At 39.1% G+C, this 143,167-nt stretch overlaps 11 protein-coding genes across 14 annotated transcripts; 5 read left to right on the top strand and 6 right to left on the bottom strand.

Moving 5' to 3' along the window:
* Positions 1-2,899: 2,899 nt before the first annotated feature.
* Positions 2,900-15,418, top strand: rundc3b (RUN domain containing 3b). Its single transcript, XM_062422734.1, has 11 exons — positions 2,900-2,994; positions 9,271-9,386; positions 9,980-10,113; positions 10,891-10,976; positions 11,197-11,286; positions 12,589-12,669; positions 12,772-12,946; positions 13,373-13,530; positions 14,785-14,931; positions 15,036-15,157; positions 15,228-15,418. The coding sequence occupies exons 1-11, from the start codon at positions 2,900-2,902 to the stop codon at positions 15,371-15,373; spliced, it is 1,350 nt and encodes a 449-aa protein (XP_062278718.1). The 3' UTR covers positions 15,374-15,418.
* A 1,022-nt stretch (positions 15,419-16,440) lies between these two features.
* Positions 16,441-24,300, bottom strand: slc25a40 (solute carrier family 25 member 40). Of its 2 annotated transcripts, none has more exons than XM_062422510.1 (10): positions 24,134-24,300; positions 23,778-23,882; positions 20,680-20,739; positions 20,486-20,592; positions 20,259-20,326; positions 19,441-19,565; positions 18,545-18,828; positions 17,535-17,616; positions 17,342-17,422; positions 16,441-17,245 (listed from the first exon to the last, which is right to left on the bottom strand). In XM_062422510.1, the coding sequence occupies exons 2-10, from the start codon at positions 23,875-23,877 to the stop codon at positions 17,112-17,114; spliced, it is 1,041 nt and encodes a 346-aa protein (XP_062278494.1). In that variant the 5' UTR covers positions 23,878-23,882; positions 24,134-24,300; the 3' UTR covers positions 16,441-17,111. The 2 variants fall into 2 exon arrangements, with proteins under 2 accessions (XP_062278494.1, XP_062278495.1); XM_062422511.1 differs by having other exon boundaries at positions 24,069-24,300.
* A 531-nt stretch (positions 24,301-24,831) lies between these two features.
* On the top strand, positions 24,832-31,489 carry dbf4 (DBF4-CDC7 kinase regulatory subunit). The gene is made up of 13 exons (XM_062423100.1): positions 24,832-25,008; positions 25,180-25,309; positions 26,236-26,405; positions 26,827-27,030; positions 27,236-27,286; positions 27,387-27,456; positions 27,568-27,644; positions 27,762-27,807; positions 28,075-28,120; positions 28,218-28,343; positions 28,932-29,046; positions 29,524-29,639; positions 29,826-31,489. Exons 2-13 carry the CDS (start codon positions 25,249-25,251, stop codon positions 30,652-30,654), a joined length of 1,911 nt encoding a protein of 636 aa, XP_062279084.1. The 5' UTR covers positions 24,832-25,008; positions 25,180-25,248; the 3' UTR covers positions 30,655-31,489.
* Positions 31,490-33,713: 2,224 nt separating this feature from the next.
* Positions 33,714-95,598, top strand: adam22 (ADAM metallopeptidase domain 22). The gene is made up of 32 exons (XM_062422414.1): positions 33,714-33,807; positions 34,063-34,223; positions 38,104-38,180; positions 52,244-52,310; positions 57,476-57,558; positions 61,031-61,094; positions 75,681-75,747; positions 75,890-75,966; positions 76,544-76,618; positions 77,569-77,640; positions 79,605-79,771; positions 79,857-79,941; positions 80,639-80,729; positions 80,833-80,884; positions 84,097-84,196; positions 84,296-84,367; positions 85,284-85,376; positions 85,849-85,929; positions 86,045-86,095; positions 86,214-86,277; positions 86,439-86,544; positions 86,627-86,746; positions 87,233-87,401; positions 87,815-87,926; positions 88,727-88,817; positions 88,918-88,971; positions 90,476-90,676; positions 91,180-91,280; positions 91,382-91,448; positions 92,692-92,781; positions 95,119-95,242; positions 95,578-95,598. The coding sequence occupies exons 1-32, from the start codon at positions 33,714-33,716 to the stop codon at positions 95,596-95,598; spliced, it is 2,949 nt and encodes a 982-aa protein (XP_062278398.1).
* On the bottom strand, positions 69,348-74,435 carry cldn12 (claudin 12). The gene is made up of 3 exons (XM_062422415.1): positions 74,308-74,435; positions 71,942-72,202; positions 69,348-71,833 (listed from the first exon to the last, which is right to left on the bottom strand). Exons 2-3 carry the CDS (start codon positions 72,158-72,160, stop codon positions 71,021-71,023), a joined length of 1,032 nt encoding a protein of 343 aa, XP_062278399.1. The 5' UTR covers positions 72,161-72,202; positions 74,308-74,435; the 3' UTR covers positions 69,348-71,020.
* A 3,029-nt stretch (positions 95,599-98,627) lies between the features above and the next one.
* gtpbp10 (GTP-binding protein 10 (putative)) lies at positions 98,628-102,944 on the bottom strand. The gene is made up of 10 exons (XM_062422740.1): positions 102,833-102,944; positions 101,378-101,571; positions 101,153-101,244; positions 100,866-101,010; positions 100,697-100,770; positions 100,531-100,583; positions 100,319-100,426; positions 100,109-100,186; positions 99,859-99,982; positions 98,628-99,292 (listed from the first exon to the last, which is right to left on the bottom strand). The coding sequence occupies exons 1-10, from the start codon at positions 102,863-102,865 to the stop codon at positions 99,081-99,083; spliced, it is 1,113 nt and encodes a 370-aa protein (XP_062278724.1). The 5' UTR covers positions 102,866-102,944; the 3' UTR covers positions 98,628-99,080.
* A 5,076-nt stretch (positions 102,945-108,020) lies between these two features.
* Positions 108,021-110,136, top strand: osgin2 (oxidative stress induced growth inhibitor family member 2). The gene is made up of 5 exons (XM_062422906.1): positions 108,021-108,108; positions 108,246-108,382; positions 108,480-108,671; positions 108,788-108,879; positions 108,978-110,136. The coding sequence occupies exons 1-5, from the start codon at positions 108,042-108,044 to the stop codon at positions 110,134-110,136; spliced, it is 1,647 nt and encodes a 548-aa protein (XP_062278890.1). The 5' UTR covers positions 108,021-108,041.
* A 2,970-nt stretch (positions 110,137-113,106) lies between these two features.
* Positions 113,107-124,048, bottom strand: nbn (nibrin). Of its 2 annotated transcripts, none has more exons than XM_062422490.1 (17): positions 123,915-124,048; positions 122,151-122,272; positions 121,345-121,472; positions 121,053-121,146; positions 120,796-120,899; positions 120,568-120,685; positions 119,484-119,674; positions 119,262-119,362; positions 118,990-119,122; positions 118,676-118,884; positions 118,016-118,178; positions 116,960-117,635; positions 116,731-116,820; positions 115,633-115,773; positions 115,288-115,401; positions 115,157-115,206; positions 113,107-113,501 (listed from the first exon to the last, which is right to left on the bottom strand). In XM_062422490.1, the coding sequence occupies exons 1-17, from the start codon at positions 123,943-123,945 to the stop codon at positions 113,468-113,470; spliced, it is 2,499 nt and encodes an 832-aa protein (XP_062278474.1). In that variant the 5' UTR covers positions 123,946-124,048; the 3' UTR covers positions 113,107-113,467. The 2 variants fall into 2 exon arrangements, with proteins under 2 accessions (XP_062278474.1, XP_062278473.1); XM_062422489.1 differs by having other exon boundaries at positions 120,987-121,146.
* Positions 124,049-126,464: 2,416 nt separating this feature from the next.
* Positions 126,465-127,432, bottom strand: msmp2 (microseminoprotein, prostate associated 2). Its single transcript, XM_062423408.1, has 3 exons — positions 127,324-127,432; positions 126,809-126,917; positions 126,465-126,639 (listed from the first exon to the last, which is right to left on the bottom strand). Exons 1-3 carry the CDS (start codon positions 127,430-127,432, stop codon positions 126,465-126,467), a joined length of 393 nt encoding a protein of 130 aa, XP_062279392.1.
* Positions 127,433-136,319: 8,887 nt separating this feature from the next.
* On the bottom strand, positions 136,320-139,344 carry zgc:174935 (uncharacterized protein LOC796019 homolog). 2 transcript variants are annotated; one of them, XM_062423042.1, is made up of 4 exons: positions 138,897-139,344; positions 137,725-137,779; positions 137,372-137,486; positions 136,320-137,255 (listed from the first exon to the last, which is right to left on the bottom strand). In XM_062423042.1, exons 1-4 carry the CDS (start codon positions 139,188-139,190, stop codon positions 136,898-136,900), a joined length of 822 nt encoding a protein of 273 aa, XP_062279026.1. In that variant the 5' UTR covers positions 139,191-139,344; the 3' UTR covers positions 136,320-136,897. The 2 variants fall into 2 exon arrangements, with proteins under 2 accessions (XP_062279026.1, XP_062279025.1); XM_062423041.1 differs by having other exon boundaries at positions 136,320-137,261.
* A 1,005-nt stretch (positions 139,345-140,349) lies between these two features.
* On the top strand, positions 140,350-142,662 carry si:dkey-87o1.2 (uncharacterized protein LOC796684 homolog). Its single transcript, XM_062423001.1, has 4 exons — positions 140,350-140,774; positions 141,090-141,144; positions 141,642-141,759; positions 141,948-142,662. Exons 1-4 carry the CDS (start codon positions 140,478-140,480, stop codon positions 141,988-141,990), a joined length of 513 nt encoding a protein of 170 aa, XP_062278985.1. The 5' UTR covers positions 140,350-140,477; the 3' UTR covers positions 141,991-142,662.
* The last annotated feature ends 505 nt before the right edge of the window (positions 142,663-143,167 follow it).

Consider the following 143,167-nt stretch of genomic DNA (forward strand, 5'->3'; position numbering starts at 1 on the left):
TGAAATGTTTTTGTTTTGATTCAGTTTTATGTTTTGTTGTTTGTGATGCTGTGTTTCACTATGTTATACTGAATATTATGTCCACCTCATCTACATTGCCTGTGTGGAGGAGCAGAAAAATTAGAAAGACATTACAGCTAATGTAACACAACAAAATAGCCTCACAAACATGCTCACATTAACCTGTTTTGGGACCCCATGAGTCCACTTTGACACCTGGATATATTTTCAAAACATGGCATATTTTATAACTAATTCACAATTATTCAAATGATCCAAAACAATCCCTGGGGGTCTTACTGTCAGATTTAATCAACACCTCTGTGGTTCAGTGTCCGCCTCATTTACATAGCCTGTGTGGAGGAGCAGAAATATTAGAAACACTTAAAAAATGGATCATGAAACAGCCTCAGTGACACTGCCCCCCATTGATAACCTATCCCCCTAGATTTTTATGCAGAGTCCATTTTAAAGACACAATTAAGTAATAATGGGGGAACTGCCATAGCTGATTTTATATTTTATTAATACAATTATTCATATTACCAAAAAACCCCCACAATAAACACACATTGACCCCTTTGACACTTTTGGGGGAGGCCTGGTTGGTAATTCATGAGCTGGCTCTGACTATGTTGATGGCCGAGGTGAGATTTTAGACTTAAATCCCAGAGACCCCCCGCCCCGCAAAAAGTGCAACCTCCAGGTCCGAGATCTTTAGATAGAGGCATATGAGGTAGCACATGAAATTTGGTGGCTGCAGTGCAAAAACTGACTGAACAATTAGGCTATGGATGATCAAACCAGATGTAACCCTGTGCAAGATAATGGGGAAAAAGACAGGAAAAACGTTAAGAAGGGAGAATATGTATGTATTTCCAAAAGCTGTATAAAAGCACACCTGTTGGTAAGAAAAAAAATCTACTTCCCATAGTAACAGCAATAATAATTGTTTCACAGCTAAATATTATTAAAGGAATTGTGTACTGGATTACTCCACAGTGTATTGTTGTTTTTCTCATTGCACATTGCCACTCCTAAATCATCAGTAGTAATTTCACTCCTCCTCCTTCATCACAACTCACTCCTTATTAGTGGAAGAGGTGACGATAACATGCAGGAAGCTGCATGCATAAATATGACGTAAGAAACCAGACTGCTGATCCCACTGAGGCCACTGGATGTCGCTCTTATCCTTCAACAAGGCTTAGTTAGCTTCAGTTATTTAAATAGCTGATTTAAAATGACAATATATGATGTGCGTAAATGGAAAGGAGAGGAAAAAGGAAAAAGAGCTGTAACATTTTAACATTTTCACACTTGTAATTATTGTGCAGCTCTTTTTGTGCAGAGAAAAATAGTAGATGTTTGAATCTGATCTTGTTAAAGGTTTAAATTCATAATATTTTTCTCAACTAAGGATATTTCCTATCTATAACTAAAACCCCTAAATAACTTGTAAAAACACCAGTTATTCATATGATAAACAATGATTGGGCTTTTAACATGTCTGCCTATACGTGTTTTTATATGTAAACTTAAAACAATTAATGAATCTTTTTTTGGTATCAATTTTGAGGGGAATCAGCTTTTTGTCTTTCACCTGAGCCACTAACAGACAAACCATTCACACGGGAGATCCTCTGCATGTGGATGAATGATGGGCAGCTATTCACACCTTTATTTAAGCTCTCATACCGTCATCATCTTGCTTCTCTCTCTGGATCCTGTGTCAACAACACCAAACTCGCCTCATTCACAACCTCACACTACCGGCTGGACGAGCTCACCTCCAACATAAGAGCAGTGGGTTAACTTCAGCGCACATTAATACATTTAAACTCAGTGTTCAGTGGAAAAACTGGATGAAAGGACGACACAGCGTGGGGAAAGCGAGATTTGGACGTGTAAAGCCAAAACATCTAGGCTACTACTATGAATAAGCAGGGAGTGAGGATTTTTAAAATTACAGAAGTAATGAGTTACGTTAACGCAACACTACAGAAAAGACACACATGAAAAGGAAAGATTTAAAACGACCTTTTACTCATTTAATCAACTGTTTTATACATATCAAGTGTTATTTACCTATATGAAGGTGTAAATGATGCTGCTAGGTGTTCTCCATACTTCAAGAAATAGGTAATGATGATAAAATAAGCAGTGACTACACGTATATTTAACAAAACAAACAAATGAACTACAAATCCCTACAAGTTACAATTTCCTAAAAAAAGTCGTAGTCTTCTTAATATGAACTAGGAACGGCTATTAACGCTGTTTAAATGACATCACACCATGTAATCAGGATATTAACGACATTAGACTCATTTTAAAGCAAATAACATGAACACCTGTGTGAAAGTGTTATTTTTAGCCGAAAGTCATGTTTTAGTCACCACCTTTCCATGTCCTCTCACAGTCATTTTAAATAATATAAGGAATAACTGTTTTTGAACAGGTGACAATTAGTTTAATATCATGTTAAGTTTTAATTGAGGTGATGATTTCAGTCTTAATGAGGCCACAGTGTGTCTTTATGATAAACATGCATCACATAAAAACAACTGACCGAAGAGTAATTATTATAGTCGACTTCTTAATCTAAATGAAATACACTGGTTATGGTTTTAATGAGATGTATAGTAGCCTAATCAATAACAACATTTGATGAAGAGGCTGCTGCTCTTATTGTGAACGTGGTGACCGGAGGTTCAGTGTCTCTCTGTCATTGAGGCTGAATCGACATCGTTTCTGTCAGACCCCTCCTTCAATTGAGCGGCGTGTGATACTCAGAGGTGACGGAGCCAGCCGGTCTTGCCCTGGTGCAGAGGGAGCGGCGGAGCAGGGGGGGACTGCACACCGCCTCCGGCCGCAGGCTCGGATACAAGCCGCGGGGATGGCGTCGGTCGGCGCCGGGCTGCATCTCATCCGCAGGCGGGCAGCAGGCAGGAGCTCAGCGGTGGAGAGGAGGAACCTGCTGACGGTGTGCAGGTGGGAATTCCTCACTCTGTCTGTGTGACAGGAAGGATGGAACAGCGTCTCCTGCTTAATTTCCGATGGCAGATGTGTTGATTCATAATTTCAGAGGCGGATTTGTTTAAGGGTAGCTTTAATGGGAGCTACCTCCCTCCTTAATTGAGAATAATTAAGTTTACATGCAATCCAAAGCAACAAAGTCGCTCTGTGTTTGTTGGATGAGTTGCATTATTTACCGCAGGCAAACACCTCTATCATGTGTATTTTGACCATCCTTACCATCTATCCCTCACTCACACACACACACACACACACATTCATGAGCACCATCACCAGCCACCACATTCTCCATTAATCATTCACGCAGTCACATTTCAGTTTTAATAACCTTCAGTTCAATGTAGGATTATGGACAGGATTTTAGAAATGCCAAGGACCATGAGTTTAAATTCTTCCATCACAACTCCACCGCCTAAGAAATGTCCCCAAAAAATAGTTTGTATAATGTTCTGTTTATTATATTGTTGTCAAATTTTTGTATTAACGTAACTGAAATTATAATATCGGTAAATTTGATGGACTAAAGAATGTTTAGCCTCTAAAAGGAATATAATTCAAGTTTTGTTTTAATGTTTTTGCCTCAAACTCAAATATGAAGGTGCTGAGTCTAGAACACATTATGTTGTTTTTGTAGAATATGCAGTAAACATGTATAGAAACAATGCCAAGGATATGACCTTGGTTTGCTCATTTTAATCATCAATGCATTCATGATTGATAAGGGAGGATGGATGGATGCATGGATGGATGCATGGATGCATGGATGCTGGATCAGTTGAAGTAAAAAGCACTCTGCTCTGAGTATTGATTTGTGGTCCTCTCAGTGCTGTTGGCAGATGTCACTTACTGACTGTCAGTCCCTGTGGTGCGTTTAAGATGAAAAGAGCAGGAGGAGGGTCAGAAAAAAAAGATACAGATGTGTATAGTCTCATTTTGGCACCAAAAAGCGTTGACAGTTCAGAGAGCAAATTAATAATGCACCGCCTGCTCCTGTTTTTGCTCTGCTCAGCCTTTTCAGGGACAAGTCCAGCAGGTTAGAAAAGAAAAAAAAAACGGATTTTTCACGCTTCAGGATGCTCAGGTGTGACTGTGCTGATTTCAAATACATGTAAAGGGAGAGTAATTAGGCACAGGTGCTCCCCGCTGACCTGGCTGGTCCTTTCTGCCTCCGCTACAAGCCAGCAACTCACTGATGGGCACAAGCGGAGGAGGGAAAAGAGTCAGAAGAAGAGTGATGGCAAACTCACAAAATGAATGGAGATAAAATATCACAGTAAGTTAAAGGAATGAAGGAAAGACTGAACAAATTACAGGGAGAGTATTAACTGCTTACATACAGTTTCCCCATTTGTTTCCATTTTAGTGTTTCAGTGTTGTCAAAATCATTTTATTTCCAAATTTTAACTATTGGGATAATCAGTTAATTATTTTAGTCAGTTTTCATGGAAAAAATGCCAAACATTTGCTGGTTCCAGCTTCATAAAGTGTGAAGATTTGATGCTTTTGTTTATCATATATGATAGTAAACTTAATCTTTTTGACTATTGATTGGGCAAAACAAGATAATTAATATATTTATTTTTAATATCTCATATTGGGCTCTTAGAAATTATATGGGACACTTTATAATTTTCGAGGGAAAAAATTACTCAGCAAAAAAAGTTAGCAATAATGCTAATAATCTTATCATGTATGTTATGTATCAGTTTATTCCAGCTCCTCATTGGAAGAAATGGGTTTTTTTATGGCTGAAGTATTTTGGATATTTTGCACATGATTTTATACACATTTCCTTAAAATTCAGTAGTATTTTGTATCTGTGGAAAGTTGACTATGTACACTAGACATGAAAGTTCAGCAGGCTTTAACAATATTTATCTGCACAGCATGGACCCGCTGGCAGGCTGCTTCTTGCTTCTTGTTTAATGCTTTACAGAAAAAGTGACGTTTAGATCACTGCTGGAAGTGAGTGTGAGAGGGAAGTTGAGCCACAATTGGCAGTAGTTGTTCATCTCACTCTCCTGCTGCTCTCCTTTTGCTATGGTTGCAGTTATATCATGGAGTACTAAAGTGTGAATTGTCTTGCTTTAGATGAGATCCTATAGGCAAAAAGAAATCAAGAAAAGTAATTTCACTGTCCACAGTAAATGCTGCAGCAGCTGTGCAGACACAAATTAAAACTGTCACATTTCATCATCAGCCTGCTGGTTTCAGTGTTTGGACTCCATGTGTGTTGTTTATACTATCACTCATAGATATATTAACAGCATCATTCTGGTTGCAAGTACTTAAATTAATAATACAGTGGAAGATGCAGTTAACTGTGAAATGTATGAATATCTTAGTGAATTATCTAGAAAACTAAAAATTGTAAGTCCACAACATTTCTTCTGTAGAAGGTCCAGGTCATGTTTTTAGGTCAAACTAAGCTTTGTAACTCGTTTCGATGTCTTGATAAATGCCTCCGAGCTGTTGCACAAGACATCACTCCCTCTTCTTCTCTGCTGAAACTCATTCAGCTTTTCCTGCATGTCTGGTGCAGTCAGCCTTCTGTTATGCAAGCTTGAGACAGCGTGAACCTTACAACTGATTGTGTTGATTTACCGTTTTCAATGTATGTTTTTATAGTTTGAGTCACAGCACTCAGAAATACTGACTGCTGACATTTGCGTTTGCTGCTGATTGCTTGCTGAGTTTTCAATTACTCTTTGCATTTAAGTACCCTGCACACCCACACAGGTGCTGTCACGTATTCTGTCTGATTAGACCTCTTCTCACGTTGACACTGGGCAGAGCTACTCTGGTGGTTCTGTTGAGACAATCAAACCCTACGGAGGGTCTACATGTGATGTCACTGTATGATGAAGCATTGCTTTCTAAGAGGCTTTGTAATGTTAATGATCCAAGCACATGATTTTCTGAATGAATTGTTGACATTTCAGGGGAATACTAAATGTGCAGAGTCCACACACATCTACACAGTAGTCCTTTTTTCATAGCAGAAATCCTAGCAGGAAAGGCACCGGTGTTACTAATGACATTAACAATGGCTCAGTTCTCAGCCATGACAGTGTGACTGTGAGACAGCATGGCACAATAACAGGCCCCTGATTTTATTATCAACACCTGTGCTTTTCCCACTGTGACATGTTTGTAGTAGTAACCATTTGTTTTGGTGTTTAAATAGTTAATGAGTTGTCACATCATGAGTCTGTGAAAGTTAGTAACTTTTGATGTTGGAATGTATAAAGCAAATCTTTAGTTAAAAAAGGAACCTACGTAGCTGATGTTGATTATTGTTGTCAGTCGCCTAGCAACAAGGTTCTCACGACTTCAAGCCACTTGAATGCCAATATTGTGTACACTCATGTCGGAAACACAACTAAAACAGGTTCATTTTAATGCAGCGTAAGTGAAAACACCTGTGTGGGTAGACAGTACTGTTGCTGTGTCCCGTTAAAGAGCAGGCTCTCAGATCCTTAATGTAGATGCAGTGGGCAGATTAAACTGTTTGAAACATCATCTTCACGATATGATTTGTCCTTCATAGCTCTTTATATTGGATTTTACATTTTACAAAAATGTACATAAAACAGTATCATTCCCACCCCTGCTGACACCTCTGCTGTCACTTGGTTTATGTTAAACTTGCTCTGCTTTATAGAAGAATGTACAACATGGTATGCATATAGTGTTAAAACAACCTGTCCCAGATGACCCGTCTGGATAGTTCATTATGTAGCAGAAGATTAGAAATATATTTGGCCCTAGACCATTCAGTGCTTCATAAACCAATAGCAGTATTTTAAATTCAGTTATTTGACAGGGAGCCATTGTAAAGATCTGACAAATGGAGTGAAATGATCCATCTTCCTGGTCTTATTGAGGACTTGAACAGCAGCGTTCTGAATCAGCTGCAGCTGTCCGATCGATTTCTTAGGGAGACCTGTAAAGACAATGTTAGAGTAGTTGAGTCTACTGAAGATAAATGCATTGAAGAGTTTTTTCCAAATCTTGCTGAGACATAAGTCCTTTAATCCTTGATGTATTCTTCAGGTGATAGTAGACTGACTTTGTAATAGTAGACTGACTTTGTAATTGTCTTTCTGTTCAAATTCAGGTCTGAGTCCATGACTGCACCAAGATTTCTGGCTTGGTTTTTGATTTTTAACATTATCAATTGAAGCTGAGCGCTGACTTTTAATCATTCTTAAGTATCTAGCATTCAAACCAGTTTAGTATTGTGCCACAAAGTCCCAAACAGTTTCCAGTTGGTCTAGTAGTATGTTGTGTTCAGCTGTCAAATGCAGCACCGAGATCCAGTAATACTAAGACTGAAATTCTGCCACTGTCTGTCTTAATGTGGATGTCACTGAAGACCTTAACAAGAGCTGTCTCAGAGCTGTGGAAGAGAAAGCCTGAATAAATGTTTCACTGGTGTTTTCAGTGATGTACTGTTCTGTTTGAACATTTGGGTGTACAGATATAGCACTCTCAAAGAAAACACAGGAATAATTGGTTGACTGGAACACAGCACGACAGTTATTTAGCTGCAAGCAGTTGTTCAGATATTGAAAAAACCTGAGAGAAAAAACCTGAGAGAAGAGACAATTTGTTAAAGATATGTGGACTTGCAATGTGAAACATTTTTGAAAAGGCCTGTAAGCAGAATATCAAGACAGCAGTAGGGTGATCACCACAACCTTGGAAATGTTCAGACCCTTGGAGATGATTAAGTCCAGAGTGTGCCTTTTGTTGTGTGTGTGGGCTGCGTCACAGGATGAGTCAGTCCATTGTTATCAACAACACAACACAGTTTTTTAGTGCCTTTGTCCCGAGGGTTGTCAACATGGATGATTAAATCACCAACAATACACAAAGTCAATACAGATTACAGACATTAGTTCAGCAAAGTGATCAGAAAGGTAGCACATTATTTAGGTGGCCTTTAGATAATTACGAATATAGTTGGAGAAGAGGAATTGAACCACATATTCAAAAGAAGCTAAATTTCCATATCTGCTTGAATTGGAGGGAATCATTAAACTAAATGGCAAATCCACCTCCTTTCTTATGAAATAAGAAAGGAGGTGGAAATAATAAAACTGATGCCAGGATGGGTTGACTTCATCAGAACAGCTGCACTCTTTTCTTGGTCTAACTAAGTTTCAGTTAAAAACATAAAATCATGATTGTGATTGATGTACACTGTATCCAAGTGTGTGTCAAGGGCCGAAACATGATCATTTTGAGTGTTTACGCCTGTACCTGTGTGGATGGTTTATCAAAGAATCTCAAAAAAGATATCCACACTTTCCAATGATATGATTTTTAAGATACAATATGTAGTGCATTGACTGCTGCAGGTGTTCTTAAACTTTGAGCTGGCAGTCATTACTTATGCAGCTGAATGTAGAAAATGCATTTATTTCAGGATCAGTTTTCTCACCAACTTGGCGTACCTAGATTTCTACTGTGTGAATGATGGAGAGATGGAATAACTGGGAGGATAAGCACAGTATACTTTACAGTAAGGAAAATGGCCCTTTTGAAATGTCTGTGCAAGAGCAGGGCCCAAGTGTCTGAAAGTTAATGTATGTAATATGTGATTAGACACCCTGCCCTTAACTGTGGAAATAATCAGAAATGTATTGAGTTTTTGCCTGTTTTCACAGGAAGCGCACATGGCTGCTAAGCAACGAGAGAGAGAAAGAGATTATTTAGTTGACGTAAAGGTCTACACACAGTTTGGTAGAATCTGCAGCAGCGTAGCCTTGTCCATTAACTCTCCTTCCTGTCTAATTAGTTGAAACTAAATTAGGGAGACTCGGCTGGTGCGCAATAACTGACATAGTGGGCTGAGCATTATTGCTGGTTTCATCCCAGACGATTAATCAAAGCCTCATTACAATGTTGGAGGCCAGATGTGTTTATTTTCTATGCAGTTTAATTAATGACAGAAATGAAAAGTTCCGAATAAGGAAATTAACGTCACATCATTTTTTTTTTTTACATAAATTACAATGATGATTCTTGTTTGTTTGTATGTACATTAACAGTAAGAATAAGCATCACTGACAGCCTGATTGCACCATCATTCAGTCTGGGTTCATACAGAGAAGTAGATTGATATGTCAAAAACAGCATTGATTGCTCACATTTAAGCATCGTGTCCAGTAACTGATTTTAATACCAGAGTTTTGAAATCTTTTTTTTTTTTTTTGTATTTAGATTTTCAGTGAAGACTTTGCTGGACCGCTCCTGTTTTGACACAATAGATGACTCATCTCCAGAGTTCACGAACTTTGTCTCCATCCTGGAGCACATCCTCAGCCATCGACTCAAAGGTAAAAACACACAAATAACCCTACCTCTTATCCACATGCATACATGTAAAACACATGAAGCCAAACTTCACCTAAACATATACAGTTTTAAATCTGCAGAAAGCAAGATTTTCTCTGGCTATCGTTGATAGTAGAGAGTGACAGGAAACATTGAGGGAGAGAGAAAGACATGGATGATATGTGATAATGGTCCGTAGCTGGAAATGAGCAGGGGACATCGTGTTATGCATGTCCTTTATTCCTGGCCCATTAGGAGGCCTCAATAGGCAAGATTTCAATGTGAAAATGTACCAACTTATCAGTGTGAATTATACGTTTGGGTTTATTGCGATTGTCATTTTATACTGGTGTAAAATATGGACATGAATTACACACTAACACTAATTGAACCCTTGAAAAATAATTCAAGTGCAATTTATATCGTTTTATTTCGTTTCAATGTCATTGTAAATCCTTCCTAACAACAATTATCTCATCTCCACTGACATTTTGTATGACAAGTGCAAGGTTGGTTTGTGCATCCTTAAAATTCAGAGCAAAATAAATACAGATTCATGTTCATATTAATCTGTTTCTGTCTTGTCTCCCCTCAGGTCACACAACTTGGTTTGGCTATGAGAGTCCTCGGAATTTCTGGGATTATATAAAGGTAGCCTGCAGTAAAGTCCCTCATAATTGTATCCGAAGCATCGAGAGCATGGAGAACGTGCGATCATCGAGAGCTAAGGTGAAGATGAAAGTATCTCTGCATTTCGGCTTAGAAGTGTGTCAGATTGAATTACGTGGAGCAGCAGGGAGGACAAGAACATGAAACTTCAAACAGTGTATTTAATTTTTAAAAATGTTTGTAATTTGATAAATATAATATGAAGCAATATCTGTTATCCTGACCTACAGCACACACCTAATGCAGAATCAGGCGTTTGTGATTTTAGCCTACTTTGCAATATCCACTCAGAAAAGAACAAAGGAGACTCAGTCAAAAAAATCTTAAGAGTGCACACACACACACATGCACACGCCCGCCCGCCCGCCCGCCCGCCCGCACGCACGCACGCACGCACGCACACACGCAGAAAATGTGACTCGGCTTTACTCTGTGGATCAAAGAGCAAACAACTGGAGCCAGCACTGCTTTGCATTCAGGCTGTAGGTGAGAACAAGACTCACATTCACAACCTTTCTAGTTTTTTAGGGATCTGTAAAAGTAAGAAACAAGCCTTTTGGCTATTTGACACATGTTCTGTGATTTTCAGTCATGAGACCTGCCTGCTAAGCATACAAATTACTTTATGAACTTTTAATTCCAGTAAAGGGATAAAAATAGCGGGACAGGATTTACACGGTTTCTACACGACATGCCATCAACAGCCATTTGATCAAGGCCTTTATGTACTTTATTACCACTTTGCAGCTGATTACTATCTTGTATGCAGAGTCATTGCTTGTCTGTTTTGACAATAGAAGCTGCTACTGACAGATTATTTTGCTTCTCTCTCCGCAGGGCAGGGCATGGATCTGTGTGGTTTTGATGGAGAAAAGACTGTCAGACTACATCTCATCTGCACTGAGGGACTTTAAAACCAACAGGTCTTCACAGTTTCCCTTCTCAACACAGATATATACATTCTATGAAAGCAAATAGCAAAAAAGTAAAAACGTCTTTCTCCAGAGTCAGATTGCTGCAGGTTAATTTAGATTTTTCACACCTCAGAGCTGCTCTGCTTTTTCTTTTTTTCTTCCAGTCATTTGACCAGAGGAGTGGGAGTTTAATAAATGGTATTAATGTTTGTACGTGTGTTGACCGTAGGAGGTTTTATGAGGACGGAGCGATCATGCTGGGAGAGGAGGCGGGGCTGTTGGCGGACACGCTCATTGGACTCAACACCATCGACTTCAGGTACTAATCCTGTTCTTCCTCAGTCCTTCTTTCTCTTCCTGTTGCTCTGTCAGTGTGTAGCTTTCTGTGTGAGATACACTTTTGGATAAATGGACCAAAATACAATAAATACAATACAATAGACTATTTCAGTAAATGAAGTTTACAATGTTGAGTTTTTCTTGATATTTTCAGAGAAACTGTTGACACTTTTAAGCAATTTAATTTGGACAAACAGCATTAGATAAGATAAGATAAGATAAGATAATCCTTTATTAGTCCCACAATGGGGAAATTTCCAGTGTCCCAGCAGCAAGTGGATAGTAAAAAAAAGCATCCATAAAAAGAGTAAAGAACAATAAATAAGAAGTAAGTACATAAGCAATATTAGTTGTATCACTATGTTAAGTATACAAGTGTGTTTTAGTCAATTTTGATTGGGGTGTTGGTCCATTGTCCCTCTTGGCTAATTCAGTTTTCCTGTGTTATGTATGTTAATCGGATGGACAAAATACTACGCTTATGTAATCAATATAATGCACCACAGTACATCACCACTATCCACTGCGACTTCAATAATAAACATGAAGTAGAATTACACCTTTATGACAATATCAGGAGAAACTGAAAATGTATAAGCTTTGTAAAAGTAGAATTTATGGCAGAGCTGTTGTATGAGACAGCATTAGATTGTGCAGGCGTTCCTAATAAAGTATCGGTGAGTGTAATTTTGCAGTGTTTGCGACAGATGCATCAGCAAGTCAGGCAGCAACATAAATTATAGCATAGCGGGCCATCGATGACCATTTTTTACGAGTTTTTAAAGCACTACAAGGTAAATGCAGAAGAGACAAAAGAGGCTGGAGGGTTGCTGCTGTGCAAACTGCAGATACTGTATATAAGCTGCAAACGTTGCTGAATGTTTGTGACCGGGCAGGAAAGAAAACTTAAAAAAACAACACATACTAAATCAAATAGTTTTAGCAAAGACAAACATTGGTCCTCAGTGATAACTCAAAGACACTGAATGTTTGCTGAATATTGCAAATTAAGGCCTAACCAAACACATCTGACAGCTTCCACAAAACCTGATATTTCTTCTCATAGAAGATTGGAAATAAGTTTTAAAACAATTATTGTGTTTAGCACAATTGGAAGTTTGGTTCACATCATAAATACAGACTTTTTATATATAATTGGACATTCTGTGATAAAATTGTGCTCCAGAGAGATTAAACCATTATCTGACCATGCTGTTACAAGTCATTTCTTGTATCTCCTACAGTCATATTGCTTTGATTCTCCGTCCTTTCGTCTCTTTAGCTTCTGTCTGAAAGGAGAAGGTGTGGACGGCAGTTGCCCCTCTGTGATCGACTACACGCCTTACCTGAAGTTCACTCAGAGGTAAATTAAGTCAAATCATTCCCATCACATACTCCTTAATAGTCATCAGTGTACTGTGCAGGACTTGTGCTTACATGAGGCATGTTGTTGTTCCCTGTGCAGTGCAGACAGCATCAGCAGTGATGAGGAGGAGATGAGGACTCTGGGGAGCAGTGGCAGTGAGAGCAGCACCCCTGACAAAGTGGCTACCGCTGCTTCCATCTTTACCGAGCAGAGCAACTTAGTAACCAAGTGCAAACGCTTTGAGCAGAAGTATCGCGTGGCACTGGAGCAGAAGGTAACACCTCTGTGTGTGTGTGTGTGTGTGTGTAATGTGACTGAGACTTTTGGATTAAAAAATGGAGCGTAATGTATGCTAGTGTGACATTTTCCTTGGTGTTTGTGGTAATTAGGCTTGAATACTGATAGGCCAGGAGGAAAGTCCTGTGAGGGATAATTTTTAAAAGCTTGATGTTATTATTTTTATTGTATTCAAACCTCCATAATGTTGCTTTCCTCTGCGACGCTCCCTGCTCTCTGGTTATTTCATTTACTTTAAGTGAAAACAAAGGAAATGGGACGTGTATTCATGAAGCAGTGCCTTCACAGCTTCAAACAAACAAGTGAAAAACAGAGTATGCTTGCCTATGTTTGTGTGTGTGTGTGTGTGTGTGTGTGTGTGTGTGTGTGTGCATGTGCACATGTGTGTGTTTGTTTGTCTCAGGGTTACCTGGAGGAGCTGGTCCGTCTCCGTGAAGCCCAGCTGTCGGAAGCTGTGTCTCATAACAAAGCTCTTCAGCAGAGCCTAGCAGACACACACCTCTCCCACACAGTGGAGAAAGGACAGCTTGAGTACATCATCCTGGAGCTTCAGGACCAACTGTGAGTTTACTCTTCTTTCTGTGTGTTTTTGTGTTTGCTGGTGAGTGCATGTGGGGTCGCTGACGATTAGGTGGAGTGTGCTGTGCAGCAGATCCAGCTGTGAGTTTGACATTCAGGACACAGTGAGAGGCCTGCAAGGTTGCAGGTGCTTTAGCTGTGTGTCGTCGAATCTATCGCAGTCAGCGACTCTTTTAGCTAACAGGAAACGCTGCATCAGCGTTGCATCTTTCCAATAAAATTCTAATGAGTGAGAAACTCTTTTCTCTGTTTGATCAGTAATTCATAGTGGACTGCAATGGTGGATTCATGTCATGATTTCTGGAAATGAAGCTGTGGTCTCAACCCAGTGGGATGAGTCAGTGGTTTGGATGTTTTCAAATGCCAATAGAGTGAAAATGACTGTGACATGCAACATGGGGTGCTGAGACAAGCAGAGTGAGATGCTGTGATTTTCAATATGGTCAGAGAAACTGCAAGAATGACAGTGTGAGTCTGGGAATATTTAGAGAGAAAAACATCTTGGTAGAATAGTGATGATAGTAAAAAAAAGCATGATTAAAGCGTTGAATTAGATTAATTAAAAATGAACAATGACAGATGACAGTATTTAGGAGTTCAAAAACTCTGATATTGATTGATATTTTAATTTTTACAGAAACACAAACATTTTTCGATAAAAATCCTTTAATAATTGTGACTGGGACATTATTGTACTGAGTGAAACAAGTTATATTTGAAAAATAATCTTCTCGATACTTACTGAAGGACAAACTACTATGTGTACAAATCAGTATTTTGCTACTTGTAGGGCAACTGTATGTGCAGACACCATTATATCTGTTATAATCAAACGTTCGTCAATAATATCTTCTGTTTAATTTTACCTTTTGGAGGATTTTCCATTCTGTATTTTTGTCATTTTGCTATCTGGTTCATTCTATACAAACATCTATTACATGTTTGCCTTCCCCGGAATAGGGATCCCTCCTGCGTTTTTTTCAATTGTTCCCCCTATGCTGTACAGATTGTACAGCACCCTCAGGGACATTTGTGATTTGTGATATTGGTCTATAAAAATAAAAACAGATTTGACTACTTGTTTCAATCCCTTTTATGTTATTTGTGCCTAAACTGACTGCATTTGTGCTGATATTGAAAAAATAACATTTTAATGCATTGAATGACTCCCGTCCTTTTAAAAAAATATTTATTTTAGTTACTTATTTAGTTAACTTCAGCCACTCATATCTCCAGGACAGTGCTGAAGAACAATGATTTGCGGTCCAGACAGGAGTTGACAGCCCATCTGACCAATCAGTGGCCGTCTCCTGATGCGCTGGATGCCAACGCCGTCGCCTTGGACACACTGCTGTATCAGAAGAACACTGCACAGTGGGAGGAGTATGTAGATATTGACTCAAATTGATTATTTTATCTATTTATAGTTTAGTTACAGTTTCTGTAAAGTGACTAATCATTTCAACATGTGTGATCTCTCTTAGCAGTAAGAGTTTCCAGAGTCTGGAGCAGCTGTCTGCAGACATGAGCCTCTCACAGACTTCCCTGGAGCGGTCAAACACACTGAGTCTGGAGGCCAGAACAGCCGGCACACACTGGCCCCGCCAAGGTACATCTCCTCCTAAGCACTGCAGTCCACCACAAACTTGAGTATTGACCCTGTGTGTCATGTCTTTCAGGTAAAGAGGAAACTCCATCTCTCAGAGGTCTGTGTGGCTCCCTGACCTCAGTCACTAGCTACAAGTCTCTGGCCAGCCTGAAGTCCAGTGAGTGTTTGGCCAGTCCCGCCACAGAGATCAGCAGTCCAGGCATCACCCCTTCATAAGGAAACCAACAGCTGGATGACACATCACTGACATGGGCCAGACAATCCAGGAACCCTCTCAGTGTAGGTGATATTAATTTGCTGTTTGTAGAGATTTATATTCTGTGTTTGGAGCCCAGGGCTTTTATCAGATGGACGTCAAGCTGAGAATCTGGTGTATCATGTTCTTTGAATTGTGTTAAAACCCAGATCAGCTCCAACAGACCACGTCATATCCTAACAATATACTGTTCAGTTGAAACACTCTTGTAAAAGCTGTAACTTCATAGATACAGTATGCTTTTGATTTGTTTCTTGGTGTTTTATCTCTGGAGCATCTTATTTTTCTTTCCTGGAAATGCATTAAAAGAAATAGAAAGTTGATGTAGGAATTACTGTATCACTTTTACACTATTGACAGACAGCGATAATGATTTTACAGCAGAATATAGCATGTCGAGAATCACTGACTGTAGATCAGATCAGTTTAGGAGAAACACAAAATACTGAGAGCCTGGGTCAGTGTTGGGTCTCTTGAATGTCACAGATAATTGTTCCTTTAATGTCTTAATGCTGCCACTGTTTCTTCTAATTGTTTTTTTAAATTGATTCATTTCTTTGATTCATGAGGTTACACTTGTCAGATTACAATGCCATCAAAGTGTCCAGTGTTATGTTGCCAGCATTGTGCTTAATGCAGTATTGTTATTCTGTTCTCAGGTAAGGCCCTCTATGATTAATATTTACCGCTCATTTTAGCTGTATCAAACAGACACTATTGTTTCTTAAAGTCCCTTTAATTATCTAAATGCTGTATTTCAGTTGCTAGTTACAACAAATAGATAATTCCAGAAACTCTGAATAATCTGTGAAAGGCTTTAGTAATGAATATCCTGCAGCTGGCATTGTGTTCAGGTGAACAGATGTGCAAAATGTGAAATGAGAGCATTTGCATACTATCAGTATAGTGTGATTTGTGTTATTGGTGACTAGCCGCGTACCTCAACACTGAACTCATGAGAACTTTACTATTTGCCTTTTAGCTTGTTCCAGCAGTCATTTGCACAGACATACAACAGATGTTTTATTGGATTTGTTTGCCTTTTTATCCTTCATTTTGAATAAACTCCACTTCCGAAAACACCGTTTGACATTTATGTGTTTTGTCCACTATCAACAGGTAATACAAGTTAATGAAAAAAATGATTCATTGGAAAGAATAATTAGTATATTTTGAACATTTTCACATTTGTCACACACATAATCACAGCTTTAGTGTGGAAGTGCAAAACATGGAGATCCCCTGAACAGCAGGTGGATACACACACACACAGAGGAATAAACTCTAATCTTACATCTCTAATGTAAGAACTTCAGGCACAGTGCACATGATTCCAGTGGGACAACCACATCTGGGAATCCTGAAAGTCACATATTATTAACAAAAGTGTGGCTGCCATCTGCTGGCTGTGAAATGCATATAAAATAATGGGATTTGATCACTGATTGAGGTGAATATTTGTTTTCAGTTGTGCACACTGGATCAGTTGCGGTGAAATAAAAGCAAGGAATATTCAATTATAAATACTATAATAAAACCATTTCATATAAATTTCAGTCTTTAAAATATCTTGAAATGCTGAATTGGGTCAGTTTTTCGTCCCACTTCCATTTCTGCTTCTGTTTTTAATTTAGTAACATTAGTGTTTTCCTCCCAGGTAACGTCTTGCAGGAGTGGTGTTTTTAGTTTGGAAGTCTATCAGGTGTTACTGGTCTGCAGCGGCCTGTGTATCCTCTCCTGGTTGTGTTTGCGGAAAAAGGCCTTCCCGAACTCATAAGAGCTTATCATGACGGCACAGGCCGGGGCCACTTTGATAACCCGAGGAAGGAAACCTGGCAGAGAGACAATAGAGGAGACGTTATAGGTCATTTAGGTAATTGAAACTTTGACTCAGAAAAGCTTTGTGGGTGAAACTACGAAGCATCTACCTGCAAACAATCCACTGACGCCATGCTCTGCAACAATCCTGCTCATCACACCGAAGGTGGAGGAGGAGACCTTACTCGTCACTGACAGGACAAGGACACCAGTCAACATAAATAGACCAACTTTCTCCATTTTTAACAGCTTAAATCTTTGGAAATGTTTACTAAACGAAAAACAATTAAGTCCCATAATTACAATTCTGTGCTTGTAGCTCTCCAATCTCCACCTGCCTTCTGGTTTTGACAACATCAAAAGGTAAAGTTACAATGGACGCAATCTGAAATAAAAGGGAATATGACTTAACAAATAATAGATTAAAGCTAACATATCATTTGTTTATCATTTGTGTACAGAAGAATTAAACATTGCTCCTACAAAACAGGTGTGAAAGATCATAAACAAAAAAGGGTCCAAAAAACAGTATTATGCAGAGATATTAAAGTCTCATTCCACTCAAAAATGTGTTCTGTTTATTATTATTTCACTTGGTTTGAACGTCACTGAAGAGTTTGACATGAAAAGGCTGTTTTCAAATTCATTCTCTGTGATCACCTTAAATCTCAGTTTAAGGTACCTAAGACAATTTTAAGTGACGAAACTGGTTGATGAGCCAATAATACTCAAATATTTTGATTTTTGAGTTTGGTGTGGATGTTTGATGCTTACTGTGCACAAACACTGAAAATGTGAAATAGGAGTTATCTTTTGTCAAGCAGTTAAACTGCATTTAACTTGCAGTCATAGATTCAGGATTTGTCATCTAGGGTTTGCAGTTTTTGTGGAAAAAACATATCAGAAACAAATTATTCCTGCAAGCAGAGTATTTGTATATCTTAAAATGTCTGGGGGCACCCTGGTGGTCTAATGGTTAAGGCCTTGTTGCATGTCTCATCCCCTCTCTATTCCATTGCTTCCTGTCTCACTATAAACTCTCAAATAAAGGAAAAATGAAAAAAGCCTGGAGGCGATCTTTCAGGAGTTTAACACTGGAAAATAATGGTAAGTTTCTAGTTTTACTTGTGCAATCACACATGATAATTTACACCATTACATTAAAATTTATGATAAAAATTGTATTTATACACCAAAAAATGATCATTTCTGATCATTTGAGACATTTCTGTCCTCATGCACGGAGGAATCACTATCCTCGTCTGTAGGCTGAAAAGCTGAATGCAGTTTCAGAGGATTAATGTGACACTCACAGTGCCGGACATCGCTCCGGATATGAAGAAGATGGGCAGTGTGGGCTCTCTGGTTTTATACCGTTCACACAGCCAGCTCTTGCTCTTCTCGTAGTTGTACCAGTACATGGCTGAGAAGGGCACGTCTCGGAGGAGTGTGGGCCCTAAAGCTCGCCACAGAGACTGCCAGCCTTCTGTCTCCACTGCTGAACGGATGCAGTTAGTCAGCTCCCTGTACGACAGTTTCTCAGACTGCAGCTTAGTGCGGATCAGCTCTAGAGGACTGATCACTGTTGCTGCACCCACTGACACAACCAGAACAAATAAAACAGACAGAATAAGTTAAAACACACAAAGATCTTATGCTTTGTGCTGGACAGAAAAACACTGTGAAAAGACACCAGGCAGTAGCAACACACCAGGCAAAAGCTCCATTGTCACTGTGTTTTTCAGTTTTAAAAATTGTGCTGCATGTCTCTCTGAATTCATTTTAACAAAATTGTGGTCATCCTCTGCATCTGTGCTTTTAAAAAAAAAAAACGATTTTAATAACTGTTAACAGGCGGTTATTAAAAGGAAAGTTGAAGGAAGACAGGGTCACAATGTCTCAGAGTGTGTTTTCAAAATTAAATCTAGCAAGGAATTAAATTACAGACACCCGGGGCTGTAGGGCAAAAAGCAAACCTTTAGAAATTAATCTGGAAATTATACCACCAGCATTATTAAAATATTGCTATACATTAACCATCCTAAAACTTACTTCAACTGTGATACAAATGACTCAAAAGATGTCTTTTCGCCGTGTAAAATATTGTTAAACAGACATTATCTATTCGATAAAGAATTATACAGTAAAACATACGCACTAATGATTCACAGTCTGTCCTGGTTCAGTGATAGGACAGCAGTCAGCTCACCTCTAGCGATTGCTCCTGCCAGAAGGGGAGCCTTCTCTGCGTGGTTGCCCATCTTGACCCTTAGTGCTGTACAGAGCTGGTCATAACACGTGAAGTAGATTACTGTGGCTGGGACTGCCATCACACTGGAGATTGTACATACAGAACATATGGAAATAACCATAAATAAGATAAGATATTATTTTATTAGTCCCACAATGGGGAAATTTGCATTATTACAGCAGCAAGTGGACAGTAATATAGAATAGATGAGCAGCAATAAGAAAAAGAATAAAGAACAATAAATAATAAGTACAAAAACAATAAGAACAATAATAGAAAATAAATATATAATACAAATAATAATTAAAAAAATGACATGATTTACATTATTTACAAGAGTAATATTGGTATTGAGTGGTAATATACCAGAGGTGATATTCTTATTGCACAGATTAAAGTGAAATAAATATATATGTATATTATATGTATAAATTAAATAAATAATAAATAATTTCCAGGAAAGCAAAGTCAACCACAAAAAAACCCATCAGTATATTTACTGTCAACATTATTTAATAAAGAAGATTTATATAACTAACACTGAACTTAAGTCAGTCGTTGGAAATCAGCCTTAAAGGAAACCTTTGATGGCTGGCCACTAATTGGTACAACTTCAAAGGAAAGCGCCCGTAATGAGTGCATCAGCTACAGGCCTAACAACTCCTGGATGACTGTTGGCTGACCACACATGATTAAAAAACACAATTCTAAGAGAAGAGTAGGCAAAATAAATCATGAGGAGGGAATAAAAGAGACACAGAAGACTTTGCACTCACAGAGTTGGAGGTAGACCGCTCCATAATGCCTTGAGTCCTTCATTGCGTACTATCTTTACGAAGGCATCCTGCAGAGATGCAGAGGGCTCAGTGTAAGAATGTTTGACATTTGGTAATCATTGATTTTCTATCACAGTTGGCAGTACAGCTTATGACTGGGATTAGTTACTATCTTTTATCTCTTTATATGTTATTATTGCTGTAGACTACAAATGTGAGATGTTTACCAGTGTGCCATTGAAGTGACCGGGGGCTTTGTACCACGCCTTGGAGTTGCCATTTTCACACACACAAATGTGGTCCATAAGTCCATTACAGTAGACAAAACATTTCCCTGAACATTGAAAAAAACACATGACATAATTACACCATAAGAAACAAACTATTAGACATGTGAAAGTCATATTCATAACCATTTTACCTTTGGGGAAGGGATTTTTCTGTGCTTGCAGTCTGATCTTCACAACATCCAAAGGTGTGACTGAAAAAAATCAAAAAATCCATGAGACCCTCAAGTCTGACAGTTTCACTATGGTTTTACTACAGTATATGCAAATGTAACAACTGTCAATTCAAAATGGAACTTCATTGTGTGTATAATAAACTGATTATTGTACATGAGTATAGACTGTTAGTGCACTACACCAGCTCACTTGAAATGGTACATGAGTTTTGCATTAAAGGAGGAGTTTTACCTATTTGCAACAAATCACATATACTTCACAATATTATCAACCATTTTCTAAAGCAAATCAACATATAAAAAAAAAGGTGTTTCCTGTATTTCAGTACACTATGAAAACCCTGTGATATTATCATGTACTTGACAGAAAATAAAAAGAAACATTCACTGCAGTTTATAGTGCTAAAGAAAATGAAGTGGATAAGCAGAAAATAACTGACAATTGTCTTAATGGCTTACTCATCTCAATTTATTTAAACTGAAACTAATGACATTTTAATTAGCAATTAATCTGTCAATCATCTGTCAATAGTTGCTTATTAGGGCCCAAGCACTACAGTGCGAAGGCCCTATTGTAATCGTAGAGATTATTATTATAGAAAACAAACGCTTTTTTGACAGCCTAAACGTGCCCCAAAACTCACGAAAATGTGCACGAGCATCAGACCCGGCGAAAAATTTGATATTTTATGGTTTGCCAAAATGGCCATCGCAAAATGGCTCAATGGCGCCGCCTAACGAAAATATAAAAATGTGACAGATTGACGTACATGAACGAAATTTGGAATATATATGTATCATGTCCAGGCGCACAAAAAAGTCTATGGGGCCCATGACGTCACTCCAACAGGAAGTCGGCCATTTTGAAAAATATGTGCGATTTTGGCGTTTTCCAACTTCAAATTCACTCAGAAACATCTTGAGACATTGGAGATGAAAAGTTATCAAAAACTTTCTGATTAGGGATTCGGTTTGGGCGTGGCGGCGCTGACAATTTCCTTCGCCATTCGATCGTTCGCCAAAAAGCAGGAAGTCCTTATAACTCCTACAGACATCGTCCGATCTACACCAAATTAATCACGCATGTAGAGGGTACCGCCCTGAACACGTGTATGCATCAATATTGTGTTAGCTCCATAGCGCCACCTACTGGATACAAAAGCGAACCCTAGAAAATCTAAAAAAATTGAGCCCCTCAACTCAGATTGACATATATAAACGAAATTTGGTACACATATGTAAAGACGCACAAAAAAAGTCTCTTGGACCCATACCTTCACTCCAACAGGAAGTCGGCCATTTTGGAAAAATATGTGCGATTTTGTCGTTTTCCACGCCTCGTATTTTAACGAACTTGTCCTAGGGATTTTATCCGACCGACTTCAAATTCACTCAGAAACATCTTGAGACATTGGAGATGAAAAGTTATCAAAAACTTTCTGATTAGGGATTCGGTTTGGGCGTGGTGGTGCCGACAATTTCCTTCGCCATTTGATCCTTCGCCAAAGAGCAGGAAGTCTTTATAACTCCTACAGACATCGTCCGATCTACACCAAATTAATCATGCATGTAGAGGGTCCTGCCTTGAACACGTGTATGCATCAATACTGTGTTAGCTCCATAGCGCCACCTACTGGATACAATAGCACCCCCTAGAAAAATAATAAAAAATTGAGCCCCTCAATTTAGATTGACATAGATTAACGAAATTCGGTACAAATATGTATTATGTAAAGACGCACAAAAAAGTCTCTTGGACCCATACCCTCACTCCAACAGGAAGTCGGCCATTTTGAAAAATATGTGTGATTTTGGCGATTTCCTCGCCTCGTATTGGAACGAACTCCTCCTAGAGATTTTATCTGACCAATTTCAAATTCACTCAGAAACATCTTCAGACATTGGAGATTAAAAGTTATCAAAAACTTTCTGATTAGGGATTTGGTTGCTTCGTGCTGATGTGAGGAATTTTGCCATTTCGCCATTTAACAGGAACTGCTGGCCAAATGGGGGTATGCACCCCGTAGAAGATTAAGAAAATTGAGCCCCTCCCTCCAGATTGACATAGATTAACAAAATTTGGTATATATATGTATCTCTAAAGACGCACAAAGAAGTCTCTTGGACCCATACCCTCACTCCAACAGGAAGTCGGCCATTTTGAATCGAATTTGCGATTTTGGCGCTGTTTGTTTCCATTTGACTAAGAAGATGCGTTGCGCCAAGTCTCGCTCATTAGTGGCGTGGCGAGGGAGCTTGGGCCCGGTCATCGCTGCTTGCAGCTTTAATTAATTTAATAGTTGGCAACTGATTGATCAGTGACCCCTTGTGCCCTATATATAGGGGCATTGTCATCTTGGAAGAGACCACTCCCATCAGGATGTTTCATCAGAGGATAAAGATGATCACTCAGAACAACTTTGTATTGATTTGTAGTGACTCTTCCCTCTGGGGACAAGAGGACCCAAACCACAGCATAACAGAGCCATCACTGCAGGGGTCAAGTATTCAAACCTGTACTAGTTTTTCCTTTAATGTGTTACCCATCTGTATGTTTATGTTGAATTATCTTGTCCATGTGCGTCTTTCTGAAAATTGTCGTGAGGATAAGCAAACTGAGAGCCACCAGAAAACCTGCTTAGCCATATTTGGCCGATAAAGCTGATTATGATTTATTTTTTTTAATTTTTTTAAATGTATTTATATCAGGGACCATGTACAAAATACATTAATCTAAAAAAAGAGAAAAGATGTTTTGTACCAGATCTAGCTACTAGCTCATTTCCATCCTTGAACAGGTAAAGGTAAACAATAAAACCCAGAGTAAAACCATATATGTATAAATAATGTTACTCTCTGGTTTTTAATGTATCTTCTTATTTATCTTACGTTTTATTCTAAGTTTTAGCTGTTGAGTGAATTTCCTCTATGTGGCTCAGTAAATGTTCATTCACTCCTTACCTGCCTGTCTAGTATGAGCAAAAACCACGAGAAACACTTGTTTATACTTAAAAAAAGAAAACTACACATTGCAGATGTTCAAGTCTGTATCTCACCAAACAGAGATGTGAGGATGGCCCCTGTGCACGACGCCGCCATCCGCTGGAAAGGAGTAATGTCATCACCGGCTGGAGGAGGACGACTTTGGCCACTCATACTGTCTTTTTTGAACACAGAACACAGCAGCTAACTCAGTTATTATGTACACAAGAAGCTGCCTTTCACAGATACGATTAGGTTATTATTTGACAATATACAAGAAGCTACTTTTCATAGATACGGTTAAGTTATTAATTTACAATATACAATAAGCTACTTTTCACATTAAGGATTAGGTTGTCACATACCTGTGTGTCCAGGTGCCCTTTGAAGGGAGCTAGCTGAAGCTGTGTTATGTAACTTCCTAACTTACCTGTTTAAAGCTCCTCAGCAGCAGCGAAGTCAAACATCCCTCTCGGTTTTGTCAGTCTGACAGTGTGGCTGTGGACACTGCTGTCCGACAGCCTCTAAAATGAAAACTAAGCCTATCTTACAGCCTGTCAGCTAACTAGCTTATCAGTGTATACTTCATCCACCTCATGGATGTACACAGATGACTACATGATGACGCTCATTACGTATGGTTTACGTAATATCGATTTCACTTCAGCACATTCTAATATTTGAATTTTAAGTTACACCAAAAATGGGATTAAAACTATAATTAAACGTATATATTTATTCATTTAATATTTCTTTAAATAAAAAAAGTTTGTTTACGTATGTTTAATGTGTTTTTATTTATATATATGTTTTATATCAACCGAGAAACATCACATTCAAACACAATGGGGCGTTCACGTATTTCTGGTGTTGCCAGGTTTCGTTTTTGTAAATCCGCTGTACTGTTCAGATTCTCAGTGGCATGAAGAGGAAAGCAATAGAGCCAATTATTTACTACGAGAGTATGTTAGAGACTACAACAACTTAATGTACGGATGTGATGATAAACATGCCATAGGTGAAATCCGGGAACCTTTTGAAACATATAGCGATTGCGTGGACGGAAAGTGTCAAACATGGCAACAAACACTTTCTTCGCCATTGTATTTAAAGCGGGAAAGAGACGACTCGAGAAATACTGAAGTTACATTTCATCATATCGGACTAAATGTTTCAAAAACTTTCCTACCAGTGGGCAGCATTTGGTAAGAAAACATGCGAATGCAATTGTAGAGCCAGTTAAGTTAGTTACGAAGGAAAGTAACGGAAGCAAAGCATCTAAATTAACCGAGAGAGCTATGAACGGTAAGTTTAAAAGTTACGTTACCGTCATTTAACCAACGAATAAATAACAGTTACATCACTCAGCTAATCAATGTTAAATTATTACTATTACTATCAATACTGTTGTTTTTGTTTCAGTGTTTGTCTTCCTAACTGCTGTATTGTAAATAATCTCTGTTTATTTACACACAGCAGGCAGACGAGTACTTCCTGGAGTATGTTGACTCGGGATAGGAGGGCAAAGAAAAGACTATTTTCTCAATGAAAGAGAATAAAATGAAGCCAAAACGCATCCAAAAGCACGACAGACCCAGCTGGCAAGGTAATCTTATTATTTATTTCAGTGTTGTAACTGATTATTGCCAAGCCTTTTCTTGTTGAAGAAGGATACGCTACATATAGGAAATTCACTCAGCAGCTCAAAATTAGAAGAAAAAGTAAGATAAAAGATAAATTAAAAACTAAAGATTAATGTTATTTATACATATACACTCACTGGCCACTTTATTAGGTACACTTGTGCAATCCAATACGACAGCTCTGCTATAAATTCTACATTTATGAAGTTAACACATTTTCAGTTTTTGTTTACATTGTCAAGAAAGTTATAGTTATGCTTTATTTTTATTGTTGAGGCAATAGTGAATGATGGTGGTGTACTAGTAGGGGTCGGGGAAAAAATCGATACAGCATAGTATCACGATATTTTGCATGACAATATTGTATCGATACACGGACGCCAAGTATCCATCTTTTATTATAGAAACTGGGTTATGGTTTTTTTTTCCTTTGGGGACATAATTTGCTGGTGAAAAAAGGTAATGAATTGCAATATATCACAGCATATTGCAGTATATTTAAAATTGCAATAATATTATATCATGACACAAGTATCGTGACAATACCGTATTAGTTTTCTGTTGATTTACTAACTGATTAATCAACTAATCATTGCAGCTCTAATACAACATTTAGTATATGTTATTTTAAGTGTAATAAGTTAAAGTTTCTCTGTAAAAATGAATCAGTTAATAAAGTCTTGAAGGTTTCTTATTTCAAACAACAGTTTGATGAAAGCAAGCCACTGTTTGCATTGCAGGAGCTGTACCTATTTAAAGTTTGACATTTGACTTGATAAAGGCTGATCAATCAGTTAATAAAATAAATGGTTTAATGTGTGGTTGATAAGAAACCCTTGAATTGATCATCTTTTGTTCTCATCCTGTGACTTTATTGATTGCCTTTTAGGAAAAGGCGGCACTGGTGGCGACAAGACAACACTGAGCCAAGCGACAGCAGCAGTACGTGTGCACCATCCGGCTCAAGTCAAACCTTTTGCCGGGAAAGTGTTTTACCTCGACCTGCCATCAAACAGGATAGTAGAGACATTGGAGAGAGACATCAAAGAACTCGGAGGGGTGAGACGAAAATGCATTTGGTTATTTTTTTGTTTTCCAGAAACTTAACATTTTTCATTTCTTTTGTGAGAAAAAAAATCTATGATTGAGACATTGAGTGTGGAGACAGATTTATTCACACAACACAACAATCAAAGGTTATACCTATGAATTTTGACATTTGAGAAGCTGAAACCAGATAATTTGGAAATTGTTTCCCTAAAAAAATTACTCAAAACTAAACTAATATCTAAACTACTATGGACACATTTGGTTTAGTACCAAAAATTTACTTAGGTTGTATATCCAGACCTGTAAGACACTGTTAACATACTTTACACTCTCATACTGTCATACAGGTCTCTGTAACTAAAACATGCAAATACACAATTCTACTGTTCCCAATGAACCTTATCAAATGTTTCTCTTCTCTGTTACTCAGACTGTTGAGAAGTTCTTCAGCAAGGAAATAAAGTATCTGGTATCCAATAAGAGGGAAGCTAAATATGTGCAGTGCCTCAGGCAGGACTCGCCAGTCCCCAGCCCGGACTCCGGACAGAGTTCACCTCACCCTCGCTCAAATCCTCACCGACCTGGGAGCCATGGAGACAACATGAAAAGTCGGTCCCAGGGCCAAACAGATGCAGTGAGTTCACTTTCATTGTTTCATTAAACACAATGTGGATTATCTTTTTAGATTTGTCTCACTTCTTGCTGATGCTTTTCCCTTTCTGACCATTTTTCTGGTTATTCATGTCCTAAATGTTCACGCAGTTATTGTGATTCTTATTTGCCAGTTGTTTTACGAAATAATGTCCTTTTTTATATTTTCTGTTGTTTTTACTTTACAGTTCGTCACAAGCCGGGGGAAGTCTTTGGTGGAGAGGGTGGTGAAAGAGCAGGTTTGTTCAGTCAACACTAATGAGTTTACTAAGGCACTTCACATTTAAATGGTATTCTTTGAAGACTTTACTGTGCTGATAGACATTTATTTGTTTTTAGAAGAGGGTACAAATGAACAAGATCCTGTCAAATGCTTTGGAGTGGGGTGTGAAAATCCTCTACATAGATGGTATGTTTCCATTTTCTCAAGTTACATCAACTATCATTTGCATTGTGTGAATTTGTTCTGTGTGTTACTGTGTTTTGGCTTAGTTTTAAAAAACATGTATGGCACTTGCAGATGTAATGGCATATGTTCAGAAGAAAAAAAAGACCATTAGCGGCCAGATTCCTGTCACCACTGCTGTCAAAACAAATGTAAGTTCACAACTTAAAAATCTTTTATCTTATTTTTTTTCTATTATTATCTGAAACATAATTGATTCATCATTATTACATTGTGGTTTTTAGTACTTATTCTGCTCTTCTTTACAGGTCAAAACTGAGCCAGCAGCAAAGCAAAGCTTTCAGAAATGCAAAGGTAAATTTCCTGTATAGGAGCTGCGGTAACTACATTTTTTTTCCAGGCATAAATATTGCCTATTGTTCTTGATGCTTTACAAATAGACTTTTAAATGTGATTTGAGGAATGGTTACTGCACATGCTACATAAATTGAATGTCCTTGGTTCAACTCTTGCCAGGGACCTTTGTCTCTTCTATGCCATTTCACTGTCCACTATCCAAGAAAGGCAAAAATACCCCCAAAATCAATACAAATTAATTAGATTATTATTATTTTTTTGCAGGAGGCAGGATCACTAAACCATTTGTCAAGGTTGAAGATTCAAGCAGGTAAGAGACAGTATAAAAGAGACTCACATCCACTTACTGTCTTTAGATTATTTACATGCACAGACTATAATATGGATCTTTCTTTCCCTCTCCTCAGACACTACCGTCCAATCTACCTCAATATGCCAAACATGCCTGAGTTAAACCTGAAGACCGTTCCTCCCTGCAGTCCCTTCTGTTTCGAGGACAAAGACAATCCAGGGAACAGACAGCGGGCAAACAGGTATACAGACTCTGCTTTGCTTTTATCTAAATTAACATGTAAATCGTACAGTATGTCACACATAAACAAGGACTGCTTAAACAAACAAAAAACAACAACTCTTCTTCTACCTTAACAATCTACCTAAAACATTTTAACTCCTGCAATATCCCACCTAACTTTCCTCTTAATGAGCTTCAAAATTAGTTCAACTAACAATTTTTTTTTTTAAACAAAACAAAAACGACACTGCATCTGTGTCTTTCAGTAGTGTTGTTCTGTTCATGATATTTTGCTCTCAGTTAATTGTGTTGTCTTGTTTTTACTTCATACCTTCTGGTGAAACCTAACCTCAGTTTTCCACATTGGGGAAAATAACAACTTACACATATTTTCACTCTGTTCACTTATCACATTTAGCTGGGGCTTTTGAGTAGAATTTAAAGTTCTGTGGGTTTGAAATAGTGCTTGTCTGCACAATTTGAGCTGGAAAAACTGCCAAAGAGTCAACTGTTCATCGAGCTTGAATGAAAATATATCTTAATACAAACTGTTTTCATCTTGCTTTTAAATATATTTGTTCGACCGCCTGGTTTCTTCGGGTAACAGAGGCGCGAAAGGCTCAGCCAGTGAAGAGAGGGCACACGCCCCAAAAAGGAACAAAAACAAGAAACGAGGCGGCTACTGCGAGTGCTGCATGATCAAATACGAAAACCTGACAACAGTAAGTCTCCATATTTGCTGATGTGAAAACTATAAATACGATAACTATAATACAATAATTTATGGCAAAGCACCTATTGTGATTCAGATTGTCTTTTTAAACACGAAAAATACAGATCTTTCTGATATATTAAATAGTTAGTCCTTTTATAAACAATAATAATTTTGATCCCAGCACAATTCAAAATTAAAGTTGCCAAGTTTGTCTCAGTATCTGTTTCTTTAGTTTGACTCAAGCTGAATGTGAACTTGATGCCATAGGAACTTATTTAAAGTTACTCATGAGTATGGTGCTCGTTGTGAATGCTGTCTGATTTTATTTATGTATTTGCTGTAAACAGTTTAACGTGTGGCAGAAGTTTACACAAGGGAGAATATTTTTCCATATAGCTTGTGTGGTGGAGGAAATAGTGTGCTCTGTGGCCTCCACCGGACAGCTGTTATTGTCAATAAAATAGCTTTTTTTTTTCCTGTTCAGCATTTACAGAGCGACCGTCACAAGGCGTTCTCCAAGAGTGAGGAGTACTTTGTGGTGGACAGACTGGTTTCCACCATGCACTGCAACTTCATCCACATCAAAAGTAAAATTAAAAGGTAATTTTTTTTTTCAAGGTCTGTTTTGTATTCCTTTGAAACCTCTAACATATAATTAGTAAATAAATGCATTTAAATCTAATGTGTCTACACCCAGGTTGATTTTGATGTATCTTCATCTGTTATCACTTTTTATAGCTTTCTGCTCCACTCAACTCATCACAGATTTTTTTTCGTTCCCATTAGACCAAAATGCAGTGTTCTGATTGCTCCTGGACCATGTGGGAAAACTGAGCCAAGTCACAGGGGAGATCTTGATACCACAGAGACTATTAAAGAGGAACAGTACCAAACTGTTGACGGACAACGTGGGGAATCTTATTCAGGACACAATTTAAAAATCAGTTCACTTCCTGGTTCTGCTCCTCTGATTCAAAGAGATGGTGACAGTAGGAACGTTTTTACTTCCTCAGACAGATCCAAGCACAAATCTCTTGCACGTAAACGACTGTGCAGACAGAATTCATTGACTTCTTTCACTCAAAAAGCTGAGCAGGCTGAAAGTCCTCAACAAAACATGGAAACAGCTCCATCTAGAGGTGAAGGTCTTGCCTCTTTCCCCTCCAGAGTCACTCAGGTTGACCCGGAGGGCCAAATATCTTACACAGATATGAACAGCTTAGCCTCACCCTCACATACTATTAATGCACAGAATGAATTACCCTCAGGGTGCCTTAATGATACGACGAATCACCAAGAGCAATCTGATATGATCAAAGATTGTTTACTGTTTGAGGCTGTCCAGGAGGGAAACATATCACCCGAGAGAATGACTGGAAACAATCTCTCAGACAAAGTGGAAAGAAATCCTCCCACACAAAGCTGCTCCCCAGTCAGAAAAATACAGAGGAGGGTGAGAGTTTATAAACGCAAAAGACGGAAATTAGACACACATGTTATGTGTCAAGAACATGAAAAGCCAAATGACATTCGTGATGACTCCCTTCTGACGTTGCGGGAGCTTTTCCAGTCAAGTGATGACATGGATGTTGAATTTCTGGGATTTGTTGACTAACAAGGAGCTGATGGGATAAACTGGACCATTATTGCCTTTCCAATCCTTTAACCAAGCCTAAACAGAATGAACTACACTGGCTTATCTGAAATGTAAGGCAGCTGCTTACGTGCTGTAGCATTTTTTATAGCATAGAACAAGATGTAAAACTTGAAAGAGATAAAATATATGTCAACATTATTGTTATCATCACAGTGGCTATAAGATGTATGCTTTTGACATTTTGCACTTTTTCCACACTTAAAATTTTAATGACAAAATGTAACATTTATTTGGCATTTTCAACTATAAACGCAACACAAAGAACCATCAAAAAAGAGTGGAAATTTATTAAAAACTATAATACCGCTGATAAAATTAAATTAACATTCAAAATTTGGAATCATCTGTCAGTCTTGGCCTTCTCAAAGCTTTAAAATCCTTTTTTAACTTATCCTCTCTTTACCTATTTTCTTTGTGATAGGTATTGATTTATCAAGAATAAAAGACATATCAATGTGCCTCATGAGGTTTCCATGAGATGTACATTCATTGTAGTAGAAATGAGTGTGAAAATGCACAGTAAGTTCAGCCAAATGCAGCAGTTTATGCATTGTGGTTCATGTGAAAATGTTCTTTGAGACTCTTGAATGAAGATAAAATCCCACCCATACATGATGCTGCTTTTCCACAGTGCTCCGCAGAAGAAAACACAACATAACTAAATTTCAGGTATAGAGTATTGATCTATTGGATCTCAATCTGTCAATACCATCCAAATATAGTTTTCAACAAATGAGTAAAAATGTTACAGGGTTGAACACGTTACTGACACTAAATTTATCAAAGTGCATGTAAAAAGTGCTAATTTTCTTGAAGGCAGACTTGTATCTTCTCAGACGTGGTAAACTGATTGTATTTGTATTATAAAATATATCTGTGGGTCGCAGATGTATTTTCATATGAGTGACCTCTAGGTTGGATGTGTGGTACTTGACATTATTTGTGACATTTTAGGATTCTTCCTAAGTGCTGTGCTTTTCAGGACCTGCCTTCGTGTGCTTTTTCTGATGCATTAGTTCAGCTTCCCCCTGCATTTGGTGCATTTAACATAGTGCCCTTGTTTTCCCCCACTGCTCGCAAATGGATGTACTGGGTCAAATGGGAGACTGTGCCACTGCCATTAAGAAAAAGACACGGGCAGCAACGTGTTCCACGGTACAAGCACAGCAATGCTGAAAATAAAAAGGTTGAGGCAATATGTGTGCAAAAATTATCATCATTCTTACTCTTCTCATACTGATTATGACCTGCAGCCACTGGGCTTTATGATTATACTACACAAACTGTGAGAAAATACCCCTTACACACTAAACCTACCTATCCATAAACTAACCATGCACACACTAAAGATGTTATATTTTAATAAGCACTGGTTTGTCCATTCACCTACTGATGTTTAACTGCTTATCCTGCATTGGATGGCAGGGGTTGGAGAGCCGTCACTTCCTGGACAGGTCTCCAGGCCCTGGCTGAACAATTGAAATGTTATCGAAATTGCAATATGGCCTACTGCAATTTCAAAATCAAAATACTATTTTAAATCAAATGTGCTGCAGAGATGTAACCTACACATCATATTCTACAGACTTAAGAAAACATCTTTTTTGGGTACAGACGCCCTCAAAAATCACACCATAATCATTTTAATATGTTTTTCAGTGAGAATGAGATGTAAACATTATCATTCCCTCTAATCTCATGAATCATATTACAATTACAATATCAGTCTAAATAATCACAATGAGATATTTTCAAAATTGTTCAGCCCTACTTCAGTCTATCACAGGATTTTCAGACCGTAACACCAGAAGGAAAACCATTCAGACAAGAGGAGGAAATCAAAGCTCTACCCAGAAATGCTCCAGTTTGTAAGAAATGTTGGTGACTCTTACTCACATTTGTCCAGTGACCACAAATCAACTTTTTAAAAACAGATGAACTGGGGTTAATTTCCTCTCATTTTACAGTTGTTTTCCAGCTCTATAATATTCAGACTTTATGTAACATTTTGCCAGATTGTGTTGAACTCTTGCCCCTGAGCCATATCAGCTCCTTGTGTAAACAATCATTATGTCTGGTAAAAAAATTAATCTTCCACTCATTCAAACTGGAAGATTTGCCATGTGGCTCTGAGGCAAGTCCACACCATGTTGGACTTGTATAAACAGCAACACAGAAGATCTTGTTGATGCTATCAACAGTTTACAGGTTTTATGGGAAAAGGAACAAATTGCGCAAGAAGAAAAATATTGTCTAGTCAAAGATATGAAAGAGAGGACTCAGGTTGATATGAAACAGCTCAATAAACAGTTCACATGGTGTTATTTTCTTTTTTGATGTGACAAAACTGGAAACACATCTGCACTTAATGAATAAATCTGGTATTGTTACAGTCCTAAAAAGGGAATAAACAATTGTTATATAAAAATAACACTACCACACATAATTTTCTAATTTCATGTTATCCTGAAGGTTGTTTTTTTGGAGACCTTACATATGACTGAGTCATGATGATAATAACAGGCAGAATTGGGCAGGGAAGGCGTTCCTGCAGTAATTTAACATGGAGGGACGTGAAGGAGGCGGGCTTTGATGTCGGTCCAGTCGGCCGGGCCCGCAGCTTTTCTCCATCCCGTCTCCACTGCTGCTCATATTTATGCATTAGGCGTTTCTGCAGTGAGCCGCTGGATATTGATGTGTTTTAAGGAGGTGTCCCCACTCCTCTCCTCCCCTCCATCCCTCCCTCCCTCCCTCTGTCTCCCTCCCTCTTTCTCTCTCTCTCTCTCTCTCTCTCCTCCCTGCCTCCTCCGTGCTGCTGATCAGCGGGGTCTCGGTGCGCTCAGACGCGCTTGGCGTTCAGACTCGTAAGGACCCCGATGGCCCCCCACCAGAGGGACTGCGTTAACCAGACGACCAACCCCGACTTCAAGCTCCCCTAGCGAAGGCAGGACACTGCGATCCTGCTCCTGGAATACCGCACTGTTTTATAATTTCCATCGAGAGAGAGAAAGGTGAAGATGCTGATGATGCGCCCGCGATGGTGGATTTCCCTTTTGTGCGTCTATGGATTGATGCACGTCGGTCACCCGAGCAGCCCTAATTTCCGGACTGGTAACTGATGCTATTTTAGATATAACATTAATTGTTTTCGCGGAAATAAAGAGTTAAATCATAATAAATAGGCCTGTGTTTATATTTGTGATCATACCCTCGCCTACTTCATGATTTACCTACAAAATATGCATGCAGCCTATTGCTGTTCATATCATCAAAGGGAATAAGACCGATCGACGTTCTAGATGGCGGTGTTTGTGGTGAACAGAGGGACAGGCGGGTAATGAAATCGGTGTTTTCCTCTCTGTGCAGGAGACGCCTTGTCGAGCTTGAAGGCTCTTCGTGATGCGGGCAGGTTCGTCGGGAAGGAGGACACGGTGCCTCTCCGCCTGCTCTACAGCAGACACAACCTCAGCCAGATCACAGAGGATGAGCTCAGCACCAGGGTTAAAGCCAGCCCCGGCTCCACACAGGTACACGGTGTTTTCAGTGCTGTCGGGATGGATGGATGGATGGATGGAGGAGGGACAATACTGTGTTCCCTACACAGAGGCTGAAAGATGCATTCAGAAGAGATCTCTGCTGTATGTTTCCACCTTGTTTATGTTTGCGTTGATTCCTCAACTCCTCTGCTCTTGTCCTCAGAAGGGTAATGAATAATTAGTTAATTACCAGCAAAACAGAAAAAGCATTGAAACATTTAGGCTGGAGCAGGCCGCACTAACTAATTAGACTGTCTGCAGGTGCTATATGGGTCATCATTGCCTTCACATGCAAAAAGAGACTCCTCTGCCTTTAAATTGATTTGAAATATGCAGCATAGTGAAATAACCTCAATAACCTGTTTTTGTTGACACTGTACATTTAGAAAATCATTGGCTAGTCATCTGGCTAATGCGGACCAGGATAATTAATAATTAAGTGATCACTTAATTCCTTATAAGAAACATCTTGTCTGTCCAGCTGGGTTGCTGTCCCAGCAGCTGTGTCACCTGCAAGCTCATATCAGATCCCATTAAGAAACATTACTCACTTTCTACATGAATAGAAGTGGTCAGAGGCTAAATGAGTGATGCACTGGAATGGACAATATTAACCACAGATTGTAGCGTATCACAAACATATCAGTATCTGCATATGTAAGTTGATTCTAATATGGAAATGCTAACGCTGTGTTTAAATAAGACATAACCCATATTACCAGGTCTATATTTTTATTCTGGGTCTCCACTGGAAAATCTTTGCATGATTTACAATTCTAAAAAACTCCTTATTTATATTAAACTGGCTCTTTATGCAGCTCCTCAGTTCAGCCTCTGTCTGAAACTGGCCGTTTTAGCTCCTGTTTCTTTAAAACCTTCCTCCCAACGAGCCCCTCGACAGACTTCTGGTGGCCCTGAAGGCTGCATCAACAAACAGAAGTATTAGGATTTCACTTATTTTTCTTGTACTTTGCTCAAAATGTCAACAACGTAAACAACCTTGGCAACAAAGGCAACAGAACAGATTCATTTTTGGGCATGTGTGATCAATCTGATGAAAGTTCGATGGGGAAGTAGATGTAACTTTGCAAATGTAGCATTCAGAGCAGGGTGAGGCCTGGCTTTTGACTTACATGGAGCATTTTTATGTATATTGGTCATATGGTCATAATTCTTAAATAACCAAATTTCAGGAATCCATAACAGAAATGTTGGTTTATTATAGGTGTTTATGTAAAAAACTTAGCTGATACACCATAATGGTATTCTAGTAACTTTCAAATATCAGAACATCAGCCTCAAATACACAGCATCATTGAGGCTATATTTAGCTGCTGATTTGCTGCGATAATCTGCAGGAAATGTGTCCTAGAGAGATAAAATAAAATAAATGTGTAAATATAATAAATGCATGGATGACTTTAAAGTTAATAGTCTACATGTTATTCTGTACACTAGACTAGTAGTGTTGTAGGTAAAGTAGGATTTATGTGGTTTATACTTGTTTCACAGTATGGTTGGACTTAATCACCCAATAAATCTGTCATCTAACAACAGTATACAGAAATCTTTTGGTATTTATCAGAAACACATGGGTACAACAATTTAGTTTGGAAAGAAAAGCCTACCATAGCCATTTGGCTGTAGCATCTGTAATAACCGATATACTGCCCTAATACTCATAATCACTGTTACTGTGTTCCCTGACTCAGTTCAGTGAAGCAGCATGTCTTCTGGGTTCATTTCAAGGGATGAGTCAATTAGTATTGTGCAAACCTGTCATGCGTTTTTAATTTGTGCGGCTTAGGCTTGTGTAGGCTAGCCTATTCAGAACCCAGAGAGTAGAGAGGGCTACAGATGGTAGCAGGCAGGGAGGTGTTAACCCTTTGTCTCGCTCACACCTCAGACAGGGCTGCGGCCCAATGGGTAAACAACTTAACAGGAACCATCTGCCATCAGATATAATTTTAATATTTTCCTTTTGAAGTTGATACTAATTCTCCCTCACAGGTTTGTCACATGACACATTTTTTTATAAACTGGATTGTCTACAGTGAAGGTGAACGTTACATTTGTTTTTATTCTATATAAAGAATCTTCAGAAGCCTCGCTCACATGATGATGCCTACATGCTAAATTTTTTCATGATTCATTTCCCTTCCCTGGAGCCAGTTAAGACGAGCATGTACTTCTTTACAGTGAAGGTGATGCACTAACTGTGTCCGATAAATGCAGGACAATTGTGTTCACATACTTGGAATACTTTACATACAAGAAATCAACAACAGTCTCAAGTGATAAAACATGCATCACAGGTGAGCAGTAGATCCAGTATAGGAGGAGGAGATAAACGATAGCGTCTTTGATTTGTATGCCAAGTCTGTTCTTATTCTCCTGAGAGATGAAACTGCTCTGCAATCGTCCGTGATGTCACCCGAACAAAGTTTGATCAGTTATTGGCTGTTTTTAGATCAATAGCCTAAAAACAAACCTGTCAAATAGTTCTGAAAATGTGTGACACACAGGAAGTTATTTATAGGCCTCTGTTGCATCGCCTATTTCAGTCTCAGACACAAACAGCTACACCGTTGAATGAGCAGCTGGGAGTTCAGCAAAGTACTCTTGTTGTTTTGGTGGAAAAACAAACGCTTCAAGGGGAATCAGTCTGAGTGTGTGTTTGTATGTTTTTGTTGGTTTGTATGTTTGCATGCTCTCTGTGTGTTTGTGTGTGCACAGTGCTTTGACAGCACTTACAGTCATACTTGGACAGTCATGAGTGGAAAATCAGGCCTGCTGTAACTCAGAAATCAATGTAAGAAGAGTCATTGGTGGTCTCAGTCAGGCTGGGATGTGCTTTCATTAAACACAATTACTGGTACCTCCTCCCATCTCGGATCCGATCTGACAGATTAGATATCACCTAAAGTGTGCCGTGGAAAGGGATTGCCCTTTATATGTGTGCACGCACACACCCACACACCCACACACCCACACACCCTCTCATATATGCATTGAAAAGGCACACTGCTACGAACAATAGAATCTGTGGTCACGAGGGACTTCATGGGATAAGGTCGTCCTTGGGTGAGCACAGGGGCACCTCCTTAAACGGAAACAAAAAAACACACACTCACACACACACACCCCTCCTCCAATCATTATTATGCAGTGTCCGGTCTGTAACGAAGCCCGTGGGCTGAGCCTGGGGGAAGGTGTCCTGTGCTTTAGCTCCGGCTCAGGGACTCCCATGGACCTGCACAGGAATGATTGTAGGGAGTTCTCATTGACCTGAGGGTGTGTAATGATGCCTGGACCATATGTGCCCAGTGCTGGGAATGAATCAGACCCTCCTCCACCCAAATCAGTCACACACAGTACATGCAGTCAGAGAGGAAGTTGTGTGCATGTGTTTATTTGTGAACATATGTATAATTTAAGCGAGGCAAAATCGTCGTAACGCAAGTGTGGGTTGAAATTTAACGACTTCTTTGTTTTGTTCAAGTAATGTAAAAACACATTTTTTCTTATTTGCTGCAAAATTTGAATTTCAAAGATGCTAGGTTTTCACAAAACAAAAGCAATATGTTATTTACATGCTTGTTCACTCTGTTTGTAAGTGGATGATGATGAACTATATTGTTGAATTTTAGTAAAAGCACTGCAGAAATTCAAATTCAGATGAAGAAGAAAACTTGATGGCTTAATGAAAATTGCCTTATTCTTACTGCTGATTGATGCTGAAGCAGACAATGAGGCTATCCATCAATGCAGATGAGAATTGATGCCTGCATAATATAAAGCATTGATCCATGAATATGTTAATGGCTGTCTTTAGTTCAACTTAATAACGTGTCTTCTTTGCCTTTTTCAGGTGAACCATGTGGCCCAAGCATGCTTTCAAGTTGATGCTTTTGGTCGAAAATTTGTCTTGGATGTGGAACTGAATCAGTGAGTATTCACTTGTTAATGCTGTCGATTTCTCTGTTGGTAGGTTGATGTGTAGCTGTAGCCGTAACTCTCCACTTGATTATTAAAGGATTAGGCTGGCAATATTTAAAAATGTTTTTCCACTTTTACAAATCTCATATGCAGAGCCAAACCATCAAAAAAAACTCAAATAACTGATTCTAGTATAGTGTGTGTATCCAAAGTGATATATTATATTCCTGTGTGCTGTAGACCTTATTGACCGTTATTGCCAGATATTAAAAAGATATTGTTGTTTTTAGCATGCTATTGCTCACATGTCAGCTAAACTATTTTTTTTGTGTAAATTCGGCATGTCCAAACTATTCCATAAAGGTTCATGTGGCTGCTGGTTTTCATTCCAACCAAGTAGGACGACACCAAGCTTGATTCATTTAATCAACTGATCTCAGTCTTCAGACAGTTAATTGATTGAATAATGTGCTCTTGATTGGTTAGAACAAAAACCTGCTGGCACACGGCCCTTTCTGGAATAGTTTGGACATGCCTGGTGTAAATGAATGTATGGAGTTATTTCTAAATTTTCAGGCATTACTTTAATGTTAAATTGCTTGTTGAAATGATCTCAGCAGGAGTCACAAGTTATTCTATCTGGCCTCAACAACACTTTTCAGTAAAATTCACATTTTGTGCTCGTTAAAAGTAAATCAATAGGCACATATTGCTCGTTAAACTGGTGTTGACTCCAGTGTTTTAACTGAAGTTCATCATTATCTTTCTGCTGGACATATTTTCCTGCTTTCTCCTGTGCTGCACTGTTTATTGCCTGTTTTTGGGAAAGCACTCTTAGGACATAAATATCTAATGTTGGTGTGTGCTGAAGTGGTCCATTGTATGAATGAATGTATATGTATCTGTGTGTGTATCCGTGTGTGTATTGCAGCAGGTCAGTTATTGTGTGCGTGTGTGATTTAGAGGTTCCATCATAATAGGAAGAGATTTACGGTAAAGGCTGGAGCGCTGCCCTGTCAGACACTGATATTGATCACAGCACTGCTGATGGAAAGCAAGCAACCCTCTCTCCTTATTTTTCTCTCTCCCTCTTACTTTGTTTCTCCGTCTGCCCTCACGTCATACACTTTTTAAGAAAATTTACCGTTTATATTTCTTCCTCGCTTAACCTTTTCCTGCACCTTTGTTTAATTTCTGTTTTGCTCTATGATTCTTTAAAACCAGGGCTCTTTAGTCTCATTTACCCCAACACCAGAAACACACACACACACACACACACACACACACACACACACACACACACACACACACACACACACACACACACACACACACATTTACAGAGTGATGCTGCCTGCTCATCACAGCAGAAATCGCTCCCCTACTGAGTGAAACGTTACATCACAGGAATTCCCAGGTTCAGAGGATATGCTTCTGTAAAGCCTGCAGCTCACTGCATGATGCATCGGCCAGTCATGGGTATAAACATGTCGTTTGCACATAGACACACACACACACACACACACACACACACACACACACACACACACACACACACACACACACACACACACACACACAGACAGACAGACAGACAGACAGACAGACAGACAGACAGACAGACAGACAGACAGACAGACATGCTTTCACTCATCACTCATGTACACACAAGTTTCAGCACTTGGTCTGATGCAGTCATTATTCATCAGTGTGACTCAGTGTTCTTACAGCGTCCTTCGACATTATTTCTTAACTGGACACGGTGGGAAAAAAATCCATCACAATATCGGCTGAAGGGAAACACTTAAGTGAAATCCTGTTTTAAGCTCACCCGAGGGTGAATTAGGCTCTGACCAGGCAGCTCTGGGCAACAGTTTGACATGTGTGGCTGTGAATAAGAATGAGAGACTCAGAAATGTGCAGTAAAGCATTCTGCTGTGTGACTTTTATCTGTTTTCTCTAAAAACCCTGTTTCTACAGGTAGAGCAGAAACTGTTAGTCAATGAATTGATTAACCAGTAGAAAGAGAAAAGTAGTTAGCAACAATTTCAACTCATTGTTCATTAGTTCATAAGTATTTTGTGTCACAAACATAAAAATCAAACATTCCCAAATTCTAGCTTCTCGATTGTGAGGATTTGCTGATTATATTTTTTTTATCTTATTTCATAGTAAACTGAGTATTTTTAGGGTGTTTTTTTTTTACTGTTGTTGACATCACCTTGAGCTTTAGGAAACTGTCATTTCATAGATTAAACTGTTTAATGCTGAATTAATGAGTCAATTGACAGATATCCAATTACTAAACTTGTTGATAATCGATTATTGTTAAAAAATAAAGTGATTCCAGCTTCTCAAATGTGAAGATTTTCTGATTGTCTTGGCGTGTTATCATTGTGAATTGAATGTTTTAGAATTTTCGGTTACAAAACAGTGAAAAAAAGCTGTGAGAAATTGTGATGGGCATTTTTCATTATCATTTTTCACACAAAATAGACTGAATTGCTTACTGAAAAAATAATGATGAAAATAATGAATTGGCTGATGTAGTAGTGGAGATGTTTTATTTTGTTTTGGCTCTTGGGTTGCAACTCTGCATGTGACTGTTTCTTGCCTGTATCTCAGTCCCAGTTTCCCATTCCTCATGGGTGGCAGCTCTCTAGTTTCCTCTCAGATGGCTTTCATGCCAGACAGAATAAACCTGGCTGATGTGTTAGTGTGTGTGGGTGCAGGAGTGGGAGGTGTTTTAGCTGAATGGGTACGCAGTGTTTTTTTGGCTCACAGTAACAAAACCACAGTTCTCACAGTTTGATCAATGAGCGACTCTACTGCTGCTGTGTGTTTAATTGTGGCCATGGGCAAACAAGAGCAATGTGTTGTTCTTTTTTAGTTGTCGTGCCTCTTGCGCTAAAGTACCTAATCATCATCATCATCCTCTTTTAGAATTCATTCAGTGTCTTTGCCTCAAGTCAGTGTCTGAACTGTAGAATGTGAATAATGGGAGTGTAAGACTTTCGTTATAAATACCAAGCACATGTTGGTTGTTATATGAATATTTTTAGTCCAGCTCTGTTGTTTTCAAATGTGAAATCTTTTCTTGGTTGTTGTTTTCCTTCCATTTTTTATATTTTCACCTGATATGACAGTGTGTGTTTTACTGTTAGATGTAAAAAACATAATTCATATTGTGTGTTGCTAGACCATTCATTCATTCATTCATTCATTCATTCACTATACCTGATTATCCTGTTCAGGGTAAAGGGGGGCTGCCTATTCCAGCATGCACTGCGTAAGAGACAGGGTAAACCTTTGAGATGTTTTTCTTCTGTCACAGAATATACAAAGAGATATTTTGTTTAGATAATTACTTGTATGATAAAAAATTATTGTGCTGGGTACTGAGAATAATCAAGTGTGTGAAAGTGTGCTTTCCCTATCAGCTGTGTCATCGCGTCGACACGAGCCGCCCATTTGAAGTGTGACCGTCTGTAGAGAGGAAGTCAGAAAGGGGGTTGGTGGGTCATGGGGTCTTTGTCTTCTTCCATCTCGGCGGCTGGCAATTTACCATTCATGGGACTGGAGTGAGCTGGAAATGTACGCAGGATTGGGGGGTTGCCTCTTTTTTAATCATCCTCAACACACAACCACTCTCTCTCTCTCTCTCTCTCTCTCTCTCTCTCTCTCTCTCTCTCTCTCTCTCTCTCTCTCTCTCTCTCTCTCTCTCTCTCTCTCACACTCACACACATGTCCCTACCCCTTATTGCCCCCCTTCACGCCCCACTCTCCATTAAGCCCTGCCCCTAAACCCCCTTACACCGCCCCTCCAACCTGCTCTTGCTGAATAATAGTTACTGCTATAAGATTAAAGAGGAGTGTGCATGGTCACGTGAACATGTGTAATGGTTTCTGTGTCTTGACCAAGTTTGAAGCAATTTGAAGACGTCACCGTAGAGACAGGAAATTATAACAAACATTTCTCACTATTTTCTGACAAAATAACCCCAAAATTGTCAGATTGGTTTGTCGCAGCCCTGAATAGATGTTGAATAAAATAAAGTATGATCCATCAGACAAAACACTTTACATGCCAATGTGTGAAACGATAAATCAAGAAGTAGTTTATAATTACAATTTATAACACAAATATCGCACTATGATGATATCATCACAGTACGTAAGCATGGTCCTCTCAACTGCTATATTCATAATTTTTTCATGACATTAATTAGAAAAGCTAGTATTCCACTTCATAAGAAATGTATATATTCAACAACTCTACTTAGTTATTTTCAGTGCAGAAATTAATGAAGTTAAAAAATAAATGAATGAAAGGCGGAAGTGGGAAAAAAAGGGAAGTATTGATGGATTAATAATAACTTTATATCAATGATTTTGTGTGCAGAATGTGTGTATGGTTGGGTGTGTGTCAATGTCGATGCGTGGTGTTGGTTGTCAGAAGGCTTTAGTTGGAGGTTTGATTGCAGGAAGTTGATCAGTGGGGATCAAGATGAATGAGATTTGTCTGTTCGATGTTTCATGGAGGTGGTTGTTTTTTCCCATTGTGATATAACCTGCAAGTAAATTTGTCAAATGTGTTTGTGAAAGAGTGGAATTTTTGATTTTGTGAAATTGTATAGTTGTGGCTCTGTGAGCCAGGGATGGATTTTGATTTTGATTAACGAATGGTAAATGGTAAAGTTTTTCTCTCACTAAGTAGGATTGATCCATTTGATTATGTATTGAATATGATTGGTAGTGAAGGAATGAAACAAGTTTGAGAACTCTACATAGTTGTTGACAGCATATAATAACAATCAGCAAATGTGCAGCTCTGCGGTGCTGTTGTTTGACCTCAATATAATAAACACAACTTAGAATTATCACCTTTCTGAAAATGTTAGGAAAACAGAAAGTGTATAGGCTTCGTAAATGTAGAATTTATGTCAGAGCTGTTGTATTGGTTTGCATTAGATTGTGAAGGTGTACCTAAAGAAGTGGCTGGTTAGTGTATATGCTCTGTGTGATTTTGTATTCATGTGTTAAGGTTATTTATGTATGAGTGTACGAGTACAGACGGAGAGAAGAACAGGTGTTCAGGTCTATTTGGGAGTAGAGAAGTTTCATAACCTCTCCAGTGTTATGAAAGAGTCGCTGCAGCAGCATTAAGAGGAGAGGGCTTCTCCCTCTCCTCGTGTGCGATGTTGACACTGACAGTCACTCAGTGTATTATTATTTCTACTTTGTCATGTCAGCTTTCCTGCATGCAGACATATTCTGTATGCTAATGCAGAGGGTCAATTACAGGCAATGCTAAATGTATTATTCATCTTTGTAAGGGGGGGGGGGGGGTTGTGGCGTGTATGTGTGTAATCAGAATGGCAGCGTTACTGTGGTGGGGGTGGAGGGGATTGAGTGCTGATGTAACCAAGGGGTCCCTCCAACTGCGAATGTTAGGCAAAGAGCTAACCAAACATCCCACGGCTCGGTGGTTTGATGAATGTGTAAGTGTGTTGGCGCGTCTGTGCGTGGCCATGTTTGTGTGAGTGTGTGTGTGTGTGTGTGTGTGTGTGTGTGTGTGTGTGTGTGTGTGTGTGTGTGTGTGTGAGAGTGAGAGAAATAGCATTGCAGTCATCAATAAGCTGTGAACCCTGCAAAAGCTGCTGCTGCTGCTGAGTCTTTGTGTGTGTTGTCTTGTTGGGGCTCAGGTGCAGAAGAGGCATGTGAAGCGTTGTCTTAATTAGAGATAACAAGAATGGATTGAAAGAAATGAGGCTCCAACAGAAAAAGGGAGGATCAATACTTAAGGGGAGGGTCATGAGGAAAATATAGGACAAACAGAGAAAGCAAAGAAAGCTAAATTATTCATCTCTGTTTCTTTGTTTTAATTTCACCCACTCATGTTGGTGAATATAAATTCAATTTGAGGTTTTGAGGTCACCTTTAAAAGTGTGATAACTTGCATAATTTTGCCTCAAAATCTTAATATTTGAATTTTCTTTACACTTAACGGTTGCTTTGATAACCGTGGGTAGATACTCAATGACCACACATGCAAACTGTAATCAGTGCTGAACCTGTCAGACAGACACTGTGATTATCTGACAATAAAAATGACTAGCATCTTATTTGAGCTGACAAAAGGAATCAACGTCTCTGCTAAAGCTTGCAAACCCACATGAGTAAGATATCCTGTTGGAAGTGGACTTTTTTCTGTTTTTTGTTATTTTTTACAAGTTTAATGCCCTTGTACAGAGCAGCAAACAAGGAGGCTGGTTTTGGAAACATTTTCATTTTAATGATATCATCCATGTTCTTCATCATCATTAACACACAAAAGGGCTCCTGAATTATTTAACAACACTATTATGTTAACTTCGCTTCTGAGACATATTTTGTTTTTCCCATCAGCCTCGTATGGCTGCTTCTAGTCAGAGGCGAAGATGAGTGCTGTAGCAAAAGAGCGTGGTGTACCTTTGATTTTTTTAGCAAAGAGCCTTGTATTTTCTAACACGGTCGAGTTTCATGTCCATCCGAACGTTTCAGTAGAAATGCTCTAACTGCATGAAAACTGCATAGAAAAATAAATTGTTTCACATCTAAAAACCTGGATGTCCAAAGTATCTCCTCCCACTTTTTCCTTCTGTAAATATCAATGTCAATCAGTGTCTTGGACAGTTTAACAATAATCTCTCATTCACTTGAAGGACAGATAAGTACATCAGAACGCCTTTCAGCTGATGGCATTTTCATGTTTACCTCTCAGCTTTGCGGATGTCTGACTTTGAGTGGAGTTTGTGACTTTGGGCATTTGATCTCTAAAATGTGTGTAGGCGTCCAGCTGCCTTGGACCGTGAAAGGTGCTGATGCTGTGCTGTTATTGGTGTGTGTCGTGGCACTGTGCATGTGTGTGCCGCTTGTACGTACATGTGCATGCAGCCTTACATACATCCACATGGATATGATTTAACTCTCTCTCACGTCCCATTCTGAGATAATTTATCATCCTCCCCTGTCTCTCTCCCTGCTTCCTGACATTGCTGCAACCCAACTCCATTCTTCTCCTCCTTTTTCCACCTCTATCTCTGTCTCTCCTCCTCTGTTCCCAGGTCTGTAATTTATTGCAAGGAGGCGTGATCTGATTTACTGTGAACTTAATGAGAAAACACAGAGAGGGGAGTGTGTGTGTGTGTGTGTGAGAGAGAGAGAGAGACTGAGAGAAAAAGAAAGAGAGGTTGAGAGAGAAATAGTTAAGGATGGAAAGAAAGATAAACTGGAGAAGAGAGAAGGAAGGAGATGTGTGGATGCCCTTCATGCATCCTTGAGTGTTGGTGGGTGGGTTGAGTAAGTGCAGGAGATAGGAAGAGATGGAGTGTTAGTGTATGTGTGTGCTTGGGGGAGGAAGGCAATTGAAAGAAAAAGAAAAAGTCTCCTCTCCTGTCCTTTCCCATCTCTTACTTTCTTCTTCTACTTCTTCCTCTTCTCCTTCTTCTTCATCTCTTGCCTCAAGCCGGGCGCCTCTCTCTGATCAGTGTGTCATCTGATCACACACATATGCACATGCTTAAGCTCATAGCTTTAGCGTTGTGTTTGTGAGTTTGTGTGTCAGTGAGCTAATGCTGTGCTCACAAAAACTATATTACTGAGCATGTTTGCCAAGTGGCTCTGCGTTACAGCTATATATACAGTACAGCTGTGAGGGAGCAAGTGCATGTGTGTGTCACAGAGTTTGTGGTGTGTGTCAGGAAGGTGGATACAGAGTAATTTTACAGGAGGTGAACAGGGTTAATTTAGAAGAATAAATATTAGCATGGATGTTAGCAGTGACACTGTGTAAATGTTTGTGTTTTGTAGCGGTGTGTTTAAGAGATGTGTCACACTTCAGAGGCCCTGCAGGGCTTCTACATACATTTCTGAGAACTGAAATGGCATCAGGTAAAGATTAAGGATAGGTTTACATTCTTTTCTGTCACAAAACAATAATCACATGCCCATATGTAGATTGAAGCAGTTTTTGGTTGCTGCAGTAATTCTTCCTCTCATATTGACCATGAAGAGATCCCTATCTCACAATTCCAGTGTTGGAGATGAAGGACAAAATCCACCGTCCATCCTCACAAAAAGATTTGATGCAGTTAGCAGAGTTAGCCAGATCGAGGAGGTATCTTCCAAAGTTGCACTCTTTTATGCATTAAATACCCTCTTTGTGCCATCATTTTTTATCATAATTTTGAAAACCACCCATTTGGTTGGTCTAACTTAGACTGATGGCTCGAAATTACTGCAACTGAATTTAAAAGTAACTGTGGATCTGGCCATCTCTTTTGTTGGGATTGTGTTTGGACAGGATGTCTTCAAGGCCACAATGAACAAGAAGAACAATGAGAGTGACCAAAAACTGTTTCATGTGTACATGTGAATGTTGCTGTAAGGATAGCTATAGCCATGCTAACGGCTCCATGAGGCTATACTACTTTGAGCTTAATGCTAACATATGTTAAATGTTCACAATGACCATAATAACCATGCTGATGTTCAGCAGGCATTGAATCACTAGTCCCCCCCCCCCCCCCCCCCTTTTTTTGCTCCATCATTCTTTCTTTTTCTTCCAATCTTGTTATATTCCTTTATTTTGCTTCCCGTCTCCACTACTTGTCTATTCCCCCTTTCTTCTGTCGAGCTGTCTCACTTGGTACAGAGGATTAGTGAAACAAAGAGAGATCCAGGAGCCGGCTGTAGCTAAAGACAGTGACAGGAGGAAGACTGTTGTTCTCTCAGCAGGAAAAGATACTAATGCCTCTTTAAAGCCCATTGTCTCTTATAGATTACTCCTTTTCCTCTGTCACGCTGAATAAAAATCAATCGAAAGTATGGTTTACTGTCAGGAGATTAATCATTTAACAAAATGTACCACTGTACAAAATCTGATGGAGTTTCTGGATAAATGTGAGGACACATATTGATCCATGTAAGGGCATAAAGTAAAGTTACCGAAAAAAATGAACTCATCAGCTGAGCATATAAAAAAAACAGGGCACGACTGCTTGGTCCCAAGTGTACGGGGCTCCAAAAGTCTGTCTCTCTGTCTCGATTAACCCTGTCTCTCTATTAACCTTGTTTACACAGCGTGGAGTTCACTAACGGTCCACATGTTGTCACAGATACAGATCTGCATGTTCTCCTTAGTGCCCAAAACATCCCGAGCCACTGCATAATTCAGGAGTCAACTCTATTTGGCCTGTATGTTGCGTGTTATAGAACCTGCACCATAATGGATTCAAGGCTGCAAAAAACTGCTTCTGAATAAGACTGTGAGCTTATTTTATCTGTTATTTGCTCTGTTAGGATCAGTATTTCTTGTTTAAGAGCGTCGGTATTCCCTGTGCAATAAGAGGACAGATCCAAGTGAGCGTGCTGGTGGAATTGCATGTCTGATAAGTGATTGGAGAGTGAATGAATTACAGCCTGGAGACCTTTAATGAGTCCTCAGTGGGAGGGATGGTGAGGCAGGGATTCGGGGGGCAGTGGTGGGCAGGTGAGAGCAGCTGCATCTTTCCCCAAAGAGAAAAAAAACCTCCTCCCCCGCTCTCTCTTCTCTCCTTCACTCCTTTTCACGTCTTTATTTCTCTTACCCACCTTTCCATCTTGCTGCATCCGCCCGCCCACCCCCCCATGTTTTCGCCACTGCACTTATCCTTTCTCCTCTTTGGCTCTCTTTCCCTCAGCACTCCCCCATCCTCATTACGGACGCCTGACACAGCACATGTTCAGTCCTTTGTGTGGCGGTGCCCTTTTATTACCGGGTTAAATGGCAAATCCATATATGGAGCAGAAGTCCATTTGATGACTGCAGTGCCGGTGTGCAGATGTGCATAGATGTATGGATGTGTAGATTAATTTCAGAGCTACATATGTATTTTCTGTGAACGTGCTTATGTTTGTGTGTTTTTATGGATGTTGAGTGTATCAAGAAAAGTCATTGAAAGCAACTAGATTGGCCCATGTGAAAGCAATGAAAAGCCTGCTAAGTTAACACTTGTGCCAATTTGCGCACACACACATAAACATTACTGCTGCCAATCGAGCCTTTTTGTGCTCTTTTTTCATCACAGTGCCACAGCGGTGCCTGGCGACACAGACCGTGAGAGGAATTTTAGACCACACGGAAAGTTTGTGTGTGTGTTTGTGTATGACTCACCTCAGGAGATCCAACTGGGTTGCCACAGCAGATGTCATTGCCCAGAGCAACTTGCAACAAAATGCTTTAAAAGGAGAATGAAGTTTGATGTGAGTGACAGCCAGACGGACTCAGTGCACTCGCTGCCTCTCATTGCTTCAGTCGGTTTTTACCACCTGAAGACCCACTTAATAGTCTTTTCAGTGCAACATTTTCCCAGCTGGTTGTGTGTGTGTGTGTGTGTGTGTGTGTGTGTGTGTGTGTGTGTGTGTGTGTGTGTGTGTGTGTGTGTGTGTGTGTGTGTGTGTGTGTGTATTGAGCTGGCTGAATTTAAATGGGATAGAAAATGAACGAGGAATGTGATTTTACTATGTTCTAAGTTGGCTATGAAATCTTGTAAGCTGAAGTGGAGTGTGTTTGGATCCACCTCCGAAATCTCCTCTAGGCCTGATTGACAGCTGCATGCCAGCTCGCCAGACAGATGTTGCTGCGGCGGGGGAGCCAAGAAAACTCTCTTCCAGTACAGTGGAGGATAAGCAGAGTATTTAAAAAAAAGCGGTGAACTGAGAATGACGGTAACAGACACCAAATGAAACAGAAAATTAGATGAAAAGAGATGTGGGTGCTTTTTGCTTCAATGCCGTTTCATCCACACATCTGGCTCTGCACAAACAACCTTACTAAGCACCAGATGTCAGACAAATATGTATGAAATGAGATAAGTCACTTGTACCACCATAAAGTTACTTTAAGGTCTTATATTGTGATGATGAAGTGATAATCGATTACATTTCATGAATATAATTGCCTCTGTTTCTATTTACCCACATTCTTTCTTTCTGACTTTGTTTTTTCTTGTTAATGAAATCCTCAGCCTTGCTTTACAACCTGCCTCCCTCTGATCATCATTTATGTTGAAAGTTTGCAGCGTTTTCATCTGCAGGGAGATGGATCACATGCAAACAGCTCATTAGCATTAGCCTGTGTGTGTCTGTGTTTCTGTCATTTTTGTGTTTGTTTATATATCAGAGTGAAGCTACAAAGACATCTCTCACAGCTATGCATTTATACCTATATTTTACTCATGGTAACTGGAAGAAGGGGGGTATTCCTCAGTGGGTAGGTCTCTCTACATTTGTGTGTGCATCAGTGTGGGGGATGGGGTCGTACTGAAGAGCGTGAGCAAGAGGCTGAGTTTGCGTCTTTGTCTGTCAAATAAATTATTTAAATCCCATAACAATTAAAGCCGAAATCTGTTATCGGCGTCCTCCATTAGAGGCCCGTGTGTCTGCCTTGCTGCCTCAGTATGCTCCTCGCTTGCTCCCCCCGTCTGAGCTCAGCATGGGGCCAGATAAAGATCACAAGCTCTGAATCTTAAACACACAACCCAGCAGAACAAAGGCTAAAAGCGCGCCTGTGACCCAGGGACTCAAACACACACACCAAACGTCTTCATCACAGGAGCGTATGAATATTTTGACGTTGGTTCTTTTTGATGCAAAATTTTGATAAAATGTTTCTCGAGAGCTACGCTTGTTTAATTTGTACGACAGAGGTTAGATGTCAGTCTGAGGTGATCTGAGGTTGGAGGGTGTGAAATGGGTAGAACGGGGATTGCCTGTCTTACGCATACAGTAGATGTTTTTTTCAGGGAGGAGTGCATGATGGGATATCTGTTAGAGCTCTGTATTCACACCTTGTTCCCTGCTCTCTTCAATGTTCACAGCCTCTCTTCCTTTCTCTCTCATTATTCCCCCATGGCAGTCGTTCCCTCTCTCTTTCCATTTTACCTTGCTCTCTCTCCTCTTCCCCTGCATGTTTTTTATTACCATAGCAAACTGCCCATTAGTCTCAGCACAGAGCCTCCTTCCTGTACGTGCCTGCGTGAGCTGATGTCAGGGGTTTCATTCAATCCATAAACTGTATATCATTTCTCACCATTAGAAACTGATTTTTCGTTACTTTCAACACTGCAGTCGGTCCTCTTGTCAAGATGTCACTTTTTTTTTTTAGACTGGCAGAAATAGAAATAAACAAATGAAATGATGTTAATACTCAGATGGTTAAAATAGACATATAATTAGACACAAATGTTATTTAAATAACTTGATATTAACCTACAATAGGATGACAAAATAACATAAACACTTGATGAAAAATAACTTGAAAATGAAAAGTAACTGTTTCAAACCTAAAACGGTGACTATTAGTTTGGATGCCAGTGAACATGCAACCTATTAGAGCCACCTTGACCTATTTTATATATATTTACATAGTTTGAGCCTTTTGCAGTGTTGTTAGTCATCTCATAATACAACACATGCCAAATGTTGAACTATCAAACATAGCTGTAAAATAATGTGACAAACATTTAGCATATATACAAATCTCCTACATCCCAAACCCGGATGCTTTGTACAGCACAGCTCTCCATGTTATCTATGCACTCTTGTAACTAATCAGCCTCTGTGAAAACAAAAGTTCTCAGTTTAATGTGTTCTGAAAAAGATACTATGAATTTCAGAACATATATTTCTTACTAGAAATAGAGGGATTATTAAACATTTTTTATTATTTAAACTTTTTTCTTTCCTTACAAACAAAATTATTGTTGAATTTATGTGGTTTTCCCCATAATTGCATTTTCCCCCTAATATTTTTCTCCATAAATATTCTGCTGAGCACCCAATGTGTATTAATCCATAGCTAAAATTAGAGAGATATGGTGAAGTGCCCACTAGTGCAGTATGTTGTCGCCATTTATGATATTCTGTTTTATTGGAAGTAGATGTTATGTGAGATCATTTCATGGAGACTTCGAGTAATTGATTCAGTGTTATAATCTCTATTGTCATACTGAGTGAGTAATTTAAACAAAATTATTTTTCACCAAACTATTTGCATTGTAATAGGTATAATTTTCTTCACATTTCACCTTTTCCATCCTTGATCACTGTGCCTTCAAACAGTTAATGTGACATTGAAAAATCTGCTCATCTGCTTGTTTCTTGTCTGGATGTTGACAGGAAATTGGAGTTGATTGATAGTTCTCTGGTTCAGTGTGACAAGTGGTCTGTTCAAATAGCGCACACTGTTGCAGTTGCATATTTTTGTGTTGAATCCTGACTGATAAACACTTACCTCTGCCTGTCTCTGCTGGTGCAAAGTTGGCTTCATTTGTTCTCAGCATTTGCATTGTGTGTGCGAGTGTTTGTGTGTATCTGAGCCTCAGGTTAGTGTTGACTCTAAAGAAATAAAAGTCTACACTTCCCCTATGTTTATACATGCCTCTGTGTGTTCAGGTCACCTATTTGTGAGGTAAGACATACAATAAAAAATAACTGTATTATATTTTGAAATAGGCTTAAGAGAGAACAAATCCCTATTCATATGTCGCATTCCTTGTGTGTGCGCGTGCATATACACACTATACCTCGTACATCTCTGTCTCAGATTGGGCCTGCAGTGTGTATCTCCACTGGGATTCTTGGGTCCAGCTCAGCTAAGAAAGCACAGGCCAACTGATTTCCTCTTATTTATTACTTACTCTCTCAATTTATTTCCTGCCTCTTTCCTATTCTGCCTGTGCTGCTTCTTTTACTTCTTTTTGACCTTCACTTGTCCTTCACTCCACTGATAGACACACACCTCACAGACATTTGCTAGAAGGCTGGATTTGTATAATTGTGTTTGTGTGAGTTTGCGTGCTGGAAATAGCCTTGTCCCTGTACGATGATCATAATTAGCCGAGCTGATGCTCCCAGGCTCTGTGCTGCCAAGACTGAATACAATCATTCTATAAAATACAAGGATGCTTGTAAAACTGAGTGACACTTGAATGAAAATCACACATTTTCTAATTTTTCTTCTCTTTTTGTACTGTCTTCTCTGTTCCCAGTGATCTGCTGTCGTCAGGGTACGTGGAGAGGCATTTGTCAGAGAAAGGGAAGACTGTCGTCACCAATGTAAGATTCTGCAAATCATCCTGATGCTCACTCACACTATCAGACTCTGTGCACTTGAAACCGTATTGTTATTATATTGCTTAGGTCTTGGCATCAAAGGGAAATTCCAGTTTATTTCAACCTGACGTATTTTCTATAGATGTGTCTACTCTATGTGACTCAATTGGTCATGCTGTAGAGTTTCAGGGAAATGAGGACTCACACAAAACAACATATATCAGATCAAACTACAGGAGCCTCCTACAGTTTTCCAAAAATAAATTATGTGTACATGAATCATTTCAAATACTTTTCTCTGAGTCCGCCTGAAAGTAAACGCAGAAAGTAGCTGCCTGGAAGGTCAATGTACCAGCTGACCTAACAGTTTGTTTAGGAGTGAGGCTGACTTTCACTCTGGTTATATTTTTTTTCTCAGTAATCTCTAAAAGATAAGTGCAATGGGAACTCTGGCCCTGTTAGTTGTGTCATCCACTGTGTGGGAGGCAGTTACAGACTATCCCATATAAAACCTCCAGGAAGCATCCATTCTCTGCTCTTTAAATGAGATGGAGCAGATAACCTGTGCTCTTGTAAAACTGAAAAGTACTGTTAGAAATCAATTCTGATTATGCATAAATTGCACCTTTGTGTCATTTGTCCAAGTTTGTTTTCAAATGTGGAATTTGGCTTGTTTTTACCCGTTGTGACTCCTGGGGGGGAAGAACACCTATTATGACCATGGACCACAACAACCGTCTAGCTCCAGTTGGTGTTTTCTGCCCTTTGACCTCAGGGGGCATTTATTAGCCTATTATGGTTTGGTGCACCAGAATAAGGCAAAGATGCATTCAACAACATAGTTTTCAGTTTTACAAAAGAGAAGACTTTAAGGAAGAGAACCAACTGCTTGGTTTGGTGAAATGTATCAAGTTAAATTGGTTATCACTTACTGGAGCTTTTCTACAGTAGAGTTTGGGCCGTCTCCCACACAGTGGATGGGACTCCTCTTTAAAGAGGCTGTGGGAACACAGACACACACGTATTTAAAAAAAAAAAAAAAAATTCAGTCCTGTATTTGTTATGCTGCCCCAAGTGGCAGAAAAGTCAATTAATGCAGGGGTTTGTTGGTGCTTAATTTGCTTATTGAAATCCAATCACAATCCAGGAAGACTTGAGATAACGAGAACCCTTGTAAATGCCAAGTGTGAATACAAAGGCTGGTCAGATGTCATTATTCAGATACAGATCATCTACTATACCATCACTTTGCCCTACTAACAGATGTTTTATGTCTTGTAAAATATCTGATTCCAAAAAACAGAGGGGCTGAATTGGCTCCCGTGAAGATTTGTTGTCTGCTGTGTATCAGTACAGCCGTAATATCCTGTAGACCCTGCAGGTTCTGAGACTTTTATTGGTTAATCAATGTGTTCATTTGCACACTGAAACATCAAACCCCATCCAGCCATGCAGTCTTTGCTCAGCTTAGATTTCAGTGGAACTGTTTCTGCAGCCTAAAACGTCAACTAATGTGAGATTAATATTGCAGTGATAATCCTCCAGAATCTGGACTTCTATTACAGGACACCCACTGAAGCGTCGTGTTACATCACATAAGTGGGGGGGATCATAATGGTCAGGATTTACTCAGCTAAGCAGCAGATTAGTGAGATATTAGATACTTTACAGAGAATGATCCAAATGATTACACCACATATTATATGACGTGGTCACTCATAATTATGGTACTTATTATGAAGTAATCTGTCTATGAATTAATTAATTCACCTTGTAGATGAATGTCCAGAATGTCTGCCGTTTTCTACTGTCACGATTTCCTTTTATAAATAGTGGAAAGAATAAGAGACTCTTTACTAGTGATTACGGTTCCTGTGACAAGTCCCTGTTTGTAACTCTGCTCACTCTCTAGGTCAAAATGTCATCCTAACACTACTGCTGCTGTGCTTGGTTTATTTCAGAGTCCTCGCTGCTCATGTAGCACACAGGTAGTAGAGGTTGTACAAACTGTGAGATGAAGAGGCCATTAGAGCTTTCCATTTACAGTTTAAGTTCAAATCTGAAGTCCTTGTTCAGCACAGAAATCCCTTCAAAGTTTAGCCAATGTTAACATGATGTAAGAGCAGTCTATACTCATGTTTTTGAGTCCTTGTCGTAAAAATGGACAGCATGTTTTTGTTGCTAAAATAAGCCAAAAGGAGAGAAATAAGGAGAGATTTGCACGAAAAACTCCTTTAATTTTCTTTGTGAGACTGCTGTAGAACTATTGTGGCTCAAATATAGAGTGCTTTTTTGTGCTGAACAAAAATGTTGTCAGTTGCACTGAACTGTAGAGGGAAAGCTGGAGCTCTATATCCAGTAAGAATAGGAAGATTGGCTCTTACCTATTGTATCATAAGTGGGAAATGTGGATAATTCCTCTATCACAGTACTGCCACATTGATATAGATTGTTATATAGTATATTTCCTAGAATCTGCTAATCCAGCAAATTAAATACCTAAAAATGTAAGGAATTTCATCACATTGATGCAGAAATTATAGAAATGTTGTCAAAAAGCAGTCCAGCTCATTGATTTGCAGCACTGCCCTCAATTTTGAAAGAGTAAGTACTGGTATAAACAGTATGGTAAAATATTGGGTCGCAGTAAATAATAATATGCATCTAAAATGCCAAATGCACTTTCTGTCTCATGAACAGTAAAGTATGACGCATGTTTGGATAATGTCCATATCTGTTAACATATCTCATTAACCTGCTCAAACTTTCACAGACATTCAAAGGGCAGAATGTTCTACTTGTTTACTGATTGTCTGACCTCGACCTTTTCATTGTGCATTGTATTGTCCAGATTAGATGATTAATTACTCCTATATGGGTCTTAGGAGATAACAGATCAGACCAATTTAGCAACACGCACGCACGCACGCACGCAAGCACGCACGCACGCACGCAAGCACGCACGCACGCACACACGCACACACACACACACACACACACACACACACACACACACAGTGAGGATGTACCCACAGCGCAGGGTTTTGGGTGTTTCTTGCTTTGATGAGAAGTGGAGCAGAAGGTTCAGGGCGACAGGCGGAGGAGAGACGCTGGGATAGTAGAGCACAGCGCCACTTATAAATAGCTTCTCTCTCTCCCTCAACCTCTCAGTTTCTTCATTTCTCACTCACTCTACCTCTCTTTACCCAACCTCTTTCTTTTCATCTGTAGCTCCAGTTGGGTTTATTAACTTCAGCCTCTTTTTTTCACCCCATTTTAGCATTTTTCTTTTTCCTCTCTTACCAATGTTGCACTTATGTTTAGTTTTTTGTGCCAGCTGTTGTCACCTTGGATGGGACAGTGTATAAAGAGAGAGACAGACTAAGGCAGTGTTAGTATGACAAGCTTCTAGCTCATAGTTTGTTTCCTTTGTCCTCTAAGAATCAGTTTCAGAAATGATAGCTAAAAGTGACACAACTGGAAGACAGAGAGAGAGAGAGCTGAGAACCGCAACAATTGAGAACCAAGAAGAAAGCAAATCAAACTCAGCATGACTGATGCAATTTCACTTCTATAATTCAGTTTAATTCGATAATAACAATTTATACAGAAGTTGCCCACAAACACACATGCACATTTGTATTACTACACAGGAATCACAACATCGCATTTTTGACTTTATTTTATTTAACAGCTGAAAGTGACAAGAAAAACAAGAGCAGTTATGTGATGTGCAAATTAACTAGTAGGCTACCTGGGCGCCCCATCTGTTTCCACATATCGTCTCAATTTGGGAACAGAGCCTTGTCATTGCTGTATAGCTGCTAGGCAACTAGCTGAGACTCCAAGAAGTCACTGCATGCCAGTAAGCAGTACATAACTACTCATAAAACCAAAACTTGTCATGTTCTTATTACTGGTTGTTTACAGATTAAAACAATAAGGTATAAAATGAGTGAACTTTCGTGATGTTGGCAGACACTCCAAAGTTTTTAAACTTTGGAGAGAGCCAAGAGAGCTGTTTCTCTCTGCTTTCAGTCTTCATGCTAAGTTAAGCTAATCCCCTCCAGACTGTAACTTCATAGTTGACACAAAGACATGATAGTGGTGTTGATTTTCTCGTCTAAATCTCAGCACGACTTAGCGCATTTCCCCAAATGTCAGACTACTCCTTTAAGGGAAATATTAATGCTACAGCACACAATGATATTTAGACAATAGTTTTCTTCTATCTTAATGGCAACAGTTTGGGGAACACAATGTCTCTGCGTTCAAAACCAGGCCAATAAAGAAATGCTTTATTGAGTTTAGAGTGTAAGATCTGGACTGGCCTGCAAAGAGTCATGACCTCAAACCCTGATTGTGAGTCAGGCCTTATTGCCCAACATTACTATTGCTCTTTTGGCTTAATGGGAGCAAATCCCTGCAGTCAGGTTCCAAAATCATGTGGAAAGTCTTCCCAGAGGAGTCACAGCTGTTACAGCAGCATAGTAACAACAAGCATGTGCACCCTGACTCAATCCCATAAGATAGGGATGGATTGTGAAGGAGCCCGCAGAGAGAGCTGGAGGTAGAAGTGGACGTATTGGTGCGTTGCTGTGCACAGCATCAGACTGTAGAGCAGAAATTGATCCTCTGATAAAAGCTGTGTTTCCTCAGGGAGACCGGCTTCCTGCCTAATGGCTGTTAGGCAGCAAGAAATGGACCAGGAAGAGATGGAGATGCAGAGCACTTAGACACTTAGACATCATACACGTCTATAGAAAATAAATGCATGTTTATGCTAGCAGCGAGAGGAAGAGAAGCACATATAGATAGGGGGTGTAGATAAGTAATGCATGGTTGATGTCGAGTGAGTGACAGAGATGGATAAATAGTGACCAATGTGGTTGCTTCCTACCGTTGAGAAGTTAAGATGGAGAAGAGTGAAGGCACAGTTAACATACAGAAAGTAGGAAGTAAATGGGTTAACTTCAAAGTGCTTAAGACCACACAAACATGCAGATACAGTACATGTCTGCACCAGTATAGATGTGTTGATTGATTCATATACTAATGGAATATGTAGCAAGTGGAAAATGTCACTCGCTGTTTGAGCGTGTGAGACATTTTAGGAGGCAACCATGTGTATGATCTTAATCTGTGTGCATTTGTGTTTTTGCTCACAGGGAGGAGAGCACTGCTACTATCAGGGCAAGGTCAGAGACATCCCTCACTCCTTCGTGGCCCTCTCAACCTGTCACGGATTGCAGTAAGTTTCGATAATATGTGCGTATTTGTGTTCAGGTGCATCCTGTTTTTCAGCCAACATTGCTGTCTCTGTGTGTCCAGGTCCTCGGCCTTGCTCCCATTTAGCCAGTAGGACAATGTAATTATAGTTTTAGCCCACCTGTCTCTGTCTCTGCATTTTTCGTTACAAGGGTTATCATTCATACAGACAGGTGCTGCTCGGACATCTTCTGTTCTCTTCTCTTCTCTTCTCTTCTCTTCTCTTCTCTTCTCTTCTCTTCTCTTCTCTTGTTATTTTTAGAGTTTGTGCTCTAAAGCAGTGTTCTATCAGAGAGATGGGTCAGAAACAAGGCTTGCTGGGAGGGATGCATGTACACTGTATGTGTGTGTTTATGTATAATTGACTGTCTGTGTGTGTGTTTATGCAGAGAGGAGACATAAGAGAGTGGCCGTCCCGCAGGGCAGACATATGATATGCAAATGATATCTTATTGTGGGCGGACAATGCAACATTTGCATAAAAAGGCATCTATGAATAATGAAATATAAGACATGTACATGTGTTACCGTTTTCACAGATTTCCGCAAAAGAAACCGGCTTTGGCCAAACCTCATAATTTCAACTCACTATATAATAAAACACAGTTGACTGCTTTATTCATTGATTAATCCTTACATTCATAGTGTGATTCATTATGCTTGTGAGAGTTTGGACCTTGAGGACTGCATGTTAATTAATGTTTTGTTGTCGTGAGAGGACATTTTCACATTGAATAACAGTGATTCCTTTATGAAATACAGTATATGAGTTGTGTTGTAGGTTTTTCAATCAAGACAACCATATTGATTCAGGTGGATAGGTTACTAATAGAGGCTTTCTTTTGGTCTCACATTCAAGGTTTTCTGTGTTTTGACACTGTGTGGATGTGATTATAAAGAGATCTACGCTTTATGAAGTCTGACACTATAAATGTAGAGTCTAAAACATCTTTCGCATCTGTGTATTGTTGACAGTACACTATTTCCTCTAATTATCCTTTCAGTTGTTTCTGAATACATTATTGATCGCTCTTGGTCCATTATGCTTTATTTAAAACTTGTTTCAACTCGATATATCTTCATTCAGCATAATGTCAGGCTAAATAAACCAAATAATCAGTGCATCAAAGTAAATTCAACTAACTATGTTTAGGGGGTGAACATTGATACTTGCTGAATGAGCTAAATTAAGCTTAGGCTTTTAATAATGTCTGCATATTTCATGGGATTGTGGCAACATGTTGGGAAATGTGTCAGCACAAAGAATTATGTAACAGCAAGCACAAAAGAACGAAAAGTAGGGCATAAAATAATCTGATCCAAACAAGGTAAATGTGTTGCATATGCAGCACCACCTATATAGGACATAATAATAACACTAAACTGTAACTTTACTTACCGAATCTAAATGTTAATGTAGCTGCTATCATGCTTGTAATTATAATAGTGGTAATCTTATAGTATATTGTATTACTTTGACAGAAATCTCAAAGTTTGGGTGTTTTCATTGCCGATCTTATGGATGTGGAAAGAAATACACAAGCTGACATTATAAAGGAGGCAGGAATGCATTTCACTACGTGTGTATGTGTGTGTGTGTGTGTGGGGGGGGGGGGGGGGGGGGGGAAGCGAGAGATGGAGGGAGTTAAGGGGGTGTATAGTGGTGTCGGGGTTAGACATTAAAGGAAGAGTATTTCACTGCTGAGTCAGGTATTCACCATAATATATACTGTATATCCTGTTCTCTCCTGTGTCTTCCTATCTCTCATTCTCTCTCTCTTATACAAACACACAAACACACACACACTTTCTCTCTCACACACAGAAACTTTACACTGCAATGCAATAGGCTTTTAACTGTATACAGAGGAATGGTGCTCTTCGCTACATCCATCATGTCAGATAAGGATGGTTCAGGTTCCTGTTTAATAATAATTATTACCTTGAACAGAAATGCATATAATGTTAAGACAGTACAAAAAGGCTTCATGTGGGACACTCTAGATGTTGCCATTGCCAGTGCAAAATTACATTAAGGCTCCTCAAAATGTTTTGAATCTGAAGCAGTAAAAGTCAGTAAATCATCTTTAACATCCTTACAAAAGTTTTAAAACATACAAAACTCAGCTGATCTGCTGAATCAGTGTGGCATCACGTTTTTCCAGTTGAGTCACACTGACCTCACACCATGAATGTATTATAGGAACTGGATACCACCTGAAACATAAGCAAAAAGGTTTTCTAGCTTCTGGGTTTGCTCCCATATTGTGTGGCACACTGAATAATACGCAGTGTTTCTCCCGCTGACCCCGCCCTCGCGGCCCCTGCTTGGGTCATAGACTTTACATTGAGATGATGCCATACACTTTAAAATCACTTTTCTAGGCTCTAGGAAAGTTTTTTTTCAATCAAACTAAAACTGTCATGGCTTTAAAACTCATCATACAGAGGATAATAATTGATCATATTTTAAATTTGACATCTCCTGTCAGCAGTTGCATAGGTGTCTCTTTTATAGTGGGTTAGTTATAAAATAGCTACTTATATTCTACTCTATACTGATATAACAGTGGACACTGTCTCTGTGTCCCTGTGTGTAATCTGCTGTAAGTGCAGTGTTGGACCAGGACAGCAAGTATGTCCTGAAGGTGAATTCTGTGTGTCAAAGACCAGAAAGAGGTGTAAAAAAAGAGTTGAAAGAGAAAGACAGATTGCGTGTACATGCAGTGTTTAGCCCCCTGACTTCACAGTTTGACCTAACCAATCTCCTAAAAGCTTCAGATAAAATTAATTAGCCGATGATGTCCGCTCAGGTGCACATGCGCACATATAGGCGGGCAAAGACGAGGAGACCTTCACCCAGCTGCTAAATGAGAAATTGATCTCCGACTTTTTAAAATGATTGCTTGTTTAAATCATGTGCATGTGTGTGTGTGTCATGGCCTCTTTTTCTCATAGCTGAATGTGATGAATGTATTTAGAGATTTTATTTGAAATTACTTTCCGCAAAATGCCGTCTGAGTCATTCCAACTCAGCAAGCCTACAGTGGTCAAGTAGTCTATACTCTGATTTGTTATTGTTCTAGAGATAAAATCCTTAGGTGACCTTTAAGTTATGCTTTGTGAGGAGATTCTCTGATATGATTGGATGACCTTTTGTTTCACATTATCCTCCATCCCTCCTAAGCCCTACATATGCCAAAAACAGGAGCAAGGACAGCAGCGTGTTCTGTCCAAAGTTGTAGGAGCACATTACAGTTTTTATTCTGAGAAATGCTCTTTTAATATAATAACCCTGGGCAAGCACAGCAAGTGGCTAATCAATCACACTGATAGCTGAGGAAGAGTGAAATTCAGATGCATTATACCAGTTGGTGATGAATAAAACAACAGGAACTGGTGTTGATATGTGTTCTCTCCCTCTCCTCTCACCTCCCTGCCTCTCTCTCTTTCAGTGGCATGTTTTTCGATGGCAATCACACCTACATGATTGAACCTGGAGGACAGGGCAGCAGCAATGTAAGTACTCTGCATAGCTACACACAAATGTACGTGGAGGCAGGAAATGACTCTTCTCAGGGGGGAGTCATCAATTTGTTCTTCCATCTTTTCACATCCAGCTGCCTCTCGGTGCTGTCAGATTGTCAGCGGTCAGATTGTGTGCACAGCAGGTAATGAGTGAGAACAGTTGTGCTGGTGTTACACGATTCACACAGGGGTCAGTTATTGTCCTGAGAGGACCAAGAGACAAAGCAAGTATCGGTTACACGCGCCACTACAGATCGTCGCCACTCTTCCTAATGAATGAGTGTGGCCTCAGGCACAGAGAGATTTGCTTGGTTACAAAGCCTGCAGACAGCAGAAAAGTCTACAGCCAATTAGATAATAACAATTACAGGCATTATGGTCAAAACGAATGGATGGATCTGAGATTGTCCGAGACGACTTGAGCATGAGAGCGAGAGATACTGTGTGTGTGACTTCCTTTCTGCTCTAATTAAATCGTCCAGGAGAAGTGTGTGTCTGGTGTTAATCAGAAAGGGACGAAAGGAGACAAGATAAGAGAGGTCAGGGACTTGTGTTCATGTTTGTGTATGTTAATGTGTGTGTACTTGTGTGGAAATGTGTTTGTGCACTCATGGGTGTTGGTGGGACAGCCTGGCACACAGAGCTACTTAAGATTCATTCCCATATGACAGTTTTAGTGCCAGTGGTGCTGAAGGAGCGGGCAGAAGAGAAAATAGAGGATGGATGGATTAAAAGTGCAAATGAAAGGCTGAGGAGAAAAGTGTTAACTGAAAAAGAAAGGTTAAGAGAATAAGGCAGGTGTACAGAGGGAGGTGAAGCTCAGCTATAGACCAAAAAAGAAAAATTACATTGTAGATAAAAGAAGTGTGATTATTACGCTTGTCATTCTATCTTCTGCAGAGAAACTGTAAAATGATGGTAACTTATTAGTTTGTAATGATTGTTTCTATATTACAGTCCTGCAATTGTGAAAAAGGGAGCAGACATTTGAAAGCAACAGACTATTCTGAAGGACTGAGAAAGAAAGAACAAAAACAGTGCTTCATCCCGCTGGCTTTATATCACATCTGTCACAGCTCTCTCTCTCTCTCTCTCTCTCTACTGCCTCCTTTTCTGGTCTTTTCATGTCTCCTCTGCCTCCGTCATTCCTCTCCAATGTTTTCTGGACGGACTGAATTATTCAAGCGAAGAGAGAGAGAGAAAGAGTGAGAGAGAGAGAGAGAGAGAGAGAGAGAGAGAGAGAGAGAGAGAGAGAGAGAGAGAGAGAGAAAGAGAGAACTGCTGCAGCAGTACAGTATCTTGGTCACCTTTTTTCATTCACTCTCATTCACGCCGACATAGTGACGTAAAACAGATATAAAAATCTGAGGAGATTATCTCTATTAGATCCATTATTATAGATGGTTTAATATTTATTCATGTGTCATCCAACTTTTGACCCTTCATACATGGGATTACAAAACATTGCTGTGTCAACATGAAAAGTACAGCAAGGCATCTATATGGTTAATTCGTATCATGATATCATTTCAACAGATGCGAGTGTTCAAAACTTTAAACAAACCTTTTATGCTACAAGCCAAATTTTAGCCTGATATAGGGCTTTTCCTCCACCCATCTCCAAGTTATAGCAGATGTGTTTCACATGTAAATAACCAACCCAGTCTTTATGTATCATCCATGTTCAAACTAGAGTCAGCAGCAATGCCAGAAGCTCTGTGAGGCTGTAATGCTCATCGCAAAGTAAGGGCGATCAATTTGTTAGATGTCAGATCTCAACTGGGCACACACATAAAGATCTAAATTCTTACAGAGCATAAATATTAGACCATAAATCTCTGTAATGGAAACCAAGCACGGAAGTGAACATTTGGCACGTGGCTTGTTAGCAGTGTTGGCTTTGGCCTGGTTGCATGACAATACCAGGGACAGTGCTGCCCTCAAGCCCAGCAGTGGCTGTCAGTCTGTCAGCACTGAGCTTTGGATGTCTGCTCCCTGTGGGCGAGGGTCCACAATGACTGCCTGTGCTTCTCTGTATCTTTGGGTTCCTCTCACATTTTTGTCAGACTCACAGATGTCTGCATCTGCAATCAGTAACAGTTCCACTGAATGCAGAGGCAGTGTGACCTGTGATACACCACCAACGCTGGCTGTTATGATCTATTTTAAAGTGATAAAAAAAAGAAAAAGAAAAGAAAAACGTGGCAGTAGGGGGGTGTTGAGATAGAGAGCCAGCATGGCTCCTGTCAGCCATATGGTAAATCCATCTGCCCTTCTTCCACCAAGGCAGAAAAGTTATGCAGGACATTAGCAAAGTGTGTCCTGAACAAGCTCCTCTTGTCACCTTACGCAGCTAAATTGATCTGAAGTTTCTTCTTGTGTTATGTAAACAGGCTTGTGTACGAGTAAACTACAGTAGTGAGAAATATGCAGCACCAAATTAAAATTCACAAGCTAAGAACGTGATGTTCCTGGAGTGCTTCATGCCTGATAAATCTTGCACTTCCTCAGTGTGTCAGAGTGTGTGACCGTGTGCACTTTGAGGGAGGATGTGTGAGATGCTGGCTTGAATATGCAGAAAACACCATATGTTTAGCCGTCTTGGTTTTTTTTGGACAACTCTAACCCCACCTGCACCTCAGGGCCCCTGTGGCTACTAGCTACATCCCAACAGCTACTTCTGTTTGCTCTCTGTCAAGACGGAGACAAAGCAGAGTGCTCTGTTTTGTTGATGCTGCAATGAATATAATTTCAGTGTTTCAGCACATCTGAACTATGAAGGCTTAAAAACAAACAAAGCAGTATTTTAATTAGATTTTGCATCATTATATTCAGTGGCGTGCACAGACAATTTGGGGGGCAGGTGCTCAGTGAAAAATAAGGGCACTTTGTGCGGCATGTGGAACTGCCGGCTGCCTTATTATAGCAGTGTGAGATTTATCTACCTCATCTTCCATGCTAGTAGAGCTGCTTCCCTGCTGTAGCTGCCTAGAATAGAATAATAATAGTTTTAATAATAGCCTATTTTTTTAAGTTTTAATAATAGCCTATTAAGGTAAATACACGATTATTGCAAGTCTTGTAACATAGAAATAACTTAATAATATAATTAGCTAATATAGCTTCATGTCTGATTTAGTACCGACAAACCACTTTGTGTAGTTAAAATAAAATGTGGACAGCTTTTAAGATATTTCAATAGAATTAGAGGAACTGTTCAACTTTAAAATCTGAGCTTTAAAAGGCCCTAAACAGTTAACATGACTCTGGTCTTGACTCTGACCTTTCATCTTCATCTTCCTCTTCCTCCTTGCTGCTGGTGGATGCTTTTATCCAGGAGAGCAGAGAGCTGCTTCCCTGGGCAGCCTGCTGTAGCTCCCTTTCTTTTTCCTTTCTTACCCTCTCCTTTCTAGGCATTATGCTGCAATTAGTAAATAAAAAGAGACCAAAAGTATGAATAAGACTGTTTGGTGACATTACAACAAGGCAGAAGGCTACTTTTTCTGCAGGAAATTGGGAATTGCTTGTTTGTAATTTAGCAAATAAATTAGGTTACTGCAAGTGTTAATGATCTAGCCTAATGTAAACCTACACAAGACTAAATATTCAGCTTAAGTATACTGATAGATTCACTTGCTGTACCAACGGCAAACTCTACCGACATTAGTTGTGTGGTGGTCATCTCGTCATATCTATTATGAATTTGGGATAGCGTCGCAATAGCTTGGTAACTGAGGCTTAGGGGGCAAACAATACACTCGACTCGCTTCATTTATGTGTTACCTGGCTGGTGGGGCAGGGGAGGAGGTGTGTGTGGGGGCTGCAGCTGTGCACTGCTGCTGCAACGCACCTCCGTTTGTGTCCGCTCTGCGCGTTCACGTTGACAAAGGAAGAGAGGTGTGTGCGGAGGAGGAAGGAGAAGGAGGAGGGAGGGCGTATATTGGGACATTATTATTTATCACACGCTTTTAATCGTCGAGTATTTATAGATGATCATGTCAACATGGGCCACTTACAGTACACTGTTAAAAAAAAACAAAAAAAAACGAACTTTCAAAAGGGCACTTGCTTGGTCCAGAGGGCAAAGGGCAGGTGCTATAGCACCACCTGGTGTCTATCTGTGCACGCCACTGATTATATGTATATAAATTATTGATGTATGTATTGTAATATTAATAATCAATTAATTGTAAGTCCTTTCACCAAGCAACGAGACAAGAGTCTATAGCCATGCTAGCATTTTTGTTAGGTTGTAGCCTACTGCTTTGAGCTACATGCTAGCATCAGCATACTAACATACATACAATGGTAATGTGATGTTTAGTAGGTGTAATGTTTTAGTTTAGGGTGGGACCATGCACTAAAATAGAGCTAAGTTTGATGGGAATACCATTAGTTTTGCAAGTATTCTGGACAAAGTGAACATTTCCAATGGCTGCTGAGATATTTCACTCAAAACCACATATGTTAAAGTCTCCCACCACTCAAAAATATGTTTTTCTACTTGTTTATGTTTGAGCTTCACTGTGCAGAGTTTGATACTAGAAGGTTGTTTTCACATTCATTGACTGAAAGTGGAAAGTATGTTTTACTTTAAGGGATGGTCCTATGAGCATGATTTGTCTCAAGTAGTTTGGAGCCAGACCTGGTCCAATACTCAACTTACAGAGGTGTGATGTGGAAACCTGAACCAATGCATTACAATGAGAATACATTTACAATGCTGCTTGAAAGTTTGTGAAGACTTAACAATTTTCTCTATTTCTGCATAAATATCACCTGAAACATGATCAGATTTTTACATGAGTACTAAAACTAGATAAAGGGATCCCAATTAAACAAATGAGACAAAAACATTTAATGTATTCATTGATTTATTGAGGAAAATTGGCTTTCTCTTTGCAACTCTGTTACACACACCATACACACCATTGACGTTCAATGTTCTCCTGATGTTGGACTCATGAACATTGACTGTAGCCACTGCAAAAAAGGCCTTTAGTTTCCCAGATGTCCTGGAGTCCATTGGGACCTCCCAGACTATTACATGCATTGCTCTTTGTGTGATCTTTGTTGTCCAGCCACTCCTGGGGAGGGTAACAGTGATGTTGGATGTCTTCCATTTCTACTCAATCTGCCTGATAGTTGACTGGTGGAGTCTAAACTTGTTTGAAATGGTTTTGTAACCCTTTCCAGCCTGCTGAGTATCTGCATTTCTTCTTCTAAGGTTGTCAGAAATATCCTTTGTTTGAGCCATGACACACTTCCACCAACCTGTCTTGTGAAGCTCAGACTTTGACAGTGAAGACCCAGATTTCTCTTCTTTAAATAAATCATGGCCTCCCAGACTCACACTTGATCGTCATCCCATTGATTGAAACACCTGACTCTAATTTCTCTTTCAAATGAATTGATAATCCTAGAGGTTCACTTACTTTTGCCTCCCACAAATATGTAACATTGGACTATTTTCATCAATTAATAAACAAGTGTAAGATTTTGGACCCCTTTTATTTAACTGATGTCTCTGTATCTAGTTTTATTACTTGTATGGAAATCTGATCACATTTTAGGTCATATTTATGCTGAAATAGATCAAATTCTAAAGAGTTCGCAAACTTTCAAGCAGCATTGTATATATATTCATAGACACTAGAATGTTAATGTTAGAGACGAGGTAGGTATGATTTTATGGAATTTAATGTGGCAATTATGCTTTTTTTGGGGGGAAAAAATCAACATTGTTGTTCTAAGCATAAGAGTATTTTATGTGTTAATACATGTTTAGAGGAGATCTTTAATCTCATGGAAGCACTAAAAGAAAGACATTAGGATTTATCCTCTGCGAATTTTATGGCAATCCATCCATCCCAGTGGTGGACTGACCTATAGACTGATGTTGCCATCCCTAAAGACAATGCATTTTCTGATTGTAGCCCCTCAAATGTGAGGATTTGTGGCTTTTTTCTGCTTTGAATATCTCTGGACTGTTTGCATCTCTGCATGTATGTATATGTAAAATGTTTTCAAATGTCCCATCTTATAATGTCCATAACTGGTATGCATTTTTATTGCTGCCAGCTTTAGATCCTATATGTGGATCTGACCTGCAGGGGAGGATGAGGAGGTGCTGGGGGGGATATCTGAGGAAAAGGGGTTTGGGGAATTTTTTTTTTTTTTTTAAATGGAGAGAGGGGTGTGTTGATGGGGGTTGTGGCAGGTTGTGGAGTGGGGGTGTTCACATGAGTTGCCAAGAGGCTTTTTTTCCAGCATAAACTGGGAGTGTAGAGCATTGTGGGATGGAGCTGATGGAATAAGAAAGGGGGTCTCCCTGTGGCCTCAAGCCAACTTCATGTTACTAAACCTGGACTAGTTCATTCACACATGCAGAGAGAGAGCGAGAGAATAAAAATCACGTTACCCCTCCTTGCTTTATATTCATGAGCCAGCAGTCTGTGTCTGAGGCACCATCTCCCATGGCAACCCAGGCTCCGCCCCTTTCGTCTCTTTGTAGCACAACATATGAAAGCCATCTGTGTTTAGACCCTTAATCTTCATCACTACACACATCCTGCTGAGTCTATATGCTGTGTGTGTATTTTTTTAAGTGTGTGTCTGTAGAGCGATGATCGGGGGAACAAAGACGACACTGGTCAAGACAACATAATATTACAGCAGTTAATTCAGCAGTAACGACTTTGGACTGTGCTGTGTGTGTGCATGCTACAAATAATATAAAAGCAGACGTGTCATATATTTCTTTAATTAAGGTCTAATTAATCATCAGCCACTAAACGCTCAGCCAACATTCAAGCATCACATCAAAGGAGTTGGCTCCAGTTATGACTGCTGCAGTAGGCTGGTGGCTGTTAATTCAGTCCACTCAGACTACTTCAGAGATAAGACAAAACATGGCAGTGCTAAGTAAGATGCTAAAATGTGTGTATGAATAGAGCCCTCACTGTCCTTAATTGCCTGTCATTCCTCTCTAGTAGAGACTGTGCCATGAAAATATTTAACTCGATCAGATCACAGATCAGGGTAAATGTTGGAGAGTTTATATAGCTTATATTCTCAAAGTTGCTTTCATAATGCACTGTCTTGTCAATGGTGCATTGACCGTGAATTGAGTGATGCAGCACAAGTCAACCATGATGGCTAAAATGTCTTGCTCACAGGACAAAATCAAAGCAGTTTTATCATTGCAATATATATTACAGTGTAGAAATGATTGGTCCATTAATTATTTAGTCCATCAGCAGAAATATAATCTCAAACCATTTTTATTGTCGACGCCAAAAAAGCCCGACTTTCACTGCTTCCAGCTCCTCAAATGTGGAGATTTGCTGCTTTTTAAATTGAATATATTTGACTTAATAATGTATAATTTTACAATTAATTGATGCACATAATGGTTAGCTGCAGCCCTCATGTTACATCCTGACTTGTGTGTTGTATCTGCCCACTGACTTCATAAGATCAGTCTTAGCTTAGAAAATGTGATTTCACATGACTGTGTCCACTTCAGATAGAGATATGGTGGGTGTTTGTTGTGCAAGACACTTTCTCAGTGCAGTTACCATCATTATCACATCCTACAAGTCCACTTAACACATTACAGATTCTGAAGCGGTCTGCAGCTTTGCTACTCAGCTCTCTTGTCAAGACTTGCAACAGACCCAAAAACCTACACAGAATTGATTTTACAAGTATGTGATTTAATATCAAGTCAGGACGAAGCTGCCGACATTAAGTTGCCATTATGGAAACATGGTGTAGGCTGCATGTACAAGAATGCCTATAAAATCCAACCTTTATGTAACGGCTAAGAGTGGCAGGCAGTGCAAAATGTAATTAACAGTAACATCCCTCAATGAATCAAGTCATCAGAAAGGGATAAGAGAGGGAATGATTTATGATTATACATTTCTGGGAAACCGGAACCTTACAGGTCATTGATTTCTCAAACAATTTATCAATTAAACTGGAAATGTGGAGACATAACCGGTTAAAACCATCAGTGGAGCAGATAAGAGCTGATGCCCTTCTCCAGTTTGTAATTCAGTCTGAGTGAAATGTTGCTCAGTTTCACCTCTTAACTTTTTGTGGGTGTGTGAGGTTGGACACATAAGAGTGTGTCTATTTTTGTTTCCATGATGCATTTTTAGAACTTTGTCGCAGATAGTAAAATGGTTTTGTTGTATTTGGACCAGCACACAATCAAGCACACACATAAATTGTGGTTTATTTTTTAATACAAATGAGATGATAGTGTAGAAAAACATGTTTTTTTCATTGACCTCAACATTGTAGAATAAAATGACCAACACATTAGACTAGGGCTGGGCGATAATGGCAAAAACCAAAATCACAATTAATTGAACTTTTAACCTCGATTACGATTAATGAACGATTATCTCCACCCTTGATGAACAATTATGTATTTTCAGTTTCTTTTTCTTTGTATATTACAATTCCCTCGGACAATATTTTGTGATATTTTCATACATGAATATCTTAAGGGAGTGAAAATAATGATGTTTTAAGGTGTGACGCTGTGGTTAATGTCTAATTTAGGCACAAAACCCACTTGATTAGAACTATGAAAAGATCATGGTTTGGGTTAAAATGATCACTGGAGACAAGTTTTCAAATTCCTTAAAGATATGCAACCTTTACTGTCATGGTAACAGTGAACACCACGATTAATTGACATGAGCAAGATGAAGTCGATTAGAGTTTCTAAATGTCGGTTTCGATTATTTTTCGATTAATTGCCCAGCCCTACATTAAACTGTAAGTTCATTTTGGCTCCTTCACAAGTACTACCACCACGACGTTACACTTCCAGCTAAGTTGACCAACAGTTTTTTACTCATCAGCTGATCATTCCAAAAACGTGATGAGCAGACATGAACAGCATTTTTAATCCTGTCTTTTCTGCTACACTTCATAATAAAAATGTTTCGCTGCACAATAATATAATCTGCACCTGTACATTTAACAATTTTAAAATGTTAACAAGTTTCTTAGTGTCATCTTTTGTGACAAACACCAATGTGGGAGCTTGTTACAATTAAGTGATTAAGTATCATGTTAGAAGCTATAAATTAAAAAAATTCTCACAATTAACAAAAAGTTAATGGCAATATAGACTGGCACAGTATTCACATAATTAGTGCATTGTAAGCTATAACAGCTGCTCTTCACAGGGCACTGTGACATTAAAAAATCAGGTTACACAAAAGACACAGAAGTATATAAAAAGGTGAGTTCATTAGTAATTGACCATTCAGAAAACAATATTTTAGTAGCAAAGACAGAACACCTCCATAAAGTTAGCTGTGCACAGAAAAGTGACATATGTGTGATTCATTCAACGTAGAAATGTAACAGAAGAAAAGAATAATCCAACTTGCTGTTATTTTGGCAGCCAGTGTAACTACTGCATCATTAAATCTAAAGTCACAGTGTGAATTTATATTCAGCCACAAATACTAGTTACTGTTTTCTAGCAGACGAGGTGCAATTAATTAGTGTTCATGCTCAGCTGGTGAAATTGTGAAAAAGGCTGGCTGGTCGAGGTGTCTTTCAGCATTTTGGCTGCAAATAAAAGTAAATGTTCTGCCTACGATACTAAGCTGTTTACAGTGTTGTTTGTACCAGCACCGTAGTGATCTTCATTATAAAAAAATCCTTCATAGTACCTCCAGGTCTTTTGACAGCCTCTCGTCTTCCATAATCAGCAATTTGCAGACCTGGACTGACTAACTGGATTCTTGAAGCTATCACTCAGGCTGTAAATGGCTCTTATTAACTTTCACCAATCATACTCTATTAGTTTTATCAGTGGTGAAACTCGTCGAGGTACATAGACCAAAGCCTTCAGTGTGCTGACGTTATCAGCCTCTCTTCTCTTACTGTCCCTGCGTTAGCACGGGAATGTCGATCTCTATGGCAGACATCCGTGAGCGGGAAGAGTAGCGGTGGCCGGCGTAGCTGGATGCGTAGCCCTGAGAAGGAGCATAACTCTGCGAGGGAGCGTAGCTCTGTGAGGGAGCGTAGCTGTAGGCCTGGGTCCCTCCCACCTCTGACCCGTACCCATCTGCAGCAGAAATCTGAGACATGTACACCTGTGGTGGTGCAGGGGCAGCCACACTGTGTGCGTAGGCCTGTGCAGCCACATAAGGCTGGGAATCGATCACTGTGGGAGGATAGGACTGTGGTGGGAAGGGCTGGGGACCATAAACTGGGGAGGGGGGATACCCGTTAGCAGTGAGAGGCTGAGCGGACAGAGAGGTTGGCATAGATGGCAGGGGCAACCAGAAGGGTGAAGGCAACTTCTTACACATACAGTACCACATGAACATCAGCAGGGCAGCGAGCATCAGTCCTCCAGAGCAGCCTATTGACACGTACACAGCAAATCCATCAGAGAAAATGTTGTCATATTTGATGTTCATCTCCTTGGTGCAGAACAGGAACCACACTGAGGGTGCGATGGCGACAGCTCCGCCCAGGAACAAGAACATCCCGGCCACCAGATGGCAGCCTGCGCTGTTCACCAGGAACCGGATGGTTTTGATGTCTGGCTCGGGTTTGCCTGAGCAGCAGCAGGTTTTACACATCCCAGCCATGCACAGCAGCAAGGCCAGAGAGCCAAACAGCAGGCCTGTAGGCAGGCAGAACTGCAGGAGCCGCAGATCCAGCTGGTCCACTTTAGAGTACCACTGGAAACAAGACAAGAGATGATTCCTGTTAGGACACTTTAGGATATAAAGTAAACTTTACAAATGATTTGTGAGCCGAACAACACAGGATACACTTCTTTGTAATACCTCTGAATCATAGTAGTAACATCCTGAATAGCCATCCTGTTTCACACATTTAGTCCACAGCCCATCGTACACGCTGACATTCTTGGCATTGCGATTGAAGGTGACCAGTCTTGTTACACGCCACTGTGGGATAAACGCTGCCACAGCAATCCCTCCCACAGACACAAAGGCAATGATGAAGGAAAAAGCGTTGGTGGCGTGGATGTCCCGGCACGACATGATGGTTGGTGCTGACAGGAACTGAGGCCACTGGGAAAGTTCCTTGTTTGAACAGATGAAAAGAAGAAGCCAGACAAAAAAATTGTCTGGTTAGTGCACTGGAGCCATAATAGCATAATTTTACTTCATACAGAACTCCTGATCTTGGGGAAAAGGCACAGTTATACAAGTTAATCCACAAGTTAACCCACAAGACCACAAGTTTGGGTACCCCTTGACAAATAACATATTTTGTTGATTTTTTTAATTGAAAAGATGTAAAAACAGACCCTCTAGATATGGAACAAACACAATATTTTTCAGCAAACATTAATGCATACTTACTTTTTACATCATAAATGGATCAAAAATAATAATAATGTGCAAAGGTTTGGGCACGTTAAGAGTTCCTAAGTCTGTTTCTTATTACAAAGTCTCAGGTCTTAATGAGCTTGTTAGGTTTGAGGCATGCAAACAATTGTCATTAGGAAATGTCAGCTGCTACTTATTTCAGAGCTTTGATTTGGACTCTTCAAACATTGTGTGAACTCCAGTTACTCCAGTAACCATGGGCTCCTCTAAGCAGCTGTGTAAGACTCTGAATATGAAAGTTATTGATGCCAGACTTAAACATAATTGAAAATCTGTGGATAGATAAAAGAGCTGTGCATGCACGACGGCCCGAGAATATTGCAGAACTACAAGCCTTTTGAGAAGAAGAATGGGAGAAAATCCCCCCAAAAACCAGAATTGAAAAAAAAGTGTTTGAAAGCTGTGATATATGCCAGAGGGGGTGTTACTAAATACTGACTATGTAAGGCGCGCAAACTTTTGCACATGTCACAATGATGTTTTAATTTTTGTATGCTTACTTTAATGTCTACTGAAAATATTGTGTTTCATGTTCAATATACTAGCTGTGTTAACATCTTTTCAACAAAAAAAATCACCAAAATATGTTATTTGTCAAAGTTTTGCATACAACTGTATTATTGAAGTAAGCTATCTATGCCACAGACTGACCTAGCTTTGGGCAACCCCCACCCCCCGACTGTACTTCTTCTATTCACCACAGTGTAGTTGACCCAATATCTGCTGTCCCTGAGAAACAATGCCCTCATTTCATTAGCAAACAAAGTGGGGATGACTCTGTGGATGAGTGTCTACACTGCAGTGCATTACATAGACTGAACAGCTACACAATAAGCAATTGAATAAGATGCTCAGGCTTTTTTTTTTAAATGTGACAGCCAGGGACAGTGACTGACCATGGCTCGCACACTTGATCTTCATGGGCTGGCTGGATCGTGGCTCTATTAATGAATTGTATGTCACACACAAACCAAAGTGCAGCATAAGGAAAACTGTTTCATTATATATCTGGTTTTGAACCAGAAGCTCTACACAGTTATTAACATCCTTGAAATAACTTCTTATAATCTGTTTTAAAAACAGCCTCTTATTAAATACAGGCCCTACTGTGTTAGCAGTTTAATTTTTTATTTAATTTAATTATTTCCACGTTATCTTCTTTTATTGAATATTTTATTTTACATGTTAAATTGCCATATTTTTTAAATTGTAGTCTTGAATTTGACTTAATTCATCGTGATCAGCCCATAAATAGCAACTACAGCTTGATTTTGTTTTCTCTTGTCCAGCTATCGTGACTAAAAACACACAATAAAGTGTCTAATATTTTAGAAGTTATTGATGACTGCAGCTTCCTAATCAAAGTTAATAAGAAAAGTCGATTAAACATCTATACAAACACATACTGTTTATTCACGTCCGATTTCGTGGGCATGAAAACACACCTTAACTGTGTAATAATATATTTTTAACCAGTTATTACATTATAATACACAGCTGCAGTTGAGCTAACAGCTAGCGTTACCAGCTACAGTAGGCTAGCTCTAAACATACATACATATACCTAAATAATGGAATACAGTGGTTATTTGTATATAAACATACGATCAACAGATGTGTGGTAGCTATGGATTAACTAACCAGCATTTAACACTTGTATTAGGTCGTTTCCATTAGTCGGCTAACTGTTAGCTGGTGGCTAATTCGTTAGCACGACTGCAACCTGTTGTTTCCCAGATATGAAGATATGAAGCTCAAACACGGTAACAGAACTACACAATCATAGACGATGGTACCTTATATTTCCAGCAGTCCTGTTGTGTTTATAGCGAAGGTGGTGGCATTACAGCATGGTCCTGTTTTACACATTTGAACTCAAACCAAACCAGGAGCCGAGTCGCTGAAGTCCAGCAGACTGAGGTACAAACAGGATGTTGTTTACAGGCTGTTTGAGCCCTCAGCGCGGACTCACAGGTGGTTAGCAAGAGCTGACGTGTTCATAATAAATAGTATGTTTCTTAAAATAATTACCTATTGACAGAGATAGATGTAACGCATACAATTAGACAATGAGAAAAACACTAGCAGATACCAAAAATAACAAAGAAAGCAACAAATAAATAAAACTATAACATTCTCCCAAAATAGCTACATTAAAATATTAAAAATCATCCTCCAGACATGAATTAAGACATATAGAAATACTCTGCTTAGAAACAACAATGTGTGTCTGATATTCATTAAAAATAAAAGTCCAGAATCTATGAATATATTTAATCTCAGAAGCTTTCCTGCGGGGCACATGATGTCTGGTCCCTTACTGTAAAGTTATTTTTCAGTGTATGTGCACTTGTCAGACTTGTGTTAATTGAATATTGGACCTGGAATGGCTTTAAAAACTAGTTGTGATGTCAGAACTCATGTTTGTAGGTCCACCCCTTAAAATCATATCATATATTTTCACTGAGCTCAGATAAACTTTTCCCCATCAGCTGATTAATGTGAAAACAACCTTCTAGTGTCAAACTCTGCACATACATCATTCTGCACCGAGAAGCTCAAACATCCAACTGAGGAAACAGCAAGCAAAACACATTTTTGAGTGGAAATATAAATATGATAAAATAGACCCCTAAAACAATCTCTTAAATTGCAAAAATATATAAAGTTGGTGGTCAGCTGTGTCATGCCGCATGCAGATTTAGAGGCAGCAAAGTTTTTTTAATTAGGCTGCCCAGGTTGAACAATATATTCTGTCCAAACCCTTTTTAACCCTCTTGCTAGTTTCCATAGTAGCCATATGAGCAATTTTAGTGACGCATGTACTTTTCTTCTAACATTATGTGCCTCAGTCCAATGACTCACCTAATGAGTCTTTCAGGTGCTCTTTGTCAGCTTCTTTGCAGTGAGTTTAGCAGATATACTGAAGTGGAGAAGAGTGTGGGTTAATATTAATAAAAAATGTCAGTCAATGCCAATCTCCCTGGGAGCCTGAATTCATTTACCTTCATTTTAAGATTTTGCAAAGGTGATTTGTCTTTATGTTCAACATGGAGAACATAAAGAAAAGGTCTTCACATCAGACATTCAGCTGTGATGGCTGCATTGGTACATTTGATTCAGTTTCTAAGTTATGTCATGATATGTTTCCTCTTTTTTTGTCTTTCAGGGAGATGTCCACATTCACATGATTTACAAATCTGGAGGTCAAGAGGGCCTTCGTGATCTCTTAAACGGTAAGATTATGACTAAAGACATGAGTTGAATTATTAATAGAAGTAGTGACAGTCGTTTATGTGTTTGTGATTCTTAGAAAAGTGTGTCTTATTGTTGTGTTCCGATACTGTGCTTGAATACTGATAGCGCTAAATTCCCTAGGTGATCTTCCAGAGCCGCCTTTTCCCAGCCCTCCATTTCCTGGGTCGAAAGTTGTTCACAGAAGAAAAAAGAGACAGGTATGGCCCCTCTGCAGGCATATTTGTTGCAAAATCATCATTATTGCAGAGGAATGCTGATGCACTCATGTTGACTTCACTGTAAATGTACACAAGTGTTTGTTTGAGTCAAGTTAATTATGCTCTGGATGTTGTTTGTCCAAACGTGATTATGCCGATTCCCGCCCATATGTATTATGTTAATTCACAAAGCTAAAGACAGAGCGCTGTTTCCTGGCTCTCCTCCCACACAAAAGCTCTCCACCTTTCGCTCTCTTCTTCATGAAATATTTACATTATGAGTAGATGCTGTTTCCAGCAACGTCTCCTCTCAGACACAGTCAGATGTCTGCAGCTGTTGGTCTCTTAGCCCTGAGAGCTGCTCTCATCTTTATTTGGAAGTTGGAAAACAGACAAATCTGATTTGCAAAGTTCATCCTTATTGATTTATCATTTCTTTTCTTGGTGTATTATGAGACATGAGTTGATCTTTGTGCTTACTCTGTGTGCTGTTCTGAAATTCCTTTTGATGTTAAAGGTCTTGGTTGAGGAAAACTGTTTATGTGATTAAACTGGCAAAATGTTGTTGTTTTTTCAGGCTCCACAAGTGTCACGAAGTGTAGAAGATGAGACCAAATACATTGAGTTGATGGTGATTAATGACCATTTGATGGTAAGCTTTTAATTAGACACACAGTTATGATAGATTGTATACTATAAAATAATAACTGTCTTATATTAATGTTATTCTGGAGCCAGAAATAAGTTAATGTTTATGTTGCCTGCACCTTTAAATGCCAGCCGTCTGTAAACAAATGTTTCAATCCTGATAAAAATGTATGGCTACAGCTGCACATTTTCCCAAAAATATTTCCTCTATTCCATCTTCTTAGGATTCAGTTTTTTTACTTAGCTATACTCAAACTGGAGTAAATAGAGCAGTGGACCTATTTTCAGCAGTGGATTTAATACACTACTGAGTTACTTGTGGCAGCAGGACCATGTCAAGTATGTGGGACTGACTCAAAATAAGCTACATTGTCCATGTTTTTTGTAATCAAAGAATTTGTCTCTCAGTCCAGTGTTGTGGCTCTTTCGTGTGTTTTTAAAAAAAATAGTTTTTGTACAACAGCTGAGGTTTATGTCACAAAGTAAGAAGCTAATTCAAGCTTCAGCTACGGAGACAATACATGCTTGTAGGATGAATTCATTGCTGGTGTGGGTCTTTTCACAGGATTTGTTGATAAAAAAAGAAAGGTGTAGAATATCACCAGACTTTAAATTGCTGAGAGCTTAGCGCAGGCCAAGAGTCAACACTGTATATGCACTTTTAAGGCACTTCTAATGCCTTCTTCTGAAGGACCTTTATCATGCATAACACAAATGCATGACTAAGATCCACTGGGACTGAAATTGTTTTGCACACAATAAAGATTATATTTGGAATCTAAAGTGCAGGTGTTCAGCCCTGTTATATATTTAGCTGGCTTAAAATTAATTTGTTCCAGATAATGGATAACATTTTTATTTGTCTCTTCTCCATCCCTTTGTCTCTCTCTCTCTCTCTCTCTCTCTCTCTCTCTCTCTCTCTCTCTCTCTCTCTCTCTCTCTCTCTCTCTCCAGTATAAGAAGCATCGGCTTTCCGTTGGGCACACGAATAACTATGCTAAGTCAGTGGTCAATATGGCTGACATGGTAAGAATTGTATTGATCCTCTTCTTGGAAAGCTTGCCACAAGCACTCCCAAGTATTGCAGCTCAGCACACATTGCACTGATTTCTCATTTAACCAACCTCACTCTCTCCATTTAAAACCTCTCCTTGCTTATAATACACCGCGAGCAGCCATTAAACAGCCAGTCATGAGTTTTCAGGTTTCAGAGGACCGAAGCAGCAGTGGCATCCCGACAGCACTGAGGCAGATATTTAAATGTTTGATTATTTGTGGCCACATCTCTGCGCTGTGCTACTGAAATCTGACCTGCAACAGGGTCGTGTCTGTAAGTTGATAGGCTGGTTGAAGCTAGAGAAAGGTCATGCTTTTTGTCATGCCCTTGAAAATGATCATATGAAGCAGACTCTCTTTGGGAAGTACTCATTGATTTCCATGTACGAGTAGAGTTGCCTTTTTCTCTCCAGTGTGTGCCATGCTGCTACAGCACTGAAGCCACATTAACAGTGGCTACAGTGGCTAATTACCTGTACAGTAGGCTACATAAATTATACAGACAAAATTATTATAACATCACAATTTATCAGTACCATGAACAGGAAACATCAATCAATCAATCAATCAGTTTTTATTTATTTAGTGCTAAATCACAGCAAAAGTTATCTTAAGGCATTTTTCACATAGACCATACTCTTGAATTTAATGAATTAATTTAACATCTGTTGCTATTGATACTGATATACTTATTCAGCTATTAGGTTACTGTGTATTATGCACTTTTTAAACTTTCAAAATGATCATTATTATAATTATTATTATTGATGTTTTTTTCATATTGACATATACCACACAAAAATCAATAAAGGAAACCCAATCTCTCACACGCACACACACACACACTGGGAGAGAGGGATAACAGTAACTGAAAGTAGTTCATCTTACCGTGTACCAAGGACACAAAGCATAATAATAGTTCATATCATCTACATCAAAAATAAGATAAAAAACAATCCGTATACATACAAATACGGTCAAATTGAGTCTGTGTACTGCAGCAAAGGACCCCAAGGGTAATTAAAACACTGTTTCTCCATGTGGATACACAAAGCTCGTACAATGCTCATCAACAGAGTTATTTGTCTGTGTGAGGGGAGAGTTAAAGAGTCCTCTGAGCATCCAGAGAGAGCCAAGTCTGTGTCAAGAGAGTCCTGTGGGATGTACAATATGTTTACTGAAAATGTGTGATTTCCCCATAACCAGCAGCCTGTACTGTAAAGTGGATATTTTGATTGATTGAAAGTGTTTATATGGGTATAAGACAAATCAGATACATGCAAAAATAAACTTGTTAAAGGCTCGCTTATTAGCTGCTCTGTAGGCAAACACATCTCATGGATGAAATGTGCTCATTTGTCCTTTCATGACACAGACCATGACTTAAGACTTTTTGTCAAACTATTATTCTCGAAGTTTGAATGAAGTTTGACACCTTCATTTCCAGGTAGAAGTCAATCAAATTGGGATTGAACCAAGCACATACTATACTGACTCTCTCTCTCTCTCCCACTCTATAAGCTTTGTCTTGAGTCTATTGGTATTCAGTTTAAACAAACAGGCTTTTCTTCTCCTCTCTTTGCCAGTGTGTACCTGGCCCGGGGCCCTGATAGATTTACATCTTATAAAAACAAACATTATTATTTGCTATCCAGGATGCTCTTGCTGTGTCCTTCAGACTGGTACCCTTGTTGACCATGTCTAGCTGCCTGTAATGTGCTGCTGTCGACGGCAGGATTATACGGATCATTCTTACAACACTGACTGCTTGACTGCTGCTGTCATATTAAACAGCTGGAGATGTTGATGAATATAAAACATGCCAGTCACTTTTAATATCGATCAGTGTCATCTGGCATTTTGGCACTTTCAGTCACACAAGGACGTTGAACTTGAAGTTTTAATTTCCAACAAACTCACTTTGATTCACCCAGATTTTCAAGGAGCAGCTTAATACTCGCATTGTGCTAGTCGCCATGGAAACCTGGTCAGCTGACAACAAGTTCAACATTGACGACGACCCCATGGTGACCCTGAGGGAGTTCATGAAGTATCGGAAAGACTTCATCAAAGAGAAATGCGACTCTGTTCACCTCTTCTCGTGAGTTTAAATAATTAATAAATGATTTTATGCGTGGCTGGTGCAACAGCTTTTATTAAACAGAGAAATGTTCTCTCTTTATCAGAGGAAATCGTTTTCATAGCAGCTGGGGAGGAGCTTCCTACATGGGAGGAGTTTGCTCCCTCACTAAAGGAGGGGGAGTCAATGAGGTGAGGCTTGAAACACCAGATTTTACAAAAATGTATCACTCACCCACAGTTGTCATTTACACATACATGACATGTAGGGCTGCAACTAGTGGTTATCTTAAGTAACGTTAAATCTGTCAATTATTTTACTTAAAATTCAAGAAAATAGTGAAGAATGTGCATTACAACTTCCTAAAGCTTCAGGTGATGTTTTCAAATTGATTTATTTGTCTGACCAACAGTCTTAAACCCAAACATATACAGTTTACGATCACATACAACAAAGAAAAGCAGCAAATCCCAACAGATAAGATGCTGGAAATGATTGGCATTTTTGCTAGAAAAAAATAAAAACATTGAATCAAATATTATGTAATCAAATATCAAAATAGTTTACTTATCAGTCATTGAATAATCAATTAGTACCTTCACCTCTAATTACATCTATGTAGTGTGTTCATTTTACACTCTCAGTAATCTCAAACCTACGGTACGTGCAGCACCACTGCTCAGATACACCTGCCACACTGTTCATATGAGGCATAATTTAGTTTTCTATTTCTATACTATGGAATCATTTTTTTTAAAACTAAAACTTTTTAACTTTCAGTTGAGATGTCATCATTTCTTTTCTTTCCAGACTAATCTAATATTCTGTTTGCTGTCTCCCTCTGTTTCTCTCCTTGCTCTCTGTCTGTCTGTCTTTCTCTCTGCCCAGTACGGGAAAACAGATGAGATGGCCATAACTCTGGCTCAGTCTCTTGGACAGAACATCGGCATCTTCTCTGACAAGAAGAGGATCCTCAATGGTACACAGTTAAACCTTAATGAGTCCTTCATTTCTCACTTTTATAATGTAAGCATCCCGTCTGTGTGATTGAAACATTTTGATGTGTATTTTTTTTCTTCCAGGCGAGTGTAAATGTGACGATCGTTGGTCTGGCTGTATCATGGATGATGTTGGGTAAGTTACATTTGATTTACATTTCCCCCTTAAAGCCACAACAGTCATCACTGACAGATGCATGTAACACAACACATTTTCCAACAAACTTGTAACCATACCATCTGTAATCCCAAGTGATTATTTACTTTTTAAATTGTTGCATATATTCAAACTCATAAATTAATACATTTATTAATAATTAATACATTGTGATATACATTTCTTAGGGTAAATATTCTTATATCATCCACGTCCACTGACATGTTATTGTAGTTTGATACTTCACCACTAGGTGTCAGACCAGTTTGTTTCAGTTGTACAGTGTTATGTAATCTGCTAAGATTAGATATGACGTGATAAATCAGTCTGTGTATGTTTTGTGTTGTCAGATTCATGCAGTGCTCATAGTCATGACAGTGTTTGTCTTAGAATAAGTCTGTTTACACATCTGCAGTCTATTATATATACTATGCAAGCTTGCTTGGCAGTGTGCCACTGCAAGCGTATGGATGTGACTATGTGAGTGTCGTGTGAGAGGCTCTGTGATGTGTGAATGTTTGAATACCCCTCTTCTTAAATACTTCTTGCATTTCCCCTCTATCCCGAATGGGACAGCAGGTGAGCAGAAGCTTGGCTAGAACGTTGCCTGTGTGGTTTTGAACCAGCTGGCTGCCTTGGAAGAAGGGTTGTCAGTCATCACAACCTTTCTCATTTCATCCAACAGCACTACAGCCGCTGTGGCCCCAGCTTCTCTTTTTTATGGAAATGATATGAACAAATACAGTTTGATGTCCCTTTGTTCACACTGGCTGTATTTTTCATAATCATTTTGTAAAATTTCACATATACTTTATGTATATTCTTTACTTTTGCCGAAGTCACCGGCTGATCAACTTAAATCTTTATTGATTTGGTTACTCTGATTATTGACAATAGGCTCCTTCTCACTCCTGCCCTTTGAAAGTCAGGACTTTTCATCACTTCTTTTTGTCCATATCTAACCAATTGATACAGTCTGCAATGTCATTCTCATCTTAGGCCAATATTTGTCTTATTCATGTCTTTGTAACTGCAGCACACTCCCCTAACAATCCCCATCCAGATCCTGCTCTATTGGGTTACCATAATAAACCTGCTATATTGTTATGAGGTCACATGACAGTGGACAGGTGACTCTGTACTGTTATGACCCTGTCTTCTGTCAATGGACTCAGGCCAGATCTATTTTCTCTAAAAAATCAAGTCAATGGTATTTCAGACACTTGTATTCAATGAGCGACCTCAGTCATGTCCATTGACGGAAATTTCTTTTTTATCCCCCAGCACTTGCATGTCTGATCAACCTAACCTCACTAAACGTATTAATTATTCTCACATTATTTTCACAGGATTTATTGATGGCGTGTGTATGTGTGAGGGTCTGCTGTTTGTGTATATGAGCGTGTGTATTTTATACACAGTACATGTGTGTGCATGGTGTGTGGTTGCTTCTTATCTTAAATCCTAACTACACCTAACATGAACTGAACAGATGGCACAGTTCTTAGAGAAAAGACATGCAAATAAACATGCGTTAAGGTCGAGTTAGGATTTGGCAATTGTTGCTTTTTATTTCCTTTCTGTTTTCCTCTCGTTAAAGGATGGATGCTGCCATGAACAAACCAACAAAATATGTATTTTAAAGGGTGAATCAACATAGAAAACTATATTTTTGTCTGCTTTAATGTATTTGAATATTGTGAAATATAACAAGGACACAGAGACATGAAACATGCTGCACAGTTCAGCAGTATTGCAGAAACAAAATAATTGTGATTTTTATCGACACTGCAATGTCCACTAACTACCACTAGGGGGTGATAGCTGACCATGAATGAATGAATGAAACATACTTAATTTAATATTTCTTATCTTACAACAGGCAAATAAATACTGTAGTATTTGTGTTTTAATCTTTTGGAATACATATTTTGACCCCTCTCTTGTACTTTTTTTACAGCTGAATAATGATGTTAGTCCACATTGTTAAAACTGTTGTTCTTCCTCTGGTGACCAGTGAATCATTTAAGCACATTTTATCTTTGTCTCACCCCTTATCACTGTTTAAAGGGGGATGAACACTACAATATTTTGACAAGATGCAGCCTTGGCATACATTTTAAAAACTGGGTCTCAAACCCCACACAGCAGAATATTCAGTTGGCACAACTTTGAACCTGATACGTACAGGAAATCTTTCTGAAATATTGTAGTGTACTTCATCCATCATTAAAGACCATTACTCACTCCTCATACCACCATCATCTCCATAGGTGGCTTCATTTAGTCACATGACATGTCATATAGCAACAACCTCTCACATCCTTTGACTCCTTCTGATTGAGCTCTTAGTGAGTCTGTCTGTTATTGCATTGTCTCCTGATGAACCACACCATCAGAGCCACTCTAGTAGGATAATCCTGATTGTGCAGTAGAAGATAATAATATTTAAGTGCTGCTCATTTTTGGGGACAATGTCATTAAAAGCATTAGAGTGTACACAGGACATTAGATTTTAAGTGGACTGAAATAGATGTGGTCAAATACTTCAGAGGCTGATTTGGGCTTCAGGTAAATGTGTCATCTGGAGCATTTAAGAGTTGATGATGCCATCTTTAGAGCTTGATTTCTGCTCTGAGCATCAATGAAAAGTTGCTAAAAATTGAATGTGATCATTTCAGGTAAACAAATGATAATGCAATAACTGTTCAAATGAGAATCATCCACGATATTCAGGTTTATTTCCAGTACATTATATTCATAAATGCATCTTGGAATCCATTTACATCCTGAGTCTTCATGCACATTTCACAATTTTAGCTATACTGTATATCTACCCTCATGTTATACTAAGGATCTCCTCTGAACTGTGAGTATGGTAACTCTGTGACAAAAATATTTATGGTATAAGGTATTTGTTAAGAAAAGCAAACTTCATAATATACGACAACCCTGCCATTCATTCGTCTGTATTAATGTACTGTAACAATTTCAGGTATAAATGAGTGTGTAATTATTCATGAGCATATGAAAAAAGTCCATTTGTGTGGCTTAAAATATTATTTTGTGTTATGTCTTGTCCTGTAATGTGTTTTGGGAGAAAGCCCTCTCTCTCGCACAGTTTTGTCTGAGGATGCTGTCTGTACTGTAGCCATGGTAACGGCATAATATGCTGCGGTTGTGTTGAACAGCTTCTACCTGCCCAAGAGGTTCTCCGACTGCAACGTGGAGGAGTATCATAACTTCCTGAACAGCGGTGGAGGAGCCTGTCTGTTCAACAAAACTATGAAAGTATGAAAACACACATATAGTAGATATATATATATATATATATATATACACATATCTCCTCTGTAGTTTAAATGTTAATTTACCCTTTTTTACCCTCAGCTGTTAGACCCTCCAGTATGTGGTAATGGCTTCGTGGAGCCAGGAGAGGAGTGTGACTGTGGCAGCCCGGCAGTGAGTCAATGGATGCTAATAGGGAGATGATATACTATAGAGGGTTAACTTGATAATCATCCGAGGTCATTGTAATGTGCTAATTACCCTGCAACTAAACCACTTGCTGTGTTACGCTTTGTCTAATAAGAGGTAATTTGAACTAATGAAGTAATCATCAAAGAAATCAAAGAACTGCATGTGCAATGTTAACAGTTATTGTATGATTATAGAATTTGTCCAGAAGGCCTTCTGTTCAAATCCACTGTATAACAACAACTTACTTAAAGGATAGGGTCACAAATTTTCAAGTCTGGTCTCCAAATGAATATTCATATTCATAATATATATATAATATTTTTCTTGCTGTAATCATTCCTCCTGTTCATTCTGGTCATTAGACAATTCCCTCCAAATGCACTTACCAATTATGTGATGGGGAACAAAATTCACAAGCCCCCTTTTGTGCAAAAATGTATTTAAAAGTTTATCTGAAGATAACATGAGGCTTCAACCATCTTATACATTTGTGTCTTAACTGATAGTGTTTTCCTTTCCAGTTGTAAGATAGTAACAAAAAGAGGGAATCTGGCACTAAAATAACTAACTTTGAAAGATCATGACTCGATTTGACTAATTTGGAGGGCAGAAGCATTACATTAGTTTCAACATTTTAAATATATGTTTGGACGGAAGGAGGGCTGTTGATTTAGTCCCCCATCACTTCCATTGAAAGTGTATTATGAAGGGATCTCTTAATGACCAGTATGAACAGGAGGGATGATTACAGCAAGAATAACATTTGTCAGTGTTCATTTGGGCACCTGACTGTTGTTTTGACTTGAAAAATTGTGATCCCATCCTTTAAATCAGTCAGCAAACAGCCAGTTAGACAGATGAAGAAATCAATTAAGAGCAGTTTATGTCTGTTCTGTAGGAGTGTGCCAGAGAGGGAGACAACTGCTGTAAAATGTGCACCCTGACCCAAGGATCCAAGTGCAGCAATGGACTCTGCTGCAATAACTGTCAGGTACGATACAAACTCACTCACTCACTGCTACTCCTTCCATCTGCTGCCAGGGTGTCATATTGGGTAAAATAGTCAAGCAGACGGATCGGCACCTTAAGTGTTTAGACTGAAATGCCGTTTGTAGTCTGTCAGTTTCAATTTTCTTTCATGTCAGTCTACATGAAATCACAAACAAAGACAACTCTAATCATTTTGATAGAGATGCTGCTGTATAATTTGAGACCAATTGGAACAATGGGCAATAAGTTTAAGATACTTCTTCTTTACTGAGTAAAATATATCTAAATTGTCCTTTGTGGATAGTTAGTTAAGTTAAGTTTGGTGAAGATAAAAATGTGTATCATAGATAAAGATGTGGGGTGTCAAGAGGAGCATGAAGGGATTAATTCCTGATTGTGGCCCTAGTCCTCTGACACAACACCTAATCACAAACACCTACAGTCTGCTTGATGTTTATTTTATGCTCCTACAGATGGAGTTCATGGGAGTTGTGTGCCGAGACGCAGTGAACGACTGCGACATCCCAGAAAACTGCACAGGAAACTCCAGCCAGGTAAGCAGGAGCTTCCCTCACACAGTTCTCCTGCAAGCAGAGCTAACACATTTTAAAATATTAAGAATCATATGACAGTAGTTTTGAATTTTGTTTTCTTTTTAAATTCTTCCAGTGTCCACAAAATGTGCATAAGATGGATGGCTACACTTGTGAGAAGGACCAGGTGAGATGTTTGACAGGTTTTTTTTAGATCTTGCAATATTTTACATTTACACCTTCTTTTTCTCACAGGTGACCATTTTGACACTTCTTTAAGAGATGTTTTATCTCTCTTTTTTCAGGGTCGCTGCTTTAATGGCAGGTGTAAAACCAAAGACAGACAGTGCAAGTACATTTGGGGAGAGAGTAAGTTTAATACATTTTGTATTAAAAATGCAAGAAATTGTTGTTGTTTTTTCAGTCCGCTTCCATCTCTACAAACTAAGCAGATCTTCAAGAAATAACATACATAATTGGTACATAAGATGTCTGTTCCAATCTATAACTTCTGGTCATGTTTCCTTCAGAGGCAACAGCAGCTGATAAATTCTGTTACGAGAAGCTCAACATCGAGGGCACAGAGAAGGGTAACTGTGGGAAGGACAAGGACACTTGGATCCAGTGTAACAAACAGTAAGAACCTCTGTTACTAGAAGCTGTGCAGTTGTGGATTATTCTCCCCACTGTAGTCTTCAGTTGTGCCTTTGTGTTTCAGGGATGTTCACTGTGGGTACCTGCTGTGCTCCAATATATCACCTGGCCCACGCCTGGGAGAACTACAGGGAGGGCTGACCTCCTTCTCTGTAGCCCGGCACAGTGCTTCTCTGGACTGCAGGTACACACTCGCTCACTACTGGCCCACATTGTTGAAAAAAACAAACACTCAGAAAGCCCAACTGACAGCCTGAAAAAGATTTTTAAAAAGACACAGTATGTTTTAAGCAACTGTAATAAAATAGGATTTATTTGCCTTTGTTGTCTAAAAAAATCAAAATCAAGCTTTAGAGTCATTACCTTAAGATCAAGGGGGAACAGGCCAAAGTCACCTGTCATAGTGGTCTCAGTTGTTCATAACGCAGCATGGCTCTGAAGCACAGAAGAAATCATGTGTGGACGAATACATACATGCACAGTGGATAAAAAGAACAAAGTCAACTGATGATAATAATTAGTAAATGTTACAGATTGGTTTCTTTTCATGTAATGCTATAGCTTTGTAGATATACCATGATAAGATAACATATACTCATATATACTGTTCAGCCCTACCTTTACTGGTATTAAATGCTGTGTGAGTGACTCAGTCTTGTTTGTGTGGCAGTGGTGCACATGTGCTGATCGATGGAGACACTGACCTGGGTTACGTCGAGGATGGGACGGCCTGCGGGACAGACCAAATCTGTTTCAATCACAAATGTCTCCCCATCCATCAGTTCAACTTCAGCACCTGCCCTGGGACCACAGACAAAATCATCTGCTCTGGACACGGGGTACAAGGATAGAGTGCATCCACACACACACACACACATATGCACACATTATAGGGATTTAGCTGAAGCTTGATCATTGTTGTTATTTTTTATTTTTTAATACATTGGCTTAGTATTACCTTTTATTAAAGGCTTGTATGTCAGTGTGCCCCTGTCTCCTTCACCTTATATTCACCTTCAAGACCTGTGGTGAATATACAAAAGTAGAAATATTTCAGTTTCTTAACATTTTTGTGCAGCTGATACACATTTTTGTACATACTGTAGACTGTGTTCTGGGTTAAATTTGACCCTTATTTACTCAAAAATCACCATTCAGGTGGTCTCTCTCTTAAATCTGAGACGTTACACTTATGGAACAGTGCAAAAACCTAATGTTTTTAACTATTCTTTTTTTTATTTTCTTGCTGCAGGTGTGCAGTAATGAGCTGAAGTGTGTGTGTTACCTGGGCTGGGCAGGAGAGGACTGTAACTCCACGTCTCCTCTCAGTTATCTGGTGGTGGGACCCACTGCCGCAGTTTCAGGTAAGGCTTTTAATGCTCTCACTAGTCACTGCCTCTGTCTGTACCTCTCTATGTCCCATTTCCTCTCATTTCTGTCCATTTATTCTTCTTCTCTACTCTTTCCATCCCACTTTATTTCTTTCACTCATTCCTTTATCATCCCCTCCCTCCACAAATCCATTCACAAATGTTAATATGTTAAATATTACATGTTTTTTTTGTTTGGGTTTATTTTTTTATTGTCGATTGTTCATCACATTTCTCTTTATTTTAGCTTCTGTGTTGAGTTCATGTCTGCTCATGAAAACCAGCTGCATTTGCATTCACTTAACCATGCATGTCATTCTTTTTGTTTGTCATTATTTTTCACACTCATTCTTTGTCGACAGGCCGATGTCTTTGACGGAGTGACTAGAGGTCAGATTTGAGTTCCTTTTCATTGTATTTGCCCTGTCTTTGATGTCATTTCCTGGTCCTTTTCCTCTCTCACCCCAACTTCAGCTCACCTCGGTCGGTTAATTCTGACCGTTATTGAGTTTTTAATGTTATCCTGAATGGGAACCTAACACACTTCTAAGTTCCCCTCAGAGTAGTGCTGAAGGGTGACAGCAGTTTAGTTGTTCTCAGTTGATTCCCCTTTGTTCTCCTTTTACACTTTCCTTGCTAAGTGTACTGTGTTCTTGTGTTCAGCTGCAGTGATTTGTGGTTTGTTTATCCCCATGTGTCCACGTTATTCAGGAAATTAGAGAAACACTTGCAATTAACACACATTTGGCCTCCTTCCTCCCTCTCCTCTCCTCCTCCCTCTTCCTGTGTCTCAGGTATCACCAGTACCAACATCATCATCGGGGCCATCATGGGCTCCTTCCTCTTCCTCGCCCTCATACTGGCTGTTACAGCCTGGTGCTACAAGTGAGTGTCCCAGTATCCTGCATGTGTATTGGTTCATGTTGACAAAAGTTATATCAATGACGGACTCTCATGAGGATACTCCTACTTCTCTTCTTCACAGGAGCTACAAGCAGAGATGCTATGTCGAGTCAGAGGTTCATCGAAGATTCTGCCGGTTTGCTCACTTTACTCTTATGTGCTGCTGTTGATTTACATGACAGAGCGGTGATGTGTTCTTGTTCTTTTAATGTTTTTTTTTATTTAAAAAAAAAAATTCACAATGGTTTTAATTTTTGCATTAAACAGAAAAGACAGAATGTGGTGAATAATCATAGGCTTTGATTGCAAAGGACCCCTTTTAATTAAATGATCCAAAACCCAATGCAAAATATGCTTTACAAATCAGGGAAGTGGGATATATGGAGAAAGATAAATCATTGTCCTGCAAAAGAGCAGTGGTGGATGAAGTACTTAGATCCTGCACATTTAATCTGTAACAAGTACTAGTCCTTCATTCAACATTTTACATTGGTAAAATTTCATAAATAAAATTATTAATAGATAATATACACTGCTCACCAGGTATACGATTTAGCTGAGGTGCTGGAGCTAAAAAAAAAAAAAAAATCAAACCTAATGAAAAAAGCATCCACACACTCAAATCTGTGCAAGAATCTTTTTTAATAGCGATCTTTGGGTCAGACACCTTCTTCAAGGCATTAACGGATAGCGGGTGAATGCAGCAGTATAAAGAGCTCAGAGCACATCACATACACATAAAGACAAATTGTCTGTCTATTTACAAAATGTAAAATATACACAACAAAATACAATAAGCAACAGTGGAGATAAATGCTGTGTACGCATCAGGCTACAGCCATCATATAACATGGAACATAAAGATTCTATTATCATTTATTTATAGCAAAACACTTATATTAAAAATCCTCATTTAGACCCAGTGGTTGCAGTGTTCCTAATCAATAATTTATATAATTAAAATGTACTTTAAGTATTAAAAGTAAAATTACCCATTATGGAGAAAAAAGAAAAATAAGGAAAAATAACAAACAGCAAATAAAAACAGACAAACAGTGAACTTAAGTCTGAAACAAATCATTGTATTAAATGGCTGATTATATGTTTTTATAAAAAATCTTAATCTGCAAAATAACGACAGTACTAACTACAGATGTCAAATAATTGTGGTGGAGTAAAAAGTCCAGTATTTCCATCTGAAATGTAGTGGAGTAGAAGTATAAAGTTGCATACAATGGAAATATTCCAGCATTTTGAGTACCATCTGCCTGGAAAAAAGTTTTTTAGCTCCTCACTTGGGGTGCGCCAAACCCTTTGGCATGGGTCAGCTCAGTGCTGAAAATGTTTGAAAAAAGTTTTTTAGCTCGTAGTTTAGTAGTAAATGTACATGAAAAAAGACATAATATTACTGTTTACACTGCTGTTCAACAGCTGCAGTAAGAGAACAAACACACAAAAGAGCCAAGGCTTCAGGTTTCTTTATACTGATAAGAAGCTTGATCACTGAGGTAAACATTCACAACAAGACAGGAAAAAATATTTCAGCATAAGAAAGTAAATTACACAATCATTGAATGTCATAGATTGATGATGATGATGATATTGTGAAAGTGGGTATTTACCTTCTTCTGTATTTCCAGGCAAATGCCTCCAGGTGATTATGTAACAAAGCCTGGAGATGCAGACTCATTTTACAGTGACATGCCGCCTGGCGTCAGCACAAACTCAGGCTGCAGCTCCAAGAAGAGGTCAGCCTGCCTGTCGCACCTGCAGATTTGCACCCTGTCCTTCACTCCCTCCATCGCATCCATTTCTCAGAACATCTCTCTGTTTGGCTTCAGGTCTGCCATCTCATCGTCATTCATTCATTTGCTCGCAATTGTGTTTGCGTGTGTGTGTGTGTGTGTGTGTGTGTGTGTGTGTGCGTGCGCGTGCGTGTGCATGTGCGCAAGCAGCACCTGTGAGGCGTTCTCTCAGTCACAGGTGTAGACGAGCCCATATGTGTTCATGTGTTTAATAGCATGCTTTCATGAAGTGTCTTTCTCTTTCTGTGAGCATTTTACAAATGCCAAAATGTTCAATTTTGGTCAAAATTATGCAGAAATCAGCTCAATGCTCCATTTTCATGTCATGTTGCATTCAGCTATCAAGATGTTTCACAGTTTATAATGTTGCCATCTGCTGCGATGGCATCTTCATCTACTGCATTTATCTCAGCCTTCCCCTCGTCACCAAGTTTACAACAGATGCAAAACAACAGTTAATAATTTGTTTAGTTTAGAAGGACGATTTTGTACTGACAATATTTTGTCCGTTGCATATGTATCTCTATGTGTGTGTGTAGATCTAATGGCCTGTCCCACTCATGGAGTGAGAGAATCCCAGATGCCAAACACATCTCTGACATCTGCGAAAATGGGCGACCGAGGAGCAACTCGTGGCAAGGTAACACCTCCCCCTCACACACTGTTAGCTCTCTTAACAGTATGAAACATTAACTCCCTGATAAATAAATGTAATCTGTTTTTTATCTGTTTTCTCACCAGGAAATCTGAGTGGTAATCGTAAGAAACTGAAAGGAAAGAAGTTCCGTGCTCGCTCTAACTCCACAGAGTAAGTTCCTCGTGGCAAGCAGGTCAGGTTGAAAGGTCATTGAACATTGCACAGGGACAGCCAATAAGGACAAGCTCTAGTGGGAAATAAACTCTCTTATTGTTAAGGATAAGGCTGGTAAATCTTTAAAAACTGTCACAAATACAAAAAGGCTCAGTAATGATCTAAAACGGCTGGGCACTGTAATCTCTAGCAAATGTTGCTTAAACTGGAGTAAACAGTGTATTTGTTGGAGACTATTTTTAGGAGTGGATTAATACACATTTGGTGTGCTAGTGAGTATTTACAGAATTGACAGGAATAGACTTAAAATAAACTAAAGTGCCTGTGTTCATAGTTTTTAAATAATAGTTTCTGGATAAATTGATGTCTGTGATATCAGAGGAATAAGTGATATGAGGCTTTGACGACCCAGGGAACACTTGTTAGAGGGATGAATTGTTTTGGTGTTTTCATGGCATTTTTTTTGACAATAACAAAAAGATAGATTATTGCCAGCCTTATCCCTTAAAGGTGTAGCGGAGTTGGAAAACTCAAACAACTCTAGAAGAAAGAAATGCTCTCCTTAGATTAAGTATCAGAGATAAAAAAAAAAGTATGTTACACTGAGCTTCAGACAACAGATATAGCTCTCACATTGTCTCCTGCTGCGTGACTCATCTGGTTTGTGCAACTCGAAATCATGAATTATCTCTTTGACTTTTCTCAGAGCTTGTGAACAAATACATTATTTGCATATTTATATATTGCCTGCTAACTGTGAATGAACAGTGTGCATCGGCTGCATCCCAGCCTGCTGTGCCAGTTTGTTTGTTTGTGGGTTTGAAGGTCTTGGCATATGAAGTACTCTGCACCTGTTCTCATTGCAAGCATGAGACTGAGTGGCAAGAAGCGAACTGCTTGGGAATGATATGACATGTAACCAATATGCAACTGAGCCTGTAACACACAACACAGTTGTTTGTGATTTTCATGGTTGCTGTATTCATCAGAAACCACACACAGGTCTGTCTGCCATCTTCTCACCATTGTCTCAATTGCATCTTGGTGTTTGTTCAGGATATCTTTGCTCTGCTCTGCTTTCCTAAAATATTTACTCTTCCTCTCTTCCTCCCCTCCTCCCCCCCAAACCCCAACACTCGCTTATTTCTGGAGATTTTCTCTCATTTTCATTTCCTTTCCTTTTCTCTCTTCTCCCCCTCCTTGTGTTGTATCCATCACTCCCCCCCCCCCCCCCCCACAGGTATTTAACCCCTCGCTTCAAAACAGAGTTTTATGATGTAACTAAATGGGTAGAAGATGTGAATAGAAACACTCAAGGACCGTATCTTAGGTATTATCTCAGACCGTGTCCTGTACCCCACATGCTTGTCTAGAAACCCCCTCACTTTTGGTTTGATTTGTGGTTTGGTTAAAGAAAGTTAATAAAAAAAAACATCTGGCCTTCATGTGCATACGTTTTAGAAGTAAATAATCAGAGTAATATCAACGGCTGGCATGTTACGACTTGGATTTTCTGTAAGGGGTTGCTGCTGAGCATCAAAAAAGGACATTTTTATATATCTTCCTTTCAGTTTCAGTGAAGACGTAAATTTTTCATTTTACAGCTGCATTTTTACTTTGCAGATTTTTATTCGTATTGTGTTGATGCAGAAATGGCTCTTACTGCCTGTGCTACAACGATAATACTCATTTTATTCCTAATTTCTCCTCACTCCCTTCTTTGCTTCTCCCTCACAGTCTCTTGTTACTTCTGCATGTTGAGTGTTGTTCTGTCACTACGTGTCTGTCTGTCAGCCCTGCATCGCTCCCGGTAACCTCATGTGCATTTGCGTCAGTATGATGTCACAGCCAAGCCAGACATTTTGCTCGCTGCTCTGACATCATCACTGTGCTACTGTGAAAAACTGTAGGCTATCACTCTGATCTTGTCCAAGGTCTATAGATAATTACATGCACACAAACACAAGCTACCAGGTTTCCTCTACAACAAAGAGGAAGCTCATGGGACGCCGGTTCTGTAGCACGTACATTAAGTAAAAAATGTAATCTATAGACCTTCTCAATGTCCAGGAGCACATTCCTGCCTCTGCCCCTGTTTAACATCTACTGAAGGATAGAAAGAGTCCAACAGAGTGGAGAGATGTGGAGCCCTGGTTCCTGAAGTACAAAAATCAAATGAAATCCCACACGTGGAATTATATATACAAACAAGTAGCATCTGCATTTAAAAATCACAGAAAAGAGCATTTCATTATGAAAACAGCCAATCACAGAGCTTAAAATTCTGTTGCTAATGTCACCATTGAAGATGGTTGAAGTATGTAAAGTATGCAGATTAATTCAGCAATTTTAAACAATATATTTACTTTCTTGGACGAAAGAATTAGTTAAATGAATTAAATGTAACTAGCTTCATCATTTTAGGATTAATTCACCAACCATGGGCCAGTGTTTTGTTCAGGTAGTCATCAGGTAGTTCAGGTAATCCCTAAAATGCTAAAATGTACATTTCATGGTGATTAAGGTAAAAATTAAAAAAAGAGGTTTAGTCTTTTTTCCCATTAAATGTTTCTCTTATGAAGCATTTTGGGTTTCATAAATTAAACTAAGCTGACTTGATGTCTCAGTAGAATACATTTATCGATACAGCATTTTTTAGGCTTAAAAAAAGGTTAAAGAAATCGGAATAATCAAACGATATAGTTTTGTTTACACAACCCATTATAAGTAAACATTTTTTAACAATTGTCACCTCTGTTTATAGCCATTTTATTATTATTATTTTTTTTTTAGAGCTTTATTACCCAAAAAAATGATTTCACATTTCAGTGAGTCCTTTAGTTAGAGGAATTCCTTAAGTAACATCATTTTTTTTTACAAATACTTCTGGAACCAATGATTTGATCCACGTCTCCACTCTGTCCACTGTTTTGACTGAACCAGGTGTTTCAGGTCAGCACACAGCAGTGGTGTAAACAAGCCGCTGCACACGGGGCAGGCCTATTGTGTCTGTCTCTCTGGACAGGACGTCTCCCTCTGATTCTCTCAGTCTGTTTTTCTTTCCCAGCTTCGGTCTGGTCTGCTGTCCCAGTCCCCTCATCATACTCACTGCTCCCAGCATTCCTCGTTAAATCACACACTCTGATCCGGCTCACTGGACAGCAGAGGTTACATTTAGCAGCACGCTCTTCACTGCAGCTAAAGGTGGATTTCTGCTAATTATGGTTGGTGTGTCGGTCCCTGATGCTGAAAAAGTAATTCTGCAGCACAGTGAAGCATGTGAGTTGCAGGAAACTATGACTACAACCGCACCGCTGCTGGGAACTTTGTACTGCTGTGTACAGAGGTACAAACTGTGTACAGAGGTTGCCCCTAAAAGCTGATTTGTGGCCACATATTTTTTTCACAGATTACTTGACCTGTGTCTTCTTGTGGTGAACAGCAATATGAACTTCTAGGAGCAACTTCTCTCTGTAGGAAGATAAAAAGTGAATAATTAGAGCAGCCCAAAGAAGGATGTTGCCCAAAGTCACAGATCTAACATTAGCTCAACTTCCTGAATCTAACCTCATTTTTACCATCTGTGTCTTTGGCCAACTTAATCCTGCACCAATCAGAACAAAAGAAGCAATAGTTTAATAATGTTACTACTTCTTTTTTTTTCCAGGACACTATCCCCTGCCAAGTCCCCCACATCCTCTACAGGATCTATTGCATCCAGCAGGAGATACCCTTACCCTATGCCCCCCCTCCCCGATGACCAGAGGAAAGCCAACAGGCAGAGCGCAAGGGCAAGTATCAATCAGGAACACATTATGTCATTCAAAGTTGGTTTCGGACTGGAAAATTGATCCAATACATGAGAGATTCAGCACTGTGATGTCTAATCTTCATACTTTTTAAAATGTTGTGGTGTGTTTCATGGCAAGTTATTTTATCTATTTATTATCACAATATCACCACAAAAAAGATAAAATAAGACCAGCCTAATCATTTAAGTACAAGCACAGGGCCAAATCTCTGTAAACAAGAAGTGAAGTGACTAGCCAACAGTGAACTACAGAAAATGTCTTTGTTAATTTTCTCATTCTTGTCTCTTTTCCTTTTCTTCTTCTTTTCTCTCCAGCTGTGGGAGACTTCAATATAAACAGCCCTGTTACCCACTCTGCAAAAAGACCTTAAGGAACTACACTTGACTCTCCTTTTCTATGAATGAAAAACACAAAAACGAAACAAAATTGACTCTTAACAACAAAGGAGAAAGAGAGAGACCCCCCGACTGGCGTGGAAATAGGCAGGGTTGTGTGTGAGTTAGTGTGTACAAGTATCTCCGTAGCCGTCCTGCCAGACGGCATCATTCAGTGGAGTGCCGGCGGAGAAACCAGCTTCACAACCACTCCAGACCAGCTGGAGCTCAGACTGAGCTGTTCCTGTCTGCTCTGGCCTCACCCTATGGGACTGGAACCCCCCACCGCTCTGACACTCCCACCCCCACTTTACCTGTCCTAAAATCTAAACCTGACACATCCTCCTTAGCTTCGGCTCTTGTCACTTTCACATAAACGCCGCCGTCCTTCCCGAGTTGTTTGGAGCTCCTCTCTTTAAAAAAAAGGGGGCAGTGGAGCCGAGAGCATCGAATCATACTGCATCGCTGGATTTGTTGGAACATTTTGACGCACGTGAATTACTGTAGTAACTCCGACACTGTATGCATGAGAAAATCCCCTGTTTAACAGCAACCTGCTCCTACTGGTCAAAAGACGAGAAGAACAGTGGTCTGATCTAGACGGAAAAGCATGCGAAGGGGCAGTGATTTTTTTATACCTTCTGTAGGCTTAGAAGCTTTCTCTCCACTATAGATAACCCATATTGTATCACCAGTTATAACCCACAACCCCAAGACACAGACCCAGCCCCATCCCACCCCACTCCTCCTCCCTCCCGGTCGTTTGTGCGTGTGTAAATATGTACAGTAAAATACACACAGATTACATTGTTGCTTTAATTTTTACTTTAAAATTGATATTCCTCCTCTCTTCTTCCTGCTGTATTGTGTTGTAGACAGAAGCAGATTTCTGTAGGTTTCCACAGTCGTTCTTCTGTCTGTGTTTCTATTTTTTTGTCCTGTTTTATTCTCTCTCTGGCGTTTTCCTGTGTGATTGTGACCTCTATAGCTTTCTCCATCCACAGCAGAATGTACAAGTGTTCATTTTATATATGATCTTAACACTGGTTTCATCCATCTCTGGGGGAAATACATAAAACATCTATTACTGATGAAGTATTGATAAAGATACTGATTGTGGCACTTCAAGAATGTTACCCATGAGTATTAATTTAGCAAAATTTAAATACTTTTATGTGCCATTTCTGAGAGAAACTGAAACATTGAGATGTGTTTGGTGTAGTTATAGACTTTTCACTCAAATTTCCCCATTTATAATGTTAGGATGTGTTTAGTTTCCCATAATGTTTGAGAGCAACGTGCTCCCATTTCCACAGTGAGAGTACATAAAGTCACTCATCACTTCAGAACAAGAGGTCAAAGATGTGAGTGTGGTTTATAACTTAACTCGGCAAGAATCTGGAAACTGTGATTGAAATGTGCATTTTGGATTTAGCTGTGACGATTGCGATATTTAGCCTTGTAAATGATTAAGTATGCTGTACAGCTCTTGCTGTTTGAGCTTGTGTAGACAAACAGCATGACAGTTTATATCAAACTAAGTTTATTTCTCTCTGGTAGGCTATTTGTGAGACCATAACGGGAAACGAGCATGTCAGTGATCTAATCGCCTCTTGCTGTTGTCTTAATGAGTTTGTTTACCACAGACTACACTGTTTGTCAGCAAAGTCGAGAAAACTCATGGCAGGAAGCCCCAGTATGGAGCTGCTGTGCTTCGACTGATATTATGCCAGTGTAGCTATTTAAGGTTGATTTTTTGGAAACAAATCCCATAAAATATAATTCCCCAAATGCAAGTTCTTTGTACAGTTACAACTCATCGCTCTACCTTGTAGAAACTGTTGTCTTAAGGCCTCCTGTTTGCCATTCTACTGTTGTTTAGTTTTTGTTCCGGTGTGTTCATTTGTTATTTCATGTATGCATTAGGACTGTATAGGTAATATGATCTTCACAATACTGGATTAATATAGCTACTAGTATCTTTTTTATTAAGTACCTTTGTAATGTTCACCTTTTTCTCAGCATTATGTACAGTCACTATTCAAACAGTAATTAAGTGCATTATTGTAATTATGTGTGTTGATGAGTTTGAATGGAGACATGTTGAGTTTTTAAAAAAAACACTTTTGTCCTGGGGGGCCTGTAGAAGCTGTCGTTCCTCTGGCATGTGCGGATAGTTTTGGACACAGCTGTTGTAAATGAAATCTGAACGAGTTCATGATTTGCCTTGTACCAGAGCTCGCTTCTTTGTTCTGATCTTCTTAAAAGTATTGGTCAGTCATCTTCCTGGGTTACCTGAGGCTGTGGAGAGCGTCGCCTCGGAACTCTTGAGTAATATTTTTAACATCATAATACTGTGCTAAAGCAAGACATTTGACTTTTTTGTCTTGGTGTCGTGGACATTGCACTGCACAAAATTCTGAGGATGTTGCAGTTCTCCGCTAAGGATGGAGACCACACAGGCCGCAGTGTTTCTCCATGATTGTACAGCTGTCAGCCTTTCTGTTCAACATATCTGCTGTATCTGCCTGCGCACATGGCTGGACTGACTGATCCCAACAGGACGACTCTAGCAAACATCCCTCACATAAGAGATGTCTGTCTCTGTCTGGCCAGAGACTTGAATGTATTTGTATACTGGAGCACACCAACCACCCAGTCTCAACCATGCGGTCCCATCCTGCCAGCTCTCTCTCCTGACAGACACACGGCACTCTGCTCAAGGAACCTTAAACTCCCCCTTCCCCCCTGCCACAAATAATAGTTTGGATCTAAATACTGCAGTTGCTGTCTTTTTTTTTTTCTTTTTTTTTTGCCTGTATGCTGTACAGACTGATGATGCAAAAACCCTCTATTATTTTTTCTTCCTAATCATTCAGTATTGTAATATATTTAATATAAAATAAAACTTTCATCAACACACCTGTCTGCGCTGTCATTTCTCACATAAATATACTCAAACTTGTAGAAGAAAAGAACGTACCATTGGAGATGTTGGCAAACTGATTTTTTATATTAAAAGATGGTAAATGAGCAAAACACACCAATAAAAATAAATATAATCTTAGCAAGCACTTTTATGAAACAGACAAGTGTTGGTTGGGGGCCACAGATTTGAAGACTGACATGTAAATCATCAGTATTTTCACAATGTATAATTACAAGAGAGTTTAAAAGTGTCTTAGATTTTGATGACAACCTTTAACTGAGCAAGCAACTACTTCCAGCAGAGTTTAACTTGTGCTGAGCCTTGTGACACTGGATGTTTTTACGGTAAGACAGTCTGTAAGAAACTGTTGTAATCCATCGCATTCATATAACAGAAACTGTGCACTATAACTACACAGTTTCTGTCATTATAGGTGTTTCAACTGTTCTGCTGAACAGGACGGGACTCTGCTGGTACTTGTCACCCGTCGTGGTGAGATATTGTCCGTGTTTTGTCACAAACGTTTCTGTGAATGCTGCCTCAGTGCCTGCAGCCTGTCATGATGGATGGCTTTAGTTGCTGTGGCTTCGTCTTCATCGAGCGACTTGCGGATGCAGCTTTTCAGGTGCTCGATACCAAACCCAGTGGAGGCAGAGACAGGGACCACGTGTCTGAAGGTCATGTAGTTCTTTGGTATCATGTTGTCAGGCAACAGATCAGAAAACTCTGCAAGAGAAAAACAAAAAACAGAAAAGATATGAAGGTCAACCCAGTGTGTATTATTGTAGCAATAAGCCTCCATGTACAGTGTTGCAGCTGTGTTTGGAGAGCAGCTGTGGATGTGGGGGTGGTTCTGGACAACATAACTTCCTGGTGACCCCTTTGAGGGTATCTGATAATCAGACTCCATTCCCATGTCGTTTCACAACATCACTGAACAAATGGGAGCTGTAGGCAGCCTTTCAGATGTCTGGACCCAAGCTAACACTGAGGTGCTGTGAGCCGAATTCAAAGAAACACTCACACAGTCAAGTCTGTAACAAATGAGGTACTCAGAAAGTTGTGCTGCCAGCACAGTGTAAGTTATTGTTCTGTAGAGTCACAGCTGAACTAAAGCTTGTCATATATGCTCTTTGTACATGTGTGGGGACTGTTGTGTCAAGATGTTTTGAGTTGAAGTGAATTTCTGTGAGAAGGTGCTATAGTTCTTTTCCATCATCAAATCAACTTATAACAAAAAGTATCATTTATGAGCTAACCCATTAATATACTTAAATTGTATTATTATTTACCATCTGGGTTTTGTAGTTGCTCTTGTAGCTGTGCTAGTTTGTCCTCAGCTTCAGGCAGGTCCATCTTATTCACCACCAGTAAAGCAGGCTTGGAAGTAAGCTCATCATTATACAACTCCAACTCCTTCAGTCAGTGGAGAGAGAGAGAAGAAAGAGAGGATGATGTTGGAGGAGAGAGGAAAGGTGAGAAGTAGGTGTTTTTTCTTTAGACATTTAAAATGACTGAACAGGAACACAGTATCAGTCTAACCTTGGTGAGAAGCTGCACAGCTCCAAACGCCGACCTGAACGGGGTTTTACTTGCCAGCTGAAAACCGCAAACATCCACCTACAGCCACACAAACCATCATCATCATCACCACCACTGTCTGCTATGTTTAACTCATTACTGTATCCATACTCAAATTCAAAGATGCACATGGGTGTATGATTAATCAGTCTACTCTGTACTACTACACACCACAAACAGCAGCTGCTTGGTCCTTTCCACATGTTTCAGGAACTTGTGGCCCATGCCTTTGTTTATATGAGCCCCCTCAATCAGGCCTGGGAGGTCTGCAACAGAGATCTACAATACGAAAAGAATAGGGAAAACACCAGTGAGTGAGGGAAAACCACAGAAATACAGAATATGAATGTTGAAACACCAAGCTGTGACATGCATTTCTGTACCTGCTTGTGATCTTTGTACATCAGTTTGCCAATCTCAGGCTTCAAAGTTGTGACTGAGAAATAGCAAAGAGTTAAGAATTGTATAGAGTATTTTTGAGCTCTTTGAATCAGAAATGCACAAATAAAAACACAGATTTAATGTATCTGTTCGGTATTTTTTACTTACAAGCGTAGCTGCCAATCTGAGGTGTTGCATTAGACAAGGCTGTCAGGACAGACGACTTTCCAGCATTTGGGAACCTGACGGCGATTCAAACACAAAATCAGAGATCTAAACTTGTCAATTTGAGTTTCAGTTGAAGTGAGACAATATGTTCACGTGTTTCTGCTCTCACCCCACCAGGCCCAAGTCAGCGATGAGTTTGAGGTCCAGTCGGATGTGCTGGAACTCGCCCTTAGTGGGTTTAAATGCAGAGTAGGGGGAGCCTCCATGTCCTCCTTTCGCCACCAACACACGATCGCCCAAAGCATTCAGGTCACCTTAGAGGGAGAAAAACCCTAACCCATCAACATCTTCATGAATTATATAAAAAAGTGACATGAAGATGTGGGGTGCTTTCAAAGACAATTGTGCCTTTATTAAAATGAAACATGTTGCAAAAGGGAGGAGCTTCTGACTTACCAAGTGCTCTGCCATCATCAGCAGTGACTGTAACACCAACTGGAGCGAAGATCTCCTGGTCCTCACCCCTCTCTCCTTTCAGCGAACGGACACTGTTGAAAAATAAAATAACAAAACAGCTCTGACTGACTTGTCTCTACACGATGATGATGATGGTGATGATGAAGATGATGATGCTAAAATTGCACTTTTGAGAGAATCAAGACCCTGTTAGGAGAAACTAACCTGCTGTTGGCTCCCGCCGTGCCTGTAAAACGTTTCTTTGGGTACTTGTCCTTGACCCTCCTCAATGTCATGTTCTTTGAAGCCACCACCCAAACATCTCCCCCGTTCCCTCCTTGTCCCCCAAGACGAGGTAAACCCATGCCACCGCTGCCTCCCTGGACGTACAGACGAAGGTTGTCCACAAAGTTTCCATACTACAAAGAGGCAAAAAAGTCATTGGACAGAAATTAGGTTTAGTAAAAAAACTACTACTACTACTACTACTAATAATAATAATAATAATAATAATAAACTGGTGAGTGGAGCTGCTTTACTGACTTAAACTGGTCACCTAAACTGATCAAATGTTTTACTCCACTTTTACTAACAACATTACAACAATGGTTGGTTGAAGGGTTTATATAATGCAAGTATTTTGGTTTTCAGATCTCGTAAATGTTAGTCAGAGAAAAGCCTTACAACTATTACTCAGTATGGCACGACATTTAAAAACAGCAGGACTGAATATCTGACAACCAATTTCATAATAGACTTCAGCTTTCATTTTTGTGGTGCCAGGAGTTTAAACAAGTTGCCTTTGCACATAAAAAATAAGTTAATGACCACAACTTTAAAAACAAGGACAAGTTAAGTGACCTAGAGTGAATTTATTTATGATAATTTAGGTAAATATTACATTAGTTTGTTATAGAGCTGAAACAATTGGTTTCAAGGACCACAACCTTGACATTTTGTAGTGTATGATCCAATGTCCTATTTATAATGTCAATTTATAAAGAATAGTAACTCCACTGAACTAAATGAACATTGTGCTAGGGCTATCTCGATTACTGGTTACCCAATTATTTCCCCGATTGATGATTAGTTGTTTGGTCTATAAAATGTCAAAAATGGTGAAAAAATGTCACAATATCACTAAGGTTGTACAAGATGCAACTTAAAATGTCCACAACCCGAAGGTAATCAAGTGTTCTATCACAGAGGACCGAAGAAAACAAAATATATTCACATTTAATAAGTTGTAATCAGAGTATTCGCATTTTTGTGACTCAAAACGATTAATTGATTATCAAAATAGTTAGTGATTCATTTCTGTTGCTTGATTAATGGACTAATCGTTGCAGCCCTACATTATCCTATTGCTGTCATTATATTTCTGCGCATTTAATAACAGCTCATAAGGCATTGGAGTGTAAACATCGCTGTTAATTGCAGTTCAATATTAGTTTAGTTTTGTACTGTTCAGACACACAATAACTACCCAGCATCGTAATTAAAATATGATATTATAAGTTATATTGTGGATTTCAGGCTGCAGAGGTCACACAGTCAAAGTTGATGTTTTGACAGCCTGTCATTCAGCTTGCTAGCTAGCCAGCCAGCCAATGACACTATTACAAGTTTATTATTAAACTCTTTTGGCGAGATTAAAATGTGGTCTGCATCTCTACCTACCTTACGGAAGCAGATTCTGCTGAACTGAACCATTTTCAGCAGCGTTTATCGCCACTTTTCGTACTTGTTGTTTAGCTAGCAGCTAATTCACATGTGTTTGTATGAGGAGCCGGAAGTGGTGGTTTTTCGCAGCTCATTGGTTCATGAGCCAAAGGGGCGGGACTGATGCATTCAGTTCTTATCGGAGTTATCGTAATAACGAGCTTCCGAGTAGTAAATAGCGTTATATTGCCAAAGCAAGTGTGAAATAAAACAAGAACTAAAAAATGTAGCCTGCACGAACGCAACAGTTGTGATTTTGCTGTAAGAAATATATACAGATAAGTGAAGTTAACTTAAAGTAAATTCTTTCTTAAATAGAAAAATGTAGACGTGTAGTCAAAAAATGTAAATACAAATAAGTGAGAACCATACAATCCATTCATCCCATTTGACTTGAATGCAACATCACACCAGGACCAAACATTCATCACACATGCTGCTGGTGCAGATAAACTTTCTAAAAGCAGATAAACAGACAATAATACCATTTCGAAAGCTATGCATATAAAGTAGTTCATGTTTTGATGTTAAATCCCCAGATGTAATTAACACTTTATATATTTTCAATGTTTTAAAGATATAGCTTTCCAAACAGTCTATTAAAGCTAAAGCCTAAAGATACGCTGTATATTAGCTGCTCTATCAATGTGGGCTATTTTATCAATTGGGAAATATCAAAAATAGACAACCATCTGTACTGAAAACCAGTTTGTAAAGTGTAAACATTTACAAATTACTTCCCAGATGTTAGGTGTTTTAAATTGTTTTGTTTGCCCATACTGTATGTCAATTATAAATCAAGTAAATTAAGTTGGTAAAAGCAATGTTTAAAAATGTTACTGCGTAGAATATGCTCATTTACAAAGCATGAAAACTACACTTTACATCATACAATATATAATCCATATAGTTTTTGCATCAGACCCTGTAAAGGCACAGTATACACCATCAAAAGTGTTTGCTTCAGAAATCCCCTACTGTCAGTCTTTCAATACAATGTTTTGAAGTTTTATCTTTGTCTGAACTATAGACCAGATGGTTGCCAGAAGATAAACCGTAAGATACTTGGTTGCCTTTTCACTACCACAACCATAAGGAAAAATATTCTACTCATACAAAATAAATATAGATGGCCATAAAGTTTAGTGAGCACATTTAAGCTCTACAGTGGTTGAAACCTTTTCCAGTCATAGCCTCTTCTCAAGCAACATTTTTCATCTTTAGCTTCACTACCAGAAGGTATTCAACTCCATCCAATACTTTCATACTGGATGTAAAGAGCCTCTATCACAGTTTATAAGCAATTTATAGCAGGACTTTATTTGTTTCTACATGGGTATTGTGTGGGACCTGAGCTTTTCTCTTTTTTTTCTTTCTTTTTTTTAAAAATTGGGCAAACATATGTTAAAAACAGCTCTCCACCCTAGGCCCAGACAATGAGCAGCAGAGTGTCCGCAGCGCTGTGCGGATGCCGAGAGATGCTCTGATCTTCCAGGGCTCTCTTTTGTACCGGTGCAGAGCCAGATGCGCATGTGACGACAAAACCAAACGCAGGCCCCGGTCTCTCTCTCTCTCTCTCTCTCTCTCTCTCTCTCTCTCTCTCTCTCTCTCTCTCTCTCTCTCTCTCTCTCTCTCTCTCTCTCTCTCTCTCTCTCTCTCTCTCCCTCACACACACACACACACACACACACACACACACACACACACACACACACACACACACACACACACACACACACACACACACACACACACACTGCCATAAAGACATGAAGATCTACCCTTCAGACGATAATTAGGCTACAACCTGATCAGACCTGAACATACCGGGTCTACTCGGATTTAACTGGAGGTAAGTGTGTGTGTGTGTGTGTGTGTGTGTGTGTGTGTGTGTGTGTGTGTGTGTGTGTGTGTGTGTGTGTGTGTGTGTGTGTGTGTGTGATGACGAAGAGAGAGGTTGGCTCTTTATCTCATGCAAGACCCCGGACAGTTGCATACTGTAGGTCCTCCCACCGGTATCTGCCTATTTATACGGTTAGAAACGCCGCCGTGCGTCGTGATAAGAGGACGCGGCTGGGAGATAGAGAGATAAATCACAGTGCGGTAAGAAATCATGTCCTTGGTCGACTGTTTCGGATGCTCGTGAGTGTGTGTTTGACCTAAATTATGCAATGGTGGTGACAGACGATGCCGCATGTGCTTCTTGCATCTTATTGGACGCAGGCTGCAAGGATCGCTGCTGGAATCAGGAGTGTAGTGGGAGGTTTAAGTCGGTGGGTCCATGAGGAGGATGTGTATGTATGTTGGGGTAACACAGACTGCTACATCATTAAGTAGCCTGTACTGCAGCAACATCCACGCATATAACCAAAACTAATGCAGGGATTAAGTCAGTCTAATTTAGAAACTGACCTGCAAGGTTCAAGTCAGCCTAATTTAGAAACGGACTTGCAGGCTGCTCCAGTTGCAAAGACGAGGTTGTATTTGTAGGCCTTTGTAAACCAAAGCATTTTTAAGCGTGTGAAGTCATTCATTCTGAAAAGGACAAATCCTGAAACTGATGGAATATTTTCAATTAATGTTCCAAAATGATTCATATCAGTTAGATAGATTTAAAATTGTACAATATGTTTCTATATTGACCATGCTGGCCATTACAAGTCAGACATGTTACTGTAAATTTAATTGGTTGATCAGTGGTTCTCAAAGTGAGGTCTGGTCCATGAGAGGGAAATAAGTTTTTTCCACTGTAATTAGTAATACTGTAGGTAAAACAATGACAGAATGTTTGACTGTTTTGGTCATTATTATTACTAATAAATGTATGTAATAAAACATCTAAAAGTAAAAATCTTATCAGATGGTGGATCCTGTGACAAAATCTTATGAAATTGAGGGGTCTGTGGTCTAATTTGTGTAAGTTTGGGGTCTATGATGTGAAAATGTTTGAGAGCCACTGCTATAGGTAACCAACAATACTCAGTTCACCATGTTCTAGAAAAGTATGGTCTGTCCTATCACACAAATGCTGCTAAACGCACACATGCAGGAAAAAATAAAGTCAACTAACATCTTGAGTTTGGGTATTTCTGTTACTGTCACAGTTTCAGTGTGGGTATATTGTTTTATTTTGTTTGTTTAAAACATGTTAAAACATATTTCTTGCTCCCCATTTAGGTAAAACAAATGGTCTTAACAGATGATTTGCACTGAATCTGTTTTTACTTTGTTATTGAATGGAGTTTATTAAATGTCAAAAAGTATGCACACAGACTTTTCATTTATTTATTTATTCAACCTTTTTTTAAACAGGTCTAATGAGAGCAACATGACCAAAAAAAGTATTATTTACTCTCATCAATGTAAAATAGTGTTGAAAAACAGGTGTAAATATTACATGATGCAACAATGCAGCCTTGTTGTCGCATATTTACATACTTGATAACAGAGTACTATAGTAATCCTACTCCGGTTGAAAGCCATCCCAAATAAACACAACAAACTGCTGTGTGACTAAATAAGCCTGTGGACATTTTAACTGAGGTTATTTTGTCACACACACTGTTACCTAGGACAAGAATGGACATCCTGGCTCAACAACTTAGCGCTGTTGTGTAAGCCAGAATTCAGACTTGTTATTTTGACCTGGTCTGGTCTTTTTTGGTGGGAGAAAATTGAAAAACAAAAGCAAAAACAAAAAGTTCTAAGTAGTAATAAGTTCTACTGAATTCTTGAAAAGGGTATTTATATCAGTAACCTCTAATCTAAAAGAGGTCACAGTAAAAATCCACTTATAATGACTGCAAACTAAACACTGTTTTAGCCATGAATCCAAAAAAATGTGATGTTATTTTGCTTATTATATATATATATATATATGTATATATGATTGATATATATGATTTTAAATCATGTTGTACCATCATCATTACAATATTTAGAAAAAACTACAACAAAAGTTGTATTTTTTTTGGTTCACATTCTGTTTAATTCATGAAACTGAGCAGTGGCACGGAAAAACCAGTAACAACCTGCCAACTAGGGGCATGACATTCTCCAATCAGGGCAGGCAATGTGAGGAATCCCAGTGCTTTCACTGAAAAGGGTAAACAAGCCGACCACCAAAGACAACCAGTTGGCTGACAGACACAGGTCAGACAGGGGGAGGGAGGGAGGTAGAGCGGGGTGCACATGAAATGAGGTGGACTCTGTTGGCAACAGGGAGGCATGCGAGTTTTATCGGAAGTGAGCCAAAGTTTTGGGGTGTAAGACAAAAGCGGCGTGGGCAGTGTTTTGGTTAGTATGAAACTGGGGCAAGTGGGCACTGTTTTGCTGTAGCCCGCGGGTAATGTTTTGGCGGGACCGGCTGTGAGTGTGTGTGTGGTGGCGGCAGTGGGTATGAGAGGAGGAGCTCTGATGGTCTGGTCTGTCAGCATGCCAGGACCACATTCTCATCCTGCTGCTGTTGAAAGGGGCTGTAAAGACATAAACAGGCCCAGTGGGATTAGGGCCCACTCGGAGGAGTGATCAGGGGGGATTTGCTGCCCGGCGGGCACACAATGGCACTGTCCTGTAACACACAAACACACACTACACATGCTCAATGGCAACGTTGCACAACAGACCCAAGCCTACATAAATCTGATTAGAACTCCCTTTTGTTTGAGAAGCAGCACCGGGGTTAACAGAGGCTAGTCTCGCCGCAGGCCCTGTTTGATAGGACAGGGGGTGTGTGGACGTTGGCGGGACGGCAAAGAGAAAGACTGGGGGCACGTTGTGTTGTGGCGGCGTGTTTCCACGTGTGTGAAGCCCCAGACAGAGGGGGAGGGTCATGGCTGTGTGTGGAAGCACAAAAACAGGATGAATAAAGGGTTTTTTCCCCCCCTCGATGTGTGTGATTCTGAGTCAGCTGATGATGGTGGATGGAGACAGGATCTAAGCTAATATGAGACAACAACAACACTGGCATGCAGACACAAAGACTGCTAGCCGGTTTGAACCTGTTCAAATAATCTGACTCAGAAAAATGGAAGCACTGGGAGTACAAAGCACAAACAAGGCTCTATAGTTGAATATCAAATGGTTAGTTGCAGAAATGTCTGGAACTTTCTTCACATTTCCATCCCACTATTTCTCCACAGTGCCGGCTCTAGCCCAGGCTACAGCCATGCCTCTTCTGGAAGAGACCACTCTGCCAAAAGAGCACCCACCCACTGTTCCTGTGGTCATCATAGGTAATCATTTTGCCCTTAACCTCTAACAGTTTCACACTGTGGCCCTAATTTTACACATACTTACTGCATCACCTAAAGTTTGCATGCATTACCATGATGTTAATCTATCACTTTCCCAAACCTGGGTCTGTTTTCAGGCAATGGGCCATCAGGTATTTGTCTGTCATACCTGCTGAGTGGATACAAGCCTTACCTGGACACGGCATCAGTCCACCCGAATCCTATACTATACAGAAAACTGCAGGAGACCAAGCACCTACCCATCACTGAACAGGTGAAAACACGTACTGCTCATGCATTAATATGCACAGTCAATTTGGTTGTCATAATTGGGTCATTTGGGTGTCATAATTGGGTCTTTCTTTCTAAAGGACCTGGAATATTTGAGTGAAGGTCTTGAGGGGAGGTCAAGGAACCCAGTGGCTGTACTGTTTGACACACTACTGCACCCCAATGCTGACTTTGGCTATGAGTTCCCCCCTGTCCTTCAGTGGAGGAGGGACAAACAACAACACATTCCACATCTTGTCTTGGGGAGGGCAACGCCTGGAGGTGCCTGGCATGTAAGCAACTCCAAATAATCTTAATCCTTGAAACTATCCCCATCCAAATGTTGTGCTTTTGTCCTTTGAATTAACATTGTCATACGTTTTCTGTTGTCACTCTCTGTTCTCCTCAGGCAATGGAAGGCTCCATGCTGACTATTAGTCTTGGCATCTGGATGGAGCTTCCTGGGGTCAATTACAGAGACTTGACCAACGGAAAACGAAGGTACTGGAAGAGGACAAGGTTGACAGCAAAGACATGGCTTATGCCACAGTTTAAGTCTGTGCTACTTCTCTGCTCATCATCTGCTCTCTTCTCTGTAGGGATGTAACCAGTGACAGAGCCAGTCCAGAAGAGATCTCATCCTACTACCGTAACTATGTGAAGCTAAAGGGCTTCCAAAAGAATTTTGCTGACAACACCTACGTGACCTCCGTCCAGAAACTCTGCCGGGGGCACGAGGGAGAAGGTCTGGAAAATGGTCACAATGATGAAATAGAAGGACAGGTGGGAGATGGTGGGAATGAGGGCTTTGAGGGAAGTGGTGGGGGGGCTCTCTGGGAAGTGAGGGGATACCAACAGGTGCAGAACGACACTCATGTCCCCTTCTCTCTGTTTGCCGAGAATGTAGTTCTGGCCACCGGTGCCTCTGATTCACCGGTTCGATTAAATGTTGAGGGGGAGGACCTTCCTTTTGTATTCCACAGCATCTCAGACCTGGGCTTGGCAGTGAGCCTTAGAAAACTGGATATGAACTCCGATCCAGTTTTAATCGTTGGTGCTGGTTTAAGTGCTGCTGATGCAGTTCTGTGTGCTTACAACAGCAACATCAGAGTGCTGCATGTCTTTCGTAAGAGTGTAGACGACCCAGACCTCATCTTCAAACAGCTGCCCAAGACCCTGTACCCAGAATACCACAAAGTCTACAACATGATGTGCTCTCAGACCTACACAAGCGTGGCTCCCTCCTCTGCTTCAAACAGACCCCAGGCAGTGAGTATTGCTTCTTCAGTTTGTGCCAAGATGTGCCCAAAGCCTCAGCTTACCACAGGTAACATGGCTGGTAATGCTGGTGTCAGCCTGTTTCCTGATTACACCAGTTTCCCTGAACACTGTGTGGTGTCCTTCCAGTCTGACATGAAGTGTTTGCTGCAGGGGAACAACTCCCTGAAGGCATTCAAGATCTCCATGGCCCTGGTGCTGATCGGGACCAATCCAAACCTGTTTTTCTTGAAGGGGCAGGGCCAGTACTTGGGTCAGGATCCAACCAAACCCATCTCTTGCAAGCAGAACCCCATTGACATCCACCCCTACACTTTTGAGTGTACCAAGGAGCCAGGTCTGTTTGCCATGGGCCCGCTGGTGGGAGACAACTTTGTTCGCTTTTTGAAGGGCGGCGCTTTAGGCATTTCCTCCTGTCTGCTGAAGAGACTCAAGAAGAAGGGGAAGCTCATCAGCAATGGAGGAAATAACTTAATTTGAAAAGATGATGGAGAAGAGAGTGCATGTTGGTCGCAGGGCACAGATTTCAAGTGCTTTCACCAACTGATGTAAAAGGTGAAGAGTTTTACAAGAGTTTTAATGTTTTAATCATTAATGCAGTGTTTTTTCATCAAAGCTACAGCATTTTTACAACTTCGTGAGACCAAAAAGACAATGGATGTACACTAATTAGTTTCGAAAGAAACAAAAAACAGCTTTCAAGAGTCTTGTCTGACTTCATAAGAAGTCCTCAGAAGTCCAAGCTACCGTGTGCCAATGTTTTCTAGTCAATCTGTAACCTCACAACTGAATGGGACCTTATTTTCATCAGGGTTATTTATTTGTTCACCATGTGTCTTTCAATCCATCTACTAACAACACTTTATTTAGTTTAGCCCTTTAGGAGAGGAAATGGTCAGAAGTATAAAGCACCATAATCCTCCACGGAACATAAAGCTATACTTCTGAAAGTGATCGACGCTCACGGAGCAACCTGTGGTCCCACTTACAAATGTATTATTTCATAGAGTGTGACCCAACAAGTTCATGGCTAGCAATCTTTACGTTCCTGATTATTCTGAGCCTATCATTGTTTTTTTTTTTTTTAGTCTCTGATGATTCTTTATTTAGCTGCTATTATAGGTAGTTTTAGCCATATATCTAAAAAAAAAGTTAAAAGAGTAATAAATCTGACCTGTTTCTTTAGTTGTAGTGCCACTGAGAGGCTTTCTATGCAAATAATTTCCCTCACATATCTGAATGTATATTCATGGATGCCCATTGCTAATTTGACTGTAAGCAATAAGTTTGAATTCAAGTGACCTGGCAAAAGAGATAGCCAATAAAGGACCATTCTGGTGTTCTTTTTATATTATCTTCATAAAGGTATTCAAAATGATGAAAATCTTTGCAGTTTTTGTTTTGTTTACATCTATACCCAGAAAAAATCATCATAGCATTAAATGCACATAATCCTTTTCATAATAATATTTACTTTCTGTTTCTTTTCTGAGTAGAAAGCTATGAAGGCTTCTGCCGTTTCGCCGCCAACTCTAAATTCTGACCTAAGGAAGCTTCTCACCAAATCATGAACTCACTGCACCAGCTGTGCATGCTTTAAACTGCATTACTGCACAATGATAAATTTAGACAAAATAAAGATAGAGATAGTGTTCACTGTGAGGGTTCTTCAGTGGTGAAATGCAATTTGTAGAAAATAAAACAAAAAACACCAGCATGGTCCTTTAACCTCAGCCTTTTAAGATAATTGCCAATTATAGCAATGCTATGATACAGTGAAAACAAAAATCATAATTTTTGCATTAATTCCAATTATCTAGATGCCACAATTACAATACAATTCAGGCAGAGTCAGTGCCAGGCAGCTCATCTGAATCAAAGCCAAAATTACATATCAATATCTATTAACGATCATCTATCACTGTAGTCATCATAGGTTTTTCTTAAAAATGTGAAACATGGTACACTCTCTGTTTACCATCCAATTTAGATTTCTTTCTGAGTTTTTTGGCAATGCCTGCTGAAAATGATTATTCCAGATCAACTTCCCACCATCATTCTCATCCAAGTGAAGAACATTAATTAAATACGTAGACAGGTGATTTACCAAATGATACAATCAATATCAGAAGACCTTGTTTTCCCCCGATGTTGCCCAGCTGTACATGTATGTATCTATAGCTGTATAATTCTGCTATTTCTTTATACAGCTTCACAGTAAACACTCACTACTGTTTCATTAAGTGCCAAATAACGGCTGAGAGGTTCTGAGCAGTGACAGTAGCAATCCATCTTCTTTTTCTGCCATCTTTTCAGTTATTTAAACACTGTCTGCAACAAATGTGTCGCCAATTTTTCGTGCTGCTCAAACACAACTCATGGTTTGTTTATTATGATCTGACATTTTGATCCCTGAATATAACATGGTAGTCAGAGTAAGCGTTTGGGGGGGTGCATTACTTAGTAACATGTTACTGTAGTCACATTACTTTTACACTAACAAAGTAGTATAACACATAACTGTTTAATTTTTGATAATCATATAACAGTTAATTAGTGAAAATGTTGTTACTGGTGTTTAATATTGAATTTCAGCTGAATTATTCCTTGATGCTTCTTTCACTGATTTCTGAATATTGTTTTGATATAAATATGAAATATATGCATGCAGGCATGAACTATTGCCTAGCAGCAGCTGCTGTGAGCAGAGGACAGAGAAGTGCTATAATGACACACATGGGAGGAGTTAGGCCAGTACATTACAGTACATACAAGAACCACAGAGGAAACCGGCTGTTTCAGCAGTGGAGATAACTCTCATTATAGTTTTGAATTTACTATAATGATTAAAATTTCAACCTTTTACATCCAGGTCAGCCACACGTGTCCATCACTGTCAACTCAAAGAGCTTAACGGGTTTATATTGTGTCCATTCATAAAATTTACATTTTTAAAACAGATTTTTATGGATGCTAGAAAGCAACCTATATAGTATTTAGTAGAAATTTTGCTTTTATCACAAAGTAATAGGCAATATAATCCCACTGCAATTTAGAGAAAAGAACTGTGCTTAAAGGCCAGTCTCCTACTACCTGTTGCCATCCTGCTGCCCATGAAAGGAACAGACTTGCACAATTCAAGTCAACTCTCAGCTCGTACATGGCTGTGAATATGAAGGAACAGGTGGGCCTCAACTGTCTGCACAACAACGGCCAAGATAAATTTTGGCATGATGACTTACTATCTGAACAGTTTCAGATATGTAAAAGTGCCTAAAGGGGTGGCTCATCAGAGAACATTTGAGAAATAACACTTGAATCTTTCTCCTCTTACCCACTCGACAAGTTTCTAGTTCAGCTAAACCAGGGCACACATGGGGTCTTAACGTCAAAGCAAAGAAAAAGCTGCTTACAGCATGTAGAGTTTTAAGGCTCTCTTGTACAACTGAAGAGTTTTTAATGTTTTGTATGCCGTATTTTTTATTATTGACAAATAAAAACTTTGAGAAAAAGCTCTGAACATGAGACATTTTGTTACATTACTTGCTGTCAATGGTTTAATTAGGGGACAGTATAAAGTCATTAGCAATGACTGGTTAAGACCGAACAGGAGGAACACCAAAATATAACATTTTTAAACATTTCTTATCATTTGAGCAGTTATCAAGAGTTAACTACAATGTAACTGTCAACATTATGGTTGATATACAGACAACACAAATTATCGGTCAAATGATTTCTTGAGTCCGTCACATACTTCCTGTGCCTTTGAAATGATTTCCCCTCTGGACGACTTCAAGATGAAGTCACTTCATCTTCTCTTGGTTAGTTTGGTGGGGTTGTACCTGAAAAGACAGACACAGACACACAGACACACACACAGACACACACACAGACACACACACACACACACACACACACAGTTTTATCTCCATGTCAGAATGAGCTTTTAACATTCCTCATGGATTCCTCAATGTCCTTAGAGGGATTTTGAACAAACAATAAAAACAGCCCAAATTGAGCGCTGTAAAACATGGACAGTGTTTGAACAGCTTAAAGCAAACAGGCTTCCTATAAACCACGTCTGGACACTTCGTTTAGACCTACCAAAAAAATAGCGGATTGTTTTCTTAGCAGCAGAGTCTGTTCCCCGGCTACGCATGACTGACTGAGCATGACTCAGTGATCAAACAGCTCGGCCTTGACACACACGCACACATACACGCACACCAAATCAATCTCAGACTGTCTCTTTTCTGCTTAGTCAAAGAAAACACACCAGCAGCGGCAAAAGCATCAGCGCCAGCTTACATCACCTCTGTTACCGTGGCAACCGTTGTGACAAAAGAATGACTAAGTTCTGATTGGTTAAACCAAAGCTACAGTAGCCCAATATCCATAATTCTCAGTTAATTATGCTGCATGTCTGCACATGATTATAATGACTGAGGCTGACAGACAGACAAGAGAAGGTACCAGGTAACATATACCAAATGATGGGAAAAAAAACAAGTTAGATACAAGCTTTCTATAAACTTAGGTCTAAATCAGAGAGGAAGCTAATAACATTCATACCTTTCTGGCCAGAAAGAGGACACACATTACATCATACTAAGGCAAAAAGGAAACCATTAACATTAACTATAGTTTCTCAGTTTAATCTCATGAACTCCGCTCGGACACCAGCATCCACTAGTTAAGCCCCTCTTGCTTCCTTGCCTCGCTACATCACACCCCTTTATGATATTGCCTGAATCAAGAGGACCTTGTGTTAACGAAATATGGAGTGTGCAAATGTCCTATTTTGGAAATCAGGAAACATTTTACAATTGTCAGAGTGTGTGCTATCTTCTTTAAGGCAAGTATTCACTGGTATTTTGTTTACAGTACCATACTGACACCCTGACCTTTACAGACAAAACCACAGGACATTATTGAGACTGAATAAAAAAAGTTTTTCCCATTTTTATTGACTTCAAAAAACTTATGGTCTGATTCTCTATCACCTGGAGTGTTTTTGACACTTTTACAAGAAACTTTGAGAGGTTTCTTTTATGGCGAAACCACATTTGTGCATATAGTCACTGTGGTACTAGAGCTACGTTCATTTTTTATCATTTAAAAGCACAATTCATACTAAATAACATGCCTTAATTTATGACTTAAGTTTTGAGCTCCCTAATGAATCCTAATTGGTTCTGAGAAATTCCCAATTACAGTACACTGAATATGCAAGTCCCCCTTTTGCTAATGTTACATCCAAACTAAACTAAAGTAGCAGAAACATCTCAACTCATCAATAATAAAGCCAGTATGATAAACAGTATGTTTCACTGTCTACTGTGAACTCATCTAATATAAATAAATCCTAAGTAAAATGAAATGGTTTTGGGAAGCACAGCTCAACCTATGAACCTAACAGACATGTGACAGGTCTTTCCTGGGATGACATCGTTACTCCACATGGTCTTCTAACACAAAATGAGATCCAGTTTCTCACCTGAAGAGGTCATCGCCTACTGACTCCTCCCGTCTGGTCTGACGCTCCTCCTGAAACAAACACTCAAATCATGAATGGAAAGCTCGATCATATCACAGACAGATGTTGGGACTCAAGAGTGATAATAGTACCTCAGCTGCATCTTTCAGGAACTCATCCAGATCAGAGTTCTTGCCCTTGTTGTGAACCAGCAGATCAGACCCTCCAATGATGCGTGGTGAGCTATATGTACCTGGAACTTGCATCTGTCACATGCACATAAGAACATTAATGTGAAAAAAAGGAAATTATTTTGTAAATGAGGCAACCTTTGTTGGAGCTTTTCTGTTATTTGCATTGAGGTTTGGACATTTGATTTTGAACATATTAAACTTATTTTGATATTACTCACTACAGCTAATTATTTAGACTGTTTCTGAATTTCAGAAGAGGCTCTATTGTGTGTTTCAGTTGTACAAGTTGAGTCTTGGTCTCACCTTACGGAAGCATTTGAAGTTCTTTGCGTAGCCGTTGCCCTGCGTCTGTTGTGGTTTGGTTTTGGGAGGTGCGTTCATAGTGAGAGATCTAAACTCCACCAAAATCAGCTTTTTAGGAAGGTCTTCTTCAATCTTTGATTCCTGCAAAACAGCACATTAAGAACTCAACTTCTGTCTGATGAAGAGTTGATATTTTTTGTAGTGTCACAGTCACGTGGTTGTCTACTAAACACTGTATCTAATCAAAGCTGTTGGAGGCAGACGCCATGTGAAAGGAGGAGGGAAACATCAAAGCACAAACATTTCCACCATCCTTGTAGTATTTTGGCTTAGGTTCTGTCAGCATTTATATTTTAACCTGAATTAACTGAAACCAACGCCAAGCTGTGAGCAGTCAGTGTCGATTAGTGATGCACCAGAGGATGCTCAGCCATGCTTCCAACCACCCAGCATGAATGAGGCAACACAGAGGGAAACAAGGACTCACTGGGGTTCAGGTAAGACCAGCATCCTTTACTCAGTAGTTGTAGTTTGTTGAGGCCTGTTAGTAGCTGGTACAGCTGTGAGGCTTAGTGTTAATTAATTCCCCTAGATGAAAAAACTAATCATTTCTCCAGTTCGAGCTGTGCTATGACACTAACACAGATGATTCTGCAGAATATTGAAGAAAACAGCAGTACAACTGCAACACTGTGTTTAGGCAGTTTTATCATACGTGAATCTCAAATGGTTTACAATGCTGTGCTGACATTTTTTCACAGTAGTTCAGTTTAAACTATTCCTCGCTGATTCCTTCAGCCTTGGAGAGACGGAATACAGAGCAACAAATGCAGCGGGTAGACACTCTTATAGTTCTTAGATGCCAGTAAACACTGAAATTTGAGATGAGGCTCTGAGATTGAACTGAAGTGAATCTGGGAGCTGCATCAGACTATTTTGAAGTGCCAGTTAGTACATTGTTGGCTTTCAGCCACAGGAGATAATAGGTTTGTTTACTGACAGGCCTGTTTCGGCAAATATTAAAGCTAGGAAATATAGCAGCAAGATAAAGCTAGAAACTTGTACTTATTCAACACGAGAAAGAGAAATAAGCCTTACTTGGGCCTCCTGTTTGATCGTAACAGGTTTCATAGGTGCCTCAGTCTTTTCTTCAGATTGAATAATCTCTGCTTTCAGTAGATCTAAATCCTATAAGAAAAAAATGGGTGAAAAATGTAATGTGATAATGAAAAATAATTGACTATAAAAGAAAAGTGATACAATCTTATGAGCTAGATGGATGAACAAAACAACACTGACAAAGTTATAGTAAAACCTCTTTCCTCACCTCAATGAAAGACTGCTCGTCCTCTTCAAAAGGTTTTAAGTTCTGGTTTTTACTGGCAGATGACACCTTTGGAGGTTTTCTGGACTCATGATTTGTTGTCCTGTTTTCTGATGGATAAAGCGGCTCGGTCTTGATGGACACAATATGCTGTTCAGTTTGTTGGCTCTGGCCCTTATTTGTACCCGATTCTTTTTTCAGGCCCACCTGCAGCCTTTGGTTGGTTACTCCACTTTCTTCTCGTTGGACTCGTTGCCTTTTGCTTGAAGATAAGGCCTCCATAGTAGTTAAAGCCTGTTTATTTTCAGTTGATCTGTGCATTCTTGCTTGTGGGCCTTGGTTACCTGACGGTTGCTCATCAAACCAATCCATATCCTCAGACATTATAGACTCCAGTTCATCTATCTGTATCTCCTCTTCCTTCCCCTTCCTCTTTCTGCTCAGTGATTCCCTCTTGGCAGCATGGGAGACTCTGTCTGAGGGAGCCTCTGACCGTCCAGTGAACAGATCAGCTGCTGACCCCAGTGGAGTCTGGGACGTGGCTGCAGGGACTCTGTCTGAACGTGCAGAAATTTCTTTAGATGTGACTGATGTGTCTGAAGCCTGTAGGCTGAAGGATGATTCAAGGACAGGCCGCTTTGGCTCGGACATCACAGCAGAGAGCTCATCCTCCAGAGGCCTTGATGAACGGGTGAAAGGAAGAAACACTTTTAGACATTGTTACACAAATTATCCAAATAACGTGTTAAATTGTATTATAGTATTTCAGACTATGTTCACATTTTCATCCTAGTCAATAATTATCAAAATAAGTACTGGCTTACAATGACTATTGTCTAAAGCACAGATATAGATGATGATGTATTTTTCTAAAATGCTTGTCCTGGTTAGAGTTACAGGCGCTTAGTATTATGTCTGTTTTTATTGCAGTCATTCAAAGGTATGTTTATTGTAGTTGTGAAAGACCATTCTACAGTAAGTGCGGATTGATTGAAGTCTGCCCTACTTTACCAGTACGAAAACATGCAGACTGAAATGGTCCAAAGAGCAGATGTTTACCTTTTCTTGTGTACTGGCTGAAAGAAGCTGGTGAGAGATGACTGTTTCTGTGGGGAAGTTTGTGCAGAATTTTTCTGGGGCGACTGCTTCTGTAGAAACGTCTTCATACCACCATTGGTCTTAGGAAGAGATGTCTGGAACCCCTTGCCATTACTGCCACCTCCTGAAAGTGCAAAAAATGTATTTTAAAGAATATTTCTTACAGAATTACAGGAGTCATGAATTATTAAAAATGTAAAACTTGTGTCTTTCTGCAGTAACTACCAGGCCACCTCAAAACATGTTTAAAACATAATCAAATATGAGAGGTGGAGCACATTAAATACTTTTCCTAATCACTGTCAATATACAATTGTAACATCACAACTTTATAAACCCTTTACAACAATATATGTAAAATATATCCTAAGCCATATAAAAACGAAATCTACAAACAGTGTGTTGTTCAAAGTGTTTCACTTACAAACATTTACAATTAGGAGGAATTATGTGTAGTTACAGCAGAGCCTCATGTTACATTTCACAGTGTAATCTTCTCAGTTCCACAAAGGTTTTATTTAAAATGAGAAGAGGTAATGGATTAGGAATTATGTGAGTACTCAGACTTTACTGGAATTGGAAGAGAAAATCGGTGCATCATTAATACATTCATGCATCTACCTATCAGTTTGGACTCAGGCTTCTTCCTCTGGGAGTCTGTGTTCTCCACAGTGTTGAATGATGAGCTCATTGTGTCAGCCACGATGAACTGAGTGGCTATTTTCTGAGCTGTGAGTGTAGATCGACCAAGCTGACTGGTTTTCTGGTTTGGCCTCTTCTCGGGAGTCTCTCCTACCGTTGTCACCCTGGACACCTCACAAAGCTCTGTCCTGATAAATAAAGAAAATAACACATCAGACAGACTTTCTGCAGCAGACAGAAGAATAGAAAGTCTGATCAACTTTAACTGATTGTCTGTAGAAGTGTGTTTGTACCTTTGTGATGTCTCTGTGTTAGCTGCATACGCTGTGATGTTCTGAGACGCCGCAGGTAACACGGTCTCATCCACCGCTACGTGTTGTGACAGAGAAGCACTTGGTATTCTAGGTGCCACCTTTGATGCTGATTCTAAAACACAAACAAACATTTATAAAAAAATGAAATAATCAATACTGAGAAATAAAGACAGTGCTGCTTTTGTACAAAAACGAAAAAAACAGAGCTTCATAACAACCTACAGTAGTTTGTAATCAGTCTGTTTCCCCACCTGAGTCTGGTATTACACTGGATGGATTGCAGTACTTGTCACAGGAAGCGTAAATGGCAGCCAACCCAATTTCAGACTCTGTGATGACCCGAAGGCCTTTCCTGAGTCGATGGAAAAAGGAGACTTAGGACAGGTTATACAGTGTTCACAAATCTTTACCTACACAAGTAAATTGCCAAAACACACTTTGATGTGTGTTGCTGCAGAGGAGTTTGTGCAAACCTTTGAACAATATTCTTCACAGAGTTTGTCCAGTCTGTGGTCGAAGGAGGAAGCAGAGTTTGGGAGCTGCCAGATGTAACATCGACCACGCAGCTCTGTGGAGACTCCAGCAGGTCGCGGGGCAGGAAACCCTCCTCCAGCAGCTGGCTCCTGCCACCTCCAAAACTCACTGCAGCACTCAGACGCTTAAGCTGTAAACAACATAGAAGAGCAGCAGTTATATAATCATACAGTTAATCTGCACTGTAGATCAGAGAGATGGAGAGAATGACTGTTCTCCTACTTACAATAAAATACTTCAGATCATCTTATTCTGTTGTATCCTAGCTGTAGTTTAAGGCTGTCTGTTTCACTCTCATTCTAATTGAAGGCTCAAGTCTTTCAGTGACTCATCAATAATTTAGTTATAAAAGCTTTATTATAAGGGCTGCTGCTTAATTCCAGCTCATTTTTCTGCATTTCAGCATGGTGATATACAACCTCATCATGAAACATCTCTGTTGGATGTCTGCTCTGATTATTTAGCTTACTACTCTACTGGAAGATGATACGTGAACAGTCACAGTTTTTGAACTCTGGCTCGTGATGGGTATTTTTCCTTACGTTAGACATTTTATAGTTGAGATGATTCATAAAGTAATCTCTTAAATAATAGATAGATCCATCAAAAGTGAAAATAATCGTTCATTGTTGTTCATGTGTATACCAGGCTCTCCAGTGGAGCAGTAAGTCTCCCAGAGGGCCCCAGTAGTGCTGACTGCCTGGCAACTCACACTCAACTGATAAACATAAAGCTCACAAGATCATGTGACTTTCCATAACATTTGGAGCTAATGGCTGAAAAACAAGCAGGGGTGTTGGTCAATTATGCAGCATGTTACAAGAGCTCATTTTTATATTCTCCCTCAGGAGTTTTGTTATCCTTTACTGAAGAGGGTAACTAACTACAGAACAATCATAACTGATCATCACAGTGCAGCCATTATTGTTACTTCCTCATACAAACACAACTCAAGTGGTTACCTAGTGGTTTGCAGAGCATGACAATAGTATCAGGTTATCACGAATAAGAAAGGCGACAAACCTGTTTAGCATTGAGAAAAATGAAGATCTTTCCGTTGAACAGCTGTTTGCGCTCCGGAACCGCTCTGAGGTTAACATCCTCTTTAATCAAGCTGGGCTCATCGATCTCAGGGGTGAAACTTAAAAACAATGAGCAGCATTGATGATATAATGTATGGTTCAGTGTAGCCTCTGATGTTCAATTCAGCCAAAGTGCAAATGTGTGTGCATGCGATGGGTTATTTTGTACCTCTCAGCTTTAGGAGCAGGTAACTTTTGCTGAATGTCTCTGCTGAGCTCTGAGAAGAACTCCGGCTTCACAATGGGACGACAGCACAGCAGAGCAGCAATAGTCTGATTAAAAAACAGAAAGCACATCATCACAGAGTCAGGGGGGAACACATCACATGTGCTAACGAGGATACAAAGTCTGGTCCTGACCTTAATGGTGACTTTAACAGAATGCATGGCCAGGTGGGTGCAGTCAGGAGACCACGAGTTGACTACCTTTCCACCCAAAGACAGCAGGGCCTGAGAGAGTGACACCTTGCCTTCATTGTCCAAACACGAAGAACACACCACTAGCTTCAGATGATCCACACTGAAGTGGAAAAGAGACAGTAAAGGAGAGTCATAATGCGGAATAAATGAAATTTGTATTCACTGTATGATATACTCTGCTCTTCTAAATTTGGTGAAATTAAAAAAAAATTTCAGTGGCAATTAGTGATTTCAAAACATAAAATCATGGTTCTTTCATGTAAAACATAACTAATCAGGTCTCACTTCAGTTACAAACCTGAATTTGCTGTGAAAAACCCCAAATGTGATACTGTCCCCTGACTTCAGGTTCACTGGTGTGTTCTCTGACAGGCGCTGGCTGTTCACGAAGGTGCCGTACTTAGAGGTGTCCTTAACAGTCAGAGTCTAAGAGTAAAATACATGAGGGCAACTTATGACATTGTCCAACTGGCAAAACGCCTTGTTGTTCAATTATCCGCATCTCAACCAATCTTAATCAAGAAACCCCTAAAATAAACCTGAGATGGAAATGTATCATAAGCTCATAAAACAAAAACTGGTCTTAAAAATGTGTAGATTATTTTTTGACAGTTTTACTCAAAGGAAGCCCTTATGTATAGCTAAACAGTATTACATTTGACCATGTGGACACATTTTACTAGTTTTAGATATGCAGGACCAGTGCAATAGCACCCTCTGCTGTCTGAAAGTGTCACAAAACACAAATGATCAAACTAATGTTCATCGCACAGCTGATATAAAATGATTAGAGTATTTTCTAATTGTAATTTGTGTCAGATGTCACTTTGTCAGAAATCTCACTATATTTGTCAGTAATTGATACTACAGAAAATTATAATTCAAAATCAGAATAAAGAAATCAGCTGTATTGTTATTATTAGTATATGGTTGTAAGTATTGATTCAACTGTCTATATCTTTGGAATAGCACAATATATATTCTATTGATAATGAATTGGCAGCACAGCATTCTCTGCAGCACATATTCAGTTCCTATAAAGAATAAACTATATATGGAAATTCTCTTGCCATATAACCCTCTCATTTATCCTCTTTTTCTCACCTGGTCAGTAGCAGTGAGATGAGCGTGAGCCCGGCTGATGGACTGATCGTTGGGCAGGATGATCTCACAGTTCTTGCGCCCCACCGTGTATTCCTTACTGGAGGAGAGATAGTGGATCTCACCTGTGAGTGACACAAAGCAAGTTATCGAACTTCTAATATATACGATTACAAACATTAGCCATACAGTAACATAGCAAGCTGACAAATATCTTGTGTTGTATGCATATGACTTTTTAAACGTGTGCCAATTCATCTCCCACAACACAAAATGTTTTAACATCGTAAGAGTGAAGGTTTAAACTTGATGAAGCTATGATGAGGACTGACATTTAATACACATAATAAAAGCAGAATAATATCATAGTGTAAGATCAGTCCCAAAATGTGATGATGATTAAATTGTTTTAAAATATCTCTCACACAGAACTCAGGCTGTAGTTTTCAACAGTTCCAAGTCAATTCATGGTCCTCTTTTATTTACCATATAAACAATATCATCTCTGCAACCCCAAATTGTACAGTACATTTTTAGCAGATGACGCTATTTTATATGCCACCAGCTCTTCTTTTAATCAGGCCTTTGCAAATCTGAAGTCTGCTTTTGGTTTACATTTCTTACATACTTTTGGTTACATTTCATATCTCTTTCATCAAACATTTATTTTAAATTCTGGCAAAACTAAATGTAAGTTATTCTCTAGGTCACCTAAGAGTATCCAGCCTTCTGTCCATGTCCAAACCCTTCAGGGTTCTGAAATTGAAACTGTTGAATGTTACAATTTGAAACTCTGGCTGGACACTAGACTCACTTTTAAGACTCATGTGGAACACCTATGAAGTGAACTGAAGATCAAAATTGGATTTTTGTATAGAAACAAATCACTTTTCTCTTCTGCTAGTAAAAAGACTACTGTGCACTCTACAACTCTGTCTGCGCTTGATTATGGTGGTATTTATTTATGCAATATTGTATAAATAAATACTTCTCCCGCTTGGCTCTGTGTATCACAGTACACTGCGCTTCATCACAGGTAATACATTCCTCACCCACCCTCATTCCTTAACAAACAGAAGGTAGCAGCATTGATGTTGATAAGGCTCTACTGCAAAAACTACCTAATTACCTCTTCTCATAGGTTACATTTAAATACAGTACTGACATTTTAACTTTAGCTGAACCTGTTCACCCAGAACTTGGAAAAAGTGGGTTCAAATACTTTGTTATGTACAAATGGGATCAGCTGCAACACATATTAAGTAACATCCTCTTATTTCACTTGAACATTTTAAAAGATTGTATTTATATACTTGCAAGCACACTTCCCACAATTCGCTTTTCTGAATTGTGGAAAATGTAGTGTAGGCTACGTTTATGAATTATGTGTGCATCTGTCTATGTTTAAATGGTTAATGCTACTTTTACATTCCTAATTAAAATGTTTAACAATTTATTATTTATAAATTTCTTTCAAGGGACTGCAAATAAATGTAAATAAAAGTAAATACTGTACATCTCTTCATACTAAAGTTACTTAATGATGATTAATCTAATTACTGTCAAAACTTCATCATACCCACGCAGTGAGTCTCCACCTATGTTGTCAAACCTTCAGTCACATTACCAACATGAGACACAGACAGTTCATTATCTAAATGTTGTTGTTTTTTTAATCATTAATCTGAACTCTGATAATGAAGCTAAGTGAGGAAGTTAACTTCAACCCAACGAGTAGGTTAGAAACTTAACGACAGACGGAATTACCTCCAGGCTGCAAGGCTGTCAGTATCCACATGTTACTTCTTTATGTTGGTTTGTTAGCAATGAAAATCCCCAGTGAGTAAGAAGTAATGTCACATTTTAAGACAAGCAGCACATTTCAGACACCATCAACAAAGTGGACGTCCACAGCGCGCCATCGTATGACGACAAAATGCTGCGCCGCTTCCTCCTCCTCTTCCTCTTCCTCTTTGTAGTTAGGGTAGCCCACAGACCTGCTCGTGAGCGTTTTATTTTGTCTTTTTTCATCTGTTCTCACTGAGGAGTGAGCTTATGTGGCATATGAACTTTTCAGAAAGGTGCTGGTTGCTCTTTTTTCAGGCAACCGGCCATAGATAGGCCGTCTTCCTGTGCTCAAAACCATGGATGTATTACAGAAGCCATGAAAGTTTTTAGATCCTCCTAACGTTCATTTATAGTTGTAATGTGTACATTTTCCTTTCATATACATTTTTTACTTTAATGTACCCAGATTTTATACGGTTTAGTACGTTACGTTTATGTCAATTTAAAAGAAGTATTACAGGAGCTCTTATACTGCCTCCATGTGTCAAACTAATTGACAGCAGCCTAAAAATAACAAATAGCTTAAAAAAACCAAAGGGCCTGTCTGTCATACATCTTGCCTGTATTATCTTCTGATTTCCTTGAAGTCTTGTCCTGCCCTCAGCAGTGGTTTCAAACTGCTTTTCTGCCCTGTCGATTATATTTCTTAATGTATTCCTCTCTGAATTATATGTACTACAATGCATGATGTGTTGTAATGATTTTATTTGATTCATTTTGTAAATCCCCCTTTCATACAAAGTGCTCAAAGTGCTTTACAGCAAAACAAATTACATTATTACAAGTGTTTCACATGAAAATGACCCCAAAAACATTCATGTAAGATAAGAAGGAAATAAAATTCAGTTGATAACATAAATAGAAATAAATCAAAATGAAATGAGAGTGCAATGTATAGGAATGTGTGCTTCAGTGGTGGTAATTTGAGACTTAGTAAGTGAAAACTCAGAAAGTATTATGCCTGTGTACACAATCCATAAATTGCCACCTCAGTCTCTGAAACCTTAAACAAACAGAACCTTCCTTTTTTAATCCTCCTTAAGTTTACCCCTTAATGTCCTCACACGGATTTGACCTCACAGTGGGTCTTATCTGTGTCAGGTGTAACCCGCAACTGACCTGGGAGAAAAGCTGGCATGATTAAAGATAAAGGCATGAATCAGTCTTTCTGAATCTTTTTGATTTATAAAGGACCGTACTTTAGCTATGCTTCTAAGGTTAAAAAAATAATGTTTTCGTCACCTTGTTAAAGTGGGACCTGAAGATACACATAATGCCAAGACTTTTAACATTAGATTCTCAGTTTTGTCCTCATTTAACTTTAAGAAATTGTTGCTCATCTTCCTGAGTCTGACACATTTTATTGACTTTTCCCCATTAAAAATAACACGGATTGAAAACCTGCATGCCTGAACCCTAATCTTGAAATGATCACCTCCTCTCTGTGGTTATGAGTACAAGTCTGTTTCCACCCAATACACTTAAACAGAAACTCTATCATCCAACTGTTTTCAGAATTAAACATTGAGAAACTAACTATATCCCCCTCTTCCTGTAAGCCCCAAGACAAAACAAGTCTATTTCAAAATAATATTTTAATAATATTTATCCATCAATTGATTTGCTAAGACTGACATTTAATTCACAGCTATTGATTTATTTTTCTTATTGATGATTCTATTCTGTAAATAGATTTAAATTAATTTAAATTGTACATTTTATTTTAATATTATTTTGTTTATTTTATTATTTCCTCGCTTTTGTTCTATTTTTATTCTTTATTTTTCTCTGTTGCATTTGTGGGTACCAACACCAAGACACATTCTTTGTCTGCTCATCTGCTAATAAAACTGATTCTTATCCTGAAAACATCATGCACAGAGCCCACTGATTCTGTGTCATGAACCAACTTTAAAAACTGTCATCTGAAGACAATCCTCTCTTCAGGCCTTGCTTCTCTTAAATCCAGTTAGAGTCACATGCAGTCTCCTAAATGTTTGTAGACATTGATTTATACGCCCAATATCTTTGGAATAGCACAATATAAATTATCTTTTTGGCTGGATTCCCTATTTAATATTATATATTATATTTTATATTTTTCATTACTACTGTATATTATCGAGCAAGGAGGTAATTAGTCAGATCAATAAATAAGTACCATAATTAAGTGAATGAAGACTAAAATATTAAACATGGAGATGTTTATTCATCTTAAAACATGAATCTGAAACAAACCAGACATTTAGACCGCTTATCAACAACAAACATCAAAAACAACATTTTTCAATTGTGAAATAATAAATATAAACAGATATGTCCTGTGATAGTTATTTGCAGATTTCCTTTGTAAAATTCAACACAGTTTGGTGTCTGACAAACAACAAGATAAAATTAAACTCACTTCCTTTATCTATTAATTCCAAAATTAACATAATCTATTGCTTTCCTTTGGGTTATTTGCTGGACTTAAAATAAAGGATCATTGTCAGATTTCCACGGCTGGCCTGCAGCTGGTCTCAGACGGCCTCGTCCCCAGAGGCAGGGTAGCTTACGATTGGCTCTCATCACTGCTACGCTAGCACAAGAGTCTGGCTTACGGATAACCTCACACCAGTCTGGATAGTCCATCGGTTTAGATCCACTGTTGGGAAGATCAGCGTCACATTAGAGTGTATATGCTATCAATCAATCAATCAATCTTTATTTGTATAGTGCCAAATCACAACAAAGTCATCTCAAGGCACTTTACACGTTACATTATGCTACATCCAAATAAAAGCTTTTTGGGGGTTTAATGCAAAGAAACTTACTGGTCACAGCATCCTACTCCAAAAGGCTCCATGCAGACACACTGGTAACAATCACTGGTTATCCAGCTTTCTCCTATCCCATATACTTCACCCATGTGTTCACAGCTCCCTGAAAATATAAAATATAAGGTATTGTGATGCATACAGTGGTGCAAGAGGTACTCAGATCAGTACGCAGTCAAAGTAGAGACACTATAATGTAAAATATATTCTATTACAACTAAAATGAATGTAACAGTCCCTTTCCTACTATTACACTGTTATTTTAGTTTTACCGATGCATTAATGTGTAAGCTACATATCTATAATTTGGTAGTTTATGTTATATCTATGCATCATATTTTACAAATGTATCATGTTTTGAATATAAAACCTAAATGTAATGAGTAGTTAATAACTACAGCTGTCAAATAAGTGTAGTGGAATCAGTGAAGTAGAAGTATAAATTATAGCATAAAGTATAGTACAAGTAGCTTAAAACTGTACCATGCACACTCATTTACACTGTACAGTACCTTTGGTGTTAAAGAAGCACTCTCCGCTGTTATACACAGAAAGACATGGCACACTGGCACTGAGGACGAATAGCAAAGCCAAGAGCGCACTTCCTGTTGTGTTTGCCATGTCTAAAAAGAAGCAGTGCACATATTTTAAAAACTAAACAAAAAACATCATAATCAGATGAGAGTCTAATTGTTTGTCTTACCTATTTAGAAGTTTCCACTATGTCATATAAAAACTCTCCCTCACTGTTTTTTCTTTCAGTCCCTCTCTTTCTGCTCTTCTTGCTTTCATTCACGCACCGTGTCGTTTCTCTGTTTCCTTTTTCTTCCCTTTCGGCTCTCCGTGTCTCCTCTTCGGTGCCCCTCTTGAACTGGTGCACTATCTCACTGCTGTGGGCTCAGATATTTATACCCCACCAGCATGTCTTTATCCCTGTGCTGATTTCCACTTTCTTCTTGGTATTTGTCCACCCCCCCCCCCTTCTCTTTGTCTTCACTGCTCATTAATTGTCATTCTATATCTGCACGCACACATACAGTATGCACACACACAGATAGCCATTATTATTACAATGTTCGTCATTCCCGTCTTGTACTGCTTTGCAGAAATTGCCCCAGAGTATACAGTGTGCACTCTTTCAGATAACATTTGTCTCATTGGGTGCCCTTTGACCTTATCTGTAGATCACACTGGTGACACCAGCCAGTGGTCTTTTGTCCTGCACAGGAGCAGCATGCGTGTGTACACATGAACCTTTGACCCATGCTCATCATCCAGATGCATGCATACATATTTTAATTTTAAAAAAAAGCTTAAAAGCACATTTGAAGAATGCCAAATTTTTAGCTTTTCTTGTTAAATATCTCTATTGTTTTCAAAGAGAGATGCCAAGGATGTGTTTTGTATTTCTCTTACAAATGACTTGCAATACATTGATGCACATCACTTGCTAAATTCAATTTCATATCAGATTCTTAATGAGTCATCATGCAAATTAAATGATCTAATGGTTGCTAATACTCTTACATGATTCAGTGAACTTTTCATTTTTAATTTTAGTTTTTAAATTCTCTTTGATGTGGTATGTTTTTGCGTCATTGTAGGCTGTTATTTTGAGGAGCAGGGAAGGGTGCAGGAGGAAGAGGTTTTTTCATGTTGGAGGATGGGTTTCAGTGTTTTCTTTCTTTGTGCTTGGATTTGTTTGAATAAACCACCCTGAGTGCTATGATAACATGCACTCATACTCACACACACACACACACACACACACACACACACACACACACACACACACACACACACACACACACACACACACACATAAACACACACACACACACACTCACACACACACACACACACACACACACACACACACACACACGCACACACGCACACACACACACACACACACACACACACACACACACACACACACACACACACACACACACACACACATATTTGCTTGTCACTTTTGCGGTGATTTCATTGACTCATTGCCTGAAGGCAAACCTGCCTTTATCTACCTATTAATTTATCTCACACAGAATATTTCTGCAAACTGAGAGTGTGACCTCCATATAAAATTGGGCAACCACCCCCAACAGGATCAAAAGACTAAAAATGTAATCTGAAACTGGTTATCCTACAGATCAGACCAGCTAAATAGAAACACATACACACACCCACAGACGCCCTCTAGTGCTCCAACATTCACATCCCCCTGACTATTTCCCTTCATGCTGCTCAGTTGGACTCACATAGCTCCTTTGCACCCAAACCTGTTCATCCAGTTTCTTTGTTACAATAATTCTGACAATGGTATGTATGTTTTTAAAACAGGAAATGTTACAATCTCATATTGTGTACGTAGTTCTGAAATACAAGTGAATTTGTCATTTTGTGACAGCAGTTTGTTATCTGCATTTTCATATTGTGTATTCTGAAAAAGGATAGAAGCATATTATTTCTCACATCAGTGCCCTTACAGTCCTGTGCACATTAGGATGCAACTTATTACGCTTCCTTAGAAAATGGACTGTTATGCAATAAAATGCCCTTTGAACATTTACCAGGAGGGAGGAAGTTTCATTAGCCAAAAGTCTAAAAGCATCTTCCCGCTATGTAAAATCAGTTAATTCAAGTATAAGAATAATCTGAAGCATGTAGCTCACCATGTCTGATGCAATTTGACGTGAATCATGCATGTGGATTGCAATAATGATTCACTACAGATGATGTTAATAGGGCATCAGACTTTATTTGTGGCCTGCATGGATAAAATCACAGATGATACATTATGACTAATAATAACAGCAGAGGCAAAGAACAGCTGGCAAATCAAAATGATTGATAATTTTTTGATAATCAAAAAATTATCAATAAAAAAAATGTTTGTAAAGAGGAGAAACAGAGACTAATGACTGGCTTATCTTTGCTCTCTGAAAAAGACAGTAAAGGTTGGTATCAAGTTTGACTTTGTTGACGCCTGTTTGCTCACAGAGCAGGATGTAATCACATGCCTAGATTCCATTGTACAATAAAGTCAGTTGTCAGTCGTGTGTGTGGGTGGCTGTGTTTGATAAAGAGAGAGTAAGAGAACATGTAAACACTGAAACTTGACATTCAGGTTAATTTTTATTTGTTTTAATGCAGAACAGAAAGAGAAATGTAATAATTATTTGTTAATTTTACTTACTTATTTCTGCATTTAATCTCTGACAATAAAGTACAACCATACTAATAATGTACTACTTGTCTACATTGTCTCCACCGAAGCTATTGCAATTAAAACAAGTGAAGTTATGATGATATTTTACAATATCTAGTGACACATAATGACATAACAAAGTTTACAGTCCAAAACCATTTTACCTTAACGTCTTACTTCATGGGTCTTTTTTCCCAGTGATAGAACAAAAGGATCAGAAGTCAATGCCAGACTCTGTAGGAATATGTCTGATATTTAGTTGACATGGTCAAGCACAAGAACAACCGAATATCAAACATATCATACAGCCTCTGGCCAGTCAGAATCTCAGCTCATCGGACCAGCCTGTGGCAGATAAGAGAGACAAAACCATGAGAATAAATAAGGAAGTAACAGAGATAAATGCTGAGAACATTATACATCTTTTTTGTGGCTGAAAATAGGCTATTGACAATAGCCTGGCATGCATAAAGTATGTATACTGGTGAAAGACCTGAACAACCAGTCCAACACAAAAGGGATACAATGACAGGGCCTTGAGGGAAGGAGTCTCCAACACAGCATGTCAGTGATACTGGTGCAGAAGTATTATTTGCTATTGCAGGAGGGCTGAAGAGAGGAAGAGGCAAGAAACACTCCATAGTCTTGGCAAAAAAGTCACTCCAACATCACATGCAAATACAAATGTGAAGATACTTACCAAAACCCCTTTATCCATACACAGCATCCCAGGGTCCTGTCAGTAAAATAAGTTGTTTTGAGTAAAAATGTGACTAAGTAGAGTGTCAGTGCAGTTAAAAAATTGTTTTAAAAAAAGAAGGGAGAAAAAAAGTGTTTAATTAATATGAGTGGCTGTTAAATGTGTGTGAGAGCTGTGATCTCTGTGTGTATGAGTGATTCCTCAGAGGGACAGCATTTATATACAGTATGCTACCCTGTGAGTTTGGGGGGGACCACGTACACAACACACACATTCACACACACTCAGTGCCCCATGTAATTAGAGTTGTATTGATTAACTGCTGTGGCCTGCAGCCTTTCCTCCCCACATTAGCCTGATCAATAGATGTGATGTTCATCCTACTGTGAGCTCCCTCACACACTCTCTCTCTCTCTCACACACACACACACACACACATATAAAAGCATATATGACCGCAGATGCAGAGTCAAATAACTTTCAGTTATTGCCTGTAGGGAGGACAAACATGAACATATGACGGTCACTTCACTAGGTTACTCTGATACTAATATTTCCTTTAAAAATTAAAATATATCAAATGGCAAATATCTCAAATGATTACCTTTATAAAAGAATGTATGCATGCATTTTTAAAATAATGGTGATTGGAAAATTTCGATTAAAAAGAAAAAGAAAAAATAGCAGCATAACATAAAAACATATAAATGAAATTTGTAACTATGAATACCAGTCTGTGTCATTTTCTTTCACAATCCTAATAACTAAGTATTCAGATTTGTGAGTAATGCAGCTGTTTTTTAATGTTGGATTCCCAAAGTGTAAGATTGTTTTAAGGGGGTGATAGAAATATTAAGTTTTGGATATTAGGTACTGTTATTTGAAATTAATCTACACTCTACATGACAACATCAAGGTACTTATCTATTTGTTTGTGGCAGTTGTAAAAAGTAACTGTACTAGTAGACCCTGGCGGAGATACACTTCTAAATGTCACATCTGCTGTATTTGGGGTGTCAGATTAACAGGAATAGAAGGATTAGTTTGACAAGTTAGTGGACTCAAGAAATTGTTTTTATGTACGGTGCTCCAGTAAAATTCAATATATAATAATACATTTCAAAGGCCAACAAAAAGTACATACAGTGGTAAAAAATATCTTGTCATTAGGAGATATTTATATATAACTTAAAATGCTGCTTAAATGCAAATGCATCAATAATACTAATAATCCAATATTATCATGTAACATAATAATGTAACATTGACAGGAGTTCATCTTCTGCCTAATGAGCATTTTTACTTTTAATACTGTAAGTACATTTTTTTCTGCTACTACTGCTGTGGTTCTGCATTTTTCTTTGTTGTGGAGTATTTTTATGTTTAAGTATATTTTTTACCAAAATGAAGAGAAACAGCGATACTTCTTCCTGTTTTTATGTGTTTTTTTATGTTTGTAAAGATGAAAAATTGGTTGTCTGAAGAGTATTGATGGGATACATTCACTATACAGTATATCTATTATTATGGATATGTCAGAAGTGGTGGATTGAACTGATCATCAGGGCAGCATCCAGATAAACTGTACAGTCAAGGTGACCTCCAGCTGTCGGGGTGACCTCTGGTCGTCATGGTGACTGGTGATGGTTTTATCACTCTGCATCTGTGTGTTCAGGGGGTAGCGTGGGACTGTTACACGTGTTGGCTTCACATCACAGGTCAGACGTGATGAAGGACTCACCACTTTCACCTGCGGGTGACTCTGGACTTTTTTTTGGTGTAGTTGATGAAAAGTACAGACGATGAGAATTTATTCTGTATCTGGAATATGATTAATAGAGACATCCGGTCGTGTTTCATGTGATTTCTTAATGTACAAACATCAAACAACGTCATCAGTGACAGACTGCCTTATACTATTTTTAACAAAAAGGTACATCATTGTTTTAAAGCTATGTGCACACATTAAAATAAACTATAAGTCTCATGAGCAACAGCCCTCATTTATGACTGTCCTCCCTCTGCTGTCTCTGTATCGTCTCCTGCTATGGTGCTGACCTTGTGAGCCTATTGGGGCGGAATGATAGCCCTCTGATTGCCTAATTGTGAGCCTGGGGGGAGTTTTTTAATCTGGAGAGTTCAACAGATGGAGGGCAGTGAGGGGCAAAGTTAGAGATGGCAGGGTAATGCAAAAGGATTAATAAAAAGAACCATATATATATATATATATGGTTAAAGAAACAAAACCTTTGCTTGACCAAGTATTATTTATATTCATTCTCACACTTCAGTCATGCATGTTTTAATGGTTCTACTCACCTCCTCCAAAAAACGCAGAGAAAGTAATTTACTTTGGCACAATCAGAGCTTTAATGTTATTTTGCTTTTCTGCTCACATATTCAAGGTTCAAACATAAATATCTTTGGACAAATGAATCTCAAAGTTAGTTTCAGTTTGGTTGAACAGATAATGCCGTTGGAGCCCGGTCTGTAGATTCATCCAGTTCATTGAACAGAATCTGTATTCAGCAAAATCCTTTGGCTCCAAACAGGTAAAACCAGAGAACACAGCTGCTTTTAAAGATGAAAACACTGATCACAGAGAAGAAACGTTTTTTTCACTTGATAAAAATAGACTATTATCACGTGATTCATGTGAGTTCAAGTTGTATAAACCGCTATCTGGAAGTTATCACATGATATAACACAGTGATACAATAAATACAAACAGACCGATGATATATAAATATGAAAATATTTAACCTGATTATTATATAATTAAGATTGTTCAGTCCCATCTTCAGGGCATAATCCAATCTAGCCCATAAAGATGTCTTAAATAGATGCTTAAATAAAACTAACTAAGTAACTAAATTTGAAAGGGAATGGAGAAAATAATAGAAACCTGTTGTGCAATACAACTAAGAAAATTATGTTTTTATAAGTAATCCTAAAACCAATACTACTGTGCATGCTGTATTGTTTAATATTCCAAAAACATGCTAAAATAGCTGCTAGGAACACTTTATGAAGCTGTTTTTCTAGCACAATCCTTCAAAATAAACATGCCAAGTTTTTCTCTGTGGTCAAAATAAAACTCCACACAGAAAAAAACAACAAATAAGATACAAAATGTATTCAAAACTCACTCCCCAACAAAAAACAAAGCTTTGGGATCAGCAAGAACACACATTGTACATCCCCAGCTTCACCAGGATACGGGATGAAGTTTACAAGGAGTGACAGACAAAGGCTTTGTGTTCTGATTGGTCAGGGCTTCTCTCTCTCTCTCTCTCTCTCTCTCTCTCTCTCTCTCTCTCTCTCTCTCTCTCTCTCTCTCTCTCTCTCTCTCTCTCTCTCTCTCTTTCTCTCTCTCACACACACACACACACACACACACACACACACACACACACACACACACACACACACACACACACACACACACACACACACACACACACACACACAAAGCCTAAGGCAGGGTCACTAAGACAGAAAGGCAGACAAGGTTAACAACGATTATTCAATACCTATCTCTGTGTTTTCAGTGTTAGAGGTAAAGGCGTTATCTAACGGGAGAGGGGGGGGGGCCTTGATCAAAACTGAAGGCCAAAACGCATCATGTTCTGCAGAAAACCATGTGTAACATGATGAAGAGTAAAATCTTTCTCTTTTGCCTCATTTCTCTTTTTTTGTGTGTCTCTCTTCCTGGTTCAAAGCTATTTGTTTATGCTGTTTGCAACTGTTATTTACATACAGTCAAATAAATGACATCATGAAAACAGAAATGAATAGATAAGCTGTGAGGAGGAAGAATGACAGCCTGCCTGGAAGTGATAAAAACACCTGACCACACTGTGTGACGTGTTCAGTTTTTCTCTTTTCACTGTGTCACAGATACAGTTAATATGCATTAATCATTACCTGCACAACCAGGATGGTAAAGTATTTCACAACCTGGTGTGTGTTAAGCCCCACATCCTGATTATTGTGTACAGTGTATTATGTGTTGAACCTACTTACAATCTGATAATGTTACTTACAATTATTACTGTAGACACACTTCTTTAATTTCTAAGAAGTTGAAAAACTCTTCTTCTAAAATCTTTTAAAATCTTCATTAAAACAAATAGGTATACAAAGATTAAATGGTAGTACTAGTTTTCACAGATTACTCAATTTACATTGTCTTGTGCTTTGTACTCTCTATATGCGTCACATCTTAGTACTATAGTGGATGCAATTGGTCTTACATTACTAACACTGCTACTATACTGAGAGCACAAGATTGAAACTGCATCACAGTTGCTTTGTACTTTATGTGAAGTAACTGTACTATAGTTTTGTACTACTTAATACTTATATTCCATTACATTTTAGAGGTAAATATTGTACTTAAACTTCACTATATTTATTAACTGCTTTAGTTGCTTTGTAAATTAAGATTGCGCAAACAAAATGCGTTCAGCTTGAACATATAATACACAACAGTATATAGAGTAGTAAATTTACACATTAATGCACAAATAGCAATTTAATAAAGCAAAGCTGGAGAGTTTTGTTGTTGCTTTAACAGCTCTGAAATATAATTTCATTACAAATCCTCTGTAAAAACTCTTTATATAGAGTGGCTTTTGATTAGATATCTTTCTTGTTTTTATTTGCTTGTTGAGATGTTTATTTGTACCTTTTGGTTTGGCATAACTACTATGTTTACTTGCTGATAATACATCTATACTTTTATGCAAGTCAAATATTTGATTAGGGACCTTTTTAATTGTAATAGAGTGTACTTCACTCATAGGATTTGAATATTTCTTCCACCCAGGGGCGATTTTAGACCCTTTTTAGATGTGCTCAAGCATCCCTAAATTTGATCTCAGCACCCCTAAAAATAAATAAATAATTATTGTACTTGTTTCCCCCTAAAAATGATCTTATACAAATTTAATTATTTTTGCGAGCCTGTCTGTTAGAGATGGAACAAACAATTATGCTACAGGCTCAAATGCTTTTATTTTAACAGCTTTAATGTACTTTGGATAGTTCTGTCATTATAATATAATCTTTCCCTCAGGGTTCATTAACTATCTCAGTGTCTTCTCTGTAGGAATATGTGATTGTTTATTCTAAACTATTATTATTATACATTATAGTAGACCACTCAACTACGTATTCATATGTATTGATGTAGGCTAATCTACGTTATTTTGTGAAATGAGTAATTTAGCAGGGGGTTTGAACACTTGCAGGGCATTGTATGTCATATTCTCATTAGGAGCTGAGCCCCTCTAAAGGTCTGATCCTAGAATCACCCCTACTTCCACCACTGTTGGTATCAACAGAGAGAGGCACTGTTGTAGACAACTTTTCTTTTATATTGCAAAAAATATTGTAAAAAGTGATCAATTTATCCTTTTTTAGGGCACCAAACAACAAAGTTGATCAAAAGTAAGGGAGATGCATGAATATGTTGAGTAGATATAAATACAATTTATTTGAATTTTATTTTAAGTTAAACTCAAAGTGGTACATTACTGACAATATACTGTATTCATACAACTTCTCTTTTTAAAACAAGGTTGGTTCACAGCTACTGTATATGTTTACTATCCTTTTGCCACAAATCCATGACAAGCGGCAGCAATAAAACATGAATCTGAATGTACAGCTGGCCCCTGTAGCTCCACCCACTTCACTCACTTGCCTTCCAATGAAATTAGTAAATGATTACTTAAATCTCTTGTATTGCCTTTCACTTACTGCAGATGTGAGTTAACTCTTGAACCCAACAAGCACAAAACATTCACATACAGTGACATGATCAGTTTAATACAAAGCATTTTACACCAACAAAACTCGCACAGATAAACCACAAACAAAACAAAAGCACATGTCCTGCACCAGAATGTATCTTTAAGATTAACAACATTGAATGATGTTGAGTGTCAAATTTGATTTTGTACGATAAACATAAATAACAAATTGAGGAGGAATGTTTCACAACATCCCATTTGGCAACAGCGAAAACCTGAAGACCCAACTTTAGGTTCCCACCTGTACCAAATGTAACATCAGCCCAGTAAAGCAACATGACGACATCTAGTTGCAAAAACTGATTATCTAACAGATGGAGTGCTGCAGAGTGGAAAACATAAGTTCTAATACCTCATCTCTGCTCAGCCTCTGCTTTAGGGGCCTCTGCTTTAGGCTCCTCTGGTTTAGGGGCCTCTGCTTTAGGCTCCTCTGGTTTAGGGGCCTCTGCTTTAGGCTCCTCTGGTTTAGGGGCCTCTGCTTTAGGCTCCTGTGGATTAGGGGCCTCTGCTTTAGGCTCCTCTGGTTTAGGGGCCTCTGCTTTAGGCTCCTCTGGTTTAGGGGCCTCTGCTTTAGGCTCCTCTGGTTTAGGGGCTTCTGCCTTTGGCTCCTCTTGTTTAGGGGCCTCTGCCTTTGGCTCCACTGGTTCGGGGGCCTCTGCTTTTGGCTCCTCTGGTTTGGGGGCCTCAACAATCACCTCACCACACAACTTTCTTCTTCTTTAAGAGAAGGTAAACAATAGAAAATATTGTGAATGCATATAGATATCATGAGGGAGTGCACCCTACAGGGATAAAAACACATGCAGTAAAGTAGAAACCATACTTACTTATCAGTATCTACTCCTGGTTTTATAAAGTCACACACTGAGCTCCGTGTTTCTAGTTGCTGTTTCAGAGTTGCCAGTTCTGCGCTCCAGCCGTCCTTCTCCTTAGTGGAATCAGCTGTAAGTATAATTATGGCAAGGTGAATGTTTTGTGTTTTAGACAGTTAGAAGCAAGGTTAAGGTTATAACTTGAAAATCATATTCTCTAACCAGTTGAAAAGTTTTAAAAAATTGGAATGCATTTGCAAAATCAGCATGTATTTGGTAAGAGAGGGAAAAGTTGCTTTGTCTCTTCTTTCAATTAATAGACCCAAATCCACGTCTAGCATTAAGGCTCATAAAGCGACAGCACTTACCTTGGACATTACTGAATTCTGTCTCTGCTGATGCCAGCGCATCTCTTACAGTTTTCTGTGAGCGGAAAAGAGGATGTCAGACCTGAGTATGTTGGAGAAACCTTCCTTACACAGACAAACATCCTGTATCTTCGATATCATCCGCTTTGATGCAGAAACGTCCTCGTCCACAGTAAACATTTGAACACTACACTCATGAAATAATATTGGACTGGTCACAACATGAAAAAAAAAAAAAAAAATCAGCTTTAGTACACATACATCAAGAATACACAAGGTCTACTTTGTACTGGTTGTTCATAAATGGGTAAATGAAAGATATGTTAATACGAATACCTTTACAAACTACACAGAGCTAGAAAAAAAATTCTGACGGTCCTCTCTTGGTACAGTAGTTCTCTTGCTACTCGACACCACAGGAGGGTATTTTGGTGATGCCCATTTTTCATGCATTTATTGCCCCTTAAAGCCGTTAAATGTGGAAAAATATGAGAAAAAAAGTGCATGTTAGTGCAGCAGCAGTTAAGCGTGAATCAGGTTAAGAAGCAGAGACATCTGGGGACAAATCATACTTCTTAGTAATTTATTAGTTTGAACTAAATATGATAAATCAAATCTTTTTGCTAAGCAAAATCGACCCTGATAGCTCATATGAAAATGGGGGAATGTTTGGTGAGGTAAAATTAAGAAACTGATCTATAACACCAAACAGGCAAAGGCTAAGGACAGTATGTTAGTTTCCATAATTTAAACAGTAAATGATTTAGAAGCCATACATTACTCTGGTGAAATTTCACGCTTACTGCAGTTTAGTAGTGTCTACACAGGCCTACTGTCAGTCACTGCTCTGACTGTTGGGAAATGTAGTTGCTGAAAGACCAGCCTATTTTTTCAGCCAAGTGGTATGAATTCATTTCATCAACAGGCAAAACAGGTTATGCGTTTTCTTGCTTGTGCATACATCACAGAAAGGCTAAATCATTTCTTCCATTGCAGAAGAACTCAATTTAAGAGGTTATAGAAGTCATTTAATATTGGATGTTGCCTTCATATGCATACCCAAGCAACATTCTCACAGCCTATGTCTCAGGTTTAAAGTAAATCCAACATAATTTTTGCATGGGGATCAAGTCTCATATACACTCTACTAAACGCCTTCATTTTCTCCATACCTGGACTGCCTGACATGTATCCACTTCTCCCCTCTTCTGATTGTCTTTATCCCAGAGCATGTTCACTTCTCCATCCAGCGCTTTGAAGTCCGTCTCGGCTTTCGCGAGCAGCGTCTGTGTGTCTTTCACGTCGCTCTCATACTCATCCAATACATCGTGGGTCACCCGCAGCTTGATACCCTCAAACCTACTCCGTCTCTCTACTTTGTCCCGCTCCTTTCCCCGTATTTTCATGACTCCCACCAAAGCGACAGACACCATTATAGTCACAGGTAGCAACAGGTGCGTCTTCATGCTTCACAGGAGTCTTGCGTTTTCTTTGTGTGAGGTAGGTGTTTTTTTCTCTCGATGATGGATATAACTCTTCCTACAGGTGTCACTTCAAAGCTTATTTAATTTCCATGTGGGGTTCACAGCCAGCAAATCCAAAGCCTTATCTCGCAGCTACTCGTCGGGTCGCCCTGGATACACTTGTTTGCGTTTGGAGAAGTAAAATCAATCAACTGAGGAGGCTGGTTCACCTGCGATTCAGGATTGAACATCCAGTGCGTGTAACGTCTCGCTGCGCAGTATTCCCAGAGTCTGCCATTAGAAACACGCCCTCTTCCTGGCTGTTAAAGGCGGACAGGTTAGTCCTGCTGACACCTGTTCACCTTGATCAGACACAGGTAGATAAGTAAAACATGACGGCTGAGAAGCAGAACCAAAGGTTGTGCTGACCTCATTCCAACATGTTTCACAATTGACTTATAAGAAAATATGCTTAAATGTGAAGCCTAATTTTCCATCTCAGCTTTATTTAGAGATAACAACAACACAACTCTTGTTATCCAGAGTGGCGCACTATTATCATTAGGCCTAGATTATATAATGTGTATTATTTGCGATTAATGCATCAATATGGTTATAGTTATAGTTTAATCTATTAAAATGCATCTTTTTAATTTATAAAATCGTATTACCTACATTTTGAGTAAAATGTACAATATTGCCCTATGAAATGTGACTTAGAAGTATCAAGTAAATACTAAAAAGTACAAGTGCATCTGTTTAGAGAATCAATTCATTAATGGTGGCATAGACCATCGGGATATCTACATTAAAACATACAAAGAGTGCATATCAAATGTCTCAATCGCCTTCTTATTATTTGAAGAGGAGAAATCGTGCCAATTTCACCAACGAGTAACAAGAACAAAGGTTTGGAGTTTGTATATTTAGATTTGTGTATGCTAGGTAATTGCCAATATGAGATTCAAGATAGTTAAATGCACGTTTATCATCATTTTTATCAGAAATACTGAAACCAAACAGTACACATATTGAAGGAAGCAACATGATCACTATGCAAATCAATGCAATGTTGTTGTACGTGTCAACCACAGAGACACGGAGGAGTCACACAGACTAGGAGGAAACAGGTGGATTGTCACGCCCAGCTAGTTGAGCAGGTAAGGCAGGTTTTATTGTCCGCAGTCACAGTCAGGGAAGCAGCGTGCACGATTGGAGAGACACCCGGAATGATCGTCAAGTGACCACCAGCAATTTTATATATTATATCGTCCCTTAGTCGAAGCCAAAATGAAGCTCTTGATTGCTTTATTTGGCCTAAGTGTGGCTGTGATGAGTGTAATGATTTTCCAAGCTGCGCGCCAGGAGTTTCACCTGCGTAGTATTAAAATCCGCACCGAGGAAAACACGGCAGAGGTCAAGATGAAAGAAGAGGCAATCGTCGCGCTGAAAACCAAAATCAAGCAGCTGAAGGAAGCGGTGGCGTCCACCAGCGCCAAAACGGAGGGGCTGAGGAAGAAGAAAGCAGACACGGAGAAGTCAACAAAGGGCCTTGATAAAAGTCTTCTGACCTGCAACACAGACAAGGCAAGGGACACACACACACACACACACACACACACACACACACACACACACACACACACACACACACACACACACACACACACACCTGCAGTTTTACTCACAATTGGAGTTAATTAGCCTACAATTTAATCAAACCTACACAAATGTAGGCCTATTACCTTTCAGGATGTATGTCCTATATAATCTTGACTGTATTTACTGGGTGTGTCAGGCTCAATTTACAGCTCAGCAATCAAATATTTGATTTATCTTTTTGCTAGAACTTCCTATCCAACTTCTACTGCTGACAAATGCTTTCACCTTTGTCTTTATTAGGAAGAATTTGAGAAGAAGAAGACAGTTAAGCAAAAGGCCATCACTGAATTCAAAGGTAAGCATTTAGTTTCACCACAGGTCTGGTTTGGCTCAGGATAAATGGCTTGAACTGGGGTTGTGTACTAATAATGGAAAAACCCAAAATGATCCGGATAAGAGAATGAGACCAACCATAACAACACATTAATTAGGCTTTCTTATTGACCTTTTTAAAAAGATAAGAGGATGGATTGAAGCTGCTAAAGTCAATAGGTGTTACACTGCCTCTGCAGGTCTCTGAAGAATCCAAACACCAACATACCTCTGATAACTGTCTTTTATGAAAAGTAAACTTTCCTGATGAGAAACCAGTGTAACCAGGTGTGACAAATCTATGCTACAGAGCTCCCCGGCAGATTAGATTTGGTGTCAGTGAATCATTTGTAATATAAATCTGAGTTTAGCAAAAGTAGCAGCTGCCTTTATTGATTGGCACAGCTTGTATTTTTTCCCCATATAAAATCACCCATTTATAGCATATTAAATATGGAAACTCTCCTTTTCCCATTTCAGCTGATCACAAAGCCCTAAAAAAGAGGGCAGAAGAGGACATAAAGAGCTTGAAACAACAGATTTTGGATAGAGACAAAGCCATTTGTGCATTTGCTGATACAACAAAGAAAGAAGCACGGTAAGACTTGAAAACGATCCCAGCACCTTCTCACATACTCAGAATGATGTGTGCTCAGCTGAAACGGTGCAGGGCATCAGAGAGCACCTGGCTTTGACCACGTAACAGCCATAGCTGCAATATTAAAAACCTAAAGGAGTCTGCACACTATATTAACACTGTTTTTTTCCTCTTTTTAATTTTTGTAGAAAGCTGTGTGGACTACCTGACACTCCAAAAAAAAAACACTGACTGGAAACTTAAAAATAAAGCGTGCCGTGCATTCAACCATAAAGTTCGTAATATGACTGATGTGGTAACAGCTCTGCTGAATTCTTTACCAGAAAGGAAGAACTATGTCTGCAGACACGTTCAAAACAAACAGCAAAAGCGTAGGGAATGGGATACATATGTTGTACAGTTTTACAAAATGTTGGTGTTTATTATGTCACTTGGTTAATTTTGGACTGGCTTTTTGTATCTGTAAAATACTTTGATACACACTTGTTTATTGTTTTGATGTTGGATTTCACAAGTAAATGAACTTGGCTGTCATGTAGAGTATTTGCCTCAACAATAGCTCTCCTGATTTAACTGGTAAAGCTACTTTGTGTTGCACATTAACCAGCCTGCCTGAGGCATTTGTTTTGGGTTTGCTGCCCCCACTCATGAAACCTGAATGACTGGTAGAAACCAGAAAAGACATGATCATCAGTTTAATTTCTCGTTTTTGGAATCATTTAACCAAATAAACCAACTTCATTAAGACAACAAAGTTAATGCTTCATTAAAACACCATCTGTTACGTCACGTGTTGGAATGACAGGTGGCATCAGGTGAAAAAATCCCTCTGAGAATAAATATTAATTGATGTACAGATAAATATATAAACATATTTCTGAACATTATCACAATTATTAAAGGTGTGTGGTTAATACATTAGTTTCCTAGTGCTCTTTTGTGATTTAGAGGAGCTTGATGGGCTGTATATACTGTGATGTTTAACTTACTTTAAACTGAGCTGAAAAACAAATATAATATGCAAAAAATGTATGACACATTATGTATAATCTATTCATCTTGTTTTTCATAAGGTAGAGAGACAAAAACAACCATGCATTTGTATCAGTTCAGTGACATGTTCCTATACCTCCCCCTAGTGCAGAACCAAGGATTAAGTCATCATCACATGCAAGTGGTGCCTCGTCTGCCCACGTAATCCACCTCTTCTTGTTCTTCATCTCAGTTTACAAAGTTCTGAGTTTTGGTGCAACCAATCGGTCTGGTTTGAGTCAAAACCTTCAATTTGTAATTTTATCCAACACCTGTTCAAAGGACACATGCTCTGGTCTCTGGTCAGCTAAAGTTAGTGCCTTCAACATTCATACTCAATTGCAATTGAGTAATTACTTTTTTAACTGCCCCAACA

The sequence above is a fragment of the Scomber scombrus genome, chromosome 7, assembly GCF_963691925.1.
Source record: "Scomber scombrus chromosome 7, fScoSco1.1, whole genome shotgun sequence".
NCBI lineage: Eukaryota > Metazoa > Chordata > Actinopteri > Scombriformes > Scombridae > Scomber > Scomber scombrus.

Coding starts and splice junctions, on each gene's coding strand:
- msmp2 (XM_062423408.1), bottom strand. CDS start 127,432: ATGGCAAACACAACAGGAAGTGCGCTCTTGGCTTTGCTATTCGTCCTC. Junction 126,918..127,323: donor GTGCTTCTTTAACACCAAAG/GTACTGTACAGT, acceptor TTATATTTTCAG/GGAGCTGTGAACACATGGGT. Junction 126,640..126,808: donor GGAGTAGGATGCTGTGACCA/GTAAGTTTCTTT, acceptor TCTTCCCAACAG/TGGATCTAAACCGATGGACT.
- slc25a40 (XM_062422510.1), bottom strand. CDS start 23,877: ATGAGTGGCCAAAGTCGTCCTCCTCCAGCCGGTGATGACATTACTCCT. Junction 20,593..20,679: donor GAAAAATCCCTTCCCCAAAG/GTAAAATGGTTA, acceptor TTCAATGTTCAG/GGAAATGTTTTGTCTACTGT. Junction 17,617..18,544: donor CCGGAGCGATGTCCGGCACT/GTGAGTGTCACA, acceptor CTTTTATTTCAG/ATTGCGTCCATTGTAACTTT.
- osgin2 (XM_062422906.1), top strand. CDS start 108,042: ATGCCTCTTCTGGAAGAGACCACTCTGCCAAAAGAGCACCCACCCACT. Junction 108,672..108,787: donor CGCCTGGAGGTGCCTGGCAT/GTAAGCAACTCC, acceptor TGTTCTCCTCAG/GCAATGGAAGGCTCCATGCT. Junction 108,880..108,977: donor TTGACCAACGGAAAACGAAG/GTACTGGAAGAG, acceptor TCTTCTCTGTAG/GGATGTAACCAGTGACAGAG.
- adam22 (XM_062422414.1), top strand. CDS start 33,714: ATGCTGATGATGCGCCCGCGATGGTGGATTTCCCTTTTGTGCGTCTAT. Junction 52,311..57,475: donor GGAAGACTGTCGTCACCAAT/GTAAGATTCTGC, acceptor TTTTGCTCACAG/GGAGGAGAGCACTGCTACTA. Junction 86,096..86,213: donor ACACTTGTGAGAAGGACCAG/GTGAGATGTTTG, acceptor CTCTTTTTTCAG/GGTCGCTGCTTTAATGGCAG.
- si:dkey-87o1.2 (XM_062423001.1), top strand. CDS start 140,478: ATGAAGCTCTTGATTGCTTTATTTGGCCTAAGTGTGGCTGTGATGAGT. Junction 140,775..141,089: donor TGACCTGCAACACAGACAAG/GCAAGGGACACA, acceptor TGTCTTTATTAG/GAAGAATTTGAGAAGAAGAA. Junction 141,760..141,947: donor ACAACAAAGAAAGAAGCACG/GTAAGACTTGAA, acceptor TAATTTTTGTAG/AAAGCTGTGTGGACTACCTG.
- cldn12 (XM_062422415.1), bottom strand. CDS start 72,160: ATGTCGTGCCGGGACATCCACGCCACCAACGCTTTTTCCTTCATCATT. Junction 71,834..71,941: donor GTTACTACTATGATTCAGAG/GTATTACAAAGA, acceptor TCTTGTTTCCAG/TGGTACTCTAAAGTGGACCA.
- gtpbp10 (XM_062422740.1), bottom strand. CDS start 102,865: ATGGTTCAGTTCAGCAGAATCTGCTTCCGTAAG. Junction 101,572..102,832: donor GCAGAATCTGCTTCCGTAAG/GTAGGTAGAGAT, acceptor GCCTCTTTGTAG/TATGGAAACTTTGTGGACAA. Junction 99,293..99,858: donor GCAACTACAAAACCCAGATG/GTAAATAATAAT, acceptor TTTCTCTTGCAG/AGTTTTCTGATCTGTTGCCT.
- rundc3b (XM_062422734.1), top strand. CDS start 2,900: ATGGCGTCGGTCGGCGCCGGGCTGCATCTCATCCGCAGGCGGGCAGCA. Junction 11,287..12,588: donor CTCAACACCATCGACTTCAG/GTACTAATCCTG, acceptor TCGTCTCTTTAG/CTTCTGTCTGAAAGGAGAAG. Junction 15,158..15,227: donor CACACACTGGCCCCGCCAAG/GTACATCTCCTC, acceptor CATGTCTTTCAG/GTAAAGAGGAAACTCCATCT.
- nbn (XM_062422489.1), bottom strand. CDS start 123,945: ATGTGGATACTGACAGCCTTGCAGCCTGGAG. Junction 121,147..121,344: donor GTTTTTCACAGCAAATTCAG/GTTTGTAACTGA, acceptor TTTCCACTTCAG/TGTGGATCATCTGAAGCTAG. Junction 118,885..118,989: donor AACACAGAGACATCACAAAG/GTACAAACACAC, acceptor TTTATTTATCAG/GACAGAGCTTTGTGAGGTGT.
- zgc:174935 (XM_062423041.1), bottom strand. CDS start 139,190: ATGAAGACGCACCTGTTGCTACCTGTGACTATAATGGTGTCTGTCGCT. Junction 137,780..138,896: donor ATACATGTCAGGCAGTCCAG/GTATGGAGAAAA, acceptor TTCCGCTCACAG/AAAACTGTAAGAGATGCGCT. Junction 137,487..137,724: donor AGAATTCAGTAATGTCCAAG/GTAAGTGCTGTC, acceptor TTATACTTACAG/CTGATTCCACTAAGGAGAAG.
- dbf4 (XM_062423100.1), top strand. CDS start 25,249: ATGAAAGAGAATAAAATGAAGCCAAAACGCATCCAAAAGCACGACAGA. Junction 27,031..27,235: donor CCCAGGGCCAAACAGATGCA/GTGAGTTCACTT, acceptor TTTACTTTACAG/TTCGTCACAAGCCGGGGGAA. Junction 27,457..27,567: donor GAAAATCCTCTACATAGATG/GTATGTTTCCAT, acceptor TGGCACTTGCAG/ATGTAATGGCATATGTTCAG.